Source organism: Talpa occidentalis, unplaced genomic scaffold, assembly GCF_014898055.3.
Source record: "Talpa occidentalis isolate TD23 unplaced genomic scaffold, MPIMG_talOcc4v2.1 talOcc4.3, whole genome shotgun sequence".
NCBI lineage: Eukaryota > Metazoa > Chordata > Mammalia > Eulipotyphla > Talpidae > Talpa > Talpa occidentalis.
Window position 1 is genome coordinate 39,060,032 of NW_023603184.1, and position 120,807 is coordinate 39,180,838.

General features: G+C 41.1%; 3 protein-coding genes across 5 annotated transcripts; 2 read left to right on the plus strand and 1 right to left on the minus strand.

Moving 5' to 3' along the window:
• The first annotated feature begins 25,137 nt into the window (after positions 1–25,137).
• On the plus strand, positions 25,138–78,684 carry MRPL48 (mitochondrial ribosomal protein L48). The gene is made up of 9 exons (XM_037522056.2): positions 25,138–25,160; positions 29,479–29,722; positions 40,555–40,607; positions 43,901–43,932; positions 48,645–48,733; positions 62,702–62,871; positions 73,114–73,216; positions 74,560–74,649; positions 75,632–78,684. The coding sequence occupies exons 1-9, from the start codon at positions 25,138–25,140 to the stop codon at positions 75,704–75,706; spliced, it is 879 nt and encodes a 292-aa protein (XP_037377953.1). The 3' UTR covers positions 75,707–78,684.
• A 6,579-nt stretch (positions 78,685–85,263) lies between these two features.
• LOC119255615 (cytochrome c oxidase assembly factor 4 homolog, mitochondrial) lies at positions 85,264–90,128 on the minus strand. Of its 2 annotated transcripts, XR_005127501.2 has the most exons (3): positions 90,026–90,128; positions 86,496–86,945; positions 85,264–85,985 (listed from the first exon to the last, which is right to left on the minus strand). XR_005127501.2 is itself a non-coding variant. In XM_037522950.2 (2 exons), the coding sequence occupies exon 2, from the start codon at positions 86,931–86,933 to the stop codon at positions 86,679–86,681; it is 255 nt and encodes an 84-aa protein (XP_037378847.1). In that variant the 5' UTR covers positions 86,934–86,945; positions 90,026–90,128; the 3' UTR covers positions 85,264–86,678. The 2 variants fall into 2 exon arrangements, 1 of the variants encoding a protein (XP_037378847.1); XM_037522950.2 differs by having other exon boundaries at positions 85,264–86,945.
• Positions 90,129–90,194: 66 nt separating this feature from the next.
• PAAF1 (proteasomal ATPase associated factor 1) lies at positions 90,195–120,242 on the plus strand. 2 transcript variants are annotated; one of them, XM_037522947.2, is made up of 12 exons: positions 90,195–90,280; positions 92,094–92,134; positions 96,168–96,271; positions 104,116–104,205; positions 106,854–106,952; positions 107,604–107,754; positions 109,857–110,051; positions 111,072–111,163; positions 113,901–114,016; positions 116,052–116,134; positions 118,094–118,176; positions 119,806–120,242. In XM_037522947.2, exons 1-12 carry the CDS (start codon positions 90,234–90,236, stop codon positions 119,881–119,883), a joined length of 1,179 nt encoding a protein of 392 aa, XP_037378844.1. In that variant the 5' UTR covers positions 90,195–90,233; the 3' UTR covers positions 119,884–120,242. The 2 variants fall into 2 exon arrangements, with proteins under 2 accessions (XP_037378844.1, XP_054555509.1); XM_054699534.1 differs by lacking the exons at positions 90,195–90,280; positions 96,168–96,271 and having other exon boundaries at positions 92,116–92,134.
• The last annotated feature ends 565 nt before the right edge of the window (positions 120,243–120,807 follow it).

The window sequence follows — 120,807 nt, forward strand, 5'->3', positions numbered from 1 at the left end:
TGGCCTATGAAGACAACTATATCCCCAAACCTTCTCGATCAAAATTTACTAACTTCTGATTCCTCTCAACCAAATGCAAAAGATTTTGGAACATGCATCTAAAATGAAATGGTAAAAACCTGAGTCATGATATAGACATTTGATTTCTTTTTCAATATTGGATTTTTAACGTAGCTTGGTAGGTCTGGTAGTGCCCTCGCACCAGTAACCCAGAACCCTGGCACACACAAAGTACAGCCAATACCAAGAGACTACTTAAAAAGAGAAAATCTTGCCAACAATATTGACTGGCTATTTTTTCCTTTGTGATATGTACCTGGTTTTCATTATGTTTCCTGAAATGACCTTTCAAGTAACATCTGAAGATTGGAACTATAATTAGTTTGTCGTACTTCCTCCAGAACTTTATTAATCAATTCCTCCCTGCCTCTTGGTCTGTGTAATTACTTAAACAGGTGATGCTATTCCCTATCATTCTGAGGGTATAATCACCTCTTTCCTCAGATGTTTTAATGTTTTAAGTTAGCATTTTGCATTGGCACACATATAGCCTCTAACGATGCATTCATATTTACCTAGTACTCTCTGTAAGTCCTTTGTTTTGCCTTCAATTTGCTTTGGTCTACAAATTGTGCTATAGGGTTCAACAAATGGAGAAATTATTTGGGAAAACAGGAAATAAAGAGGCCTATTTTAAGAATAGGCTTTCCCTGGTGGTCTAGTGGTTAAGATTCGGTGCTCTCACCGCCTATTTTAAGACTAGGCCTTCACCAGTACTTTCCCTTTCATTATTTCTTGCACACTATTACTCTCTTTTCCTTAAGCATTTCCCCCTCCCTTCCTCTCCCCAATTTCCACTTATCCTTTAGAAATTAAAATTAAAGCTTTTGAAAAATCTTTAAGAAGACTTCTCTATCTGCTCCCCCCACCAGTTACCCCTGTCTGTCTTCCCATTATACCCTATTCCTATTCTATACACTATTTTTATTCTTTCTCATCACTTAGTTGTTATTATTGTCAGCTGACCGTGAACTCCATGGAGTCAGAGGTGCCCCCAGCTTGAAGAACAGAAAGCATGCAACTGATATTTGCTGAATAAATTAAATACATGAGAATGTTCTTCAAAGGATGAATGGGCAGGAACACATATAATAGGGCAGGAACATTTTGGAGAAAGAATGTCACTTAAAAATATATACATTGAATACAACATTCCTTAATAATATGAAAAAGATGCTCAATAGATCTCATAACTAAAATTGGGAGACAATGAGGGAAGAGGTTTTTGGCCACTCCAAGTCAGAAGTAACTGGCAATTTTCTTTGATCAGTTTAAGTTTAATTTATTTTTTTAAGATTTATTTATTTATGCATACAAGAACTGGGGTTCAGGCCAGAGGTGTGGGGGTGAGAGGATTCATCAGAGGCAGAGTGGGGAACAGAACAGGCAGACTGACCGAAATACACTTTTTTTTTTTTTTTAATTTTCTAGAGGCATGTCTTATTTATCTATTTGTTTGTTTGTTTGTTTGTTTGGTTTATACATGCACTGGGTACAGTCAGAAGCCTGGAGGGCGAGAGAATTCACCAGAGCCAGAGCGGGGAGCAGAGCAGGCAGAAGGACCGAAGTACACTGCTGAGGGGAGCAGTGGGCGGCAGGAGAGGTCCGCGCGCCATGTGGGACCCTCCTCTGGTGGCCGGGGAGCAGCTGGGGATCGAACCGGCGCCGCAGAGGCCGCGGGCAGCCTCTCAACCCAGCGCTCAACCGCTGCGCCACCTGGGAGGCCCCCGAAATACACTTTTGAGGGGAGCAGCGGAAGAGTCAGGAGAGGTCTGCTGCGCCATGTGGGTAGCTACCTGGCTGGTCTGGGATCAAACTTGTGCTGCAGTGGTTGCGGACAGCTTCATAGGTTGTGTCTTAACCCCTTGTGCCACCAGGGAGGCCCCAGTTTAAGTTTAATTTGAAGCTCATAAGTGTGTCCAGGATCTACCACACAAAAATTGTAATTATAACTTGTCTTTCCATCCTCAGAAATAGAAACATTCTCGAGGAAGGGCTGAGATTTCATCTTAGGCCTTGTGGTGAACACTTTTGATTGCCTATCCAACAATACATACACAAACACATACATACTTCCACAATATAATTGGAAATGACAGGTAATTTTCTAACTTCCTTTAAACAAAGGTATAGGCAGGTAAGTTGGTCTGAGATAATGGGGAATGAAGGAAATGTGCCAGAGATTTCTGAAATAAATGTTCCCTGATGAAAAGAGAGAGATGAGGAAAAGCTGTCATTTCTCTTACATTGGATGTAATTGTATAAGGACATGGTATCTAGAGCTAAGACATCGTGTGAAATTAATATATAATCCTGAAAAAAGCCATCCCACTGATGATGACTAAGCAGAAAGCTAAAAAAGCATCATTGAGCCATTGTGTTAATCAATCCTGGAACTAGCCTTCCTATGAATTTCTTCTTAGCAAAATAATAAATGTCTTTATATTTGATAATGTCTTCATAATATAAATATCTGTCATTGTTACTTGCAGCTGAAAACATCTAACATTCTTATCTTTAGGATCCCTTACAACATATCACATAGTTCCTTAAACATTCAGCACTCAATACTCTGTGTGCGTGTTTGTGTGTGTGTGTAATATATAATACAGTAATAGGTACCAAACTGGAATTGCCATTTTCTGTTTACTATTCCCTAAAAAGGATTTATTACTCTTGGAGAGGCAGGAAATCAATAGGAGAAACACTGCCCAGGTAAAAGGACTGAAATCATATTGCTCATATTTGAAACAAATAATAGCTCTGGCAGGAATTCAAATCCATCAAATATGAAGTCCTTTTAACTCACTCTGCAAGTTATTATAATCGTTGCTACTAAAAATAATAATGGGTCAATATACAAAGCATAAAAATGACAAATGTTCTGTAAATCAAGGTGACCAATTAAATGAGCACAATCAACACCAGTATGTTTAAGCAGATCTCAATGTTAAAGGACTATAAGGGGGGGAAAGAGTCAAAACTTGTTTTCCGAATTTCTTGATCTAAAGGGATGTACTGGGCCTCCCCGGTGGTACAGCGGTTGAGCGCTGGATTGTGAAGCTGCCCGCAGCCTCTAAAACGCTGGTTTGATCCCCGGCTGCTCCCCGGCCACCAGAGGAGGGTCCCACATGGCGCGCAGACCTCTCCTGCCGCCCGCTGCTCCCCTCAGCAGTGTACTTCGGTCCCTCTGCCTGCTCTGCTCCCCGTTCTGGCTCTGGTGAATTCTCTCACCCTCCCGCGCTTCTGATTGTACCCAGTGCTTGTATAAATAAATAAATCTTAAAAAAATTAAAAAAATAAAGGGATGTGCTATGGGGGAAAGATAAAAGTTATTCAGTCAAAATGGAAAAAAAGATGATAGAATTTAATGGAATGCTTATTCCCATAATTACAGCCAATTTATAAGTTGTCAGAAGTTATTTTTGCTACAAAGTAAGCAAGTAAGATCTACAGAATCTATTTTTGATAGTTCTATTTTGTTCCTTTCATGTGAATCATGGTCCATGTTATGAATAATATGATTTCACAGAGCCTTATATGTGGGGTATTTCCTCAAGTCTTTGAAATTGCAGTGAGGGGAGAAGTTGCTTCTTTTCTTGCTAGTTCAGAATGTGTAATACCTGACACATTGCTAGAGCTCTCCTCTCCCCACACTTTATCACCCACAAAAAATAAAATTTTCTCTAAGACGTACAGGACATGAATCACTCCACCTGCTACTAATAGATAATCATTCTCAGAGTAGAAGAGAACAACTCCTTCCACTGCTGTTTATGTACAGAACAGATCATCTCAAGACATAAAAGTGAGACCAATACTGTTTACACTGAAATGCCAACAGACTGCACAGCAAACTTGTAACTTGCCTAAATGCCAACAGAATTATCCTTTTGTCAACATTTCTTTAGATTTTTGAATAGCACAAAATGATTACGACTTTATGTAAAAGTCAAAAGATATCAAAATCATCACAGCAGTTTGTAGTTGAAACTATTCAGTGAGATAATAATAATAAGACACAATATCATTTGGGAAAAATGGATATATTTCCAGGTCAAGGATGGCAGATTATGGGGCTTCCTTGGTGGCCTAGGGGTGACGTCTCAGCGCTATCACGCTATCGCCTCTGAGGCCTGAATTTGATCCTGCCCAAGTCGTTTAACCCACATATGGCACAGCAGACCTTTCCTGTCTTACCTGCTGCTCCCCTTAGCAATGTATTTCAGTAAATATGCCTGTTATGCTCCCCACTCTGTCTCTGGTGAATCCTCTTATTCCCTGCACTTCTGGCCTATACCTCAGTTCTTGTATGCATAAATAAATAAAAATTAATCTTTAAAAAAATGCAAACTTGACATCTTTAACCCAGGGCCATAATGTTTTAAATTGGAAGACAAAGATAGAGCAATGGTAACTGATTAAACAGATCACAGAAAGTGCTTACTGAAAGTGAAAGTGGCAAGAGGGAGAACCAGTCAATCTTAAGCCCAAAAAGGTTCAGGAATGTGAAATACCAGATATAGAAGGTAGGTGCAAGAGAAGGGGCCAAAAACAAGAGAACTGTATCAAAGGCTGCATGAACATAGTTATAAACCCACCCCTCTCTATGGAAGAATTGAACACAACAGATTTAGGCAGAGATAAGTAGGCAATAGTAGAGTGCTAGGGTAAGATGCTGCTGAAAGGTAGGGGAACTGATAACCAACACTCTCTACCCAAGCATCTTCCGTAACAGTGGCAGCCAACATTATATTCAAAAAAAGAGACTGAAAGATCCTTTTCTAGTTAGATGGAAACATCCCAGAGAAAAGATCCATAAATTCTGAATATAGCAGTAAGTTTGATTTAAAAAACCAGTTCATGGGCCTCCCCTGGTGGTGCAGCAGTTGAGTGCTAGGCTGCGACCCAGCCGCCGGCGAGGGTCCCACAAAAAAAAAAAAAAAAATTAAAAATATAAATAAATAAATAACCAGTTCATGAGAGTTTCCAAGAAACCCATGGATGTGCTTGGAGAATGGCACACCTGGAGAGGACATGGAAACTCATGGAAACTCATGGAAACCCATGCCTTGCCCCATACATCTTTTCCATCTGATTATTCCTGAATCATATCCTTTTATAATAAATTAGTGATCTAGGCAGTCTGCATCCGGTGACTGATCAGTAAGGAATTTCAAAGGTCTAGCCCTTGAGCCTCAATTTTTGACAACTGTGAAGGTCTGTCCCAGCTCGAGAGATTCTCCTGGGGCCAGATGAGGAATCTGTTGCATCTGCATCACAGTTCACCTTCTCCCTCTGTTCATTTCTGCCCCTTCCTTTCCTCCTTCAAAGGTGTGGTTTCCTAGTATACTGCCCAGGGCCTCCCTGGTGGCGCAGTGGTTAAAGTCTCAGCGCTTTCAAGCTATTCAGCCCCTGCACCTCTGGCCTACACCCCAGTTCTTGTATGCATAAATAAATAAAAATAAATCCTAGTATACTCCCCAACAAACCTCCTGAATGAAAAAGAAGCCAGTTCACCAATAAACGTGCTATAATGAACTCTTCTAATCTATCAATGCCACCCATTCACACTGAAGTTCCAATTAGTTTGATGTCTTCTCTTAAATATGAGGAAATTATAAAGAGTCACCATATATTTGAGAAAAGTCTCCAATATGAAATTTTTAAAAAATGAAACAAATGAAGAAATATTAACATATATAGGAAAGTCAATAAGAGAAAACCTATTGCATTTATGAAGAAAGCAAGATTCTATTTTTTTAAAAGGAATGCTGAAACAAAAACAAGTTTTTGTGGAAATTAAAATGATAGTCAAAATTTGAAAGTAAAATAAAATAATTGGAAAATAACATTAAGGAGATGTTCCAGAAAGCATAACAAATAGCTGAGAGATAGACATTAAATAATTTGAGAAGAATCTGGGATTTATCCAGGAGACACAGCATACAAATATAGAGTACCAAACAAACAACAACAAAAACCTTTAGTGAGACAAATAAAAGAAACAAGGTAAATAAATTTCCCATACTTGGGAGACACAATTTCCAGATTGAAAGGGTATGTCAGAAGCCTAATAAGAATAAAAGAAGACCACATTTCATGACATCATCATGAAATTCCACAACATCAATGACAAAAGAAAATCCCAAAGGTTCCCAGAAATTAAAACAGGACATATTAAAAGTATTGAAAACCAGAATGGTTGGGGCCTCCCTGGTGGCACAAGGGGTTAGACACAACCTATGAAGCTATCTGCAGCCACTGCAGCACGACTTCACTCCCTGGCCAGGGAGCTACTCGCAGGGTGCCGCAGACCTCCCCTGACTCACCTGCTGCTCCCCTCAGCAGTGTATTTCAATCTGCCTGTTCTGTTCTCCACTCTGTCTCTGGTGAATCCTCTCACCCCCTACACCTCTGGCCTGTACCCTAGTTCTTGTATACATAAAAAAATAAATCTTAAAAAAAAAAACCAGAATGGTATCATCTTTCTCAATAATAACATTGGAGATTGGGAAACAATAAAGCAGTATCTTCACAGTGAAAAGGATTTTCAATGTAGAATTCTATTCCTAGATATCCAAGACCTCAAAAATTCAACAGTTTTCAAAATGATATTGAGATTACCAAAGAAGGAGCTAAACCAAAGAAAAAGAAGTTAGACATCCAGTAATAGTAAGCACTATATGGGAAACAACGAAAAGGTATTCCTAAGAAAGGCAAAGAAAAATCACAGGGCAACAAATTATACATCAGGTTTTGAGAATGTTTACTCCAGATGGAGTAGAAGGATGACAGTTAAAGTTGACCATATGGAAAACGGAGTTAAGAGACAATTACAGGGTAAAGGAAAAATTATCAATAAGCCCAATAAAAAGTAGGTAAATAAAAATAGCACTTAATACTATTAAGCTTTTAAAAATTATGCATATAGGGGCCTCCCTGGTGGCACAAGGGATTAAGTCTCAGCACTATGAAGCTATCAACAGCCTCTGCAGCACGAGTTCCATCCCCAGCCAGGGAGCTGACTCACATGGCACAGCGGACCTCTCCTGTGTTGAACACTACCATAAGTTTTGTCCAGCATGTATTATTCTCTGGGTCAAAAGAAATTCAAGTTCAATTTATGAGTGTCCTATATGCTGGGAGATAGGCTGGAAGCAATACACCATAGTGGAGCTTAAGAGGCTGCAATTAAAGTAAGACAAGGTGACTTGAAGAACCAAGAATCTTCTTTTCTCTCTAAAGCAATGGCTGACCTGTTGCTATAATAGAGCCCAACCAAGAAAAGAAATCTTTCCATTGGTTATGTCAAGTGTAGGAGATCAAAAGAATTCAGCATTTAGGGGACAGAGAAATAGAGGAAGACATTCAGATGTTCCAAACTCAGTATCACTGTAGCATACAATAACATCTTTGACTCCTAGAACTTCTGCCTAGCCAACTCAAGTACCCTATTCTTTTTCTCTACTAGGATCTGCCTGAAATTCTTCCTTTTTAAGTCCCCATGTTTGATGCCTAATTGTTTAGTGGTAGCTTTTTTTTTTTTTAACGCTTTATTTATTTATGCATACAAGAGCTGGGGTATAGACCAGAAGTGTGGGGGGTCGGGGGTGAAAGGATTCACCAGAGACAGAGTGGAGTACAGAACAGGCAGACTGACTAAAATACACTGCTGAGGGGAGCAGCGGGTGAGACAGGAGAGGTCTGCTGCACCATGTGGGTTGTTCCCTGCGGATTGCTTCATAGTGCTGTTCTTAATCCCAGGAGCCACCACGGAGGCCCTAGTGGTAGTTTTTAAACTTGCCTTTTTTTTTCAACTACATATCCTTGAAGTTTTACATGAGTCAAAAAAGAAAGCATCTTTCTTGCTCATGTTAGGTGCTAAATAAATATTTGTTTATAAATTAAGAAAAAAATCTGAATATATCTTAACAGTAAAAGAAAAATTAATTTTAAAAAACTTTCCAAGATCTGATGACTACACTGATAAATTGTACAAAATATTTTAAGGGGCCCGTGGTGGCCTAGTAGTTATGTCTCAGCACTATCACCACTGCAGCCTGAATTGATCCTGGCCAGCGAGCTAACCCACATATGGCACAGCTGACCTCTCCTGTCTAGTTTGCTGCTCCCCTTACCAGTGTGTTTCAGTCAATCTGCCTGCTCTGCTCCCCACTCTGTCTCTAGTGAATCCTCTTACCCTTCGCACCTCTGGCCTACACCCCAGTACTCTACACAAATAAATAAGTAAATCTGACTTGATGGAAATACGTATGATTTAAAAAAAAAAAAATTAGGGCCTCCCTGGTGGCGCAAGGGGTTAAGTCTCAGCACTATCAAGCTATCAAGCTATAAAACTATTAGCAACCACTGCAGCATGAGTTTGATCCTGGGCTGGGGAGCTAATCCACTTGGCACAGCAGACCTCTACTGTCTCACCCATTGCTCCCCTCAGCAGTATATTTCAGTAGATCTGCCTATTCTGCTCCCCACTCTGTCCCTGGTGAATCACCTCACCCCCTGCACCTCTGGCCTACACCCCCACCCAGTTCTTGTATGCATAAATAAATAATTCTTTAAAAATAAATAAATAAGGGCCTCCCTGGTGGCGCAAGGGGTTAAGCATCGCACTATGAAGCAATCCACAGCCGCTGGCCAAGGAGCAACCCACATGGCGCAGCAGACCTCTCCTGACTCGCCCGCTGGTCCCATCAGCAGTGTATTTCAGTCAGTCTGCCTGTTCTGTTCCCCACTCTGTCTCTGGTGAATCCTCTCACACACACACACACACACACCCGCCTCTCGCATCTCTGGCCTGTAACACAGCTTTTGTATGCATAAATAAATAAATCTTTAAATAAATAAATAAATAAACCTACTTATGTGTGTCAATTGATTTTCCACAAGGTGCTAAGACAATTTAAAAGGAAAGATCATGGCCTTTTCAATAATTGGTGCTAGACTTTTCAATAATTGGCGCTAGATATCCATGCTAAAAATGATCTTAATTTCCTACCTCATACCATGCACAAAAATTAACTTAAAATTGTTCCAAGGCCTGACCATAAGCACTAAAATTATAAAACTCTTAGAAGAAGGCATAGGTTTGAATCTTTGTGACCTTAAATTAGACAATGGTATCTTAAGTATGATTCAAAAGCATGAACAATGAAGAAAAAAATAAACTGGACTGCACCAAAATATAAAACTTTTGTGTACCAGAGGATACTATAAAGTGAGAAAAAAATACAAAATGAGAAAGAAATACAACACTCAGAATGGGAGAAATTATTTACAAACTATAACTATGATAAAGGTTTAGGGGCCTCCCCTGGTGGCACAGGCTTAGGTTTAGTTTGAGCGCTGTGCTGTGAAGCTGTCCACAGCTTCTGCAGTGCGGGTTTGATCCCGGCCGGCAGTAAGAATCCTACATGGTGTGGCAGACCTCTTCTGTCTCACCCACTGCTCACCTCAGCAGTGTATTTTAGTCAGTCTGCCTGTTCTGTTCCCGGTACTGTCTCTGGTGAATCCTCTCACCCGCCTGCATCTCTGGCCTGTACCCTGGTTCTTGTATGCATGAATAAATAAATCCTTTAAAAAAAAAAACTGTAATAAAGGTTTACTATCCAAATTATATAAAGAACTTTTATAGGGCCTCCCCTGATGGCGCAGCGGTTGAACAAGGGGTTGCGAGGCTGCCCGCAGCCTCTACGGTGCCAGTTCGATCCCCGGCCGCCAGCGAGGGTCCCACATGGCGCGCAAGACCTCTCCTGCTGCCACCCGCTGCTCCCCTCAGCAGTGTATTTCGTCACTCTGCCTGTTCTGTTCCCTGCTCTGGCTCTGGTAAATCCTCTCACCTTCCCGCGCTTCTGACTGTACCCAGTGCTTGTATAAATAAATAAATAAATAAATAAATCTTAAAAAAAAAAAAACCACAAAACTTTTATAGCTTAACAATAAAAAGACAAATAATCCAATTAAAAATGGGCAGGGGGCCTCCCCGGTAGCACAGCGGTTGAGCGCTGGGTTGCGAAGCTGCCCACAGCCTCTGCAGTGCCGGTTCGATCCCCGGCTGCTCCCCGGCCACCAGAGGAGGGTCCCACGTGGCGCGCAGACCTCTCCTGCCGCCCGCTGCTCCCCTCAGCAGTGTACTTAGGTCCTTCTGCCTGCTCTGCTCCCCGCTCTGGCTCTGGTGAATTCTCTCACCCTCCCGTGCTTCTGACTGTACCCAGTGCTTGTATAAATAAATAAATAAATCTTTAAAAATAAAATAAAATAAAATAAAAATGGGCAGGGCCTCCCAGGTGGCACAACGGATTAAGTCTCAACACTATGAAGCTATCAACAGCCATTGCAGCACGCCTTTGATCCTGGCCAGGGAGATGACCCACATGGCACAGCAGACCTCTCCTGTTTCCGCTGCTCCTCTCAACAATGTATTTCAGTAGATCTGCCTGTTCTGTTCCCCACTCTGTCTCGGGTGAATCCTCTCACAGTGCCCCCACCCCCACCGGCCTACGCCCCAGCTCTTGTATGCATAAATAAATAAACTAAATATTAAAAAAATAAGAAGAATGGGCAAAGGATTGAATAGACATTTCTCCAAAGAAGACATATAAATGGTCAATAAGCAAATGAAACAACACTCAACATAACGAGTCATTTAGGAAAAGCAAACCAAAACCATAATGAGATAGCACTTCACCTCACCTAGGATGGCTAGAATCAAAAAGACAGAAAATATCAAGTTTGGAGAGGATGTGGAGAAATTTGAACCTTCATACATTGCCATTGGGAATATAAAATGGAGCAATCACTTTGGAAATCAGTTTGGCACTGCCTCACAATGGCAAACATACAGTCAACATATGACTCAGCATTCCTTTTGTGGGTATACATCTATGAGAATTGAAAACATATATCCACACAAAACCTGTACACAAGTGTTCACAGAAGCATTATTCCTAATAGCCCAAAGTGGAAATAACCAAATGTCCAACTAATGAATGTGTAAACAAAATCTCTTACATCAATAAAATGAAATATTATTCATAAAAGGAGTGAAGCGGGGCCTCCCCTGGTGGCACAGGTGGTTGAGTGCCATGCTGTGAAGCTGTCCACAGCCTCTGCAATGCCAGTTCCATCCCAGCTGGCTAGCGAGGGTCCCACATGGTGTCACAGACCTCTCCTGTCGCGCCCACTGCTCCCTCAGCAGTTTATTTTGTCAGTCTGCCTGTTCTGTTCCCCGCTCTGTCTCTGGTGAATCCTCTCACCCTCCTGCGAATCTGGCCTGTACCCCTGGTTCTTGTATAAATAAAAAAAAAAAAAAGGAGTGAAATGCTAATACATGAAACAACATGGATGAAACTTGAAAGCATCATATTAAAAAATCAGATGCGGGCCTCCCCGGTGGCGCAGCGATTGAGCGCTGGGTTGCGAACCTGCCCGCAGCCGGCGCCGGTTCGATCCCCGGCTGCTCCCCGGCCACCGGAGGAGGGTCCCACATGGCGCGCAGACCTCTCCTGCCGCCCGCTGCTCCCCTCAGCAGTGTACTTCGGTCCTTCTGCCTGCTCTGCTCCCCGCTCTGGCTCTGGTGAATTCTCTCACCCTCCCGCGCTTCTGACTGTACCCAGTGCATGTATAAACAAAACAAGCAAACAAATAAATAAATAAAAACATGCCTCTATAAAAAAAAAATAATCAGATGCAAGAGGTCACATATTAACCTTTCCTTTTTAGGGTAATGAAATGATGTGTATTTAGATAGTAGTGATGGTTACACAACTTTGTGAATATACTAAAAACCACTGAATTATACATTTTAGAGGGGGTAAATTCCATGATCTGCAAATTATACCTCAAAAAAATTAATACTTCATGTTATGTACAAGCACTGTCACAGGTAAGTTTTTTCCCTTTCATCCCAATTTAAGTTAAAGTAAATAAGAGGTTTTATTATTGATGTTAACTAGATGTTTATGTTAAGTGTTAATGTTTCTGGAAAAGTCAAAACTATGGAGACAGCAATAGGATCAGTGGTTGCTAGGGGTTCAAAGGAAGGGAAGCTCGAATAGTGATTTTTAGCTATGAAAGTACTTTGTGTGATGCTATAACAGTAGATACATATCATTATACATTTGCTCAAACCCATAAAATGTACAATATCAAGATTGGCCTTAGTGCAAACTATAGTCTTCCAATAACAATAATGTGTCAATGTAGTTTCATCAATACTAACAGTTCTGCTATGAACTTGAAATTGCTCTATAAAATAGTCAATTGAGGGCCACTCTGGTGGCGCAAGGGATTAAGATGCAACTTATGAAGCTAGCTGCAGCCACTGCAGCACAAGTTCCATCCCTGGCCAGGAAGCTACCCGCATGGCACAGCAGACTCACTGGCTACTCCCCTTAGCAGTGTGTTTCAGTCAGTCTGCCTGTTCTGTTCCCCACTCTGTCTCTGGTTAATCCTCTCAGCTCCTGCACCTCTGGCATGTACCCCCTGCATAAATAAATCTTTAAAAAAAATAGTCAATTGAAAAAAAAAATAACAGTATAGATGTGGTAACATACACTTGAAGAGGTCTAAAACTATACCCCTAAAACATACATAGTATTGTAAATCAACATTACCTCAAGAAAAGTAAATTTAAAAAAATCAATATTACAAATGCCCATGAACCTATTCCAAAGTATCTAGTCTTTGTATAATGTGTTTCAAAATTTATTATGGAGAAATGAAACACAAGGCTTTGTGCTAAGGAGAAAAAATATGGGGGTCAACTTCCTATAGACACTTAAACAAATCCTATCCTATTTGATTCCTCATACCCATTACCACTGAAGTACACTTTAGGATAAAGTAAAGATATTTTTTCAATTCCCAAAGTCTTGGGAAGGGGTTGTTATTTTTTCTTTTGTTGTTAATTTTTTTCTCAAAATCTGTTTAGCACTCAGCCACAGAATAAAAGGAGAATTTTTTTTTTTAATTAATAAATTTTATTTTTATATTCCCCATACAATTGCAATCCCCCCATTCTGACCCCAATCCCTCCCCTCCCGCCCCCCACCCCCCAAAAAGTGTCTCTGGTTCATAGTTTTTGTTGATTTTGATTTTCACTTTCTTATAGTTATTCATTTTCCTGGTCCCTTATTTAAGTTTTCTAGATCCCTGCTATGAGTGAGACCATCCGGTATTTTTCTTTTTCTTTTTGGCTTATTTCACTGAGCATGATCCCTTCCAGCGTCATCCATGTTGCTGCAAATTGCATGTGTTTATCTTTTTTGAATGCTGAGTAATATTCCATGGTATATATGTACCACATCTTCTTGATCCAGTCATCTATTTTTGGGCATTTGGGCTGTTTCCAAAGCTTAGCTATTGTAAACAGTGCTGCTATAAACATAGGGGTGCAGGTGTTCTTTGGAATTGATGTTTCTGTGTTCTTTGGGTAAATACCTAGGAGTGGAATTGCTGGATCCTGTGGAAGCTCTATGTTTAGTAGGTCCAGAAATCTCCACACAGCTCTCCATAGTGGTTGGACCAGTTTGCACTCCCACCAACAGTGCAGAAGAGTTCCTTTTTCTCCACACCCTCGCCAACATTTGTTGTTGCTAGTTTTTTTAATATGTGCCATTCTCACTGGTGTAAGATGGTATCTCATGGTAGTTTTGATTTGCATTTCCCTGATTGCAAGTGATGTTGAACATTTTTTCATATGCCTGTTGGCCATTCGCATTTCCTCTTCAGAGAAGTTTAAAAGGAGAATTTTTAATAAGAATTGCCTCATACTATATTTCTTCCTCTATACATCCTTGTTACTGTGTATTTAAAATGTATTTAAAAGCAAATAGTTATTTATTTGATAATTTAAAAAATCAATGACTTATAATCGATGAGATGCTTGTGTGGTGATACCTTGACATTTATTCTGCCATTGAAGAATTTGCAGTGTAGCTGAAGAAGTAAGACATGTGAAAAGTTAAATCATAAAGATCTGGGCTTCCCCTGATGGCGCAGCGGTTAAGCGCTGGGTTGCGAAGCTGCCCGTAGCCTCTGCGGCGCCGGTTCGATCCCCGGCTGCTCCCCGGCCACCGGAGGAGGGTCCCACATGGGGCGCAGACCTCTCCTGCCGCCCGCTGCTCCCCTCAGCAGTGTACTTCGGTCCTTCTGCCTGCTTTTCTCCCCGCTCTGGCTCTGGTGAATTCTCTCACCCTCCCGCGCTTCTGACTGTACCCAGTGCTTGTATAAATAAATAAATAAATAAATCTTTAAAAAAAAAAAAATCATAAAGATCTGAACAACATTTCAAAACACAGAGATCTCACAAGTATTGCATGACATATTGCCAAATAAACTATGAAGACAATTACCACTGTAAGATGTTAAAGGAGAGATTAACTCATGATACATTATGTTTATGAAAGGCTGACTTCTCACGTGCTTCTTGGCACCTGAAGTGGATGGAAGGGGAGGGAAAAAAGGTAAAAGTATTGAGACATTTATAAAAATATTGTCATAATTGCAAAGAATCAATGTCAAGTCTTTGAGTCTCCTGAAAATAATTATTAGTAGAACTCTGCTCTTACACTGAAAATGCTAGCATTAGGTGCTAGAGTCAGGCTGAAAATCCTCATTGTTTTAATCAGCAAAAGCAAGATATTTCCATATTATTGATCCTATAATCTGTTGTACTGGCTTCATCTGACATATAACTATTGTTTTGGTTGCTCAGATCTGAGACTATCAAGGTTATTGTGCAAATAGTATTTCCAGAAGAGGCTTGCAAGAACAACTACATCGTGGCTGTACTCCAATATAGACAACAAAGATGACAACAGGGTTGCCCTGTGCCCTCTGTCCACACTCCACCATAGTTTGATTCTGATGAGAAGAAAACAAAAAAAGACACATGCTGTATTGTCCATTGCTAATAATATCAGTCAGGAATCTTTAAGCTGGGGGAAAAAAAAACAGCTTAAAAAAACTTAAAGAAGTCCTAAGCTAGAACAGTTTCAGGGTTAATTCCACACAGCAATATACACAAGGATTAGGTTTTTCCTCTTTCTGCTCTGCTTTCCTCATTATAGTGACTTTGATACTAGGATTCCTAATAATCACAAGCTAGCTATCAGAGTTGCAGTTGATATGTCTAGACATTAAAAAGACCAAAGAAATAAAAATATGATTATATGTATCTTTATATAGGAATGAAAAACTTTTCCCAGAATCCCCAGACAGACTCCTCATTACATCTCATTGGCCAGAATTGCTTCATCTGCCCATCCTAAATCTGCGACTGCAAGAGAAATGAGAGTACTGTGACTAGAATATAAAAATAAATGACCATTTGGGGCCTCCCCTGGTGGCTCAGGCAGTTGAGAGCTGCGCTGTGAAGCTGTCGCAGCCTCCACAGCATGGGTTCGAGCCCACCTGGTAGGTGAGAATTCCACATGGCGAGCAGACCTCTCCTGACTCCCCAGCTGCTCCCCTCAGCAGTGTATTTCTTTTTTTTTACTTTGAACATTTATCAAATTGATTTTTTTAATTTTTTAATTATAAATTTTATTTTTATATTCCCCATACAATTGCGACCCCCTTATTTTGACCCCAATCCCTCCCCTCCCCGTCCCTCACCCCCCATAGAGTATCTCTGGTTCATAGTTGTTTGTTGATTTTGATTTTCACTTTCTTATAGTTATTCATTTTCCTGGTCCCTTATTTAAGTTTTCTAGATTCCTGCTATGAGTGAGACCATCCGGTATTTATCTTTTTCTTTCTGGCTTATTTCGCTCAGCAGTGTATTTCTGCCTGTTCTGTTCCCCGCTCTGTCTCTGGTGAATCGTCTCACCATCCCGCGCATCTGGCTTGTACCCCAGTTCTTGTATCAATAAAAAAAATCTTTAAAAAACAAATAAATAAATGACCGTTTGGAAGAAGATGGCTTATTAAAATAACATTTAATCGTATTATAAGGAGAAAAAGATGGAAAATGACATTGGGCAGCCTACCACCAATGTTTACTGTACTAACACATCATTCGTTCTTTTATTCATCCTAAGAATATCTTTGCCTACCATATATCTAGCAATAAGCTTTCTCACTAAAAAGACAAAAGAGAAAGAGATTTGGTCCCTGCTCTTGATTTATATCAATCTCCTGGTGACACAGATATGTAAAAATATATAAATTTATATTAGAATGAAGTAACTAATAGAGAGACAAGCATATTAAAACTCTAAAGAGCTGGGCCTCCCCGGTGGCGCAGCAGTTGAGCGTTGAGCTGCGAAGCTGCCCGCAGCGCCGGTTCGATCCCCCGCTGCCGGGGAGGGTCCCACATGGCGTGCAGACCTCCCCTGCCGCGCCCGCTGCTCCCCTCAGCAGTGTACTTCGGTCCTTCTGCCTGTTCTGCTCCCCGCTCTGGCTCTGGTGAATTCTCTTATCCTCCCGCTTCTGACTGTACCCAGTGCTTGTATAAATAAATAAATAAATAAATAAATCTTTAAAAAAAAAAAAAAAAAACTCTAAAGAGCTGCTAAAGTTTCCAGACATTAAAGATCATGCAAATAATATTTCATACTTCACTACTTTAAAACTTAATAAGCTACTGGTGAATCTTAACTCCTCCAAGAACTAGAATTATTTTCTAATTTGATGAGTTTTTCTATTTTCATTTTTTAAAGCCAGAATGGGGGCCTCCCCGGTGGCGCAGCGGTTGAGTGCTGGGTTGCGAAGCTGCCCGCGGCCTCTGCAATGCCAGTTCGATCCCCGTGGCCTCTGCAGTGCCGGTTCGATCCCCAGCTGCTCCCTGGCCACTGGAGGAGGGTCCCGCATGGCGCACAGACCTCTCCTGCCGCCTGCTGCTCCCCTCAGCAGTGTACTTAGGTCCTTCTGCCTGCTCCGCTCCCCGCTCTGGCTCTGGTGAATTCTCTCACCCTCCCGTGCTTCTGATTGTACCCAGTGCATGTATAAGCAAAAAACAAGCAAATAAATAAATAAATAAATAAAACATGCCTCTATTAAAAAAATAAATAAATAAAAATAAAGCCAGAATGCATAAGAACAACTGTTGATGATAAGTATTTTTACTACTATCCCGTACCAGTCAGGAGTCCAAGGCACAAATCTAAGCTGGAAGTAGAGATTTTGCAGGTATCAGTTTACAGGTGGCAGCTGAAGTCATGGAGGTGACGTGGCCACCAAAGCAGAGCATAGACTAAGAGACAAGGACAGAACTCTTTGAAATGGCAATAATTAAAAGTCAATCAGAGAAAGTAATCTGTGAAGAAGGTCCAGAAAATCAGGAGCGAAAACCAAGAGAAAGTGGTGACCAGAAAGTTGGGAAGAAAAAGTTTCAAAAGAAAAGGTGGTTAGCAGTCACAAAAACAGCAGAGCAGTTTCTTAAAATGAGGACTGAAAATAGTTCATTCAATCTACTCTCAGCAGGTGAGTGACTGCAAGTGGGTACAGAAATCTTTGGGACAATAGGAATGTTCTAAAACTGGATTGTAGTGATTATACAATTCTGTAAATATACTAAAATATCATTTAATGTGAATGACTTTTATGTAAATTGTATTTTGGTAAACTGCTTTCTTTTAAAGATTTATTTTTTTTATTATGCATACAAGAACTGGGGTGTAGGCCAGAGGTGTAGTGGGTTGAGAGGATTCACCAGAGATAGAGTGGGGAACAGAACAGGCAGACTGAGTGAAATACGCTGCTGAGGGGAGGAGCGGGTGAGACAGGAGAGGTCTGCTGCGCTATGTGGGTTACTCCGGACAGCTTCATAGGTTGCATCTTAACCCCTTGTGCCACCAGGGAGGCCCCCAATTGACTTATCTTAAGAGAGATCCTGGTCTTTGTGAAATTAACTTTGTTTTTCTCCTATTAAGCTGTCTTATGTCATTAATTATTAGAACAAAGAACCCAGAAGAGCGTAAGGGAATTTTTTTTCTTCTCTACAGTACCATCTTCTTAAAGAGTTTGTTCAGGGCACTAAAAATGAAATCTACCAAATTACCAGCAATTCCACTCCTAGGAATCTACTCAAAGGACACAAAAACACCAATTAGAAAAGAAACTTGCACTCCTATGCTTTTTGCAGCACTATTTACAATAATCAAGATACCGAAACAACCTAAATGCCCCCAAACACATGAACGGATCAAGAAGATGTATATCTACACAATGCAATACTATCCAGCAATCAAAAAGGTAAACTCATGCCATTTGCAGCAACATGGATGGAGCTGGAAGGGGTTATACTAAGGCAAATAAGTCAGAAGGAAAAAGATAAATATCGGATGGTTTCACTTACATGCAGAATATAGAGAAATCAAACAAAGGGTCAGGAAAAAGACAAAACTTGCAACTTGACCACAGAGCTGAGGCATACAGGAGGGAAGGAGATGGGATAGGGTCAAAACAGGGGAGGGAAGAACACAAGGGATTATGGTGATGGATCACCTGGCTATGGTGGTGGGAGAACTATGGATGTTAGGGGGAAAGGATGTCCTGAGCTAATCCCATACAGGCTTTGTGGACTCCACCCCCATTCCAGACTAAAGCCATCAGGACCTAAAGGGAGAAGTAAAATTAACAATGATGTCAGAAAATAATAATAATAATTTTTACAAGTGCTTGTTTAGGGATTATCAAATTTCATTAAATTCTTTTTTTTTAAAGATTTATTTATTTATTTATACAACCACTGGGTATAGTCAGAAGTGCAGGAGGGTGAGAGAATTCACCAGAGCCAGAGCAGAGAGCAGAACAGAGCGACGAAGTACACTGCTGAGGGGAGCAGCGGGTGGCAGGAAAGGTCTGTGCGCCATGTGGGACCCTCACTGGTGGCCGGGGGGGATAGAACCGGCGCTGCAGAGGCTGTGGACAGCTTAGCAGCCCAGCGCTCAACCACTGCGCCACCAGGGGAGGCCCCAAATTTCATTAAATTCTTAACAGAGGCAAAAACAAAAGCCTGAGTATAACAAACCACTATTTTTTTTACATTGATTAAACTTTTTTATATTTTCTTACATTGTTGTTCATTTTTGTACAATACTTGATTTCTCCCCTTGGGTGTAGTTCCCATAAATCTCCCACCACCACATCACCTGTGAACCATCACCACAGTCCCTTGTGCTCTTCCCTCCCCTGTTCTGACTCTTCCTCTCCCCTGAGTACGCCTCAGATCTATAGTTTGCCCACAAGTTTTATCTTTTTATTTTTGTAACCCTTTGTTCAGGCAAACCATTATTAAAATATCAATCACAAATAAAGAAAATGCAAGTTGAAAAAAGAACATTTAAGTGTCTAGTTTTCTCAGTTTCCACTTTATTGTGTAGAGTGTGAACATTATTAGTCAGAACTCAGCTTAAGTAAGTTCGGGAGGTTAGAGAGTGCCCATGCATTTGTAAATCAGCAAACTAGGAGTTCCAACTTGTCCAGCAGCTCCCATTGTATCCCCCTCCAGTGGAATTAAAGGGGTAGTCCTCCAGAGATCACACATTGGGGGGGGGGTTGTTAGTCTTAGGTTCTGGAAAATGTAGGTGGCTCTCACCATGAACACACTTTATCTACCCTCTTTTGTTTTCTGTGCATAAACCCTGTTGTTTGTCTTAATAACTAATTGCTTTTGTTTGAGGTCAACAAGAGTGAAAATGTTGGATTGCTCTATTCAATACCAGATCTTTATACTTTGGTAGAAATGGACAAGCAAAAGCCATGTTGATTCCAAGACAAATTTTTACTAGAGGAAGGATTCTGTTCTTACAAAGGCAAATGCAGTCATGTGCCGCTTAATGATGGGGTTACCATAAGTGATTTCATCTTTGTGTGACCATCATAGAATATACTTATCAACCTAGATAGTGTAGCCAACTACACACCTAGGCAATTTATAGAGACCACTCTTGTAAATGCGTTCTATCATTTACTAAAACTTCATTGTGAGATGCATGACGATACTTGGAAGTGACCAATACTCAAAATTCAAAGAGGTAAACTATGCAAAAATAGATACTTAGCTCTGTGTAGTAATATTATACATGTAGTTTTTGTTTGCTTACAAATAATTTCAAGATTCTGCCTTGTATCTCCCAGTAATTATAAATTCCTTGGGGACATAAATTTTTCCTTCACTTTCACTTATAACTTTAGCTCAATGTTTTACTCTAGTGGTGTTCAGTAATTACATGTTAATTGAAATAATGAAAGTATTAGATTGGCATATCCTAGATTGTTGTTTTTTGGATTGGGTTGGCAGATAAAATACAGCTATTTTTATAGCTGAGAAGTATTCCATTCTTAGTGGTATTGGACCTATGCCTTTAGATGCCATCCTTTTATAGATTCCAAGAGATTTATAGATTTCTATCCTAAACCCCAGACTCCTATTCTGTGATCTTTGATGTCTCATATGGATTTCTCAAACTGAATTTTTTGTTATTTTTGTTTGTTAGATCTGGCAACAATAATTATGAGTAACCTTTAGTAAGAAATCAGATCTTTCAGTTCCATAGACAGGCTATAGACTTCTCTCCTTAGCAGTGAGAATCCCCTAATGTGAAAAAATACTTTAATCTGTGGCCATTTCACTCTGAATGTGCCAGACCTTGTGTGAAAAGGACTTTAAAACCAAGTTATCTCACATGCTCAACAGAGAGATTGAGCTTGAAAATGTACTAGAATGGCCTCTCATAGGGAAGATAAAGTAAAATACTCACTATAATTCCTTCTAGGAATCTTGGTAAGGAGCATAGGAGATAATATTATTCCCTTTTTTATATTCCTGAAATGAGAGATTCTCTGTGAGTACAAAAAACATATTTACATACATTTTTCCTTCAGGGTTTTTTTTTTTTTATTTTCAGGTTTATTTTTAAAGCCAATTCTGATAAAAGCTTATTCAAGAGATAGGAAGGCTGGAGGAAAGATTTGAGAGGTAGATACCATAATTGGCAATTTTCCCACTTACATTTATAAAATCAATTGCTGTGTGTATTCAGCTGCTCTTTTTTTTTTTTTTTTAAGATTTATTTATTTATGCATACAAGAGCTGGGGTACAGGCCAGAGATGCGGGGGTGACAGGATCCACCAGAGACAGAGTGGGGTACAGAACAGGCAGACTGACTGAAATACACTGCCGAGGGGAGCAGCAGGCAAGTCAGGAGAGGTCTGCCACGCCACGTGGGTTTCTCCCTTGCCGGTTGGGGATCGAACTCATGCTGCAGAGCCTGTGGATTGCTTCATAGTGCAGTGCTTAACCCCCTGTGCCACCAGGGAGGCCCTCAGCTACTCTTTTGGACAGAATTTTTTTTTTTAAGATTTATTTATTTATTTATACAACCATTGGGTACAGTCAGAAGCACGGGAGGGTGAGAGAATTTACCAGAGTCAGAGTGGGGAGCAGAGCAGGCAGAAGGACTGAAGTACATTGCTGAGGGGAGCAGCGGGCGGCAGGAGAGGTCTGTGCACCATGTGGGACCCTCCTCCAGTGGCCCGGGAGCAGCCAGGGAGCAGCTGGGGATCGAACCGGTGCTACAAAGGCTGCGGGCAGCTTCACAACCCAGCGCTCAACCGCTGCGCCACTGGGGAGGCCCTGGACAGAATTTTTTTTAAACACTTTCCAGAGTAAAAGCTTCCTACTGTTTTTAAAAGCACAACATAATATATGAATGACCCCCACCTACTCTGATTAAGATGGCTGTAAAAAGCAAAAACTAGAAATAACATATGTTGGTGAGCATATGGAGAATTTGGAACCATCATACACTGCTGATAGAAATATAAAATGGTGCAGCTTCTGGGAAAAACAGTATAGCAATTATTCAAATAGTTGCAACATAGAGTCCAACATATGAGAACATAGAATCCAACATGTGATCCAGCAAATCTACTCTAAAGTATATGCACACAAAAGAATTGAACTGGGAATCAAACAAATACTTTTATGGGAATGTTCATGGTAGCATTATTCTCAACCACCAACGGCTAGAAACAACTCAAATTTCCATCAACTCATGAACAGATAAAAAATTGTCAAAGACCCTGGAATAATATTCAGCCATACAATGGAATGAAGAACTGATAGTTACTACCTCATGGATGAACCTTGAAAACATTAGGATAAATGAAACACGCCAGACACAAAAGGAGGAAGATCACATGATTCCACTTACATGAATGACTATCTGGAATAGACAAATTCAAAGATACAAAAAGTAGATAATAGATAACCAGTGGGTGGTGGGAGAAAGCAATGGAAGTTACTGCTTAACAGGTAAGAATTTCCTTTAGGGATGATGATAAATTTTGAAAATAAAGATGACTATTGCCCAACATTGTGAATGTAATGCCACTATATTGCACAATAAAAAATGGCTACAACGGAACATTCTGTGGTATACATACACTTTAACACAATTTTTAAAAATGAGCTGGGCCTGCGACCCAATGATTTCTAAGCAGGATGGCCATAAATTCCATAACAGTCTGCATTTACGACTGCTAGGTCAATCCTCATTACTACAGTATTCCCTTACATTCTCAAAGCCGCCCCAACTTGAATAAATTATATAGTCACTCTCTTTCTAAGGATCTCTGCTTTTCAGCAGCTCTGAGGCCCTACCCACCGGCCTTAAGCTCTGGGAAGGTTTTATGATGACATCATCTCTGGAAAACTAAACCCCACCGGGCTCGGGAGCACGCCAGGCAGTGGAAATGTCTGCGCTTCACACGAACGCCCGGTTCCCAAAGGGCTAACCATTCTTTCCGCGGGGTCCCCACAGCCCGCGACTCAGGAGAATTACTGAGAGGGGACAGCGAGGCCCAGCGAGCAAACTGCCCCACCCTGCGAGCACCGCAGCCACACTCAGCATGGCTGCCCCGGGCCCAGAGCGGGTGGGGAACGGGGGGAACCGCCCCACTTCTCAGGCCCACCCAAGGTGGGGGGTCCGGAGCGTTAGTGGACCAATGTGGAGAGAGAAGGGGCGGGAACCAGCCCGGGGCGGGGGGTGGGGGGGACGTGCCCGAGTGCGGTGCGGGTGGCTGGGGCCTGACTGGCTGCGGCCGTTTTGCTGCTGCCACGTTATTCCCCGTTTCTCGGCTGGATTTCGCCCGCTCGGCCGCCACCGTCAGCGCTTCCGGGTTAAACTCTACCAGACAAGACCAGTCCCCACCCCACTTAAGTGCCCGCCCCTCCCTTTCACAGCCAGCTGGCGTCAAAGCCCAGCGGGCCGCTCCCTCTCCTTTGAGAGGACACATCTGCTTCCCAACTTCCAGATAAATTGGCAGCGCCCCGAGTGTCCTGACACGTTTGAAGATAAAACATTGTTTTCTGATTATAAAAACAGAGGCATAATTTAGAAGGTTGGGGAGTTGGGAAAAGCATAGTGATGTTAAAAATGTTTATCCCACCAACCACAAACAATTCTGATTACCTTTTGTCATTCATCCCTTCTTTCTCCTGGAGCTCCCACTCGGTTGTATCTATTTTGACAGTTGGTACAATAATATATGTATTGTTTGTAATATTTTTTTCTTGGTCATTCTAATTATATGCATAGTAGAAAGTATTCCAGAGATGAATGTGTTATAAATTTCGTATTTTCCCAGTGGGTATTTAAGCATTGAGAACTTCAAAGGGTGTCACTGATTGAAGGTGGGGCAGGTGGAAGAGGAGAGACAGCTAAGAACTGGCTGTTTCACAACCTCATCTTCCCTTTATAAAGTTGCCCCACGAGAATTACAAGAGATTTCACAGTCTTAGGGTTCTAGAGTATTACAGTCTTGTAGAACTTAGAATCATAATACTTGGGGGATGGTAAGGATCTCTGAAGAAATAAGTCCAAACTTTCACCAATGGAACAATCAAGGCCTTCTGAAAAATTGCCTCCTTTACATTTAGAAAGTCACTATCTGCACTCAGTGTCCTGTGTCGAAATGGTTCAAACAATTCTTCACACACTGGTAAAGAAAGTTCCCAGCTTCTTCCTTGCTAGGTATCCAAATGCTCTTTATCTTGAATGCCTATTCTAATTAGACATTAGAATAGGGATAGGGAAGAAGGTGTTTCCGTGGATTTATTCACTTCTTTCTTTGACATGAAAGAAATAACTTTTGGTCTCTTTTGGTCCTTTCATGTGACCATGAGGGTAGAAGTCCTTCCTTTCATGTGACTGTGGAGGTAGAGGGACTGACTCACTGCTCAGGGGCTCAGTAATAATAATAATAGGTTGACCTAAATATGGATCTCCAACTCACAATTATTAAATGTGATAATATTGAATGATGGTAGTTGAATGAAAAGAGCCCTGGACCAGGAGACAAAACACCAGGATCCACTTTCTGTGTGATATTGAGCAAGTCAATTCAATTCTCTAAGCCTAAAATTCCTCATCTTGTGATGAGGATATAAATTTGTTTTTACTTGCTTCACAAGACTATGGTGAAGAACAATTGAGAACAAGTCTGTGAAGATGTTTTAGAAAAAGGAAGGCACCGTGTTTCTGCTCCTACCCCAGTAGGTCAAGTAAGTATTACTAGAGTCTGAGAAATTTATTTCAAAATCTGCCTGCATGTCATGATTTTGTAAATCTGCACTTGTATCTCCTGATCTTAGGCTACCAGTCAGGAGAAATACACTAGAAGCCCTGAGTAGTTTGCTAGAGTGGAATTACATTTTTTCTGTTTTTCTTTTCCAGTGCACATATGCTATTTGGGTCTTAAGCAATGGCAACACAAAGGATTCTTTAAAAAAAATTTTTTTATTTATTTATGTATACAAGAACTGGGGGATTCTTTTTTAAAAATTTATTTTTGCATAGAAGAACTGGGGTGAACAGAGGTGCAGGGGGTGAAAGGATTCACCAGAGACAAAGTGGGGAGCAGAACAGGTGGATTTACTGAAATAAATAAAGGGAGCAGCAAGTGAAACAGGAGAGGTCTGCTGTGCCATATATGGGTTAGCTCCCTGGCTGAGATAAAGGTGATTTAGTGCAGGCCAACCTGAAAGGGGTGGGAGAGGGGCGAATAGTAGTCTCTCAGGTGTGTCCAAGTTTCCCAATATCCCTATGGGGAATGACTTTGTGAGCAGGTACTCTCCCAGTATCCCTATGATGGAGCCTGCACTGAAACAACCTGAACACAGGTTCTGGGCTTCTAGAAAGATTCTCAATGGGTTGCATGCCTTGCTGCCTGGTGTGTGGCTCTTTGCACCCTCTCCCTCCCTTCTTACCTGCTTTTATGATCTCATTAACTACTTGAGCTTCCTTCTTGCAGCCTCTTTCATCATCCTTCCTCCCTCTCCAGGGTTAGGTAATCCCCACTCACTCTGCACAGCCTGCACAAGCAGAAAACACCTGATCAAGGACAAATTGAAAAGTGAGCACCAATCCCTTTCTGACTTTTCCTTGGTAGCCAGCTCTGTTCCACTTCTGACCTTTTATCTTTTTTTCTTTGAAGTATGATTTTCTTTGTGCCAAAACCATACCCAAAAATAGAGCTAAAATATTTTTCTATTTGAAGTAGCCTAATATATATGCTTTCACTTAAGTCATAAATTAGAGCTATTCTGCACCCTTGGGAAACTTTTTATAATAGGTACCGGAGAATCATTACTTTAACAGAAGTTTAACCTAAGATCAAACACATTCTCCTAAAGGGTCTCCCTTTATTTTCTTTTGTTCCCAAAAGCTTTCTCTGATGTGGTTGCGCTGAGCACTGGAACAGTTAAAAAAAAAAAGCTTTTGAAGAAGACTGGCTTGTAATAATAAAACCTGAAAGGCCAAGTTCCTCCATGGTTTGTTTGTGCTGGAAAATCTTGAAAAAAATCTAAAATCCGCAACCACATCTAGGAACTTTTTAATATTCACTCATTTATTATTTCATTTAATATTTATTTAAGCTTTTTTTATGTTCTGTGACCTGTGCCAAATGCTAGGGATACAAAGAGTATGAGTATGCACAGGACTGAGAGTATGCACAGCACCAACTGTTCAGATGAAGTGGACAGTTTGGGAGACATCTGTATGAATGGGGAAGAGATATTACATTGCTGAGGAAAAAGTTGGTGCTTCAGTGCATTTAGTCTTCCTTATTATCTGGAAAAGAACTGACTTCATTATTTATTCTTCAACAAATTTTCTTGTGACCCATATTCATATGTGCTGTGTAAATGCCAATTCACCCAAGGTTGGTTTGGGATTTAGAGTTGGCAATGGGAAGATCTCAGAGTGTCTAGCTTATTTTTGGTGTCATCGACTAGAAGAAGGGCTCTGCAGAGCTAAAATTCTATTGCTATTACCCTGATTTTGTGGTGTTCAATTATTTAAGCTTAGGCAATCTATCTAGACTACTTCCCTTCAATTTTGTCATCTACAAAGTGATAATCCCTAACATTCTACCTTGCATAAAATTGTATATGGTTCATGTAAAAGTACAAAACAATAAAAAAATCTGTAGTTAATCTTTGAAGGGAAGAAAAGTATACTCCTTTTAAAATGCTCAAACTCTAGTGGGAAAGATACACAATGAAAAGATCTTACCTGGCTCAAATTCACTTCTAAAATCCCAACAGCTTTTAGGTACCTATGCAGGCAATAACCAGTCACTGTGGTAGAGGTGTGACTTGTCTTCTATTTCTCTAAGCTGAATTAATTGCTATCTCTGGGTTGCTAATACTTTACATAGAATTCTGCCATTTTACCTACTAGACTATGTTTTATTTGTTACTATCGCTTTCCCATGTTTTATTGTGAGTTCCTCGAGGACTGATTACTTCATTCCAGCATCTAGCACAGGACTGCTAATCTGCATTTAAGAGCTGATTGACCATAAGTGAAACTTTCTTACATTCAACTGCCTCATAATAATTGATAATAACTGCTTTTTACTGAGTGACCACTTTGTACAATGCATTATGCTCAGAGCATCATTTAACTGTGAATTTGTCTCTATAGATGGTCTCTTAGCAACGTTGCCCCAAAGGGGGCATGTTGAGGGATATAGATTTACCTACATATGTCTTTGTTTTGCCTCAGAATTTCATCATAGGAAGGAGTGATAAAACAATAGGATAAAGGTTTCTGACAATAAAGCAAACTCCCTATCATTGAAGCCCCATTCATATTTAACAAATTTTACATCTTTTCCTTGCTAAGAACACTAATAATGATAACAAAAATCATAGCAGCAGCAGCAGGAACAATAAAAATAACTGCATATTTATTCTTTCATTTGATGCTGACTTTATGTGACAATGTAATCCTTTCATATACAGAGTTTATATCTCTGTAATTAGAATTCCTCAATGTTTTATTATTGTATATGATGTGCCTCCCTACTAATCTTTATAAGCTACTTTTAAAAATTAAAGTTGTAGGGCCTCCCCTGGTGGCTCAGGCAGTTGAGCACAGTGCTGTGAAGCTGTCCACAGCCTCTGCAGCGCAGGTTTGATCCAGGCCGGTGGGCGAGGGTCCCACATGGCATGGCAGACCTCTCCTGTCACGCCTCCTGTTCCCCTCAGAGTGTATTTCATCAATTTGCCTGTTCTATTCCCCTCTCTGTCTCCAGTGAATCCTCTCACCCTCCCGCACATCTGGCCTGTACCCCGTTTCTTGTATAAACAAATAAATAAATCTTTAAAAAAGTTGTATATATTTAAGATGTGCAAGTTGATGATTTGATATATATATATATATATATATATATATACACACACACACATAGTGAAATGATTACTATCCAAGCTAGTTAACCTGTCTCACAAAGTTACCCTTTTTTTTGTGATGAGAGCACTTGAAATTTCCCTTAGCTTATTTCCAGTATTCAATACAGTATAATCAACTCCAGTCATCATGCTATACATTAGATAGACCACACACATAACTAGAACTTTGTACTTTTTGGCCAACATGTCCCCTTCTTCCCCATTTCCCCAATCCCAGGTAACCACCATTTTATCCTTTAATTCTGTGAATTTGACTATTTTAGTTTCCACATATAAGTGAGATCACAGAGTACTTGTATTTTCCTGATTGGCTTATTTAATTTAGCATATTGTTCTCCAGATTTGTCCATGTTGTCAGAAATGATAGGATTTCCTTCTTTAAAAGGCCAAGTGAATATATATATTCTTCATTATATATATACACACACACACACACACACACATACATACATATCTTTTATGCAGTCATTCCTCCATTAAGGAATCAATACTTAAATGGATTCCATATGTGGACTACGGAGAATAATGCTGTAATTAAAATGGGAGTGCAACTACCTCTTTGAGATGCTGATTTTATTTTCTTCAGATATACACAGAGAAGTAAGATTGATTCCTATTTTTAGCAACTACAGAAGTAGTAGTTCTATTTTTAATTTTTTCTGTGTGGACTCTCCATACTGCTTTCCATAATGGGGAAATTTATGTTCGCCCTTTCCCCAGATCCTCAACACCACTTGTCACCTTTTGTCTTTTTGATAATAGCCATGCTAACAGGTTGATGTGATAGTGCACTGGAGTTTTGATTTGCATACCTGATGATAAGTGAGCTTTTCACATACGTATTGGCCAGTTGTTTATCTTCTTTTGGTAACTTTTTATTCAGGTGCTTTGCTCATTTTTAAATCAGTGTACTTGTTTTCTTGGTATTAAGTTGTTTGAGTTTCTTATATATTTTGGACATTAATCCCCTTATCAGATGTACACTTTGCAAATATTTTCTTTCGTTTCATAGGTTGTCTCTTCACACTGCTGTTTCCTTTGCTGTACAGAAGCTTTTCCACTTGATGTAGTGAACCACATAAGGGCACAAACTGTAATATTCATCTCTGTGTTCCCAGGATTGAAAGTGCTGGCACAGAGCAGAGTGAGGCTTGTGGTGGATGTGGTGTGGTTACATACATCTGAAGAAGTGTGAACCTGTACCTCTGAATCATAAAGAGTGTTGTAAACCAATGTTACCTTAGTAAAAAATAAAAGAAACTTGCCTCTGCCTCAGATTGTCTTCCCCAGACCAGTCCCTGAACCTCTTGAAATATCCTTATTTGTAAAATCAAGTGGCAACATCCCACTAACTGGGGACAGATTATGTTGATGCTTTGAACATTATGCAACGCACATAGTGCGTACTATTCAGTTCACTAAATAGAAAGTAGTTATTATCAATTATTATGTGTGAAGTTTCACTAATTTTCACTGATTGTCAGTTAGCTCTTTAATCACAGTCAGAAGGCAGATCTCTGCATCCTGTGCCAGTAGCTGAAATGAACTAATCAGACAGGATCTCGGTCCTTGAGGAATTCACGATAAGCATGAGAAAGCGACAGCAACAATGAATAGTCGGGCAAGTGAAATAGTAGAATTCTGTACAAAATACTGAGTTCTGCCTGGAAAAACGGAAAAACAGTAGTGGTGACCAGAGCTGTAACGAGGGCGGGGTCTGGAGGAACAGCTGGACCGTGATCGCAAAAGCTGCCGGAACCAAGGTCCTGCGGGAGTCCAGTGAACCTCGGTCAGATATTGGAACTGGACCAGATCGGAAGTTCCGTCAGTGTTTTCAGACACCAAGGTGTAAACGGCTGCTCGGGGCGTTCTTCGACTTTCAAAATTGCAGGCGGGAGCAGCACAAGATGAGCAGAGCTCTGGGAAAGGTAATGTAGGTCCCCTGCGCACCAAAGGCGGGGGAAGCGGCGGGGAGAGCGGACGTGGGAGTTGTCCGGGGAGCACCGCGAGTGTAACACATCCGGGTAATGAGACACTGGCGAAAACGAGGCTCTTCCCGGCAGCACGTGCGACCCCTTTTACTCCCAAGGACTGTGCTTTGTTTGTCTCCGCCCCGGCCTACTGGCCGCGGGAGCCCGTGCGCCGCACCCCCTCCGCTCCTGCTAACACCGCCCATTGCCTGGAAAGGGAAAGGCCCCGTATTGGGAATCTGGACTCCAGCATGTGGTCCCCATAATCTGTATGACCTTGAGAAGGGCAATCATCAACTTCCAGATCTTTTTTTCAAAGAATACCTTTCTGACTGAAAGGTTCGGCGCGGTAAAGAAAAGGAGAGCCAGGCTACATTTCTCAAAGGGAGGGAAAGTTTATTGCGCCCAGGGCGGACCTCACAGACCCAAGGCGGGGGTCAGTGAAGCCGCGCACGTTGTTAGGGGGAAACAGGGTTTTATAGGGCGAGGAGAGGTCAGGTGGGTAGTTGGGCTCGAACGGCGGGAAAAGTTTGTAGGGCAGGTATAGGTTCTTTGTCTGAGATGAGACTCCTAGGGGGAGGGGGGAGGCTCATTGTCTGAGTCCTCCAGGCAGGTATCCCCATTCCTGCCCCCCAGGTGGGCTTCTTGGTTGGCTCCTGCATTCAGGCCTCCTGCATGGACCTTTCACTGACTTGATGACCCGATTGGGATGTGAGGCAGCCCTGCTATACAAGGGTAATTTACACTGTTACTTACAAAACCTTATTGAAGTGACAGTAGTAAAACTGTTTAAACCACCATAAATACATTCCTTTGCCGTTCTCTGTCCTCTTAACACATTACAGGTGTCCTCTTTCAGCTCTATCATGCTGCTTACATTTATTACTTATTTTAGCAATTTATAAGTAAAATTTTATTTTAGGCATTAATCGCAGAGACTGTATCTTCATCACGCATAGAGCGGCAAGATCATTTTTGCAAATAGTTCTGCTTGGGAGCAGTTCCTGAATGTCTCCATATTTGTTTCTTTAAATGCCCAAGTTTCATTTCATCATTTATGATGTGAAATATATAACTCACTGTTGTTCTCCTTAGTTGGATTGTGAGAATGTTGTAGGTTTGGTGAAAGAATAATAGAATATAAATCACTTTCAAAATTGCGTTGTTAAAGGTGGTCAAATTGGTGACTCCCCACTCCTGCTCTGTTTGCCTTGAATTTAAGGCATGTTGAAAGGGAGGAATCGTTTTTTCTGAGTATACTGTTTTGAACCATTCTGTACTCCTGGAGAGCCCATGGAAATCTGTCATTAGAACTGTCATCTAAAGATGCCAGGATAGGGCCTCCCCGGTGGTGCAGCGGTTGAGCGCTGGGTTGCGAAGCTGCCCTGGGCCTCTGCGGCGCTGGTTCGATCCCCGGCTGCTCCCCGGCCACCGGAGGAGGGTCCCACATGGCGCGCAGACCTCTCCTGCCGCCCGCTGCTCCCCTCAGCAGTGCACTTCGGTCCTTCTGCCTGCTCTGCTCCCTGCTCTGGCTCTGGTGAATTCTCTCACCCTCCCGCACTTCTGACTATACCCAGTGCATGTATAAAAAACAAAAACAAACAAACAAATAAATAAATAAATAAAAACATGCCTCTATTAAAAAAATAAATAAATAAAGATGCCAGGATATACAGGGTTGCTCCAAGCCTGATGTCATTGTTCCCTTCCACACTTACTCTTCCTGTTTACCATACTGCTTTGGCCACATAGCCTCTTCTTTATTTGATAAATGCTGAATTCCTGATCCTTGATCTTGTGTATCCTTCTTACTCAGAGTGCCCTCACCCTTCTCATCACATATCCAAATGCTCTATCCTTCAAGACCCCGCTCAGGTCTCATCTTTTTCATAAATCTTTTCTGACCACTTCTGCTAAAGTGACTGTTAATTTTTTAGGTTATTTGACCTCTCACTGCTTCAGTTTCATATCTGTAAAATGCGAATGGTGATGCCCAATATATGGAAATGGTGGTACATTATAGAAGATAATGTACGTAAAAGTACTTTGTAAGGTATGAAGAATTATACACATAGGAATACTGATATTATTTTACAGTTAATAAACTTCTTTCATTTGTATAATCTCATTTGATCTTCACAACATTGTAAGATTATCCTGATAGGCACAATGAATGAGGAACTGGAAACTACCTGTATAGTGTCTGGGACATAATAGGTTTTCAAATATTTTAATGAATGCCTGAATGAATGAATGCTTTCTTATAAGTCATCAGCCTCTAAAGTGGTAGTACTGGGGGAGCCGAGATTTCATCTCTCTCCTAATACCCACTGCCTTTCCTTATCTGAGTATTTCACATCTCTCTAATTTGATAATAATTTTGGTTTTCCTCATCTGTGAAATGAGGAACAAAAACTTTTACTTTCCGGTTTTCAGTATAGTATTATTTATTACATTGCCATGTAATAAATGATTTATATATAAGTATTATATATAATAAATAATTAAAATATATAAATAGTTTTTATACATTTTCTCACTAGAAAGATGTTAGGGTCAGCAACTGTTTTTTCTTCATGTCTGTATGTAACCAGCCTACAGTGCACTTGACCATGACCTAAAGCAGGTATCTGATATTGAATGAATATGTGAATAAACAAACATTGACATTACATAGTAACTACTTGTAATGTACTCGAGCTGGGGTTCAAGCTTCAAAACTCTTAGCCCCATCCTCTTTAGTTGGGACTCTAAGAAATTTTTTTTTTTTTTTTTTTTATAGAGGCATGCTTTATTTATTTGTTTGCTGGTTTCTTTGTTTGTTTTGTTTATACATGCACTGGGTACAGTCAGAAGCGCGGGAGGGTGAGAGAATTCACCAGAGCCAGAGCGGGGAGCAGAGCAGGCAGAAGGACCGAAGTACACTGCTGAGGGGAGCAGCGGGCGGCAGGAGAGGTCCGCGCGCCATGTGGGACCCTCCTCCGGTGGCCGGGGAGCAGCCGGGGATCGAACCGGCGCCACAGAGGCCGCGCGCAGCCTCGCAACCCAGCGCTCAACCGCTGCGCCACCGGGGAGGCCCATGACTCTAAGAAATTTTTAACTGCAAATCATCTAAAATTCTAGATAAGTGAGAAGACCAAATTTACTGGGTTCGGATTGGTTGGAATCACATATCTTTTTAGGTCTGCAGAAGTAATAGAGCAGGGTGGATCCAATTAAGACACTATTGCAGATATTCATCAGCCCCAGAAAGCATATTAATTGATCACTATGGCAGGGTGGTGTCTATAGAAGTCAGAATGTAACAGGGAATAGGTAATGACACACCTGCTGAATTACTTTGCACAGAAATTGGATGGATCCAAACTCAGGTGTAGATGTCATTCACCCTGAGATTACCATTCTTTTCTAAGGGATTTCCCTTGTACCACAAGGCTATGGCTAGAGAAGGTGCCAGGTTGAGTCTTGCTAAGTCCAGAAGGAAAAATCTTGGGGGCCAATTTCATAGGTAATGAAATGTTTTCAAGGGCTCCACATTGAAGACCAACATTGTGTAGAGTTCATATGAACAAGTAACAGGGAAGGTTGAAGGAAATGACAAACCAATGGACATGAATTGTGTTCTTCTCTGTCGTATCGAAAGAGGAGAACACAAATTTCAGAGTGTTTGAAAGGGCAAGTAGTCCAAAAGCTTGGGAAAATGGTCAAGAAGTTGGCTGTTTCTTGGTTGATACTAGACTACAAGTTCTAGAGGACAGGGAGATCTTTTTATTTTGTTCATGGTTGTATCTTCAGCACCTGTCACATACCAAGCTACAAATAATTTAATTAATGATGAGTTAAGCAATCATCATCCTCATCACTGCTATCAATCTGACCATTAATAATTGCCTTGTACATATTGTACTAAGCCCTTTCACATATTATATAATATAGACTAATCTTTTCAACTACTCTAAGCAGTATAAACTTTTTTTTTAAAGATTTCTTTTTTTATATTTATTTATTTATTTATTTATTTATTTATTTATTTATTTATACAAGCACTGGGTACAGTCAGAAGCGCGGGAGGGTGAGAGAATTCACCAGAGCCAGAGCAGGGAGCAGAGCAGGCAGAAGGACCGAAGTACACTGCTGAGGGGAGCAGCGGGCGGCAGGAGAGGTCTGCGCGCCATGTGGGACCCTCCTCCGGTGGCCGGGGAGCAGCAGGGGATCGAACTGGCACTGCAGAGGCTGCGGGCAGCTTTGCAACCCAGCGCTCAACCGCTGCGCCACCGGGGAGGCCCTATGCAGTATAAACTTTTATAAGGAGGTGTGATTTGGAGGGATTTATTAATTTGATCAACAATAACTGTTGAGCACCTGCTATGCGCCAGAAATTACGCTAGATGTTGGGATAAGCAATTTCCTGTCTTCTTGGAGGATGTATTCCTAGCAAAAGAGACAGACTAATTAAACAGATAACTAACTAATGGTGATAACTGCCATAGAAGAAAATTTCTGGGTATATAACAGGATCCAAGCAATTTAAGTAGTCAGAACATTTTTTGAGATGTTTCATGACTAAGACTTAAAGAAGAATTTAGACAGGAAGAGCACATGTAGAGATCCTAAAATAACAACATACTTGGAGTTCCAAAAGGCCCAGAGGAAACTGAGAGGAAGAGGACAAAATGGGGTTTGGTTCAAAGGAGAGTATTCAGAGAAGCATGAGGATGAGAGATGGGGAGAGAGTAGGGGAGTGGACTTAAATTTTAGGAGGTGACCACAGGTATTTTGAAACTGAATTTAGTCCTGGAGAAGTTAGGGAATTGGTGTTACAGAACCGTGGCCTAGAAGTGCCATCTAGCAGTTATTATATGAGACCAGATATTTCTTTTCTTTTTAAAAAATTGAGATATAATTCACACATTATAATGTTCACTATTTTAACATGAATAGCTCAGTGGTTTTTCGTATTTTCACAAAGTTGTGCAACCACCACCACAGTCTGACTCCAGAACATTTTTATCACCCCCCAAAAGAAACCCTGTATCTATAAGCAGTCACTCCTTATTCCCCGCTCTGCTAACCCTCCTGTAACCGCTAGTCTGCTTTTTGTCTTTATGGATTGTTTGTTCTGGTCTTTTCATATAAATGAAATCATACCATTTATGAAGCCAGATATTTTTTAAGTGATTTGCCAAAGATCGTGCAGCTGGTAAAATGAAAGGACTGATATTTAAGCCAGGTCTGGGTAAATCTGTTGTCTGTGCTCCTAACTGCCATTAAGACTCAGTGCAGGGGCCTCCCCAGTGGCGCAGCGGTTGAGCGCTGGGTTGCGAAGCTGCCCACAGCCTCTGCGGCGCCAGTTCGATCCCCGGCTGCTCCCCGGCCACCAGAGGAGGGTCCACATGGCGCGCAGACCTCTCCTGCCGCCCGCTGCTCCCTCAGCAGTGTACTTCGGTCCTTCTGCCTGCTCTGCTCCCCGCTCTGGCTCTGGTGAATTCTCTCACCCTCCCGCGCTTCTGACTGTACCCAGTGCTTGTATAAACAAAACAAACAAACAAACAAATAAATAAATAAATAAAACATGCCTCTATAAAAAAAATAAAAAAAAAAAAAGACTCAGTGCAAAGACAGATTTTGATGTTCAACATAGTAACCATATTCAGAAGAGAATACCCTTCCCCCCCGAATGCAATCTTGAAAAACTTAAAAGAGCTAGAACACCATTTACTAGCTATAAGTATTAGGTTTATGTATCTTTCTTTCTTTTTTTTATTTTATTTTTTTTTTTTTAATTTTTTTTTTTTAATTTTTTTTATAAGAGGCATGTTTTATTTATTTATTTATTTGTTTGTTTTGTTTATACTGCACTGGGTACAGCAGAAGCGCGGGAGGGTGAGAGAATTCACAGAGCCAGAGTGGGGAGCAGAGCAGGCAGAAGGACGAAGTCACTGTGGGGGAGCAGCGGGCGGCAGGAGAGGTCTGCCATATGTGGGATCCTCCTCGGTGCCGGAAGCAGCGGGGATCAAACCGGCGCCGCAGAGGCCACGGGCACTTCGAACCAGCGCTCAACGCTGCGCCACGGGGAGGCCCCTTTTTTTTTTTAAAAACATTTATTTATGCATACAAGAACTGGGGCACAGGCCAGAGATGTGGGGGACAGGGGGTAGTGTAAGAGGATTCACCAGAGACAGAGTGAGGAACAGAACAGGCAGACTGACTGAAATACGCTGCTGAGGGGAGCAGCGGGCGAGTCAGGAGAGGTCTGCTATGCCATGTGGTAGCTTCCTGGCTGGCTGGGGATCCAACTCATGCTGCAGTGGCTCCAGATAGCGCCATAAGCTGCATCTGAACCCCTTGCACCACCAGGGAGGCCTGATTTATTCATCTTTCTGGGCTTTATTTCTTCGTAATAAAATGGGATAGAAATAGCAATCTCACAGGATCATTGTAAGGATTAAAGGAAATGACATTTGGTATGTAGCAGGTGCTCAACAAATGGTATTATTATTCATGTTCTTATAGTATACAAATTTCATCAACATAAATTGGTATTACACCTTGAAGAGGTAGTGTGGGAGAATGGAAAATATGGGCTTTGGATTCAGTCAGATTTGAATTTGAATTCTTGACATTTCTTATCAAACTTTGGATCATTTACCCAAGCCTCTGTTTTTTCCTTTATAAAACAGAGGCAATTATCTCAATTATCCTCTACCGGAGAATTGGTGTAAAGACTATTCGAAGTAATATGTGTAAAATGCTTAACACGAAAGATGTCCTCTGCAAGTGATAGTGACCTATCACTTAAAATACTGTCTTATGTTATGACTCAATAATGCTGTTTTAAATAATCTTAAGTAATATTCATTAGTATGTAACAGAGTACATTCTGTTAATATAACTAAAAAAGCTCTCAGTTGCTTACCCCATGGGCCCCTGACCCACTGCTGTGACTACCCACTCTGGGATTCTTTCTGAAGCTACTCACACACTCTAGATTTTCTCCCATGACTTTGTTTCTTTGATAGTTATGCAGGCCTTTTCTGCTTTCTGGCTCCTGAGCTCATGAGACAACTATTTTTGTGACTTACTGCAGCAGCTATGTCCTCATTCATTCATTCACTAGCACCACTGCTGTCTTCTTCCTTTAGCTTCAGAGTGGGAGCTGCTTTTCATTTGCTGAGTGGGGGAGGGTGTATTTGTGGATACAGTCCCAAAATAGATTACTTTTATCCTGATAAATAATGCCAAACATTGCAGGGGAGAGGACACACATTTCATCTGCCAGAGCTGAAAGGGAGAAGTCACACCACAGCTTGAATGCCTTCCAAAAAGTTGTTAGCCATTAAGTCTGGCTTTTAGATAATTAAATCCTTAGCTGCTATAGAAACTCAGAAATCTGAACAATTAAACCGAAGAAAAGTCAGTCTTATCTAGATCTTTCTTGCCATACAGTACTTCTTCTGTATGAAGTGACCCATTTAAGAATATATTCTGTTTGCTATGGTATCTGTTCTGTTCATCATGGTTGAGCCTGAAGGGTCCTTAGCGTTATTTGCTCTAAGTCCAAAGAAGGAAGTACTAGCTACAGTATGGTGGCTAGTGGTGGGAGAGCTGATCAGAGCTCCTCTCTCCTGGGGCTCCCAATTCCTTCCTCTTTATGCTGACCCAATATTTGGTTAAACATATTGCATACATACTTTACAAAGCATTTACTATCTGATTTAAGTATAATTTTTAAGATTATCTACATACTTTGCTCTTCCTTCCATCTATTCATTTCCTTCCCAATCTTCATGTCCTCACATTCTGCTGGAAACCTTTTCTAAATTTGAGCATTTCCCCCATTCATTTATCTGAGAGAAGGTGCTAAAGAGTAGGAAAATTATGGCTTTGGAGTCAGAAAAATAACACCTAATGATAGTTTTCACAGTAACTTTGTGAGATAAATTTACTGAGTCTCAGTTTCTTAACTGTAAAATGGGATAATATGTTTATTTTGTAAGGATATTGTGATTTAGACACATAGTAGATGCTCAAAAAATTGATGCTTAATAAAGGGGTAGGAATGATTATCACTCATTCACTTATTTACTTCTAATTATTTGTTTATTCACTAAAACAAACTTTTATTGATTGTTTACCAAGTGGTTGAGAAGAAATCAACATGACCCATGCCCCTATAGATTTGTTTTTTTAAAGATTTATTTTATTTATTTATGCACACAAGAACTTGGGTATACGCCTGAAGTGCGGGGGTTGAGAGGACTCAACAGAGATAGAGTGGGGAGCAGAACAGATGAATCTACTGAAATACACTGCTGAGGGGAGCAGCAGGCAAGACAGGAGAGGTCTGCTATGCCATGTGGGTAGCTCCCTGGTCAGGGATCAAACTCATGCTGCAGTGGCTGGCAATAGCTTGATATTGCTGAGACTTTAACCCCTGCACCACCATGGAGGCCCCCTGTATATCTTTTGATCTAGTGGTCTGAGGGTGTTAAGTGAAACTTTTGAAGTAATATGAAAACTTTTATATATCCGTGGATATATTCATTTGTCTGTGGAGAAGATTCATGACTTTGAACAGACTCTTATCAGCAGATATAACACTATAAAAGCTAAAAAATCTTGCCCTTATCCACCTGGATTTCTATTTCCAACCATCCAAACTCCTGTTCGGATTGTGCTTACATTTTTTACATGGCTTTAATAAGATGTAATTCAAATATCATCAATTCACTGATTTAAAGTATACAATTCAATGGCTTTTAATATATTCAGAGTTGTACAGATCACCATTACCAATTTAGAATATTTTCATCACCCCAGAAAGAAATCTCATATCCTTAGCTGTTATTCCCCAACTCCCCAGATCCTCCAACCCTAGGCAACTACTAATCTACTTTCTCTATAGATTTGTCTATTTTAGGTATTTCATATAAATGGAATCACAATAATTGATCCTTTGTGACTGTTTTCTTTCATTTTGTGTAGTGTTTTCAAGATTCATATTATAACAATTTATTTTTATCTTCCCTTTAATGTTCACACAGTAAAATAAGTTTTATTTTAGAATAGTTTTAAGATTACAGCAAAGTTGCAAAGATACTATAGAGAATTCCTATATAGCCCATAGCCAGCTTTTTTATTATTATATTACTATAATGCATTTTTATAAAATTTAATATTTTATTTATATTTATTACTATTATTATTATTTTATTTTATGCCATTTTCCCATTCCAGGTTCCCATTCAGGATACCACATTACATTTTTTTAAATTTATTTTTATTTTAATTAAGTAATTAATTAATTTATACAAGCACTGGGGTACAGTCAGAAATGCGGGAGGGTGAGAGAATTCACCAGAGCCAGAGCGGGCAGCAGAGCAGGCAGACTGATGAAATACACTGCTAGGGGGAGCAGCGGGCGGCAGGAGAGGTCTGCGCGCCATGTGGGACCCTCACCGGTGGCTGGGGATCCGGTTTGATCCCGGGCTGCTCCCCGGCCACCGGAGGAGGGTCCCACATGGCGCGCAGACCTCTCCTGCCGCCCGCTGCTCCCCTCAGCAGTGTACTTCGGTCCTTCTGCCTGCTCTGCTCCCTGCTCTGGCTCTGGTGAATTCTCTCACCCTCCAGTGCTTCTGACTGTACCCAGTGCATGTATAAACGAAACAAACAAACAAATAAATAAATAAAAAGCATGCCTCTATTAAAAAAAAAAACATACATGTTGAAAGAACTGAAATTGTTGCCCATGGTTGCATAGTTGAGGGAATTTTCTATTTGTATTATGGTACATTATGGACATTTTATATTTATTATTTAGTTACTTTATGAAAAGATTCTATGTTAAACAGATTTTTGATTGGATGCTAGCAGAGCAGAGTGAGATTTAAGTACCTGGGGAAAAGGAGGTTTATGGAGGGAAACTGCCTCTGCATTTTTACCCCTTTCATTATTGTGTTGTTGATGTTGGTATCATCATCATCATTATTGAGAGAGACAGTGTGCTGTAATAGAGGCATTGCCTTTGGAGTAAAACGGTCTTCTTAGCCACTTACTACCTATGATATCTTAGAATATAACCTCTCTGGGCCTAAGTTACCTCATCTGTAAAGTTGGCGTGCAGTGAATTTTGAGAATTAGAGAAGGGTAAAGAGAGTCTCTCACCTGGTGCCTGTGTTTGACAGGTGCATAGTAATTGTTTACTGATATTAGAAAAAACTACCAAAGGGGAGATAGCTTGAAAAAAGAAAAAGCACCATGAAAGAGGGATTTCTATTTTCTTATTTTTAAAGATTTATTTATTTATGCATACAAGAGCTGGGGTGCAGCCCAGAGATGCAAGGGGTGAGAGGATTCACCAGAGACAGAGTGGGGAGCAGAACAGGAAGATCTACTGCAATACACTGCTAAGGGGAGCAGCGGGCATGACAGGAGAGGTACGCTGTGCCATGTGGGTAACCTCCCTGGCCGGGGATCGAACTCGGGTGCTTCAGTGGCTGGGAATAGCTTCATAGTGATGCATCTTAACCCCTTGCGCCACCAGGGAGGCCCTGGGATTTCTGGGTTTTTTTAGCATTTTCTGGAGTGGGTGGGAAAGAAGATAACCTTGGTTTACCCGCATTTTTTATATTGGCAGTAAGACAACCCTGCTAGATAGAGCCTTTGGGTCCTTTTTTTGATTTGTGTGCCAACTATACAAACCATTTGTGGTTATTTGGCTTCTTTGTGAAGAGATGCATGGAATTCTGTAATTGCTTAAGATTGCCCTAACATGGCTGTTTTCTCTGTAGGTGCTATATCTGCGGAATGATACCATTTTAAAACAAGCCTTTTCCCTCTTAAGGTAAGAATATTAATAACAATAATGAAATATAGCTAATATTTTCATTCTGCTAGATAGTTCACTCAACATTTTTCTTTCATCTCTATTTGTATGTCTCATAAGCATCTCAAGCATTAACTCCCCTGCCATCTTGCTCATTCCCTGTTCTCAGTAATTGACACCTCCATCCTTCTGGTTGCTCAGGTCAGAGTTGCCCTTGAAATTGTTATTTGTCTCACATCCAATTCTTTTTTTTTTTTTTTAAAGATTATTTATGCATATAAGAGCTGGGGTATAAGCCAGAGATGTGGGGATTGAGAGGATCCACCAGAGACAGAGGGGGGAACAGAACAGGCAGATTGACCAAAATACACTGCTGAGGGGAGCAGCGGGTGACAGAAGAGGTCTGCTGCGCCATGTAGGTTTCTCCCTGGCCGGCTGGGGATCGAACTCGCACTGCAAAGGCAGTGGATTGCTTCACAGTGTGGTGCTCAACCCCTTGCACCACCAGGGAGGCCCTCACATCCAATTCTTTAATAAATGCTGTCTTCTCTACTTGTGATATATACACAGAATTGAATCATCTATCACGTCCACTTTTGGCTTTCATACTTTCTATTTTGCTAAACTGCTAGGGACCAATTCCTCCTCTCCTCATCTTCTTTATCATCATTCTACCTTCTAACCAGCTGATTTATTTTTACTTTTGTCTTGTATCCTTCACACTAAAATCAGTTATTATTTTTTTTAAAGATTTCTTTATTTATTTATACAAACACTGGGTACAGTCAGAAGCGCAGGAGGGTGAGAGAATTCACCAGAGCCAGAGCGGGGAAGAGAACAGGCAGACTGACGAAATATACCGTTGAGGGGAGCAGCAGGTGGCAGGAGAGGTCTGCGAGCCATGCATCCGGGTATCAAACTGGCGCTGCAGAGGCTGCAGGCAGCTTTGCAGCCCAGCGCTCAACCGCTGCGCAGCCAGGGGAGGCCCTAAAATCAGTGATTATTTTACAATCAAATTAGTTCATGAGGGCCTCCCTGGTGGTGCAAGGGGTTAAGCACCGCACTATGAAGCAATCCGCAGCCTCTGCAGCACGAGTTGGATCCCCAGTCTACCAGGGAGCAACCCACATGGTGCAGCAGACCTCTCCTGTCTCTTCCGCTGCTCCCCTCAGCAGTGTATTTCAGTCAGCCTGCCTGTTTTGTTCCCCACTCTGTCTCTTCTGAATCCTCTCACCCCCCACATCTCTGGCCTGTATCCCAGCTCTTGTATGCATAAATAAATAAACCTTTAAAAAAAAATTAGCTCATGACACTTGTCCCAGAACTCTCTGATGGATTCCCATCTAATTCAGAATAAAATTTGCAATTCTTACCATGGCCTATAAGGTTTTACATAATCTGTTCCCTCATCATATACTATGCTTAGTCAGCATTAGCCACACTTTGGAAAGGTTCCCTTTCTATTCCTTGCTGATCTAAGCATTCTCCCACTGCAAGATTTTGCACAGTGTTGCATTAGATATCCCTCTTGCTTTATTCAGGTTTGTGCCCAAATATTTTCTCACCAGAGATGTCTTCCCTGACTGCCCTAAAATGGTAAAATAGCTCCACCCCCACCCACTATCAGTTTTTATCTTCTTATCTTGCATTATTTTTCTTGTTAACAGGTGTCACCACCTGATACATTTGTTATATGTGTGCATGACACACATGTATGTGACACATTTACATATACATATAAAATATATTTTCTGTGCCCCCCTACTCACTGGAATATAAGCATCAAGTAGGTAAGGAATTTGTTAATTTTGTTCACTGCAATATCTCTAGGGCCTAGAATGGTATCTAAAACATAATAGGCATTTTAATAAATAATAATTTAATGAATGAATGATCCTCAGAGTTATCTGGTAGGTACAGGTAATAATACAGGTAATATCTGGTAGGTACAGGTAACTATTATGTATAATAGTTATTTATACATAAATAACAGATCTAGAGAGGATAATAACTTTCTCTGAGGGGCCTTCGCTGTGGCGCAGCGGTTGAGCGCTGGGTTGCGAAGCTGCCCGTGGCCTCTGCAGCGCCGGTTCGATCCCCTGCTGCTCCCCGGCCACCGGAGGAGGGTCCCACATGGCGCACAGACCTCTCCTGCCACCCGCTGCTCCCCTCAGCGTGTACTTCGGTCCTTCTGCCTGTTCTGTTCCCCACTCTGTCTCTGGTGAATCTTCTCACCCCCCATACCTCTGGCCTGTACCCCAGTTCTTGTATGCATAAATAAATAAATCTTTAAAAAAAATAAAGATGAGGTAATTGAACTACAAAGGTATAAAACAACTTGCTTAAGGTCGCAGTTTGGAAATGGTAGCGTCAGCATTTAATCACAGATCTGTTTGTTTCCACCTTGGTCTACAATTTAGTTTCAAAGCTTCTCAAGATACTGAAGTAAAATATTCATATTATGTGGTCACCCAAATGAAGCCATATATTTTCCTTTGTGTTCTCATTCTCTGGCTTCTGTGTCCAGTCTGGCTGTCATTGCTGTTCCTTCCTCTCTGTCCTCCCTCAGCATGTTATTACAAGGCTTGTCCTGTTTCTCTGGGTTATTGTAAGAACCACCTCGCTGGTTTTCTTGTTTCAGTTTCACTTCTTCTCAGTCATTACTTGCTTTGCTGTCAGGGTTAATTTTCCAAAATTTTAAAAAGATTTTTTCCCCCAAACTTAAATGATAATGTCACTCCTGTGCTTAAAATCTGCCAAGACATAGAGTAAAGATCAAACTCCTTAGCACAGCATACAAGGCCCTTTATGATCTGGTCCCTGATTATCTAAATTCCCTCACCCCTTTTCCTGCCACTTAAGTTCCATTCACATTCAGCTGCTTGCTCTTCCCGGGATACCACTTTCAAATCTCTGCCAAGAATGTGTAGTTGAGAGCAGTTCTTCATTTTTAAAATGTCAGATCATATAGTTTGACCTCTTTGTTGGGAATGATCACACTTTTCTTCATGTTCTACCAAATTGTGTAAGCTTTTGTTCTGGATCAGTTCTATACTGTGGCACGTATTTGTTTACATGTATCTCTCACAGCTAGACTGTACAGGCATTTTACTTACTTTTGAATCCTCAGGACCTAGCACATTGTCTGGCACATAGTGTACTTAATGTTTGTGGAACAAAGGGAAGGAATGAATAAAAAATACCTAGTTTTGACATATTGTTAGTGAGAATCATACAAGTTTTGATAACTGAAAATTTTATTTGGGTATCTAATTGTATTCAACATACTTTCTCCCTCTTTTTTGGTCCAGAATTTCAGGAGACAATCCCATCTGTTCTGCAGGTAAGCAGTTATTTTCTGATGTAGTCTCTTTTCTTCAAGTGATCATCTAATTCTCTGTAATAATATTATGTAGAATTATGCCTAACATATCTTTGAGAAGAGTGACCAGGACCAAATCCTACCCCTCACATGAACTAGGACAGTGGGTGAGAACATGAAGTAGTAATTCAGAGCATGAGCATATTTTTCTGTGACCTTTGGCTACTTCTCTATAACTTAGTTTCCGTACTTAAAAAATTGGGATAGTTATAGTACAAATTACTGTGAGTTATTTGAAGATTAATGAAATATATTACATAATATGCTCAAAGAGGTTTGCTATTGGGGGCCTCCCTGGTAGTGCAGGGGTTAAAGTCTGAGCGCTATCAAGCTATCGCCAGCCACTGCAGCATGAGTTTGATCCCTGGCCAGTGTGCTAACCCACATGGCGCAGCAGACCTTTCCTGTCTTGCCTGCTGCTCCCCTCAGCAGTGTATTTCAGTAGATCCACCTGTTCTGCTCCACACTGTCTCTGTTGAATCCTCTCATACCCCACACTTCTGGCCTATACCCCAGCTCTTGTATACATAAATAAATAAAAAGAAATCTTTAAAAAAAAAAGTTTGCTATTACTATTATTCCTATTATTATTCACTACTGCCTCTATTTTAGACCTGTCTTCCATTGCTGTCATGTAGTAGGCTTAGGCTTTTCTTACAGTATTTTATCCAAAGTGAATGTCACTCAGGCCTCCCTGGTGGTACAAGGGGTTAAGATATAACCTATGAAGCTACCCACAGACACTGCAGCATGAGTCCGATCCCCGGCCAGGGACCTACCCACGTGGCACAGCAGACCACTCCTGACTCACCCACTGCTCCCCTCAGCAGTGTATTTCAGTCAGTCTGCCTGTTCTGCTCCCCACTCTGTCTGTGGTGAGTCCTTTCATCCCCCACACCTCTGGCCTGTACCCCAGCTCTTGTATGCATAAATAATAAATCTTTAAAAAAAAAAACAAAATGAATGTCACTCAATCTGGTTAACTCAATGAATATCAGCCTCTCTCTCAACCCAGCTACTTGATTTCTTGGCTTTGTCTATCATGTGACAAATTTCAAAGCAGTTATTGGATTTTCATGACATCCAGCTTTTGACTGGAGTATCAGGGGCAAAGGAATGGAAGTAAGGAAGGGAACTAAAATTTATCGAATGCCTAAAATGTGCTAGGTAGTGTATAAGAAATTCTACATTTGTTCATTATTCTAGAAGATGGTGGCAATGCTTAGAGATCACCATTTCTACCAGCCCCAAAGTTCAACATGTCAAATAATGGTTTTCTTTTTATTTATTAAACAAACATTTATTGTATTAGGCGGTGTATTATGTACTGGAGGGTACAAAATTAAGTCCTTGCCATTTAGGAGCTTACAGTATTGCAAGAAAGATTTTTTTCCTCCATGAATAATACAATGAACACTTCTATACCAACCCCTTAGATTGAACTGTTGTTGACATCTTGTCATGTTAACTTTCTTTATGAGATCTAATGCGATTTCACTTCTGAATACTTCAGCATGCATTTCTAGAAATAAGTACATTCTCTTCATTCTGTTAAAGAACAATACAGGTTTTCCCGCTATCCAAAAGAAGAACTTGCTATTTTGTATGATTTGGTAGGTTATTTTTTGGGTCTGGGGATAATAGTTACTATTAATTTATATGAGAAAAAAGTTGAGCATCTCCATACCCAAAAGAAAAGAATGGTGTGGATAATAAATAACATAATTTACTCAGTTTTCTGTTTGGAGAAACTTAAGATGTCTCTGAGATTTTGGATATAAACAATACTATAATAAACATCCCTGTACACTATTATTTGTGCCCTTGTCTGATTATTTACTTAGGATATATTTGTAAATGTCAAACTGGTGGGTCAAAGGAAATACACATTTTTAAAGCTATTGATGCATATTACCAAATTGCTCTTGAGAAGAATTATACCATTTCATACTTATTTGGTTTTTGAGAAGCCCTTTTTACATGCTTATTGGTAATTAGTGTATTATTTTTAAATATTTGCTAATATTATACATTTTAAAATGCTATTGTTTTTGTGATTTTTTTTTTTTTTTTGTAAACTTTATTTATTTCTGCATACAAGAACTGAGGCATAGGCCAGAAGTGCGGGGAGGGCTGGGAGAGGTGGGGTGAGAGGATTCACCGGGGACAGTGAGGAGCAGAACAGGCAGATCTAGTGAAATACACTGCTGAGGGGAGCAGCTGGTGAGAGGAGAGGTCTGCTGCGCCATGTGGGTTAGCTTCCTGGCCGGGGATCAAACTCGTGCTGCTCTGTTTGTCCAAAGCGTCATAGTGCTGAGACTTACCCCTTGCACCACCAGGGAGGCCCAATTTGCATGTTTTTTATTTCTAGTTAGTTAGGCATTTTTCATGCATTTACTGGCCATTTATCCTTTTCTTTGTCCATTTTTCATTTGTGTTCAGGGAATCCCAGTGCCTAGAAGGCTGCAAGGCACAGGACAATTTACAGCATCAGCACACCAAGGTAGTTCTACTTGAAAGGCATTTTTCATGAGTTCTTTCAGGTATCTTTAAAATCAGAAATTTCAAATTTGGATTATACAGATGTTCAAAAAAGAAGATTTGGGAGTGGTGCGCCATTCCTCACTCTACCAGTCATACTCTGTGTGAGCTCAGGGTGCATTCCCAGCTGCTCTTTCCAAGGAAGGACCTGATTGTAATGGCTGTGTTTTTCTTACGGTTTAAACATACATGGAAAGGTAGAAATAAGTAAATAAATAAATAAGTACATAGTATGTATCTTGTGTATGAAAACCTAAAGGTTTTAAATGAAGGGAATGCTGAATCTTGTTATTATAGCTGAGAAAAATGATAGAGTCAGAGAAACTTGGTACATTCAAGTCCAAGTAATTCAGTGTAATAAGAACAAAGTTTGAAAAGAAATTTTGAAAAAAGTAGGTAACTGCCAGGGCCAAATCATTTCAGATTGTCTTGGTACACTATCCTAAGGATCTTTTTCTTTTCCTTCTTAAATATACACTTACTGAGAACATACTACTAACCAGGTGCTGAGAAATATCTGCCCTTCAGGGACTTACAGTCTATTGAATGGAGAGAATATCTTATAATTAGATTCTTGGCTGGGGCCCTGCTAAAAATTCCTGCATAGCCCTGCTAAAAATGCTAGTTCCGGTTCTGAAGGAGAAATAATTAAAATGAAGTTGTTTTTCTTCTGTCCTGGACTGATGGTATTAGTTCCCAGTTTAGTAAACAAGGACATTGAAGGACTGTTGACTGTGCCATATATGAAGGAGAGGGGTGTCGTGTGGGAGAAATCAACGCATGAAACATCCTATAATTGTGCTAATTAGAAGATTTTCAAGGTCTCCTTTTGAGATCCTGGAGTTTTGTGTCTTCTTTAGTGAAAAGGAGTTGTATTTTCTCTTCTGAAGCTGCAATGTTAATGTGACAGCAGGAAACCCAGCTTAATGACACAGGGGGAAAAATCCAGTTGAACTTATTGGAAATGAGAGGCTTTCAAACTTGTAAACTTCATAATTGAAATTGCCTATTAAGCTGTTTAACCCTTGGTAATTTGATCCAAACCTCTCATTTAAGGGGAAAATGGTTAATTTAACAGTGCTTTAAACCAGCGTGGTAATTAACCAGCTGCTTTAATTATAGGAATTGCCCCCAAACTGTATTTGAAAATGCCTTTTTGCCAAGTAATTCCAGTAGATCAAAGACAGAGCAAGCATTCGCAGCACTTTTACCTAAGATGTGTCATCATCTTGAAGAGCAGTTTTGGTTCTGCTCTTTGAAACCACTGATGGGCGATTGAGTTTCTGTGTGTTTAAAACTGGTGCTTGGCATCTGAGTTTTCTGTTTTTATTTACACACAATGTTTTACTTAGAATGGAGGCATGGGAGAACTATAACTGTGAAGTAAACTTAATGATCTTTATTTAGGGCAGCAAAAGAGTTTCACGGAGACCGTGACATTTGAATTGGCCCTACAGGCTTGTAGGATTTTGCCTGGAAGAGAGGTGTAGTCTTACCAGGACAGACAGCCTGGCAAGGCACCCAGGCATGAAAACAGCATGGCTTATATACAACGACTAGTGTAGCTCTGTGACTGAGGAGCAAGGTGTAATGGCCTGGAGGAGTGGGAGGACCAGAAGATGAAGTAGCTGGAAATAGATTTAAAATCAAGGTTCTTAAATGCTTACCTAAGGAGTAGGTCACTACTAAAACAGTTTGAAATGTGGCAAAGACCTTCCCTGTCCCATTCATTGTTGTCTCTGTAGTACCTGGTATAGTGCTTGGCATATAGTAAGTACTTAAAAAAATTGTGTGCAGTAAATAAATGGTTGAATGAATGAAAAAGGACATGATTAGATTTGTGTTAGAAAGATTTGTCTGTCATGGCTGTACCACCATGGGCTCTAGCAGGAGAAAATTTCTCAAAGAAAGATAAGTAGAGGGGTTGGGATAAAGTCCAGGGGCCAAAAGGAAAGTAAAAGGGGGTAAACTAAGTCAGCCTAGGATCAAAAAATCTCTCTGGCTCTTTAAACCACAAGAGTTCTGCTACTCCAGATATTACCAGTTTTGCAATGGAGAATTTGTTTCCTTACGTATGACCTGTCTGTCTGTGGAGAGCTTTGAAACAGGTTTTTTTCATTTTTCTCTTTTAGGTGGGATTCTACTGAGTACCAGTCGGCAATATAGGTCAAAACCCACTCATGGCATTGGAAGATACAAGCACCTAATTAAGGAACAAGAGGTAAAGAGGCAGGAGTCCTTTAGAAAAGGATGGTGTGCAGCTTTTGCAAAGATGCAGAGATCAGATATGTGTAGACTGGATAATAGTGGAGCTAGAAAGGATGGAGGTCACATCTCATTCCTCTCTGGTTAGTTGGGATATAATCCAGATTGGAATTGTTTCTACCAGCTCCCAACCTTTTCCCTAGGCCAGGTTATCACGGTATTTAGCAAATGTTTTGGTTTATTACTTGAAATACTTTATAAAAGCATCTTCTTGTTAGATATAGCTCTCACAGTGGAAATGATACATTCACTTTAGTTAAATGAATGGTCTGTGGCAAGTAGAGGTGGATTGACATTTTCAGCAAGTACTGATTTTTATAGTATTTGCAGATTTAAAATGTATATGTGTTCCTTGGATTTGTTATCACAGGTAACTTGGAGTTGGTTCTAAGCACCTCTTTCTCTGACCCAGTTTCAGGAGTGCGTGTGTGGTGGTTAGATTTCAGTGCATATGCAGAGGATTTTGTGGTGATGTGGATACATCACTGCCTTGAAAGTCAGAAGGTCTGGCTTGGAGTCACAACTCTATCACTTCCCATAAACGCACTATTAGCTAGGGGCCTCCCTGGTGGTGCAAGGTGTTAAGTCTCAGCACTATCAAGCTATTGGCAGCCACTGCAGCATGAGTTCAATCCCCTGCCAGGGAGCTAACCCACATGACGCAGTATACTTCAGTATATTTCAGCAGTATATTTTCATAGATCTGCCTGTGAAGCTCCCCATTCTGTCTCTGGTGAATCATCTTACCGCTCCCCAACCCTGCACCTCTGGCCTACACTCCACTTCTTATATGCATAAATAAATAAATAAAAAATGGTACTGTTAGGAGGAAGATTTTACTATCTACTTTGGAAGATTTCAGCATTACTTTTGGGTCTTTGGCTTATTTTAATACTCCCACATGACCATGTACACCCCATTGCTGCTTTCCCCTTGTTAGAAGTCCAGACCTGTTTGGGCAGCAGAAGTCACTCCACTTGCCATTTTTTCCTGAGCATCATCCTTATATCAAGGGTTTCATGAATATGGCCATGTCTGAGGCTTAGATGAGGCAGGCAGCCCCCCAGCAGGAAACAGATGGATTAAAGCAGTTACTTTACAGTGGGAAGAGTACTGAATTGGAAGCCAGGAAGTTTGTGTTCTGGGCTTGGTTCTGTCACTTAATAGCTTCATGGCTTTGGGTAAATTAACCTTCCCCCTCAGGGCCTGGTGCGTCCTGATAGTATATGTAAAATGTTTTTTCTGTGTGTATTTTTCTGGGAAGAGAGTGCTTTGCTTTTATCAAACTCTTAACAAAGGTTGAGAAACTCTGGATTAGAATATTTTTGAGAATCATTCAGCCATGCTGTTATGAAATATTTATCAAACATCTATTATGTGTTAGGCACTATTAGGGGTGCCTTGCCTGTTCAGACTGGGTAGCAATAACATTTTACAGAATGAATGAATACAACCTGGTTCATGCTCAGAGGAAGCTGGTACACCATTAGTGATGAGATACAGATAATTATGGTGCCAGGCAGAAAGTGACAAGTGCTAAAAGGAAGATACAAAGTGCTATTAAAAATTCAGGAGTGATTTACACCCTTTCTGAGTTGCGACCCTTCAGAGTACGTTGTTGGAATTGTTTTATTTTGGGACATCCCCCTTCTAAAAGTCTCACATAAATTAGCAGAAAATAAAATTAGTTTTGTTTGGGTGTGTACTTTTTTTTTTAAAAAATTTCTTGGGATCCAGGGGCCTCCCCGGTGGCACAGCGGTTGAGCGCTGGGTTGCGAAGCTGCCCGCAGCCTCTGCAGCGCCGGTTCAATCCCCGGCTGCTCCCGGCCACCGGAGGAGGGTCCCACATGGCGCGCAGACCTCTCCTGCCGCCCACTGCTCCCCTCAGCAGTGTACTTCGGTCCTTCTGCCTGCTCTGCTCCCCGCTCTGGCTCTGGTGAATTCTCTCACCCTCCCGCGCTTCTGACTGTACCCAGTGCATGTATAAACCAAACAAACAAACAAACAAATAAATAAATAAAACATGCCTCTAAAAAAAAAAAAAATAAAAATTTCTTGGGATCCAGGGGCCTCCCTCGTGGCGCAAGGGTTTAAGCACCGCACTGTGAAGCAATCTGCAGCCTCTGCAGCACGAATTTGATCCCCGGCTGGCCAGAGCGAAACCCACATGGCGAAGCAGACCTCTCCTGTCTCGCCCGCTGCTCCCCTCAACAGTGTATTTCAGTCAATCTGCCTGTTCTCTTCTCCACTCTGTCTCTAGTGGATCCTCTTACCCCCTGCATCTCTAGCCTGTACCCAGCTCTTGTATGCATAAATAAATAAATCTTTAAAAAAAAAATTTATTGGGATCCTCCCTCAAAGACAATTGCCTGCATATATTCTGCTGTGACCTGCTCCTTAGCTGATATAAAAAGCAGCTTAATGCTGGGCCTCCCAGGTGGCGCAGGGGGTTAAGTCTTGGCCCTATGACTCTATCTGCAGCCACAGTGGCACAAGTTCAATCCCCGACCAGGGAGCCAACCCACATAGCACAGCAGACCTCTCCTGTCTCACCTGCTGCTCCCCTCAGCAGTGTATTTCAGTAGATCTGCCTGTTCTGCTCCCCACTCTGTCTTTGGTGAATCCTCTCACACACACACCCCCACCACACCTTTGGCCTATGCCCCAGCTCTTGTATGCATAAATAAATAAATCTTTTAAAAAAAAGAAACTTAATGCCATGTTTAATGCCAACTGTCTCTATCTTTCTAACTTCTCCCATCTATGGATACTGTACTTTAACTGCATTGGGCCGCTTGCTTTTTATCCACATCATCGTACTGTTATTCAAGGTCTCTCAAGTGCTATTCTCTCCACTAGGAAGACCTTTTCTCCTTCTTCACTTGACTAATACATCCTCACCCTTTAAATCCCAGTGAGGAAGCAGGATGTTGAAAGAAAAAAAAATGCATCTCCCCTTCTGAGAAACCTTCCTGAATTACTTGTACTGGGTTACTTGTCCTATCATGAGCTGCTAGAGTTCCTTGTGTTTCCACTCGCCTAAGACTTACTGCTCTTTCTTAACTGTCTGTTTTGATGACTCTCTTCACCTCTAGCTTGTGAGCTCCCTCAGGATAGAAGCCATGTCTCATTTTTTTGTGTATCCTCAGTGCTCAACAGAGGACTTGGCATCAAGTAAAGCGCAGTTGATACAGTTGATTGAGCTCAACTGAAATGTAGTTATTGGAGTTTTTCTAAGCTTTTGTAAATACGTAACCCACTATCTGCCAACAATTGGCTGCAGATGAGCTTGGTTACTTGAAGAGAGTAATGCTGCCTTGGTTAGAGCTGTTGACTTTTCTCTGATGTGATTCATTGTCCCGGGGTGGCTGGCACAATAGTGCTGAGTAGTGGTGGAGATTGCTGTGGGTGCCTCCCTTCCTATGCAGTACTGCAGGAAACTGAAAGCTTACAGAGATTCTGTGCCAAGTTCCTGTCTGTTTTGCTCCTCTGGGAGCTGGACTGGATACACTCGAAGGCATCTTCTGACCCCCTACCTCTCCCTAAGCCTAAAACCTAGAAAAATCAATAAGTAGCCAGATTCCCATTTTTTCCCCCTCTCAGGGTGGGGTGTCTATTCTCTTGAGTCCCACATCCCTGAAACAAGACTTAATTCTATGCATAAAGTCCCAAGCCCTTGCACAATTTCTGCTTGTGTAATTTCTTCATTTCTTCTTCCAAGGACTCCACATTCAGTCTTATGACTTCTGAGCCTTGGAAAGAAAAAGGGTATATGCCTCAGCTCAACTTCCCTTATTAATTCTGGTTTCTCCCTTTATCATCTTTTGGTTTCCTTTATCTCTTTCTTACATATCCTGGTTTATAACTCTAGGTTGGTTCCCATCCCTCCATGCTTATGATTTTGTGCTTCATGCTTCCCTGAGAAATTGGTGAGAGAGGAGAGAGACAAAGGAAGCTTCCTCTTGAGTGGCAGCATGGGGGGTGAGAGCAAACCATGGGATCCCAGATCTCTTATAGCACAGACCCTGATTCCCTCTCAGTGATTGCCCTCTGCACCCTGTGCAGGTATATTTCCTCACCACACACACTCATGCCTCTGTGCCTTTGCACATGCTCTTTCCCCTGTGTGACATGATACCTTTCTTTTTTTCCCCTCTCATCCTATGAGATCCAGCTTGACTGTGGCAGTGAGTGATCACATTTCACAGCATATCTCTGTAGCTAACAGTGTCTTAATGCATAGATCTCTTGATTCCCTCAAGGTCCTGCATTATTCTGTTAACTTTAAAAGGCTTAGGATTGTTTGGAGTGATTTTTATTGTAGAAATAAAAATAATTTAGTCCTTCGCACTTGTATAGTGCTAGGTGATATCTCCCAAGACCACTTATTTACCCTCAGCTGTTGCCCAGCCTCCAATCTTGAGGTAATAGCAGCCCAAGAATCAGAGAATTGCCTAGAGGAAGATGTGGGAGAGTGAAATGGAGACAATATAAATTGCTATCAGTTCATAATTGTTAAATGTTATGTTTTCCAGGATCTGGGGCAAGAAAGTAAGGTATATATTTCTAACTCAAACAGTTTACTTCCTATTTATAGAAGGACTGCCATGAATTATGATAACCTTTCTCTTGGAAACATCCTGCTGTTTTTACTGTTGACATAGAGGAGGTGTCTATCAGTTCTGACACCTATTTATTTTGTTGTAGCACCCATAGATAGAGTAGTTCTCTCAACCACAAGTCTGTGAGGAAATTGTGGCATCATTCCCAGAAAAAACAGCATATCAGAATTACTTTATGGTGACAGTCCTAGCTTCCTAGGAATAGAAAGATTGCTTTTGCCAATGTAGTTGTGGTAAGGCTAGAAATGGATGATTAAGACTGGCTTAGAGAGAATTGTTTTAAAGTAACATCCATGTATTCTCTCAAGACTACCTCTTATACTCATTGAAAAGAAAAGCTATCAGGGCCTCCCCGATGGCGCAGCAGTTGAGCGCTGGGTTGCGAAGCTGCCCGCGGCCTCTGCGGCACCGGTTCAATCTCCGGCTGCTCCCCGGCCACCGGAGGAGGGTCCCACATGGCGCGCAGACCTCTCCTGCCGCCCGCTGCTCCCCTCAGCAGTGTACTTCGGTCCTTCTGCCTGCTCTGCTCCCCGCTCTGGCTCTGGTGAATTCTCTCACCCTCCCGTGCTTCTGACTGTACCCAGTGCATGTATAAACAAAAGAACAAACAAACAAACAAAATAAATAAATAAATAAAACATGCCTCTAAAAAAAAAAAAGAAAAGAAAAACCATCAGCCTAGCATCTATGTGCCAGGCATGCTGAGCACAGGTAGTCTCTTCCTACAGAGTGTGAGTGTACAATGTGCTGGGAAAGATAGTGCTTGAAAATGTTACTAAATACATGTGCTAAATGCTTTACTAGAGGAATGAATTAAATATCAAGAGAACAAAGATGAAGAAGCAGTTATCCCTGAAAGGGTCAGTGCAGGTGTTACGGAATTCATCTCAAAAAACATTTATGAGGGCCTCCCCGGTGGCACAGCGGTTGAGCAATGGGTTGCGAAGCTGCCCGTAGCCTCTACAACGCCGGTTTGATCCCCAGCTGCTCCCCGGCCACTGGAGGAGGGTCCCACATGGCACGCAGACCTCTCCTGCTGCCCACTGCTCCCCTCAGCAGTGTACTTTGGTCCTTCTGCCTGCTCTGCTCCCCACTCTGGCTCTGGTGAATTCTCTCACCCTCTCGCGCTTCTGACTGTACCCAGTGCTTGAATACATACATACATACATACATACATACATACATATCTTTAAAAAAAAAAATTTATGAACCTGCACCCTGGCACTAAGTATGTAAAGTGCTCACAGTCCTCTACGAGCACCCAGTGGTTAGGTTAACTGGAAACACTGGGGCAGTAAAGGACATAGTAATATAACTATAGAATTACAATTTTGTCTAATCCATGGTTATTAAAGATTCTCTTTGAGGAATCTATGACTCGGAATAAATCACTTAACCAAGTCACTAGTAATTTCCAGAGCCAGTATTTTTGAACTGAGGATGGTCAGAACCTATCTAAAGTCTACGCTATTTCCAGTTCATGTAAACTCAAACTATTTTGAGCTTTACAATAATCGTAGGTGTTACAGATGAAGGAATTGATGCCTAGAAAGGTCACTCATTTTGCTTAGTTACTAAGCAAAAAGTGAAGATTTGACTCTAGATTTTCTTTGACTTCCTTCTAAGTCTAGTACTCTTCATGCAGCAACAGGCTATATATGCCTCTTGCCATTCCAGTCAGGGCCAGGCCTTTTGTCTAGCATATGTCTCTTGTGCTTGCCATTTTGAGTTATCAACATAATCACTTGATCTTTATGCACATCTTATTATTGACTGTTCATTGTACCATCACCAGATCATCCAAGTCCTCAGATGTAAATTTTATTTCCAGTAAAATTTTTTTAAAACAATAAATTTTATTTCCATCACCAGAATTTCTTGAAACTGAATATGCCCCAGGCATAGTCGACCTTTTCCTCTGAAGATTAGAATGATAGAATTCCCTCCCAACTTTCCCACCTGGATAATGCTATCTGTATACTACCTGTATACCTGTATACTTTTTTTTTTTAAAGATTTATTTATTCATGCATACAAGAACCGGGGTACAGGCCAGATGTGCGGGAGGGTAAGAGGATTCACCAGAGACAGAGCGGGGGAGCAGAAAAGGTAGACTGAAATACACTGCTGAAAGGAGCAGCAGGCGAGACAGGAGAGGTCTGCTGCACCATGTGGGTATCTCGCCGGCTGGCTGGGATCGAACCTGCACTGCAGAGGCTGCGGACAGCTTCACAGCGCTGTGCTCAACCACCTGCACCAGCAGTATAGGCCCCTATACCTGTATACTTTTGCAGGAACTAGAGGAGTGAGCCTAGAGCTGGAATTACAGACCCAGTGTCCAGCCATGGCTAGACAAAAAGTGGTTATCTTTGTCATATTTTTGTAACCTTCAACAAGTTACTCCTCCTTTCTGGGTCTCAAATTCTCCTTGTATAAAGTTATAGAGAAAAGGAGGCAAAGATGAAAGTATCTTTGAAATTCCTTTGGGATTTGTAACCTGTTATTCTAATCTGATTCCTTTCTCCATCTGCTCTTTTTTTTTTTTTTTTAAGATTTATTTATTTTATGCATACAAGAGCTGGGGCACAGGCCAGAGATGCAGGGGTGAAAGTTTTACCATAGAGAGAGTGGGGAACAGAACAGGCTGACTGACTGAAACACACTGCTGAGGGGAGCAGCGGGCGAGACAGGAGAGGTCTGCTGCACCATGTGGGTTGCTCCCTGGCTGGCCAGGGATCGAACTCATTGCTGCAGAGGCTGAAGATTGCTTCATAATGTGATGTTTAACCCCTTGCGCCACCAGGGAGGCCCAATCTGCTCTTTTCTTTTACAAAGAAAAGAGTTTTTCTTTTTCTATTGCAAAGTTTCTCAATAACCTTATGCAAGTAACTTACCTTGAGAAAACCCCAGTCTGTAAAATAGAGGTGATAATGTGAACATTTTGTATAAAAAAAGTGTAGTAATTTATCCTATGGCCATGTTGGGGAACATAGTGCAGTCCTACAGAGACCTAAGAATAGCCATCTTGGGCCCTGCCATAGTGAGTCCAGGTCAGTCAAGAGTGCCAGAGTTTGATGGTGGACAGTAGTCATCTTCCCTACCACCTTTCTCCTAGCCTCCCTTTCTTCCCTGCCTGGCTCCTTGCTCAGGCTTCTTTAATAGTTCCCCATGGCAGTTATGAGATCTGAACTCAAAAAGTAGGAATAAAAAGGAAGGAATGGATGTAAGAAAGACTGAGCAGGTAAAACTATAGGAACTGCTATCTGATATTTTATGCAGTCAGCTCTTGCTAGCTATGCTGTACCCTGGCTCAGAACTGAAATATAATATCACAGTCAGCTCCTGATGGTACAGATCACTCCAGACAGATCTAGGCTGACATGGAAAAGCAAGTGAGATGCCAAGAGGGATTCTGAATCAGCTTTCTTTTTTTGTTGTCTTAGAGCAACACTTTTCAAAGAGCCCTTATGTTACACTCGGTTAAGAAAAGATTCCTGGAGGCTGCAGAGAAGTTCCTACCTTCACTGAAAAGTTTCAGCCTTTCCCTATTGCATTCTGACTTTAGCCTTCTTTACAGCTCACTGCAGGGCTGTCATGATGAGAAGTGTGGATTGCTGCATTTGGTCATGGGTGTGGTAGGCTCTGAAGAAGAGAGAAGTCACTGTACCTTGATGTTTAATTTCTAAAAGCTGAATGACCCTGAAATGGCCCCCAGTGTTAGGAACTTCAGTAATACAGAGATTATGGTGAAAAATCCCTGTATTGGGTGTTAAAAGATCTAAATTTTAATTCCTAGGATCTGTACTGTCTAGCTCTGTGACTTTGGAGGACATATTTAATCTCTTTGAGCTTCACAGTATTCCCATGCAAAGATAAAGAACTGGGACAAAGTCATCTCTAAATGCCTTCCTGTTCTAAAATCCTAAGATAATGATTCATTGAATGTTTTCTTTCTGTCAGGACCTGTACTTGATATGGGAAATACAAAAATGAAAATAGTAATGAACATTAACATTGATTGTCTATGTGCCACAGATTGTATCATTCACTTTTTATATGCACTATTTTTTTTAAAGATTTATTTATTTATGCATACAAGAGCTGGGGTACAAGCCAGAGATGGGGGGGAGAAGAAGATTCACCAGAGAAAGACTGGGGAACAGAACAGGCAGACTGACTGAAACACTGCTGAGGGGAATAATGGGTGAGTCAGAAGAGGTCTGTTGCGCCATGTGGGTAGCTCCCTGGCCAGCCAGGGATCAAATTTGTGCTGCAGAGGCTGCATATTGCTTCATAGTGCGGTGTTTAACCTCTTGCATCACCAGGGAGACTCTATATGCACTATTGTTTTCATTTCCTGGAACATTGCTGTGAGATAAATAGTAGTGACCTTGTGAAAGGAGCAATTCTTGGTCCTCTCTCTACTTCTCTGAATTGGGTCCCTGCCTTCTTAGGTTGACTTGGATAGCAGCAATGTGAGGGAAGCATTCCAGATGCTCTGCCAGAAATAACTGCTGTGGCAGCCACAGGCTATTGGCTGTTAGACAGGGGTGACTTAAAACAGGTAAATGGAGATAAGTTTGCCCTCTCCCATTTTCTAAAAATAAATCCCAACTTTTTACCAAGTAACAAATCTTATTATAAATCTCTAATAATAAGACAGTGTGCTATTGACTTAGGAATAGACAAGTAGCCCAAGGGAACAGAATAGAGTACGGAAACATAGAGAATCATCTCTATGGGCATTTAATATATAACAAAGGTGACAATGCCATGCAGGGATGCTGGGTCAATTGGATTGAATGACCATGTGAAGAAAAAATAAAAGACTGTGGACTTCTGGGCCTCCCCGGCGGCGCAGTGGTTGAGCGCTGGGTTGCGAAGCTGCCCGCAGCCTCCGCAGCGCTGGTTCGATCCCCGGCTGCTCCCCGGCCACCAGAGGAGGGTCCCACACGGCGTGCAGACCTCTCCTGCCGCCCGCTGCTCCCCTCAGCGGTGTACTTTGGTCCTTCTGCCTGCTCTGCTCCCCGCTCTGGCTCTGGTGAATTCTCTCACCCTCCTGCGCTTCTAACTGTACCCAGTGTTCATATGAATAAATAAATAAAGAAATCTTAAAAAAAAAAAAAAAAAAAAAAAAAAAAAAGACTGTGGACTTCTATTTCACACTGTACAAAAATAATCACCTAAAATGGATTGAAGGGCCTCCCTGGTGGCGCAGCGGTTGAGCGCTGGGTTGCGAAGCTGCCCGCGACCTCTGTGGTGCCGGTTCGATCCCTGGCTGCTCCCCGGCCACCGGAGGAGGGTCCCGCATGGCGCGCAGACCTCTCCTGCCGCCCGCTGCTCCCCTCAGCAGTGTACTTCGGTCCTTCTGCCTGCTCTGCTCCCCGCTCTGGCTCTGGTGAATTCTCTCACCCTCCCGTGCTTCTGACTGTACCCAGTGCTTGTATAAATAAATAAATAAATAAATCAAAATAAATAAATAAATAAATAAATAAAATAAAATAAAATGGATTGAAGATCTAATGCAAATATTGAAATAATTAAACCATGATAGGATAACATATGAGAATATCATGATGATCTTTTTTTTTTTTATACTTTTCTTTTTTTTTTTTTAGATTTATTTATTTATTTATTTATTTATTTATACAAGCACTGGGTACAGTCAGAAGCGCGGCGAGGGTGAGAGAATTCACCAGAGCCAGAGCAGGGAGCAGAACGGGCAGACTGACAAAGTACACTGCTGAGGGGAGCAGCGGGCGGCAGGAGAGGTCTGCGCGCCATGTGGGACCCTCCTCCGGTGGCCGGGGAGCAGCCTGGGATCGAACCAGCGCTGCAGAGGCTGCGGGCAGCTTCGCAACCCAGCACTCAACCGCTGCGCCACCGGGGAGGCCCTATCATGATGATCTGAAGGCTTACAAAGATTTCTTTTTTTTTTTTTAAACAGTTTATTTATTTTTTTAATAGAGGCATGCTTTATTTATTTATTTGTTTGTTTGTTTACACAAGCACTGGGTACAGTCAGAAGCGCGGGAGGGTGAGAGAATTCACCAGAGCCAGAGCGGAGAGCAGAGCAGGCAGAAGGACCGAAGTACACTGCTGAGGGGAGCAGCGGGCGGCAGGAGAGGTCTGCACGCCATGTGGGACCCTCCTCCGGTGGCCGGGGAGCAGCCGGGGATCGAACCGGCGGGCGCGGGCAGCTTCGCAACCCAGCGCTCAACCGCTGCGCCACCGCGGAGGCCCTTACAAAGATTTCTTTAACAGAATCATAAAAGAAGCCATAAAAGAAAGAATGAGTAGATTGGACTACATTGGACTACATTAAAAATAAGAACTTCAAAAATAAAAGGAATCCAAATTGGAAAAGAAATAAAAATATCACTATTTATAGGTGACATAATATACACAGAAAATCCTAAAGGCTCCACCAAAAAATATTAGAATCAATAAATTAGTGTGTAAAGTGGCAGGCAACAAAATTAATATACAAAAGTGTTCCTATATGCAAAGAAAAAACTAGACAATAAATACAAGAAAACAATCCCATTTACAATTGCATAAAAAAAAATTAAGGGGCCTCCCTGGTGGCTCAAAGGGTTAAGTTGCAACCTGAAGCTATCAGCAGCCACTGTAGCACAAGTTCGATCCCCAGCCAGGAAGCTACCCATATGGTGCAGCAGACCTTTCCTGACTTGCCCGCTGCTCCCCTCAGCAGTGTATTTCAGTCAATCTGCCTGTTCTGTTCCCCACTCTGTCTCTGGTGAATCCTCTCAGCACCCCTCCTCTGGCCTATACCCCAGTTCTTGTATGCATAAATAAATAAATGTTAAAAAATTTAAGTACCTACAAATTAGCAAAGGAGGTGAATATCCTATCCAACAAAAACTATAAAAGAAATAAGACACAAAGAAATGGAAAGATTTTCAGTGTTCATGTGTTGGAAGAACTAACAGTTAATATGGCTATCTTACCCAAAACAATATACAGATTCAATGCAATCTCTATCAAAGTTCTAATAGAATTCTTTAAGAAATAGAGCAAAAATTACTGAAATTTGTGTAGAACCATGAAAGATCCTGAATAGCCAAAGCAATTCTGACAAGAAGAAAGGAGGTATTATACTCCCTGACTTCAAACTATACTACAACGCAATAGTTATCAAAACAGTATGGTATTCAAGTAAAAATAGGCATATAGACACATGAAATAGAATTGAAAGCCCAGAAACAAACCCACATTTATATGAATAGTTAATATATTACAAATGAACCAAGAACATACCCTGGATAAAGAGGTCTCTTCAACAAGAAGTGTTGGGAAAATTGGTCAGCCACATGCAAAAGAACAAAACTAAACTACTATCTCACATCATAAACAAAAATGAATTCAAAATAGATCAGAGACATAGATGTAAGACCTGAAACCATAAATACCTGGAAGAAAACATAGGTAGAAACACTACAACACACTGACTTCAGGAGTGTCTTTACAACAGCAAGGGAAATAAAAGTCAAAAAATAGGACTACATCAAATTAAAAAGCTTCTGCACAAAGAAACTATCAATGCAAAAAGATACACTACTGAACTGAAGAAGATATTTGCGTATCATACATCTGACAAGAAGCTAATATCCAAACTCTACAAAGAACTCATACAACTCAACAAAAAAATTGAATAACCCAATCAAAAAGTGGACAGAACAGCTAAGTAGATACTTCTGTGTGGAAGACATACAGATGGCCAACAGGCACATGAAAAAATGCTTGTTGTCACTATCAGGAATATGTGAACCAAAACCATAATGAAATACTACCTAAGATCTATGAGGATAACCCTTATCAAAAAAGATAAGAAGGGCCTCCCTGATGGCACAGCGGTTGGGCGCTGGGTTGCGAGGCTGCCTGCAGCCTCTGCAGCGCCGGCTCGATCCCCGGCCTTAGGGCGAGGGTCCCACATGGCGCGCAGATCTCTCCTGCCGCCTGCTGCTCCCCTCAGCAGTGTATCGTCACTCTGCCAGTTCTGTTGCCCGCTCTGGCTCTGGTGAATTCTCTCACCCTCCCGCGCTTCCGACTGTGCCCAGTGCTTGTATAAATAAATGAATAAATGTTTAAAAAAAAAAAAGATAAGAAACTAAAAGTGTTGGGGCCTCCCTCGTGACCTAGGGGTTAAATCTATCATCCCTGTGGCCTGAGTTTGATCCTGGCCAGGGAGCTAACCCACATGGCACAGCAGACCTCTCCTGTTTTGCTTGCTGATCCCCTTAGCAGTGTATTTCAGTAGATCTGCCTGCTCTCCCCAATCTGTCTCTGGTGAATCCTCTCCCCCCTGCACTTCTGGCCTGCACCCCAGTTCAATGCAAAAATAAATAAATTTTTTAAAAATCTGGAAAAAAAAGGAAGAAACTACATGTATTAGAGAGGGTGTGGAGAAGAAGGAATCTTTGAATGCTGTCAGCTTACACAGCAGCTTACACAGATTGATATGCCCTTTATATGAAAGGGAAAGATTAAAATAATTTTTCTACTATTCAGTTCTTAAAAGGAAGACAGTATAAAGAATTGCAGAATGTAAATGTTAGGAGGGTTGGAAGAAAACTAATGCTGAACTTCTTTGCAATTGATTCCTTTAATATTCTAAGGACTCATTCCTCAGAAAATTGTGTACACATGTAAATTTTTACTTGTGGGTTTGGGGTTGAAAGATCCTTTGAAATTTACTGTGGGTTCTAGATTAAGATTCTGTGATGTATATAACCTCATCAATTTAAAACATGTGTTGGGCCTCCCCAGTGGCTCAGTGGGTTGAGCACAGCACTGTGAAGCTGTCCGTAGCCGCTGCAGCGCCTGCTGTTCCATTCCCAGCCGGCCAGGGAGATACCCACATGGCACGGCAGACCTCTCCTGTCTTGCCCACTGCTCCTCTCAGCAGTGTCTTCGGTCCCTCTGCCTGTTCTGCTCCCCACTCTGTCTTTGGTGAATCCTCTCACCCTCCCGCACCTCTGGCCTATACCCCAGCTCTTGTATAAATAAATCTTAAAAAAAATAAATAAATAAAACGTATTCATGTTAAATTAATGCCAACAATATTCCCTCTCCTTTCATTGGCAGATGTTAAAGCCTAAACTGGCAAGGGAAATTGTCCATTCCTTCCCAGGAGAATGTCAGTTTGTAGTTGGGTAACCTGGGAGAAAAATGGTGAACAAATTTATTTGAAAGACTGATTTCTGTTTATTGACAAAATGGTACTATTAGAATTTATTGTATAATACTTTGATTTATTTCTCTGTTCGTTTTCTATTTAGCCCAAGAAGAAGAGGGGAAAAGTGGAAGTGAGACCCATTAATTTGGGGACCGATTATGAATATGGGGTTTTAAATGTTCACCTGACTGCATATGATATGGCCTTGGCAGAGAGTTATGCCCAGTATGTTCACAACCTCTGCAACCGTCTCTCCATTAAAGTTGAGGAAAGGTATGAAGGATGCTTTTGTACGTGTTTTTGGTGTGGGTAGCATGCTTTCTTTTTTGTTATTGTTATTAAATGAGATTTTGAGACATAATTTACATTTAGCAAAATTCACCCTTTTTAGGTATGTAGTTGCCACAAAAATAATTTCACTTGTAGGTGGAATATAGGGAATCTGAACAATGGGTGGCAGTGGGGAGACCAACTTGCAGGCAAACCATAGATCTGAGGCATTCTGGGGGGGGTGAAGTGGGGTCAAAACAGGGGAGGAAAGAACATAGGGACTATGGTGATGGTTCACAGGTGCTGTGTGGGTGGGAGAATTGGGGGACTTCACCTGAGGGGGGAAATCAAATATTGCACAAAAATGAACAACAATTTAAGAAAATGAAAAAAAAAAAAAACCAAAGTTCCATTAACCCAGAAAATTCCCTTGTGCCCGTCCGTCTCCTCTATTCTCTCAAATCCCTGGCAACCACTGATCAATTTTCTGTTATTTTAACTTCTTCAGAACATATTTTCTTTGATGGCATGTCTGTTCCATTTTTAATATTGGTTTGTCTTATTGTTGAATTATGAAAAGTTCATCGTCTGTTTTTGGATACCAGTTCTTTTTCAATTTGTATTTTGCAAACATTTTCCTCCAGTCTGTCTTACCTTTTGATCTTTTTAACCAATGTATTTTGAACAGATAGTTTTTCAGTTTGTTGAAATTCAGTTTATCAATTCCTTCTTTTATTGTTTGTGCTTTTTTGTGTCACAGCTAAGAAATCTTTGCCTTACTGAAAGTCACAAAGATACTTTCTTTTTTTACACATACTTTCTTATGTATCATGTGTAGGTTTTTTTTTTTTAAAGATTTTTATTTTTATTTATACAATAGCTGGAGTACAGGCCAGAGGTGCAGGAGGGTGAGAGGATTCACCAGAGACAGAGTGGGGAGCAGAACAGGCAGACAGACCAAAAGCACTGCTGAGGGGAGTGGCAGGCGAGACAGGAGTGGTCTGCCGGGCTATGTGGGTATCTCCCTGGCCGGCTGGGAATCGAACCCGTGCTGCAGAGGCTGTGGACAGCTCCACAGTGCTGCTCTCAACCCGCTGCGCAACTGGGGAGGCCCTAGGTTTGTTTTTTTTTTTTTGTATATGATATAAAATATGGGTCAAAGTTATTATTATATTTTTTGCCTATGCATGTTTAGTATTCCAGCCCCATTTGTTTCAAAAGATTTTCTTTCTACATTGAATTGTTTTAGTGCCTTTGTTGAAACTCAATTGACCATGTATGTGTAATCTGATTTTTCAACTGTATTTTGTTACATTGATCTGTATAATTCTGCTATACCAGTACTACACAATCTTGATTGTTGTTATTTGGTTATTAAAACTACAACTTCCTTCTTTTTTTCAATATAATTTGGCTATTCTAGGTCCTTTGGTTTTCCTTAGAAGTCCAAGGATTAATTTATCCATTAGTTTATCAGAAAGGAGCCTGATAGTATTTTGTTGCTTATTTTCTTGCTTATTCTGTTTCCTCTGATCCATTAACATGGTATATCTGCCTATTTATTTAGATATTCTTTGCCTGTTCTACTTTTTTTTTTTTTTTTTTTTTTTTTTTTATAGAGGCATGCTTTATTTATTTGTTTGCTGGTTTGTTTGTTTATACATGCACTGGGTACAGTCAGAAGCGCGGGAGGGCGAGAGAATTCACCAGAGCCAGAGCGGGGAGCAGAGCAGGCAGAAGGACCGAAGCACACTGCTGAGGGGAGCAGCGGGCGGCAGGAGAGGTTTGCGCGCCATGTGGGACCCTCCTCTGCAGAGGCCGCGCGCAGCTTCGCAACCCAGCGCTCAACCGCTGCGCCACCGGGGAGGCCCTGTTCTACTTTTCATTTACTCTTTGAATTTGTTGGAAAACTGTAAGGGAGAAGAACTAACATTTGCTGACTACTCCAGGCCAGGCACTTTACATATCTTATCTCAGTGTTTCCAAAAGTGTGGGAAGTCCTGTGGTTTGCCTTAAATAACATTAAATCACATGGTGAGAAATTTCTTACTTTTAAATTCTCAACCTAATTATGTCAAGAAGAAATTCTTGGTGTGGTGCTGGTATGTCCTTAGCAACACTCTAGCACTTCCTATTTTTATAACAGAGGAGACCTCAGGTTCAAAAGCCTTGGCAAGCAGTAGTATCTAACAGAATTTTATAACATTATTTTGTTTTCACTGTGTTTATTTCTTATTTTTATTTTTTTTAATTGAGGTAACGTTGGTTTACAACATTGTTTGTGATTTAGAGGTATAGGATCTCCCCTTCTGGTGTTGTCACCACCCCACCCCACCACTAAAGCACCCATGATCCTCACTACAATCCATTGTGCTCCCTCACTGCTTTGTTCTCACCCCCTCCTTACCTTTCTGATAGTCTCAGTTCTGCAGTCAGATTTCTCGGGTTTGTTATTGGTTTGGTTTTAACTGACCTTTGTTTTGTATCTCTATATTTGATGTATCAGTGATACCATCTGGTATTTGTCTTATCCTTCTGACTTACTTTACTTAGCACTATTCCCTCCAGTTCCATTCATGTGGCAAATGTCAAGAGTTTTTTTTTTTAATAACTGAGTAGCATTCTATTATGGGTCAACATCCTGACCCACTTATGTTTTTGATCATTTTATTTATTTTTAACTTACCTTCTATTTATGGCAACTAATACTGCTTTTCTATTTATAGCAGTAATATAAAGTCAGGCATATTGAGGTATAATTTATAGTCAATAAAATTCACCCTTTAAATAATCAGTTTTTATATGAGTTTTGACAAATACCATCATCATCCAAAAGTAAATACTGGGCCTCCCCTGGTGGCGCAGGCTGTTGAGTGCAGCGCTGTGAAGCTGTCGCAGCCTCTGCAGTGCCGGTTCCATTCCTGCCGGCTGGCAAGAATCCCACATGGTGCACGCAGACCTCTCCTGTCTCACCCGCTGCTCCCCTCAGCAGTGTATTTCAGTTGTATGCCTGTTCTGTTCCCTGCTCTGTCTCTGGTGAGTCCTCTCACCCTGCCACGCATCTGGCCTGTACCCCGGTTCTTGTATTCATGAATAAATAAATCTTTAAAAAAAAAAATACTATGAGAGTCAAGCTAGAGAATATTTCCTTCATCTCAGGATATCCTCTCCTATGTTTATGGTTTGTTCCTCCTGCACTTCCAGTCCCTGGGAGCTACTGAGCTATTTTTCATCCCTATAATTTTTCTCTTTTCTAGAATGTTATAAATGTAATCATGCAATATTTTTCCTTTTGAGACTGACTTTTTGCAGTTAGGATATTGTATTTGGGATTCATCTATATTATTGCCAATGTCAGGTAGTTTTTTTCCTTTTCATTGCTGAGGAACATCTCATTGAGTGGATGTAGCACAGTTTGTTTATCCTTTCACATCTTGAAGGACATTGTGTTATTTCCTGTTTGGAATAGTTATGAAAAAAGACACTATAAACATATACTGGTTTTTGTGAGAACAACATAAGTTTTCATTTCTCTAAGAGTGTGATCGCTGGGTCAGATATTAAGAGAAGTGTTTATTTAAATTTATAAAAAACTGCCAAATTGCTTTCCAAAGTGACTGTATCATTTTACTTTCTCACCAGTGATATGAATTCCAGTTGCTCCACATCTCAGGTTTCTTTTTAAGATTAATTTTTAAAGTGAGTTGATTTAAAGAAAAATATTTAATAAATAATAGTTTGAGTGGTTTGCTATTGTAGCAAAGTAATACACAGCACAGTATGGTCCTGTGGGGAAAACTATACTTTTTTACTCATTAGATATTAGTGTTACTAATTAGTATTTTTACTCATTAGATATTACTATTAGTATTACCATTTTACCGATGAAGAAACTAAGTCTGAGAAAGGCCAAAAGTCACAGAATCAGTAAGTTGTCTGGGTTTAACCCAGTTCTGTCTTGCTGCAGTATTTTCGGTTATAAAAAGCACCAGGCCTTATTTTATCTTTAAACCAAATTTGAACTCTTGAACTTTATAACAGAGTATTATTGTGCTAAACATGCTCTCCAGAAAAACTGTATAATAAACTATGACTGTAGCTCTCACAGCTGATAATACTTCAGATGTTTCAGACCTAAAGATGTGCTTTATCTTTTTCTGATGCCCCAGAGAGTTGGTTGCTTTTTCAGCACTTGACACATACCCTGTCATTCCAGTTAGTGCTTTGGACCATAATGATCTGTTTTATATAAGCTCCCCACCCCCCGGCCTGGATGTGTTCTGTGTTCTTTATTTCTTTAGCAGCTAGCTGAAGGCCTGCTGTAAGAGAGACATTAAGCTATGATTGAAAGAATGAGAGGTTTTGATAATGACTACACAATCCAGTTGTGCAGTGTACATTTCCTAAAATTTGATGAAAGCGTTTTTCACTGACTAATTAAAAAAAAGTATTGATTCTCTTTTTGCTGTGTGGTCTAGGCATTATGCTAGATATTGTGACTGAAGGATACTGAGGTGAATGGCCCTGCATTTAGGGAGTGTGTATATGTACATAATGTGGAAGATGATAAGTGAAAGAGAGAGTTTAAGGAGGTAGAGTAGTATAATGAAAATTAGAGCTCTGTTTCTCAAAGTACCAGGCTGTGAAGATATCAGGAACTTATACCAAAATGTACACTAATGCTTTGCTTCCTTAATCAAGAAAGTCTTGCTATTGAATGAAAAATGTTGGCTGAATTAAACGTTGTGTTTAGTAGCTGTGGCACACTTCTTGTCATTTACTAGTAATTTTTGCTCACCAGCAACTTGTCTGTGGACCACACTCTGAGTAACAAGCAGTTAAGCATACAAATTCTGGAATCACACTGTCTACTTTCAAATTCCAGTTCTAGTAGTTGTTGGCAACATGAACTTGGGAAATCCTGAATCTCTTTCCTCCTCTATAAAATGGGATGAGGGCCTCCTGGTGGCACAAGAGGTTAAGCACTGCACTGTGAAGCAATCCACAGCCTCTGCAGCACAAGTTCGATCCCCGGCTGGCCAGGGGTAAACCCACATGGAGAGGCAGATCTCTCCTGTCTTGCCTGCTGCTCCCCTGAGCAGTGTATTTCAGTCAATCTGCCTTTTCCCCCCTCTGTCTCAGGTGGATCCTCTCACACCCTGCATCTCTGGCCTGTGCCCCTAGCTCTTGTATGCATAAATAAATAAATCTTTTTTAAAAAATAAATTAAAATGGGGATGATAATATTCATATTTCTTTGAGTTCTGAAAATTAAATAAGATAGTATATGATAACAGCGGAGAGACTGGCACACTGTTAACACTTTGTAAATACTATTATTGTTATTAATAATGACCTTTTTTTCAGCTGGCAGTGATTAGGAGAAGCGTCTCAGAAGTTGTGGTAGCAAAGAGGCATTAAATCTTTATAGAATGTTATCACACCTACTGTGGATCAAGTCCCTGGAATAGTGTTTTAAATTCACAAAGACTTAAAAGGATGCTGTTTTTATAACCCCACTGTAGAAAACTCTGATTGCATTTAAGTAATGGCAACGAAGCAGTAACATTGGTTGAACAATTACTGTCAGCCAGCCATCTGCCAAGTACTTTTTTAAAATATTATTTTACTTAGTTCTAACAAACATCTCACATATAGTGGGTCAAAGCATCATGCTTACCACCAGACTGCCTGTATTTACCTTACCCCTGCTGCAATCTTACTGTGTGATATTTGGCAATTTAGTTAGTCTGTATCTTGGCTTCCTCATCCGTAAAACAAGATTAATAAAAAGTACCCACCTAAAAAAGCTATAGAAAAAATTGGGGGAGTTAATGTATTTAAAACACCACTATGCCCAGCAACTATTAGCTGCTATTATTTCCCATTATTATTACTAATACAGTGGAAGCTTGCTTATGGTCATACATCTGTAAATGGAAGGTCTGTATTTGAACTTCCTCTCCCCGCCACCCCAACTCCCAAAGTTTTAATACCCTCCATCTGGTTCTCCACAAAGCTTTTCTAGCATGGAAATAAGATCATGTCACTCTCATGTTTAAAGTCCTTCCATGTCTTCTCATTCCTTTACATTCCAAATAAAAATTCCTCACAAACTTGCTGGGTGCTTCATGGCCAGGGCTTACCTCTTTTGCCTTAACTCACACTTCTCTTTCCCTCTCCCTCTTCCTCCAGTTACTGGCTTTGTTTTTTGTTTTTTGCTCCACCTTACGGATTTTTGCATATACTCTCTAAAGCTCAGAATGAGTTCGATCCCTAGCCAGGGAGGTGACCCACATCGCCCAGCAGACCTCGCCTGTCTCTCCTGCTGCTCTCCTCAGCAGTGTATTTCAGTAGGTGTGCCTGTTCTGCTCCCCATTGTCTCTGTCTCTGGTGAACCCCCTCACCCCCCCACCTCTGGCCTACATCCCAGCTCTTGTATGCATAAATAAATAAAATAAATCTTTAAAAAAAAAGACTGTCTTCCCCCTTCACCTAACTAACCCCCACTTTTTTCTTAGTTTCAATTGAATGCACCTTCTTCAGAGGACCTCATTAATTTAGGTCTTATGTTATATATTTAGGAGAAGTAAAGAGTATATAGCTTTCTTTTGATAACACCTATTCTTTACCCTTGTAATTACTGGAGTGTTTTGCTTCTGTAAGGCCGGGACTGTTTCTGTCTTCATCAGCAGTCTCACCCTAAAGCCTTGCCAAGTCGCTGACATATAGTAGGCACTGAATAAATATTAGTTCCAATAAGCATGGTCATGATTCCTAGAACAACAGAATGGGAGATAGGCTGCTTTTTGTCTCTTTTCTTGCTCTTTGCGCCAAATAGCACAGAATATAAAGAGATGCTCATTTTCAGCTACTCTCTTCTCTACATTGATTGAGGTTTCCAGATTATCATATGAGGCATTCTCACTGCCCAGCTTTTCAGAGATGAAATGATTTTCTTCTCTTCTGATTTTCATTTCATCTTGATCTATTTTCTCCTGGGAGTGGGAGGGAGGAGGAAGGGCTCTGACCTTGAGATGGAATTGGGCTAGCTTTTGTTCTATAAATGGTCTGCATTGCTGCAGCTGCAACTCAATGAAAAAGGAGAAAAGGAGGCCTCTCCTGCTGGTCCCTTAATTTGCCCGCATCCCTCAGTGAGCAATTGCCTGGAGAGATGGAATCTTGCTCTTCTGGGAGCATCTTCCAAGACTGAAGCTGACCCCAGCCCTTGTGCTCTGTGGAGAGTAAAAGGATCACTCCGTAAGGTTATACTTACCTATTTTTTTAAATACATTTACATTTAAAAGGTAAAAATATAACATATCTGATAGCGCCCACAGATTCTAAGTTCCTCAGCATCCCAGAAGGCCCCTTTTTGTCCCATCCCAGGCAATACTCCCCAATGGTTGTTATGTTAGGTTGACTCTATTTTCCCCTTTTATCTTTACTATCTGATCAACCAAGTTATGTTGGTTTTGTTTTGCAGAAAATTTGGACAATACAGCAAAGTATAGATACTAAAGAAAAATTACCTACATCCTTTTACTATTCAGAGGCCTATTCTACTTCAGAATGACCGGAGGGCCTCCCCGGTGGCGCAGCGGTTGAGCGCTGGGTTGCGAAGCTGCCTGCAGCCTCTGCAGCGCCGGTTCCATCCCCGGCTGCTCCCCGGCCACCAGAGGCGGGTCCCACATGGCGTGCATACCTCTCCTGCCGCCCGCTGCTCCCCTCAGCAGTGTACTTCGGTCCTTCTATTATAGGACAGCCCCGATATTGAAAGGGTTGCCTGGCTGTGGGTCCTCACCCACGCGCTTAAAAGGGACTTATTAATGCTCTACTACAGGCACACGCAAAAGGTTAATAAAAGGTTTATTTACAAGGGAAAAGGAAATAAGGAAAATGTACAACTCAGGGAGAAAATAGGGAAATAAAGTCTTTAATGCGTCCTACCCGATCCGCCGACCTGGAAACCCAAAGTCACTCTCAGAGCTGGCCGGATGCTGCGAGCTGGCGGAGAGCCAAAATGGGGGACCCCTCCAAAGCCCACATGTCTGTGTCTGGCTTTATACCAACCTGGCTGCTTAACCCCACCCTCAGGTCCCAGCCACCTTCCCTTTGGTGGTGATGGGATTTGGAGTTCCCAGTGTCTTTGGCTTTGGCCTGGGGTGGGGGTGGAGTCCACAAAGCCTGTATGGAATTAGCTTTAGGACATCCTTTTCCCCCTATCACTTCTGCCTGCTCTGCTCCCCGCTCTGGCTCTGGTGAATTCACTCACCCTCCCGCGCTTCTGACTGTACCCAGTGCTTGTATAAATAAATAAATAAATAAAAATAAATCTTAAAAAAAAAAAATTGATCGGAGTACCCAGTAATTCTTTATCAAACTATGTCTGACTTTTCTGAGACAGTTTGAGAGCCTCTCATGCCTCCTTGCATTTGTACATATAGCTGTACTTTTTTGGAATGCCCTCTAGGCAAATACTTATGTTCATTCCTTCCCTCTTGATAAATAAAGCACTACCTCACCTGTGAAGACCTCACTGTGCCCCCCTTCTCTCCCTCTCGTCTCCTTAATATTCAGCACATACCTGCTACTGCCTTTGTCTTACTGTAGTGCAGATGTTTGTGTACTTTTTGTCTATTAAAATACTCTTCGTGAATTCCTTTAAAGCATAGACTGCATATTGACCTCAAGTGCCCAGGCCAGATCAGTGAAATCTTGTGAAAGTAACTGTTGAAGAATAAAGTGCATGCTCAGTGGCAGAAATGGGTAACTCCAGCTTTAATTAGTCTTATCTACAGAATGCCAGAAAGGAAAAACAACATTTTAGAGGTTTTTTTTACTTTTTTTTTTTTTTAAAGATTTATTTATAAGCACAAGAGCTGGGGTAAAGGCCAGAGGTGCGGGGGGGGGGTGAGAGGATTCACCAGACAGAGTGGGGAACAGAACAGGCTGATTGACCGAAGTACACTGCTGAGGGGAGCAGCAGGTGAGACAGGAGAGGTCTGCTGCGCCATGTGGGTTGCTCCCTGGCCGGGAATCAAACTCGTGCTGTAGTGACTGCGGATTGCTTCATAGGTCGCGTCTTAACCCCTTGCACCACCAACAAGGCCCTAAACTAGGTATTGTTACCATCATTTTATAACTGAGGAAACCAAGACTCAGAAAACTGACTCAATTTGTCCAAGGTCAGATAGGTCGGAAGTGACAGAGCCAACATTTACATCCAGAACTGACTGTCATGTCTCTAAATCCATTTTCTATTATACCAAATTTCCTTTTGTAGAGCTCTATCTGTGGAGAACCAGACTCTTTGCTATTAATTAATGAAACTTTGTGCAGCATGAAAAGTCAGTAATTCTATTGTTATTAGTCCATTTACCTTCATTATGATGAATTTTTTGATAAGATAAATACAGTGCTAATACCATATTTTTGTGTAGCCATCAGGACCACACCTGATCCTTACAATATGTCTAGTGATATAGGCTTAGATTGTAATCCCTTTTAGGTGTGAAGAAACTGAGACCAGGAGGAGGTAAGGAGGAATGACTTGCCTTGGTAAATATTGCTTGTAAGTGGGAGGTCCAAGACTTGACCCCTAGTTCAGTACATTTTTTCACTACATCTTGTAGCTCTGCTGAAGTTGATTACTATAAGCATAGACTATACAATAAAAGTTCTCAACTTGGAGACATTCGAGTTGAGGTCTGGAGATAATTCTGATTGTCACCATTTGGAGGATACTGCTGGCATCTGGGAAGTGTTAGGAAGATGTTATCATGTGCCAATCACCACCACGAAGAATTATCCGGTCTTAAAATGTAATAGTGCTGAGATTGATAAATACTCTTAGAACAACAGGGTTTCATGCTTCAGTTCTCCAGAAGAGGTGAAATACCCAAGGTTGGCCTCCAAAGTGTCTTGTAATAGACTTGATTCTTTTAGAAGTGGCTGTTCTTCAATAGCAACAAATACTTATTAATCATGAAGTTTTATTTTGAGTGTTATATTAGGTATGATTGGGCATAGTGAAAGACACTAGACATGATATATCACCTCAGGGCCTTTAGAGATTTCTAGAGGATGTTTAAGAGGATCTGGTTACTTTGCTCCTGGATGTAAAGAGCCCTGGATTTCAGGAACGACTGCATGCAGTAGTGGCTGTACACAGGGCCTATGCTGGGTGAAGTGGTGTGGCTTACTTAAGGGTACCCTCAAATAACTGATTGATCCTTTCCGCAGTTATGCTATGCCCACGAAAACCATGGAGGTGTTAAGACTGCCGGACCAAGGCAACAAAATGTTCCTGGACTCAGTTCTTACCACCCATGAGCGAGTGATTCAGGTACAAACTCTTGAGAGAAACTTGAAATGTTATACTGGTTCTTCTCTCTGTGGTGCCCTTCTCTTCCTTGCATGCCCCTTGAGAAATGATGTTCTCCAGGGTTCAGTACTCAATCCATTCATCTCTGCTAATGTAATGCTTTCCCTCTGTGCAGTCTCCTTCCCCTGACTTCACTGACCATCATTATATACTGATAACCCACAGGTATATTATTGCCAGTTCTGATCTCTTGATTGGGTTTCAATCTTGATATGCAGTTATCTACTAGACGTCTCTGCTGGGATGTTCTAGAGGTGCCCTACACTCAGCACATACAAACTAATACTGATGTTCCTCTTTTTCTATAATCCTCCCTGCCTTTGAACCTAAAACTTGATTTTCTTTGCCATCTGATATCCACTTATTAAATTTTGTAGCTTTTACCCCTAAAAATCTTTCATATTCATACATTTGCCTTCCTCTCATACCAATGGGATCATGTTATTTCCTACTTTCACATCTTACTGAGTATTGTTTCTTCTGTCTTGAACCCTCTGTGGTCCCAGCCTATACCCCCTCTCCTTCACAATACTGTTAAATTCTGTAAAATACTGTAAAACAGTTTACTCCTGTTTTCCTTCAAGACTTCACCCAGATATTAACTCTTCTGGAACTTTTCTGTGACCTCCCCTGATTAGGTAGATTTTTCTCTTTTAGTTTCCCACAATCCATGTGCCCTTCTACCCCACTTCTGGATCCTCAGCACAGGGTCTGAGAGCAGTCAAGTCCTGGTCTATGTGGGTAAACCTGAGTTCAATCAGAAAGTCATCCTGGGGGCCTCCCTGGTGGCGCAGGTGGTTGAGCGCCGCACTGTGAAGCTGTCCGCAGCCTCTACAGCGCGGGTTCAATCCTGGCCGGCCAGCAAGAATCCCACATGGCGAAGCAGACCTCTCCTGTCTCGCCCGCTGCTCACCTCAACAGTGCATTTCAGTCCGTCTGCCTGTTCTGTTTCCTGCTCAGTCTCTGGTGAATCCTCTCACCCTCCCACGCATCTGGCCTGTACCCCGGTTCTTGTATAAAAATAAATAAATCTTTAAGAAAAAAAAAAAATAAAGTCATCCTGGCCTTGATAACTGTTGCTCCAGTTAGTATACCCATTGTTTGTCAGAGCATGGCCAACCCAGCATCAGAGATCTTGGCAAGAGAAATCCTATAGAACTGGGTGCAGAAACCAAGTCTAAGTATCAATATTCCACTCAAGAGCTCTCTAGCACTGCTGGAGGTGACATTTGAGCACATGTCATGTCTACCTAATTATCTCACTTCCGGTGTCCTCTCATAGAGCATCTTCTTTCTTTTTGCAGATAAGTGGTTTGAGTGCTACGTTTGCAGAGATTTTCTTGGAAATAATCCAAAATAATCTTCCTGAAGGTGTCAGATTGTCAGTGAAGGAGGTAGGTATTAGTTTGAGAAGAGACCCCTGGTGGGCCACCTGTGCTGAAAATATGAATGAGTATGTAGTCGACCTGCCTTCTGAAACAGAAATGTGGATAATTTAGCCCAGATAATAATGAGGAAATTTATGCAAACTGGTATTGCCATGGTAATTATTCTGACACTTCCCAGGCATCAAGGATGATGCTTTATGGACTATAGGAACTGATCTCATCATAGCATCCCGATGTTGGAGATGAGCCTATTATATCCACAAATGCCCTTCAGGCAGTTGTGTAGCAGAAAGAACATGATTTAGGATCACATACAGTATAATTAATCAGAACACAAATAGAAAAATGTATTTAGGGAGAAGATTCCTGGATACTCGGGTCTTAACTATATCTTGACTGAATATTTTCAGTAAAGAATGCCAGTCAGAAGGAAGTTTGACATGGAAAATATTAGAACCTTAGCCTAAATACTGAGTATCTGGGTCCAGTTGCCAAGATGATCCTTATTATGATAGATACATTAGGGTTTCTGATGCCATTTGTTTCATCCATCTCTTTTGTTCTGAGGCTGTGCTTGTTGAAAATCTCTTCTTGTTACTTGGGTTTCAGGTAGGTCTGTGTGCAGGGAGAAAATGTGCTGGTCATGTTGGCATGAAGTGTTCCAGGCCCTGTTTCCTTTATCATAAATGAAGAATTTTGTTATTCTCTCTCTCTCTTTTTTAAAGTGATTCTATTGTGATAGTTATAGTACTTTGACATTAAGCCTTTATATATCTGTCTTCTCTCACCAGACTATAAGTTCATTTAAGACAGTGAGGAAGTTCAATTCAACTTTGAATCCCTAGTACTCAATTAAGTCTGGTACATAGTAGATACTCAATAAAAGTTACTTGAATCTAAGTCATTTCTAAGAACTGCATGATGGATCCTCTGTTGGTGCTGTGCATAGTACGTACTGTAATTCCCACTTTCGTTTTCTTCTTCCTAGCACACCGAAGAAGACTTCAAAGGAAGGTTCAAAGCTCGGCCAGAACTGGAGGAACTGTTGGCCAAGTTGAACTAGCTCATTGCAAATCTTTTCATGACAGTACTGGTGATACTGAGTGCCAAGGGGAGGAGTTTCTTGGCTGGTCAAATTTGAGCAGGAGACCTTGACCCTTAGTTATCCTAAGTACTCATCCCCACATTCTAGAATGACTCCTCTCTTTTGTGGAGGAGTGCTTGCCAGTTGTCACCACATTCTTTTTAACCAACCGTAGGTATCATCCATCTAATAAAAATGTACAGATGATGGGGGTGTGTGTTTGTGAGAAATCCACCTGTCCTGTGGAGTATCTTTAACTAATAGATTGTGTTTTCTTTTTACTTGGTGCTTTAGCACAGAAAACTTTTCCTCCTCAATATTTCTCCAAGTACAGTGAACTCATCCATTAAAGCAATCTGGTACATAGTCATTTAGTGAAGCAGAGGATTATAACATAAATAAATTCTATGGGTAGAAGGTATGAGGGTGTATGTGGAGATATTTACTTTATTTAAGAAGAAAGTGTAGATAAAATCAGGATCTGTCATTGTGTAGTTGATAGTGTCCTACAGCTGTTTCTAGAGGGGTCTTGGGTGCTGAGGCTTTTTACCACACCAACCAGCAAGCTGCAGATACCAGCAGGGGGTGTGAGAAATTTAACTCAAATTCTGACACTTTGTACCTGGAGATTGTGTCAGAGTCCACAAGTTAAGGGCTCAGTCTCCTAAGACTGCCTGCCCCTACAGGAGTCTGATGCAAGCTCCTGCTTCCAACCCACCAACCAGGTATGGATCAGAGGTCACCACAATGCCAAGGTGTCAGACTTCAGGTATCTGTCTCAAGCCCCAGATTATTGTCTGTGCTTATGACCAACGGCTGTACAAGAGTCCCAGGATATCCACCTCACGTTCACTTAATTTGCTAGATGGACACAGAACTCAGGAAACCCATTTACTTATTAGATCCCAAATTTATTACAAAGGTTAGTTACTGAAAAATACGAATTAAAGATGTAAGAGATGCATAGGGCAAGGTCGGGGAAAAGCCATCTTCATGTGTTCAGCAACCTGAAAGCTCTTTGAAGCCTCTTTTTCCTGGGCTTTTATGGAGGCTTCACTACATAGGCATGAATGATTAAATCATTTGCCATAGGTAATTGAACACCTCTAATCCCTGTTTCCTCTCAGGAAATCAAAGAGTGGATTGAAAATCCCACCTTCCTTTCCTTGGTTTCCCTAGCTCCTCCCTCCTTTTGGTGTTTTCCAAAAGTTACCTTCATTAACATAACAAGAGACACCTTTAACAGTCAACTCTTAAGACCTTATAAGTGAAGCTCTGTGAACGAAATCCCAAATGCCTTGTGTTTTAAAATTTATTGATTTTTGAGATTCACATACAACAAAATTAAGCATTTTAAAGCAAAAAATTCAGTGGTATTTAATACACTGACAATGTTGTACAACTGATAACAAGTCCCTACCCGAAGGAAGGAGTGGATCCTTTGCCCTCTAGGGAAAGAACTCACCTGAGAGCTCTAGGTGTAGTTGAATCAAGCAAGGATTTATTAGAGACTCATGCATGAGGGAACCAGTGCAGGAAAGCAGAATTAGCCTGGCTCCTGAACAGGATTTAGGAGATATTTAAAGGGTAGATCCACAAGACAGAATGGAGGGGAGCAGCATTGTTTGTTCTGGGTTGGGCTATGCCAGGAGTTAGACTCCAATTGTGCATGTCAGTTCTCCGCCTTCTCCCACTAGGAACTTGTGAGATAGTCATTTTTCTAGTTTAATACCATATGTTCAATGTGGTGGGCCAAAATTGGACATGGCTCGTGAGTCCATGATTTAGTTCATCTGTTCAAATAGTACTAAATTTCCTTTTTTTTTTTCTTTTTAAAGATTTATTTATATTTATTTATACACGAACCGGGGTACGGCCAGATGCACGGGAGGGTAAGAGGATTCACCAGAGACAGAGCGGAGAACAGAACACGCAGACTGACGAAATAACACTGCTGAGGGAGCAGGGGGCACGACAGGAGAGGTCTGGCGCACCACGTGGGACCCTCGCCTGCTGGCCGGGACCAAACCAGCACTGCTAAGGCTGCGTACAGCTTCATAGCACTGCGCTCAACTGCCTGCGCCGCTAGGGGAGGCCCATGTACTAAATTTCTTTTACCTAAGCTATCTCACAACTACCACCTCCTTTTGGTTCCAAAATCGCATCCCGGGTTTATAAATAAAGGTTTATTAGAACAGAACCGTGCTCATTCACTTACATATTGTCTGTGGCTGCTTTCACACTACAATGCTAAAACACTGATTTTGTGGGCCTTTATGAACATAGTTTGTCAAACCCTAATCGAAGTCATTAAGTCTAAAGGATCAGGATCCCCTCAAAGACTTTTTAAAACAAATTGCTATATTCCACCCCTAGATTTTTTGATTTAGTGGGTCTTGCTTGAGTGAGGACCTTGAATTTGCATCTCAAGTTCCCAGGAGACACTGATGCTCCTGGTCCTCTTTAAGGGGTCCTCTTTAAAGGGCTACCTCTTTAAGAACCACTAATTTAAGTTACCTCTGATGTTTTTCCTATTTTGAGCATTCATGCTTTTATAAGTAATAATCATTTATTCAATGAATACCGCTTTAGGTACTGTGTATCTTCAATCCTCACACTAGTCTTTTAGGGTGTATATAATGAGTGTGGATGTATATGTAGGTGGGTATTGTGATTGCTTGAAAATATATGTGAGTGTATCTCACATTTACTGAACCCTTATGTGCTGTGTACTTTATGCAGATTATCTTTGAGGTTGGTGGTAGTATCCTGGTTTTACAGATGGAGAAACAGATTTGGAAAGATGAAGTGATTTTCTAGGGTCACACAGATAATAAATGGCATATCTTTCTCCCACTGCTTCTCTGGGTATCCTAAAATAGATGTCTATGGGAACTCAGAGCATTCTTAGCATTTCATGTACTTTTCTGAAGTGTATCAGTTTCACTCCTACAGTTATTTTGGTTTCTTTGCCTTAGATTTCAAAGACAAGAGGAAACTTAGATTTCCTCCCAATGTTTAACACTAAGGGAGGGCCGTGAAGATAACAGGTACCCTCAAAAACATTTCTGTCAATTCAAATTGAAGACTCAACAGGCCAAGACTTCCAAGTGAAGCCCATGGGCATGTGAGTAAAATTTTCCAGTGAAGACAGATTTGGTTGTAGAACTGCTCATTGCTGTGTCTTCCTTAGGGAATATTAGAGCAGCAGATAATGGGTGATTGTAACATGGTATGGGTAGTGGCATAAGCATAAACAGTTAAAAGGTGGCCTTGCTGGTGGCATAGGGGTTAAATCTCAGCCTTATCACTGCCAGGTTTGAGTTCGATCCCAGCCAGGGAGCTACCCACATATGGCACAGCAAGATGTCTCCTGTCTTGCCAGCTGCTCCCCTCAGCAGTGTATTTCAGTAGATCTGCCTATTCTGTTCCCCACCAGAGTTAACAAAAATACACACATTGTTCAATGGGCAGTGAACAATGTTTCTCCTTTTAGAGACCTGGAAAACAGCAATCTTCTCCTGATGTTCACTTTTCTTTCTCATCAATTCATGAAAATCAGGGCACAGGATTTCATAATTTTTTTAAGGTTTATTTAGTTATACATATAAGAACTGGACTAGAGGTGCAGGGGTTAAGAGGATTCACCAGAGACAGAGTGGGGAGCAGAACAGGCAGATCTACTGAAATACACTGCTGAGAAGAACAGTGGGTGAGGCAGAAGAGGTCTGTTGTGCCATGTGGGTTAGCTCCCTGGCTGGGGATCAAACTCATGCTGCAGTGGCTGGATAGCTTGATAGTGCTGAGACTTAACCCTTGTGCCACCAGGGAGGCCCCTGGATTTCATAAATTGACAAACTTAGAGATGAAGGACCTTAGGACCCAGCCAACCTAATCCTCTGTTTCAGCAAGTGCAGGCTAAGCAGCTTGCTAGGGAGAGGCAATGGTTTACCCAAGGTCACAGGGCACTTCACTGGCAGAGCTGGGGGCAGGATTCAGATCTCTTGATTCTCAGTCCATCCCTTTCCATTACATCACTGAAGGATGAGTCAGGTTTATCTCTTAAACAGAAAGCAACTGAGTTTTGCCACTTTGGAGCGCTTATGTCACTGACCTAGTTGAGGATTTATCCTTTCACCAAAGTCAAAGGACTTTTGTTGCTCATGGTCTACCCTGACACAAATGGAGAGCATTCATAATGGCTATTTTGATAAGAGGACTGGAGAAAATCTGATTGCTAGAACTTCAGTTACCAAACAATTATGAGTTTCATACGACATTGGAGTGAAGCCCAGAGGGAAATGGATTTTCCTAGTATCACATGACAGTGAAGTCAAACAGAACACAAGTCTCCCAGCTCTAGAGTGAAAATACCTTTCCCTCTCCTTGAGACAATCTATCATAAAGAGGCAGTCAAACCTGGGCTAGTGCTAGTTTCTACATTTATTAGTTTGAGACTTCAGGTGAGTTATTTAAACTTCATTAAACAATTTTCTGATCTGTAAAATGGGAATAATCCTTTCTTAGGAGTTTGAGCTGGAGATAATGTATATGATGGACTGGCAAGTCTTCAGCAAATGTTACATTACCTTCCTTTTCAAACTTCATAATTATTAAAAAAATATTTTTATTCATTGAGGTATAGATTATGTGTAGTAAAACATACTGATCTTAATTGTATATTTGATCAGTTTTAAAAATGAAGTCACCTATGAAACCTACACTTCTATCAAGATAAAGAACATTTTCACCACCCCAGAAAGTCTACTTACCTTCTTTTATAGTCATACAATAGGTACCCTTTTGTGTCTGAGTTCATTTATTTTTCCTGATATTTTATTCAAGTTTCTTGTATTGGTATTTCAATCTTTTTGCATACTTTTAGTTTTGAATGTTCCAGTTAAGATTAAACAATGCCGAATACTGTTGTAGAAACACAGGTGATAGGCAGGAGAAATGAGAAAGAAGGTCAATTGATTGGGAATCAGAATAGTTTTGGCAATATCAATATTATCACCTTTGGATTAATCTTCATTTTATTTATGCATACAAGAACTGGAGTGTAAGCCAGAGGTGTGGGGGTGAGAGGAATCACCAGAGACAGAATGGGGAGCAGAACAGGTAGATCTACTGAAATACACTGCTGAGGGGAGTAGTGGGAGAGATAGGAGAGGTCTGCTGCACCATGTGGTTTAGCTCCCTGGCCTGGACTGAACTCATGCTGCAGAGGCTCGCGATAGTTTCATAGTACTAAGACTTAACCCCTTGAGCTACTAGGGAGGCCCAACGTTCATTTTTTTTTTTTAAGATTTATTTATTTATACAAGCACTGGGTACAGTCAGAAGTGCAGAAGGGTGAGAGAATTCACCAGAGTCAGAGCACGGAGCAGAACAGACAGACTGACGAAATACACTGCTGAGGGGAGACGTGGGCGCAGCAGGAGAGGTCTGTGCACCATGTGGGACCCTTGCCAGTGGCCAGGGATCGAACCAGCACTACAGAGGTTGTAGGCAGCTACGCAGCCCAGTGCTCAACCACTGCACCACCGGGGAGGCCCCCCAATGTTCACTTTAAAGATGAGTTATTTGGCCCAAGAGGGAAAGAGAGTTGTCCAAATTTGCCCAATTAGCCAGTGACAGAACCAGATATAACTCAGGATGGTTTCAGGTCACTCAATTGCTGGTTCAGTCTTTATTACTGAGGTTTTTAGAAATGGACTTTTGTGGGCCTCTCCTGGTGGCGCAGCGGTTGAGTGCTGGGTTGCAAGGCTGCCCGTAGCCTCTGCAGCACCAGTTTGGTCCCTGGCCGCCAGCGAGGGTCCCACAAAAAAATAAATAAATAAAATTAAAAAAAAAAAAAAAAAAAGAAATGGATTTTTGTGTAGATCATTAACTTTTCAGAAGGACCAAATGCAGGATCTATGGGTAATTTTCCTATTTAAGGCCAGCAGAGACACCCCAGCTTCAAGTTTTAGCCCCTTTCCTCTGACTAAGGATGCCAAGGATTCCTCTACCCTGGAAGCCCAGAAATTAACATTTGCAGATTCTGAAAAGGCACATTGCAAAGAAAAAATGAAACCTGAGTATCTTGCCCATTCCAATGCTACTAATGCTCAGAGAACCCCGGTTCTCACTGTTTCTAGGATGTAAATGTACTTAATGAGGGAAAGTTTTCTGAGCATGCTTTGGGCATGTCTAGAACTAGACCTGCTAGAAAGGTACAGAGGTGGCCAATGTGCATTCTGTTTGTTTCATCTGCATTCTGTTTTTGTCTTCAAATGTCTCATCTCCCTGGAGAATCTGAAATGACTCATTTAGTTCTTATAATCCTCCTGGACCAACTTTTATTTGTAGACATTTCTGGCTTAGGAACTTAGTTCCCATTTAGACAAAATGCCCAGGCTCTGAAGAAAACTTCAGACGATAGCTACTAGGGAAGGGAAGCATGCCTGCTTCCTCTGCCTGCTTTAAGTCACTGCTGCAGAAGAGCAGTGAGCCCTAGCATTCTGTACAGCAGGAAAGTATAAGGTTTCAACTTGGACTTGCTCCAGTTCTTTGGATTTCTAATATCAGCAGTCCAAGGACTTAGGCTGGCCATTTTACCTGTGGGTGAGTGAGAGGAGTATCTTATTACTCATCTAGTAAAACACATTACAATGCACCTTTGTACTGAGCATAGGCCAAATGCCCATCCAAGGACCTTGCAGGGAAGAGCCAAATATGAGTCTTCTAGGCCTAGCCAAGAGGAACATCTAGCCAAGCACTCTCTCCACTCACCCCTGGAACCAAGCCTCTCTGCATGCATAGGGGTAGCTTGGACCACCTTAAATTCTAGCTCCATGGTTGTGGCCTGCTAAGCCCAGAGACTAAAGAAAAGAGCACCAACCCTGGTCACTGTGGCTACTTGCTCGTTAATTTCCTTTTTGTGAAGAGCTAAAGAAAAACACTAAATTAATATTTACACAATAAATATACTCACTATATGTTAAGCACCATTCTAGGCACTGGCTGCTGTGAGAGCACAAACCAGAGAACAGCACAGACTTTAGAATAAGACACACTTGCAGTCTGATCCCCTATCTGACCGTATTTCTGCTGTAAAGGGAAGTTACCGGAGTGTTGGGATTGAATGAAATAATGTAACTCAGGACAGTGACTAGCATACAATAGTGATGATAATAGCTAATTTTACTGAATATTTATTATGTGCCAGCCACTCTTTGAAAGCTCTTTACCAATATTACTTAACATTCTTTCAAGAACCCTAAGAGGAGGGTCAATATTTATTAGATCTGAGACCTATAAGGACCTATAATTGCACTTTCACAGAAAAAACAAAACCAAACCATTCTGAGATGTTAATTTGCCAAACATCACACAGCTAGTTAAGCGGCATAAGTAGGATTAAAAGGCAGTATGTGACAGGAACTGTGAATCCAGACTCTAAAACCAGTCAGCCTGGGCTAAAAGTGCTATACTTCTCAGTTAAAATACTTCAAATAGCACTAACATTTTTATTAGTTACTGATTTTTGTCCCTCATTTAATTCACAGTATGACTATTAAATAAGCATTATCTGCATTTACTTAAGCAAACTGACTGAATGGCAATAGAACCCTCTTTGCTCTAATACATTCTGTTAGCTCCTTGTAGCTAACACCCTCCAAAACTTGCTTTCCTCCAGTTGGAGGGTTTGGAAGTCACTCCTACAGTTAAACCTCCTCTTTGCTAAACTCTGCCTATCTTCATGGTTAATGTTTCCATTTTATTTACACAAATTAATACATAGATTCATTCCTGTTGTCAAAGGTTTGTACTTATTGATAGAAAAATACATTATGACCACTGATTCACTATTATAAACAATGTCATAATAGACACAATTAATTTATAAATCTTGTAAAAATATACCTAAGAGGATTCCTGAAAAATAGGAACTGCTATTTAAGTATTTAGATTCTAGCAACTTGCCCTCTGTAGGGCAACCAACCCATACCAGGTAGGTTCATTACCGGTTCTAGCAGCCCTGTTGGAGTCTTCATGCTCTCTGCTGTTCGTCTTCGCCGTACTCTGCTGCACTCCTCTGTCCTGGGCACCACACCACACTGCACTCTGCTGTGCCACGCCGCGCCGCGCCACGCCACGCCACGCCACGCCACGCACACCACGCATGCACGCCACGCCATTTGGCCGAGTGCGCATGCTCAGTGGGAGGGCGGAAAAGCCTGAAGCTTTTCCCTCCTACTTACCCCACAATCCACCCCCTCAAGGGTTTTCCACCATACAGTCTATATGCACGTTTCTCTTGGCAATAAAACACTGCAGCAGTGGCCCACAAAAAGCAAATGAAGTACATCACAATATAATAAAATACAACAGAACACAACTAAGTCCAGGCAGGGCACCAACCTAGTGGCAAAAGACAAGATTATTGGCACCAGAAGATGACCCACAACTTCTGCTGCTGAAGGCACCACTCATACGAGGGAGGGGAACCACTCGGGCATCTGCTGTCACACACCAGGCTTCTGTGCCATGTGGGTCAGCTCCCTGGCCGGGGATTGAACTCGTGCTGCAGTGGCTGTGGATTGCTTCATAGTACTGCGTCTATACCCCTTGCACCACCAGGGAGGCCCCAAGATACTGTGTTTTTAAAATCTTTGTTTCTCATGGGCCTCCCTGGTGGTGTCGGGGGTTAAGTCTCAGGGCTATCATCTAGCTAGGGAGCCAACCCACATAATGTGCCCACTGCTCCCCTCAGCAGTGCATTTCAGTAAATCCACCTATTCTGTTCCTTGTTCCGTCTCTGGTGAATCCCCTCACCTCCCTCCTCTCTGGCCTATACCCCAGTTCTTGTATGCATAAATAAATAAATCTTAAAATCTTCATTTCTCTGGTTATCAGTGATGTAGAATCCATTTACATTTTCCTGTTTGAGGACATACTTTTCTTTCTTTAAAAAAAATATTTATTTATGCATACAAGAGCTGGGGTACAGGCCAGAGATGCAGGGGGTGAGAGGATCCACCAGAGACAGATTGGGGAACAGAACAGATTGACTGAAATATACTGCTGAGGGGAGCAGCGGGTGAGTCAAGAGAGGTCTGCTGCGTCATGTGGATAGCTTCCTGGCCACTGGGGATCGAACTCATGCTGCAGTGGCTGCAGACAGCTTCACAGGATAGCTTCATAGGTTGCGTCTTAACCCCTTGCGCCACCAGGGAGGCCTATTACCTGATTATTTAAAGTAGAATTTAAAGGAATCTAAGACCTTTTAATTTAGTTAAAAATTAAAAAAAAAATCATCCTCTATTTGGCCTCAGAAAACTGCTAGAATTTGCTTTTCACTCTGCCCTTTAAGATGAAGATGGGCGCAGTGGACCACTAGTGGCATGATTTAAAGAAGTAGTTTTCCTCCCTCACCATCATTTATAACCCTATTCTTCACCCCCCCACTCCCACCCCTTAGCCTTAGAAACCTCACTTCATTTGTTAGTGATTGCTAGTTTTTATATATATTTTTAAAAATAACTATCTGGATTTTGTTTTACTAGAAAGATCTTTCTCCTGCTTCTTTAAGGTACCATTGAAGAAATGTGAATGACTCCATATTGTCTTCCTCAAAGCATCCTTTTATTGTTTTACATCCTCATTAATATTTTCACAGTATAGGATTTCCCCCCTCAGGTGTGGTTACCATCGCTCTCCCAACACCAAAACATCCAGCCCTCCCTGTTCTCCATGCTCCTACCCTTTCTTCTATGTCATTTGCTTTGATGAATCATCTACTGTATAAATGTGCAGTATTTGTCTGTAATTCTCACTTGCTTTTCTACACATAGTTCCAACTCCTTCCATTTTGCTGTAAAGGCCAACCTTTCATCTTTCCTGATGGCTAGATAGTTTTTCATAGTGTGAATATACTGTTTACTTTTTGACCGTCAGGCCAATATTATGTTTGTTGAGCTGGGAAAACACTGAGACCAAAAAACTATGTTAATACAACAGAGTCTGGCATATAGAGGCACTCAGTTTGTCTTCTCATTTACTTCCTTCCTTCTATTAGGCAGAATGAAAACATCCAGAACTAATGAAAGGTACTTATATCATTGTCACGAAATTAGTTGTTCCAGTGTTGCTTTATTTTTCAAACTATACCAAATGACATTAAAGCAGCGATCATATTTTTCATCAGTTTCCAACACAGGGCCTGGCACTTGGGAAGGTCTCAGAAAACTTCTTGTCGTTGAACCAGTAGCTAAATAAATAAAGACCTAATTAGGTAAGCAATTTACCTCTTGATTGTGAGTTTACTTTTAAATTAAACATCCAAGGGGCCTCCCTGGTGGCGCAAGTGTTAAAGTCTCAGTGCTATCAAGCTATTACCAGCCACTGAGGCATGAGGTCAATCCCCAGCCAGGGAGCTAACCCACGTGGCACAGCAGCCTCTCCTGTCTCTCCTGCTGCTCCCCTCAGCAGTGTATTTCAGTAGATCCACCTGTTCTGCTCCCCGCTCTGTCTCTGGTGAATCCTCTTACCCGCCCCACCTTGCCCCCACATCTCTGGCCTACATCCCCAGTTCTTGTATGCATAAATAAAATAAATACTAAACAAAAATTAAACACACAAACAATGAGTTCTGTATTTGGCACACTGACCCAAGATGCAGAGTAGGAGAGCATCCCTAACCCTACTCTGTTTCACATGGGAAAAATCGTTAATATTGAATACCGTAGGACAAGATGGATGAAGATGTGTGAGATCTCACCATGAAAACACGACAGTTCTTTATGGTAGTCATGTCTAAATCCATGGCAGCCTGGCTTGCCAAGACTGTCCTCAAGTTTTACATGCTGGTTCCTAGTTCCACAGCTTAGGACTTGTTCTTCCTATGATCTCTCTGGTGCTTGTGTTTGTAGGGCTGTTCTCTGGGGCTAGGAGGTTTGGGGTCTCAGTGCTGGGCATTGGTTTGCCCTTTCCTCCTTTGCAGATCCTCCCGCCGCCTTGCTTGCTGCTCACTCATGCAGTCCTTGAAGGCTTGCACCTGTGGTTGGCACTGTCGCCAGTCCTGGTGCTGAGCCATGCACTCCTGCACTGCATAGTGGGAAGCAGCACAGCCAGAGCGGGAGATCAGCTGATCTAGGGGGTCCTCTTCCTCACCTCCCTTCTTTTCCTGTCGGGTCCAGGTATGGCCTTGAGTTGACATCTTGGGGAAAATCTAGAACATTGATGGAGAAAAGGTTAGAACAGGGATATGATGAAACATGAAGTTCCTCTTTTATAAATGACAGTCTTATAGCTTATTATGTGTCTCCACTAGGAGCAAGTAAGCTATTTGAGGACAGATACTGGGCTTATTCACCTTGGTGCCCCAACATTAGGCCTGGCAGAGAGCAAAATGATTTGAAGTGAACAGAATAAGATAAAATATGTGGAAATGCTTAGCACAGCACTAAATAAGCCAATTCTGCTAATGGAATTTGAGTTAGATGAAATGTCACTTTTCTGGAGAAGCTATCTCTGATTTACCCAAGAGAATCTCTCTTTTCTCCTACTGGTCTTACTCTGTAACTAAACAAGAGGGTTTGTCATAAGGAACAGAGAGAGTTTGATGTGGCTGTAGCAGAGAAAGTACCGGGCTAGGGCAAAAGATGAATCTGTGTGCTAAGTCAAAGTACTTAATGTAATATATTAAACTATTTCCAAGATCATTTGTTTCGGTACCCAGTTGAAGGTAGTCTAGAAGGAACTCATGAAAAATTTGAGAGAAATGAACTCAGCCTTTGTGCAAATTTTATCATGACAGGGAATAAAGAGCTGGGCTCCTTAATGTCTTTTCTATGTGTCTAATTCATTCTACAAATGCTCATTAAAGAACTTACCACATATCGTGTACTATGCTAAAGTTGAGGAAAGAGGAGTGACCAAGACATACACAGCATCTACCTTCACAGCATTTATAATTTAGACAAGTAAACAGGCAGTTTATTATATAATCTGTATAGGTATCTAAAGTTGGAAACATAAGGGTCTTTCTGGGGGTGCAGGGGTTAAAGACACAGCACCTTATCAAGCTGTCGCCAGCCACTGCAGCACAACTTCCATTCCCAGAGTTAGATCCCGGGCCCAGCCCGCCAGGGAGCTAACCCACATGGCACAGGGGACCTCTCCTGACTTGCTGGCTGCTCCCCTCAGCAGGGTATTTCCGTGGATAGGCCTGTTCTGTTCCCTACTCTGTCGCTTGTGAATCCTCTCACCCCTCACATCCAGTCTGCATTCCAATTCTTGTATGCATAAATAATAAATCTTGAAAAAAAAAAAGTTGGGAACATAATAAAGGGGTAACTAATCTAGAGAAGGGCCAGAACAGGCAGGGAAAGTTTCCTGGAGGAAGTGATTCCAAGACTTGAGGAATGAGTAGGAGTTCACCACAGATGAGGAGGAAGAATATTCCTGGTCAATGAAGAGCTGGGTGGGGGAATCCTGACAGAAATTGACAAAATTAAAATTGAAAGTTCTGGAGTCTACAGGACAAGTGAAACTGGTGAGAAAGTATCTGATCTTAGAAAGACTTGTTAGACATGTTAACTTTAGAGGGCAGTGGGGATCTAAGCACTTCACAGTACAAATTTCATTTACTTTGGGGGCAGTATAACCTAAAGGAGGAAGGGGGAAAGGGGTTTTGAAAATAGGCTTGGATTGGAAATAAAGCTTTGTCTTCGACTCATTGGGTGATTTTAGGCAAATCACTTCATCATCTCTCACGAAATGTGGAGATAATATCTATCTCACAGGGTAAGACAAAATGAGATAATGCACGTAAAGAGCCTCGCATGTCCAAAGAGTTAAGTGTTGCTGTTATAGGACAGCCCCAATATTGAACGGGTTGCCTGGCTGTGGGTCCTCACCCACGCGCTTAAAAGGGACTTATTAATACTCCACTACAGGCACACACAAAAGGTTAATAAAAGATTTATTTACAAGGGAAAAAGGAAATAAGGAAAATGTACAACTCAGGGAGAAAATAGGGAAATAAAGTCTTTAATGCGTCCTACCCGATCCGCCGACCTGGAAACCCAAAGTCACTCTCACAGCTGGCCGGATGCTGCTAGCTGGCAGAGAGCCAAAATGGGGGACCCCTCCAAAGCCCACGTGTCTGTGTCTGGCTTTATACCAACCTGGCTGCTTAACCCCACCCTCAGGTCCCAGCCACCTTCCCTTTGGTGGTGATGGAATTTGGAGTTCCCAGTGTCTTTGGCTTTGGCCTGGGGTGGGGGTGGAGTCCACAAAGCCTGTATGGAATTAGCTTTAGGAATCCTTTTCCCCTAACATTATCTCCAGTCATTGTAAGTCTCCTCACCCTAAATACCCTGGAAGCTCTTTAAAGGCACAGGGGACACCTCTTAGAGCAAATACTGTGGACACATGTTAGGAGGAAAGGATGTTTTGAGCTAATTCCATACAGGCTTTGTGGACCCCACCCCCCACTCCAGACCAAAGTCATCAAGACATTAGGAAAGACAAATCCCTTCACCACCAAAGGGAAGGTGGCTGGGACCTGAGGGTGGAGTTAAGCAGCCAGGTTGGGTATAAAAAACCAAACACGTGGGCCTTGGGGTTCTCCCTCGGGATTCCAGATCAGCGGATCGGGTAGGACGCATTTAAAACTTTGTCTCCCATTTTTCTCCCTGAGCTGTACATTTCCTCATTTGTCCTTTTCTTGTAAATAAACCTTTTATTAACCTTTCTTGTGTGCCTGCAGTAGAGCACTGATAAGTCCTTTTAAGCACGCGGGTGAAGACCCACAGTCAGGCGGACCCCGTTTTGTATCGGGGCTGCCCTGTAACAGACAGAAAAATGCCTTGAATACTAACCAAAACATACAGGTTCAAACAGTAAGGTTAACCATGCAATCTTTTTTGTTTCTTCCTCAATAATAAATGTAAGGATTCATTACAAAATTAACATATGCATTAATATAACGAATTAAACCTGCGTAGGCCACCACAGGGCTCAGTAACTGCCACCCTACTCTCTCTCCACCACATCCTGGCCTCAGTTTCTCCTCTGGAATAAAAAGAGAGAGCTGAGTAAGCTGGATGGCGGCAGCTGAGCAGCGGAGGCTGGCCTGAACTAGGAAGAATTGGAAGGGATGGAAAAACAGAAACCCAGATGGCTAAGTCATCAAGATTCTTCTTCTATCTTAAGAACAGGGCCCAGGCGTGCGTGGGCTGCGGGGTCCATCGCCACGGTGCTCGCTACACCTCACCGCGCAAGGACGTGGCGTGCGGAGCTCACCGAACAGAAGAGGACCCGAACGCGGGGAGCTGCAAGCAGCTGAAGATCTCCTGCTCCTCCAGCCGGGAACCAGCCTCTTGCGGGGGGCGCGGAAGCGGAAGCAAGGAACCCACCGCGCATTTTCATTGGTGGCCGCTCTATAGATCCCGCCCTCCGTGTCGCCACGCAGCTTCTCAGCACAACCTACTTCCTGTGGAGGCGGGGCAAGATGGCGGCGCCTTTGAGGATACAGAGCGACTGGGCACAAGCTCTCAGGTGAAACCAATCCCAGAACTGGGACGGAGGAGGCGGGTAGCGGATATTACCTTTGCGCTAAGGAGAGCCTTGCCCAGTCCAGGCTAGTCATCAGGGTCTCGTCATCGATTGTCGAGGGAGCACGGGTCTGGAAAAGAAGTCTCAAACTCACGTGGACATTGTTTTTCTTCCCAGAGGAGCTATCCTGAAGGTCTAGGGAGCGCCTATCCATTGTGTGATCTTAGCGTCAGAACTAGGATCAATAAGTTGGAGAAAAGAAAATTAGGAGACAAGGTTCTACTCTTGACTGAGCAGTCACAGTCACTTAGTAAATATTATTTAGTTGTTAGCTGTTTGCAAAAGTCCCAGTACTCACCATCACCACATTGTTTTTGAGTGTGTAATGAAATCTTAGGTCCTTCTTGACCCTTACTGCTACATTATTGTCATATTGGACAGTTCTATTCAAGAAACGGTACCATATTCAGGCTCTCAGATACATGGAATTAAAATGTGTACTCTAAAGTTAAGAGGCGGTTCCTACCCTCAAGAGGCTGTCAGCTTAATTGGAAATACACAGCAAACCATTTATTCATTTGACATATATTCATATACTGTGCAAATTATTACTGTGGACACCAGGTTGAGCACAGCAGTGCTATTGTAACAGGGTGGACCCTGTAATACTATGCATGGCAACTGTTATTAAAAAGGGTTTTTCTTTTTTTTTTAATTTTTTTTTTAATATAGGCATGTTTATTTATTTATTTGTTTGTTTTGTTTATACATGCACTGAGTACAGTCAGAAGCGCGGGAGGGTGAGAGAATTCACCAGAGCCAGAGCGGGGAGCAGAGCAGGCAGAAGGACCGAAGTACACTGCTGAGGGGAGCAGCGGGCGGCAGGAGAGGTCTGCGCGCCATGTGGGACCCTCCTCTGGTGGTCGGGGAGCAGCCGGGGATCGAACCGGCGCTGCAGGGGCTGCGGGCAGCTTCGCAACCCAGCGCTCAACCGCTGCGCCACCGGGGAGGCCCTATTAATAAGGGTTTTTCAAATTAAAATAATGGTGAAGATGAATAAAACAACCTCCTGCATTTAAGAAACTTACACCTTCATAGGAAGGCTAAAATAAAACACACATTACTTAGTATAACACAGAATGTATGATAAATAATAAAGGAAGAACTCTAACATTTATTGAGGCCCACTTGGTGCCTGTGAAATAACGCAGAATCCGAATCAGAGAAAGTAACTTGCCCAAGATCATCCAGCTAATAAATGATAGATCTTTCTCTACAAGTTTTTTTTAAAAGATGGATTTGGATATTTGCTGACATAAACTCTAAAATGTAAGAAAGTCAGTGTGAGGTGGTAGAATAGTCACAATTTCTGCTCCATAGGTGACTGGACAAGTCATTTCTCTCTGAGCTTGCTTGTCTTTAACAGGGATAATAAAAGATCTCGTTAAATTGTGAGAATTAATGATGTTATATGCAAAGTGCCTAATACAGGGCCTGTCTTACAATAATTCCAATAAATACCTAAATTTAAAATCTTGATTTTTCAGAGTTGTGCAGCAATAAATGAGTAAGTGAAGTTCCCTACTGGCAAAATATTTGAACACTCATAGGTATTTAACAAATACCTATGCATTAAACACTTAATCTACAAATATTTCTTCATTAAAGTTTGTCAAAATAATGTATGCCTGCGTGCCATATTACACTGGATCATATCTATGGCCAATCTGGAAATTTTATGATCTTCTCCCCTGGCCCCAGTGGCATCCTTTTCAGCACTGAATGACTCTAATTAGGCTTTTGTGTCTCTTTATAGGAAGGATGAAGGGGAGGCCTGGCTGAGCTGTCATCCCCCAGGTAATGTCCATAAATCTATATGTCTTCCTACAAGAGAAGGAGGATTTACTACCCCTAGAAGAGCGATTCCTACATTTTCTGGTTCAGACTACTGGCAGATGCTAAACATCTTCGTATGTTCTCCTATCTATATTGTGCTGAGGTCACCTGATTCCTTCATTCCAAGGGAAGGCCTTCAACTTGGTTTTCTAGTTGGAAACCACAGATGCATTCATGGAGATCTTGCTGATGTATCTTAATCAGTCCCTTAGCCACATATTGTATTTTAAGCAGTTCTGTAATATCAGTTGTAGCCTCTCTGATAATTTCTGTATCTATAACTTCAGCCCGATTTCTCTACGTTCAAGCAGAGATTGAACAGTTGTTTGCTAGGCATTTCTACTTGAAACACTCACTGATACCTTGATTTTTATCAAATCCAAAACCAAACTGAGCACTTCTGTTGCCAGATTCCCTGTCTTGATTTTCTCATTTTAAAAGTTACTATCATTCTGAGTATCACTGTCCCTAGTCACTTCACTCTTCCATATCCAAATGATAGCTCCCAAACCCTATCATTTTTCCTTTGTTCTTCTTTTTTTTTTTTAAAGATTTATTTATTTATACAAGCACTGGGTACAGTCAGAGACACAGGATTGTGAGAGAATTCACCAGAGCCAGAGTGGAGGGTAGAACAGAGTGACGAAGTACACTGCTGAGGGGAGCAGCGGGCAGCAGGAGAGGTCTGCACACCATGTGGGACCCTCACTGGGCGGCTGGGGATCGAACTGGTGCTGTAGAGGCCGCCGGTAGCTTTGCAACACAGCGCTCAACCGCTGTGCCACTGGGGAGGCCCTATCATTTTTCCTTTGAATGGTACTTTGTGTTATTCCCATCCATTTGTTTGTAGTTATCAGGTACTATTTTTTTTTAAAAATCAAATTTTCTTCTAAATTTGTGAGAAAGTTTTGCTTTACTATTTTTCATTTCATGTATTTGGTTTATTAGTATCTTTTGATGTATTAATATTAGTATGTTCTATTTTTATGAATTTTTAAAAAAAGATTTATTTAAGCATACAAGAGCTGGGGTACAGGCCAGAGGTGTGGGGGGGTGAGAGGATTCACCAGAGACAGAACAGAACAGGCAGATCGACCAAAGTACACTGCAGTGGAGCCGTGGGGTGACTCAGGAGAGGTCTGCTGCGCCATGTGGGTTGCTCCCTGGCCACCCGGGAATCGAACTCGTGCTGCAGTTGCCAGGCATAGCTTCATAGGTTTCGTTTCAACCCCTGCGCCACCTGAGAGGCCCAGTTTTTTTTATTTTTAAAGACAAGAACTTATTGGAGTGCAATTAAAATACAGCCTTGTCGGTAGAGGAGAGAAGGATTAATGGAAAAACCATCATCTTAAAGAAGAGGAGAGAAAAGGTGATTGAATTAAGTCTAAAAGACTAAGATGAAAGAAGGTAAGGAAAAATACAGCTGTAGATAAATTATTGTAGATATGGACATGGAAATTTGAGAGTGTCTTATAACTTCAGTTTTCTCCATGATGTTGGAGTCAATTCTTAAGGAAGAATTTTTTTTTTTTAAGTTTTATTAAAATAAAATATGTGTTATTCGTCCTCCCTGGTGGCGCAAGGGGTTAAAACGCAACCTATGAGGCTGTCCACAGCCACTACAGCACGAGTTTGATCCCCAGCCGGAGGGGGAGAAACTCACATGGGGCAGCAGACCTCTCCTGACTCTTCTGCTGCTCCCCTCAGCAGAGTATTTCAGTCTGCCGTTCTGTTCCCCACTCTGTCTGTGGTGAATCCTCTCACCCCCTGCACCTCTGGCCTGTACCCCAGTTCTTGTATGTATAAATAAATCTTTTAAAAAAATTAAAAATTCAAGTGTACACAATTCAGTAGATTTTAATATATTTAGAGTTGTGCACCTGTCCGCACTATCTAATTCCAGAACATTTTCATCACCCCTTGGTTGTCACTTGCCATTTCCCTCCCCTTTTATTTTTTTCTCACCCCTCTTCCCTCCTTTTAGCCCCCAGCAACCACCAATCAACTTCTGTCTGTATGAATTTGCCTGTTCTTTTAATTTCATATAAATGGACTCATTCATGATCTTTGGAGTCTGTCTCACTTCTTTCATTTTACATAATATTCTCATGCTTCATCCATTTTATACCAATTACCAGTACTTCATTCCCTTTTGTCTCCAAGTAATATTCTTTTATGTGGATACACCACCTTTTTTTTTTTTTTTTTTATCCAGTCAATAATTGATGGACATTTGTGTTGTTTCCACTTTTTGGCTGTTATGAAGGAAGAAGGTTTCAGTGACAGAGTAGATATATCATGAGAGTTGTCTGCTGTGGGGGACAGAGGGGCAAATGACTGTATAACTGTACTGTTTGGAAACATGAATTGTAGTGGTGCCAATATGCATATTTTGTCCCTTTCTATAGCAGCCCTTATTAGCCTGTATATAGGAACATAGAGAGTGTTTGGATTAATCCCAGTTCTATCATATAAACCCAAAAAAAAATTGAAATTGTTTCAGGGATTACAGTGTAGAGAGGTCATTTTGAGGGTTTTTTTTTAATGTTAGTATTTTTTTTAATTAATTAATTTATTTATGCAAGCACTGGGTACAGTCAGAAGCGCGGGAAGGTGAGAGAATTCACCAGAGCCAGAGCGGGGAGCAGAGCAGGCAGAAGGACTGAAGTACACTGCTGAGGGGAGCAGCGGGCGGCAGGAGAGGTCTGCGCGCCATGTAGGACCCTCCTCCAGTGGTCCGGGAGCAGCCGGGGATCGAACAGGTGCTGCAGAGGCTGCGGGCAGCCTTGCAACCCAGCGCTCAACCACTGCGCCACCGGGGAGGCCCCTACTTCCTTGTTTAAAGCTTCTTTGCTACATCTTCTGTCATTCAAACTTCTGCCCCACCTGTGAATTCCCATATTAATATCCTTCAACTACTTTTTCTTTCTTTTTTTTTAAATAAGATTTTATTTATTTATGCATACAAGAACTGGGGTATAGGCCAGAGGTGCGGGGGGCGAGAGGATTCACTAGAGACAGAGTGGGGAACAGAACAGGCAGACTAACTGAGACTGACTGAAATGCACTGCTGAGGGGAGCAGCAGTCCAGACAGGAATGGTCTGCTGTGCCATGTGGGTAGCTCCCTGGTCGGCCAGGGATGGAACTCATGCTGCAGAGGCTGGATCGTTGATAGTGCTGACACTTAACCCCTTGCACCACCAGGGAGGCCCTGAGTTGTAATTATTAAGGGAATTTCCCTTAAGTTCTACTTAGCTGGTTCTTACCTTTTCACAGTCCTATTCAACCCCATCCTCTCTAGGAACTTCCTAGAGAATCCATGATGACTCCTGCTTCACGCTTATTCCTAGAATTTGTTTTGTGTAGTAGTTATTAATGAATAATTTGTAGCACCTTGCTAGTTTCTGAATTCAAGGACTTCACAGTCTAGAGAGGAGGTCAGAAATGTAGTATGTTATGGGTTGTTACAGAAGTGTATATATAAGGTACAGAAGAACAGAACATTTTAAACTACTGTCCCTCTATGTATGTAGATAGTATCTTTTTTAGCCCATAATACTACAAAAGCAGTGTTCTGTTTAACCAAATTTTCCAGATTATGTAACCTTCCGTCTTTGCTGTTTATTTGTATGTATTGTGGATAAATGCATATATACATGTTGATATTCATCTTTTCATCCTGGAAGAATTTCATCTCACAGACATTAAAACTGAGGTTAAGATCACTCTCATAGCTTTCACTATAGTATCCAAGTACTGTATTATATTCCTAAATCTTTGTTCTTGGCTTTTAGCTTTTGAATAGATTTCCTCCCAAATTAGTTTCACTTAGGCTAGTGCTTTTTCCATTTCATCTCACATTTAATATAAACACTTGCTTCTCTTACATGAGTCAATTTTCTGCCATCTCTACAGATCCCTGAATTGGATCTTTAAGAAGAAAAATGTTGAATTTTTATTATTTTTGAGACGTACTTCTTTTGTGCTATATAGGGAAACCAACTTTGTATGGCAGCCTAACTTGTCAAGGAATTGGTCTAGATGGCATCCCAGAGGTTATAGCTTCGGAAGGATTCATTGTGAATGAAATAAACAAGGTAGGTTTTTAATGGCATCTTGTCCAAAACTATGGTAGTACCTATATCTGCTATAAATATTTATGTATTATCTGTCTGTCAGTGTCATTTTCCTTTCATTTGTATAATAGTCATAGGTCTTACTGTCATTGGATGTCAAGAGTTTTCTTATTCTTTTTTAGTTACAGATACTTTTAGATGCAGTCAAACTTTTCCCCTTATACCACTGTCCAGTAGATATGAGCCACATATACAATTTAAAAATTTCTGATAGTTACCTAAAACAGGTAAGAATAAACAGATAAATCTAATTTAATAATGTATTTTATTTAATCCAATATGTCTAAAATATTTTTTCAACCTATAATTAATATTAAATAATTGTTAGAGACATTTTATACCCATTTACTGAATTTGCAGCTATTCACTGTTATATGCTGAATAATTTACAACTTAAGTTTTAGAGATCTTGTGTATCACTACAGTACGTCTCAATTCAGTCTTTAATTTTTTATTAGAAATACTTGATATATATTTAGGTTCTATAAGATTTATAATAGAGAATATAGATTCATATACCCAAGTCCCAAGTAGTTCCAAGCATACTTAAAAAATGTTTCCCATGGGCCTCCCTGGTGGCGCAGCGGTTGAGTGCTGGGTTGCGAAGCTGCCCGCAGCCTCTGCAGCGCCGGTTCGATCCCCGGCTGCTCCCCGGCCACCGGAGGAGGGTCCCGCGTGGCGCGCAGACCTCTCCTGCCGCCCGCTGCTCCCCTCAGCAGTGTACTTCGGTCCTTCTGCCTGCTCTGCTCCCCGCTCTGGCTCTAGAGAATTCTCTCACCCTCCTGCGCTTCTGACTGTACCCAGTGCTTGTATAAATAAATAAACAAATAAATCTTAAAAAAAAAAGTTTCCCATAATTAAATCAAATATCAGCTTTTATTGGTTATATTTTAATTTTTTGAATCAAGTGTCACTTTTTAAAATAAACTTTAAGTTAAATAAAACAAACATTTAGTTCCTCATTTACCTTTGTCATACTTCCAGGACTCTGTAGCCTAATGTGGCTAGCACCTAGCGTACTGGACAGCAGAGCTTTGTTATGTGTCTGGCTAGGCCTTGGTGAACACCTACAAAAGTAGTACTTAGTAGTTTTTCTCATTAGTGTTTGAGATGAATAAATGGCCAAACTAAATGTCACAGAACCCATGATCTGGCTTCTTTTCTCATTCTTTTTTTCTTCTTCATTTTACTGATAAGAATAGAGAATACTTTATTTTTTGTTACGTTTTTTTCCATTTTAACCCCCCCCCCGTTATCCTTTGATACATTTTCCTAGCTCAGATCTCCCTTTCTCTCCATATGTGTGTGTGTTGTGTGTGTGTGTGTGTGTGTGTGTGTGTGTGTATCTGTCTGTCTGTCTGTACAGGCACAGGCACTCACATAAGTTGGGATTTTTAAGTTTGTTTTTAAGGAAACTTGGTCATATTCTGTCCACATTGCTCTGCATCTCTTTCACCATCAGGCTATCATGGTTCTCTGAAAGTCAGTGGATGCGGTGCTCACACTAATACTTCTTTTTTTAAAAAACATTGCAAATAAAAATAGAACCCTTTCACAAATTTGGGGTAAATTCTTCATACCTTTCTCCTTTTTGCCTACATCCCTGTTCTGTTCTTACTAATTTCATCTCTTTTTTTTTTTTAAAAAAAAAGGTTTATTTTTATTTCTTTATGCATATAAGAACGGGCTCTAGGCCAGAGGTATGGGGGGTGGGGTGGAAAGTAGGGGGCTGAAAGGATTCACCAGAGACAGAGTGGGGAGCAGAACAGGTGGATTTCCTGAAATACACTGTTGAGGGGAGCAGCAGGTGAGACAGGACAGTCTACTGTGCCATGTGGGTTGGCTCCCTGGCTGGGGATTGAAATCAAGTTGACGTGGCTGGTGATAGCTTGATAGCACTGAGACTTTAACCCTTGAACCACCATGGAGGCCCCTAATTTTCATCTCTTGAAAAGAAGTGTGCCTATCTGCTGTGGGGGGGTGTGTGTATTTGTGCATGTGACACATGTATGTATGTGGGGATGTCTTTTTAATCAGGTTAAATTAGCACATTTAAATTCATACTTCCCATTCTGTGTATCTGGGAGGTCTTAGAATCCTCTTGAGGGTGGGAGCTATTGATTGTTCATCTAATATGTGCTCAGTGACTGTTTAGTGAATGTTGGTAGTTGAGTTAGCCTGTGTGTGCCCCACATCCCTTGTGTTGCATTATAAGTAGTACAGAAAAGTGGAATGGGTACATTGTACTCATGCAGGCCTGGGTTGTTATTTTTTTCTTCCCATCTCCCACTGTGGTTGGTTTTTGATTGTTTTTTTACCTTTTGAAACCCTTCACCCATTTCTTCTACCTCCCACCTCAACCTTTGGCAACCACCAATCTATTCTGCATATCTATAAGCTTTGTGTATTTTTAGATTCCACTTATAAAAGAAATCATACAGTATTTTGTTTTTCTCTGTCTGACTTATTTTACTTAGCTTTATGCCCTTGAAGTCCATCCATGTTGTCACAGATGCGCACTTCTCATTCCTTTTTATAACTGAGTAATCATTCCATATATATCCACAATTTCTTTAGCCATCAATCCCCAACTTAGGTTGTTTCCATATCTTGGCTATTATAAATAATACTGCATTGAGCTTGGTGATGTATATGTATTTTCAAGTTAGTTAGTGTTTTTTGTTTTCTTTTTTTTTAATTTTATTTATTTATGCATACAAGAACTGGGGTGTAGGCCAGAGGTGTGGGGATGGGAAGGGGGTGAGGATTCATCAGAGACAGAGTAGGAAGCAGATCAGGCAGATCGACTGAAATACACTGCTGAGGGGGAGCATTGGGCTAAACAGTTGAGATCTACTGCGTCATGTGGGTCAGCTCCCTTGCCAGGGATCGAACTTATGCTGCAGTGGCTGGTGATAGCTTCATAATGCTGAGAACCGCCCCCCTTTTTTTTTTAAAGATTTATGTATACATACAAGAACTGGGGTACAGGCCAGAGGTGCGGGGGGGTTAGAGGATTCACCAGAGACAGAGGGGAACAGAACAGGCAGACTGACTGAAATACACTGCTGAGGGGATCAGTGGGCAAGTCAGGAGAGGTCTGCTGCACCATGTAGGTAGCTCCCTAACCATGGATCGAACTCGTGCTGCAGTGGCTGCAGATAGCTTCATAGGTTGCATCTTAACCCCTTGTGCCACCAGGGAGGCCCAATGCTGAGAACCCCTTGTACCACCACTGAGGCCCCAGTGTTTTTTGTTTTCTTTGGATAAGTAACCAGAAGTGAAAGTGCTGGATCATATGGTAGTTCTATTTTTAATTCTTTGAAGAACCTCCATACTGTTTTCTGTAATGGCTATACAAATTTACAGTCCCACCAACAGAGCACCAGGATTCCGCTTTTCTCCACATCCTTGCCAACATTTGTTATTTTTTGTCTTTATGATAATAGCCATTCTAGTTGGTGTGAGGTGATTACTCATTGTGATTTTGATTTGCATTTCCCTAGTTAATGATGTTGAGCATCTTTTTCATGTACCTTTTGGCCATTTGTATTTTTTTGGAAAATGTCTATTCAGACCTGTTCATTTTTTTTATTTTTATTTCTAAAGATTTATTTATTTATGCATACAAGAGCTGGGGTACAGGCCAGAGATGTGGGGGTGGGGGCGGGTTGAGAGGATTCACCAGAGACAGAGTGGGGAGCAGAACAGGCAGACTGACTGAAATAAACTGCTGAGGGGAGCAGTGGGCCAGTTAGGAGAGGTCTGCTGCCGCCATGTGGGTTATCTCACCTGCTGGGGATTGAATTGGTGCTGCAGTGTTTGCCAATAGCTTGTAGTGGTGAGATTTAACCCCTCACCACCAGGGAGGCCCCAAACCTATTCATTTTTAAATTGGATTTTTTGTTACTGTGTTGTATAATGTATATTTTCGATATGAAAACCTTTTCAGATATATGATTTACAAATATTTTTTTTCCCACTCACTAGGTCACTTTGTTTCTGTGCAGAAACTTTTTAATGAAGTACCATTATTTTACATCCTTGTTATTTTTTTTTTACAGTGTAGCATTTCTTCCTTCAAGTGTGGTCACTGTATCTCTCCCACCATCAAGGCACCATATATTTATTTCTCCACTGTGTACATAAACTTTAATTTGATATAGTCCCTCTCACTTATTTTTGCTTTTGTTGCCTTTGCTTTTGGTGTTGGATTTAAAAAAGTCATAGCCAAGACTCATGTGAGGAACAGTCTGTATTTTCTCCTAGGAGTTTTATGAATCTGTTACAGGACAGGGAGAGGGGCACCCCAAACCCTGCAAAACTGCCTATTCTAAATGGGTTCTGCCATCTGCCGGATCAACACAAAAACATAGGAGACTTTAATGGGAAGGAACTTTAATAAAACTAAGAAACAATACAGGAAAGGCAAAGAATCTAGTTTCTAAATTAAGTACCCAAAGTTACCTGTCCCCTCATGGGTAAAAGTCCATCCATGTGGGATTGGCCCAGAGCAAGGCCCCAAAGCCTGCCATAAGTCTAAAGCATCTTCCAGTGGGGACCCACAGAAAAGGGTCAGAAACAACCGGACAAGCCCGGAAGGAAAAGAGCAAAATCAAAATCAAGATAAAAGCTGCCATTGTCACCTCCCCACGGGTCTCACCCACATCTGTGTCACCCAGGCCACGACCAAAAGACAAGCGCAGTTTCTTCACGTGTCTCTAGGCTCCATGTGCCTCCTCCAGGTCTCCTTCTGGCTCCATCCTGCTTCCTCCCTCAGTTTCCTCTGCAGCTTCTCTTCCTGCTCAGCTCCACCCTCCATTTGGGTGGGGCAGGAAACCTGGAACCACCCCCTTTTCTGGGGACTACCCTGTTACAATTTCAAGTCTTATTTGCAAGTCTCTAATCCAGTTGGAGTTGATTTTTGTGTGTGGTATAAGATACTGATTCAGGGGGCCTCCCTGGTGTTGCAAGGGTTAAAATCTCAGTGCTATCAAGTGATCACCAGCTACTGCAGAATGAGTTCGATCCTGGACCAGGAGACATCCATATTATGTTGAATAAAATTGATAAGAATAGGCATCCTTGTCTTCTTCCTGATCCTAGAGAGAAAGCATTTAGCTTTTCACGTTTGAGTATTATGTCATATATGGCATATATGACCTTTATTTTGGGTTTGTCATATATGACCTTTATTATGTTGATGCATATTTCCTCTATGCTTTCTTTGTTGAGGCTTTTTAAGTAAATGAATTTTGTGAAATGCTTTTTTGACAAATTTCCTTAAGCCTCAGTTTCGTTCTGTGTCAAGCAGAGGTAATATTCTGCCTCACAGGCCAGTTAGTGGGGAATGGGTCTGCATATGAATCAAACTGTGAAATGTTACAAAAGTGAGTTATTGTTATTTATCATAACAATCCTGTGAGATTGACATTTTAAACTTGTATTTTACAGATAAGCAAACAGACTAGAGAGGTCAATTAACTCTAAAAATCAGGGCTAGTTAGACTGTGTACTCCACTTCTATTCAAGTATAACATCACCTTGCAAGCATACATTTTCCCCAGGTATTTCACCAGTATATCCATCCAGCCTGGGTGCTGACTTCCTTTCTTCCTTTGTTCTCAGACCCTGATATAATCCTTATATCTTCCAACATCATTGCAAATTGCTGCTGTGTACCTGCTGGGTCAGACAGTAAATGCTTATGGTTGAGTATTCATTTGTTTCCTGACTGCAGTGAGTCACTTTGCTATTTGTTGTTGCTACCTTGTTCTGTTAAAGAGTAGATATGTCATTATGCTTAAATTACTAACCCTGGAGGGTAAAATAAATTTCACATTAAATTTTATCTTAATGTGAAATTCTATACTTACCCCCCTGAATTTTGTCTGTTTTGATATCTTTTGCAGCTTTTCTTTAAACTGTTTTCATTAATAGTGGGATCCTCTGTTGCTGACATTGGGAGGTAGTTCAATATTTTTCTTCCTCCATACTATATTTATGGATTTAAAATTGATTTAGTAGGATTGACAAACAGGAGAAAACCACTGACTCTTGAAATCTTTCACAAAATTAGTCCCAAAGACATTAAGTTTTCTGAGAGCAAACCCAGTTCTTATAGAGGTATGAGCACTAAGCCCTCAGAGCTTCTTGTATCCTTCCTGGTATGAATGTTTAGCCAGGAGAATTTAGCTGATGCTTTTGTTTTGGGTACAGGAGGCAGTTTCAAATCCAGGTCAACTTTCTTATATTTATATGGGCTTTGTCATGTGGTCAGAAGCAAACTCATTCATGAAAAACTACAGACAGTGAGGCATGGATGTGCTGGCTAAGAAAATACTGTTTGTACAGCTATTCTAATTGTCTTTTTGAAGGAGTAGAAGACCTGTAATAAGACTATATAGATTTTTTTTTCAGTGATAAGATATTGTTACAATAATGAACGCAATATTAAAAAAACCCTTTTTTTAATGAACTGTGAGGACCTGTTTTTTGTCCATAGAATAGCCTTATAAAAAGGGTCAGAAAATCTTGACTATTGAAGGCATTTTCATTGTTCTGTAGAATTTCCAGAAACATTGAAATATTGTTGCAGGCGAGATAACAGGTTAGGGGCTATTTGGTGAGTATAGCTCCTGTGTGTATAGGAGATATATGCATAGGTGGTGGTAGTTGCTATTGGGCCAGTTAGAATACTGTCATTGTGCAAGAATCCTTCAGGATTACCAAGCCTTTTATATCTCTGCACATGCTAACTTGAAACACTATCATACTTACTTTAAATGGTTACAAAGGCTACCTTTAGCCTACTATGTCACAAGTGTTATCTTGCTGTAGTAGCTGAAAGACATGTTGTAGTGAATAGGCAGAACACATGGGGAAACATAATACAGCTATGTGATGATGACCAGTCTATGAACACATACACTCAGTTTAGATTGTGGGAATGGGCACCTGAACAAGGCCTGTGCACTATGTGAGTATATCATAACATACTTTTACTAGTTTTCTCTGGTAACTGTAGATGTCATGTCAATAACATTTTTTCCTGAAAGTTCTATTAGGCAGCAAATTTACTTTTAGACTAGTCTCTAGTTCTTAGGCAGAGGGGCTGGTGCTATTTCCTCACATCTCTTAGGGACTAATGTGTTGATCCTGTTCCTTGTCTGTTTTGCTGATTGAGAATATCAGTATTAGATTTTCTTCTAGAAAGTAATGCTCTTTTTTTTTTTTTTAAGATGTATTTATTTATGCACACAAGAACTGGGATGTAGGCCAGAGGTGCAGGGGTGTGTATGAGAGGATTCACCAGAGACAGAGTGGGGAGCAGAACAGGCAAATGTACTGAATTACACTGCTGAGGGAAGCAGCAGGCAAGACAGGAGAGATCGGCTGCTCCATGTGGGTTAGCTCCCTGGCTGGGAATCGACCTTGTGCTTCAGTGGCTGGCCATAGCTTCATAGTGCTGAGTCTTTAACCCGTAGGCCACCAGGGAGGCCCCTCTTTTTTTTTTTTTTTTTTTTTTAAGTTGTATCTTATTGTTGGTTTGTCTCCTATGGGACAATTAAGTTTACTTTTACTTCAGCATAAAAAGAAAATGGCATCTCAGTGACACCAAATTACATTGCAGCCCTCTTACAGTAAAAGCACTGCTGTTCTGTAGGGAGTGATAGTTTTGTGGGCTGGAGGAGGAAGATTAGAAAAGGCTATTTTCAAAATGTGAATTTTCTGTTGTCCTAAAGAGGTTTTGACTCCCTTGGAAGGGCTTTACTGATGGATTTCATCTTTTCCTCTCTGTTTAGAAAAGCATTCATATTTTATGTCCAAAGGAAAATGCATCTTCGAAGTTTTTGGCACCATACACTACTTTTTCCAGAATTCATACAAAGAGTGTAAGTATTTTGATAAAATTAGGAGAAAATTTAATGGTAGGTTGCTTTTTCCTTTTATCTGCCTATTTACTGCTATAAACACTGATAATTAATGTGTCTTTCATTTACTTTGGATTGTAAAACAGCTGATGAAGTGTGTATGTTTGGCAAAACTGGTACTTGGATTCACAGTGTATGTGTACAAATCCACTCACTGATAAACTTAAAGGAATTGTATAAAATTTCCTTGTGTATGCTTTAGCTGAGCTATCTACCTACTTTTGAACAATGATAATAGTAGCTGGTGTTTGCATAGTATGCCACTGTCCATATGTCTGTTCCAAATTCAGCATTTAGAGGAATAGTTTCAAAGGTGTTTATGATAAAGCCCTTTCAAGTACCATGAATTTTTAAGAAGTGGGAAATAGGTAGATAAACTGATTATAATAAAACCTTCCACTTATTGTGTGGTACCTTTTAAAAAATAAAAAAAAATGTAAATATTGATGGATTTCATCATAAAAATATTTGTAAAATTAGTATATATTTTGTGATGTAATTTAAGTGAATTTTTTGATTAACTGACCTATTATTAGATCCTATCGAGTGATAGATGCTTTATTCTATTGCTTTTGTACCAATCTGACTTGACATGTTCTGCCAGTACTGGATATTAGAATTTTTTTAATTTGTTGCATCTTATTAATTGAGAGATGGTATTTTATTTTATTATGCATGAATTGATCCCCTTTTTTGTGTATTTGTTGGCCATTCTTTATGTCATTTGCCCTTTTTAGGTATGAATTGTTTTTATTCATAAGAACTCTTCTAACATTAAAGGTATTGACTCTTTGCTGTATACATAGTTTTTTCTAGCTAATTGTTTATATAGTTAAGTTTGTTTTTTATATCCTTTGGCATATTTACTATTTCTTTGTAATAAAAACTGTTAATTTACTACTTTACGGTAATTGCCCTTGGAGTCTGCTTAGGATAGGCCATGATTTTATTTATATTCACTTATAATTACACAGCATAATAGGTAAGAGCAGACTAGAGACACAGACTTGTGGGATTTATCTTTGTGTCCCCAGCACCCAGAAAAGGGAAACTAGGAACAGAATTATTATGAGAATCAAATGATAGAATGTACCTGAAATGTTTTATAAATGATAAAGCGTGATGTAAATGTTATTTGTTATAATATTTAAAATTGAAAGATTCACAATTAAGTTAACAGTCCTTTTATTCTGAGGAATCAAAATACTGAGGAAAGTGTCTTCTTTAGTTCCTGCCAAACCTACTCATTGTGGCTTAGCATAGAACAAAGCAAAAGAAGGTTGAATAATTAAAGCCAAAGTTCTTTCTTTTTTCCTTAATAATTTAGGTTATATGGGATTAATTGTGGATTGGAATATGTCTGGGATTATATATTTAAGTCCTACTTTCTGAAATATTTGTAAGTGGATTTTTATTTATTTATTTATACAAGAACCAGGGTACAGGCCAGATGCGCTGGGAGTGAGAGGATTCACCAGAGACAGAATGGGGAATAGAACAGGCAGACTGACGAAATATACTGCTGAGGGGAGCAGTGGGCGAATCAGGAGAGGTCTGGCACAGCATGTGGGACCCTCACCTGCTGGCCGGGATCAAACTGGTGCTGCAGAGGCTGCGGACTGCTTCACAGCACTGCGCTTAACTGCCTATGCCACCAGGGGAGGCCCAACAAGTGGATGTTTTTTAATAAAATGGGTATATATGTATGTGTCTGAAAGATACGATATTTTGATCATGGGTTACACTTGAAATAATTGTTAATGCTGGAACTGTGTAAGTGAATCTGAGAATTGTTATTAATTTTTTTTTAATTTTATATATTTTTTACATTTTTCATTTTTGCACAGTGTATACATTTTCATCTTGGTTATAGTCCCCATACAATTCCCAACACCCTTGTTTTGATCCTATTCCCTTCTACCCTCCCACCCCCCGTAGTGTGTCTCTGGTTTATAGTTACTTGTTGATTTTGATTTCCACTCAGCAATCAAAAAAGATAAACTCATGCAATTTGCAGCAACGTGGATGAAGCTGGAAAGGATCATGCTCAGTGAAATAAGCCAGAAAGAAAAAGAAAAATACTGGATGGTCTCACTCATAGCAGGAATTCAGAAAACCTAAATAAGGGACCAGGAAAAAGACTAATTATAATAAAGTAAAAATTGTTATTTATTTTGAAATACACACACATACAATTAGGATTTTACAGAGGGAATGTAAAGTAATCAGTTGGAAGCATCTTTGCTTTTCCTTGAATCCTTTTGGTGCATCTTTTGTGTAAGTGATTTCCTAAGACTTGGTGGAGATATCTTAATTTTAAAATAAAAGAGCAAAAGATGGAAACGATAGGGAAAACTTTTAGCTGAAGCAGGAGATTATAGATTACAAGAAAGTTTTATTTGTTTGGTGACATAAAAGGTATTGGTTCTAGCCTTGTTGGGAGATTATTAATGATAACTCATCCTCCAAATGAAACATGTCCTTTGTTCTGAGAAGCACAGCTTAAAGAAGTCTTGGTGGAGGGTGAAATGAGGGAAATTTATAACATATCTCAGGAGAATACAAGCATTTCATTATTTGTAATACTGGTTATTTTGTCTTTTAAACAGATTACATGCCTGGATATTTCCAGTGGAGGAGGCCTTGGTGTATCTTCTAGTACTGATGGAAGCATGAAGATCTGGCAGGCTTCCAATGGAGAACTCAGAGTAAAGTATTTGGATCTACTTTAGGGTCTTATACATAAAGGATGGCCTGAGAAACCTTGCACTTTATCATCAAAGGAAGATTGGCCCATTCTAAAAATACAGGCCCATTGTACTTGATCTTTCTTCCCCCATTTGTTCATCTGAGGTCCACCCTTGAGCTTGGTTATTTGCTAGAACAAATTGGAGGTGAACAGTGGGGGAGCTGTCTAAGTGAGTGGGCCCCCTGTGAGAAGATGGTATGAACTGCCTTTAGTGATTGGTTTCTAAAACACAGTAGCTAAGCGATTACAGTGAATATATGGCTAAGCCCTCCAACATGTATACAGAGGGTTTTAAGAAGAGGTGAGTGAAAGAGTCAAATCTCCTTCGCTTCTTAGACATAGAACTAGACATTGGGATGGCTGGGAGAGCCATAAAGTTTATATCCACATCTGTAGCCAAAGTCCAGGAGAGGGTGTTTAACACTCTTAGAACACTGCCTGGTAGACAAATGAGCTAAGGAGATCTTTTGGATCTCCTTACTTTTAATACCCAGCATGTAGGTGTAGCATGTAGATATCTCATATGTGGGACCAACAATATGGGGAGGTAAGATAACATCAAAGGATGGACAAGAGAACCAGCATGGAATTTTTTTTTTTTTTTCCCCAGAGAGTATTGGAAGGACATGTGTTTGATGTGAATTGTTGCAGGTTTTTCCCATCAGGCCTTGTGGTTCTGAGTGGGGGAATGGATGCCCAGCTGAAGATCTGGTCAGCTGAAGATGCTAACTGCGTGGTGAACTTCAAGGGTCACAAAGGAGGTACAAAGGGTGATTTCTCCAAAATTCTTCTCTAATGATCCTCAGAGATGAATAACCAAAAAGATATGGAAGCTAGTTATCTACCAGAACATAAATAATTCATCTTAACTAGTCATTTAGATGACCTACTATTTGCACAAGGACTGGATATTTCTTTGCTAATCTCTCTTGTTATTGCCATCTAAAGCTAGCTAATTGCCTTACACAAATAGTTTTTTTCACAATTGCTAAGGTGACAAAAATCTACTCATACGCTAGATAAAAAAGATAGAAAGTGGCGCAGGGATTAAAGACACAGCACTATCAAGCTATTGTCAGCCAGTGAGGCTGAATCTTTTCTTGAAGGCAAATGCTTTTATTTTTTTATTTATTTATTTATTTATTTTTTTTAAATATTAAATTTTATTTTTATATTCCCCCATACAATTGCAAATGCCCCATTCTGACCCCAATCCTTCCCCTCCCGCCCTCCACCCCCCAAAAAGTGTCTCTGGTTCATAGTTTTTTGTTGATTTTGATTTTCACTTTCTTATATTCATTTTCCTGGTCCCTTATTTAAGTTTTCTAGATTCCTGCTATGAGTGAGACCATTTATTTTTTTTTTTTTAAGATTCTTTTTTTTTTTTTTTTTAAAGATTTATTTATTTATTTATTTTTAATTTTTTTTTTTATAGAGGCATGTTTATTTATTTATTTATTTATTTGTTTGTTTGTTTTTGTTTATACATGCGCTGGGTACAGTCAGAAGCGCGGGAGGGTGAGAGAATTCACCAGAGCCAGAGCGGGGAGCAGAGCAGGCAGAAGGACTGAAGTACACTGCTGAGGGGAGCAGCGGGCGAGGGGAGGCCCTATTTATTTATTTATACAAGCACTGGGTACAGTCAGAAACGCAGGAGGATGAGAGAATTCACCAGAGCCAGAGCGGGGAGCAGAGCAGGCAGAAGGACTGAGGTACACTGCTGAGGGGAGCAGCGGGCGGCAGGAGAGGTCTTCGGGCGGCAGGAGGGGTCTGCGCGCCATGTGGGATCCTCCTCCAGTGGCCGGGGAGCAGCCGGGGATCGAACCGGCGCTGCAGAGGCTGCGGGCAGCTTCGCAACCCAGCACTCAACCGCTGCGCCACCGGGGAGGCCCGGCAAATGCTTTTACATGATGGTTTACATGTTGCTGACTTGAATCTGTTTGGTTAGATATCTAAAGCCTTTGTGGCATCTGGCTTAGCTACTGTTTTACAAAGATATTCTTGCTACTTTTAAAGCTTCTTTCTAAAGTAATTTCTCATAAGTTCCTTCTCCTATAGGACTCCTCTTTCCTTGTATTGTGATCTAAGAGTGTAGAGACCCAGACCAGATACCTCTATATTGCAAGTAATATTTTCTTAGAGAGAGGGTGATTATACTTTTATAAAAAAGAAAAACATTCTAGATGGCCACTCTTTGCTGAGTATTACTTGAAATTTGTGCACAGTTAATACCATTGACATCTTCCTAACCAGTGGCATTAAATACATTAACAGGGTCTCCCTGATGGTGCAAGGGGTTAAGATGCAGCACTATGAAGCTATCTGCAACCACTGCAGCACGAGTTCAATCCCCAGCCAGGGAGGTGGCCCACATGGCGCAGCAGACCTCTCCTGTCTTGCCCGCTGCTTCCCTCCGCAGTGTATTTCAGTCAGTCTGCCTGTTCTGCTCCCCACTCTCTGTCTCTGGTGAATCCTCTCACCCCCCCACCCCCACACCTCTGGCCTGTACATCAGTTCTTATATGCATAACTAAATAAAAATAAATCTTAAAAAAAGAATAAGATTTAAAGCCATTTCAAAAACTTGAAAATGACTGCTCTGGAACACTCCACTAAAAAATAAATCCATTGCTGCTTTTCCATAGCTGTCTCTCACAGTTAGTCTTAGAACTGTTGGGAAGTAGGGACTCTCTTCTACCGATTTCTTTTTTTTCTAGCTTGTGAACATACCCAGCCAATAGCACATATTTATAGTATGTGTCTGGGAAGGAATGGAGTAATTTATGCACTTCCATCTTCTCTGCCCTTGTAGTTCCTCTACTATGCACTCCATCTTAGGGTCTTTTTCCCCCGCTTCTTGCCAGGTATCCTGGATACAGCCATTGTTGATCGGGGGAGGAATGTAGTATCTGGTTCTCGAGATGGAACAGCACGACTTTGGGATTGTGGGCGCTCAGCCTGCCTGGGAGTGCTTGCAGACTGTGGCTCTTCCGTCAATGGAGTGGCTGTAGGTGCTGCTGACAACTCCATAAACCTCGGCTCACCCGAGCATGTGCCCAGTAAGTTGGTAACAATAGTGGACTTGTTTTCTTAGGCCCCTTCAGTGTTTGCCTTAGTTTCTCCTTTTCTTTCTTATCCTTTCCTGCTCTGTAGCTAGTATTTCTGTTTTCACCATTAAGGTTAGTATTTATTTCATGCCTACTGTTTCTGTTGCTTTGGAATCTGCAAATTAAGTTTACATCAGCATCACAGAAGTCACATTTTAGTAAATATAATATTTACTTAGTGGGGAGAAAACTTTTTTTTTTTTTAATTTTTATTGAAGTCCTATTGGTTTACATCATTGTTAGTTTTGGGAAGTATGGGATCTCCCAGTATAATATAACTTAGTGAAGAGATTAATGCACATAAAACAGAGAATAGTAAAATTTGGGCTGAGATTGCATAGTGATTCTTAATGCAAATATAATTGTTTTTTGCAAGAAAATGGGGTTGTAGCTTATTATAGATGAGAAATAGGGTAGCGGGGTAAGGATAGTGATAGTTTGCATTGTACAGCTTGGAAGTGAAATTGAATGTTGGGGGAAAAGATAATGCTTCTAGGTCAGCGGTTGGAGAAAGAGTAGTGCTCTTGGGAAATAAATTGAATAGCTCTGGTGAGTCAGGATGATAAAGGTCCTAATAAGGCAACTTGTATTCTTTTTCCACTTCTCCCTCTCCTTCCTAATCTCATTTTTCTCCTGTCAGCACCCTGGCCCAATCTGACATCATTGCATGCACTATTCTCCTGTAATCCATTCTCCTCAGAGCAGCCATTGTGGTCATTTAAAATCATAAATCAAATCATGTCAGTCTCCTACATAGTAAAAGTTATCATTTCTAATTGTGCAGTTCTGTGAATTTTGACAAGTGTATAGTCATATAAACAATACCACTGTCAAGATATAAAACACAATAGATGTTTTTTGTAAGTGAATTATTAACAAATTATAGTCAGTCAATCACCATCAGTGTCTGCTTTCTGGTACTGCTAGCATATTAGCCTCACCTGTTATTAACAAAGTTCTTCTGTTCTGCAGGTGAACGGGAGGTTGGAACAGAGTCAAAAATGCTGCTGTTGGCCCGGGAAGATAAGACGCTTCAGTGCTTAGGACTACAGAGTAGACAGCCAGTAAGTGATTGCTTTAAGTGGTTCCTTTGAACTTTGGGGTTAACCTGAGTCACTCTGATTCTTTGAAAATTGTTTTTGAAACATTTCTACTTGCTCTCAGTGTTCACCATTTTAGGACGTTGCATAAATGAAGGTGGTACAGTGTAATGGTTTGGATTGAGAGTGAGGGCAACATTTAAATCCCAGCTCTTCCACTTAATGGCTGTGACATTGGACAAGTTATTTAACATCTTTGAGCCACAGTTTCCTTATCACTAAAATGGTCATAGTGGGACCTACCTTGTAGGATTATGTGAGAGGATTAAATCCTTTACTGCTTTGTGACCTTTGTTAAGTGACTTTTCCTCTAGGCCTTACTGTGCTATATGTAAATTGATGAGGTTGTATAGATTTCTTTCTACCTCTAAAGTAACAAAGAAATTCTGAGTAAAGGACACTCACACTCAGGGCTCTCAATTCATGAACTAGAACATCTTTTGTAGAAGAATTAGTTGAATTTTCTTCCTTCATCCTTCATAGCAGACTATGCTCTTAATTAAACTCTGACTTTCTTGGATTAGATTTTTAAATTTCTTTCAGGCTCCTGTCATCATCATCCAGACAACTTTCATGATTTGATTTGCCCACAGGCTTTGTATTTTCATTTCATCTTGTTACTTCCTTATGTTGGTGATGTCTCCATTTTCAAAATTTGTTCCAGGAACATCACTATTTTTTATAATATTGTGTATGCTCTCTATGTCTCCATACTAACTTTTACTTCCAAAAGGAAATCAGGAGTTTTTGTTTTATTTCCTTTTTTTTAATATCCAAAAGGGCAGGTTTATTATATTAAAAAAGGAAAGGAGGGCCTCCCCGGTGGCGCAGCGGTTGAGCGCTGGGTTGCGAAGCTGCCTGCAGCCTCTGCAGCGCCGGTTCGATCCCCGGCTGCTCCCCAGCCACCGGAGGAGGGTCCCACATGGCGCGCAGACCTCTCCTGCTGCCCACTGCTCCCCTCAGCAGTGTGCTTCGGACCTTCTGCCTGGTCTGCTCCCTGCTCTGGCTCTGGTGAATTCTCTCACCCTCCCGCGCTTCTGACTGTACCCAGTGCATGTATAAACAAACAAACAAACAAATAAATAATTAAAAAAAAAAAAAAAAAGGAAAGGAGAAGAAGATGCTTTCACAGACACAAATGGGCAGGAAAGCTGCCTCTAAAAGGGACAAGTTTCTTAAAAGATGCGCTTACATAGACACAGGTGGGCAGTCTAGAACTGCTGCTGCTGCTGCTTTGCAAAGGGAAAAGGTTGGTGAAAAGAAACATCTGCATAGTCACGGATGGGCAGGAGAGCTGCCTTTGGAAGGTTTACGCAAGAGATACCTGCATAGACACAGGTGGGCAGTCTAGGGAGGAAAGCTGTTTGTTTTTCTTTCCTTTTTGGGAACATTTGAGAGAGAGCTGATCAGTTTGAGCTACAGCACTAAATAAAAATCTGATAATTTCTTTTTTTGGGTACCTGGGGAGAATTGTAGTTCTTTAAATTGTAGTACTGTAGGGTAAGTAAAGTATCAGGCTTTTCTGCCCTCCCACCATCAGGATTGATGATGGATCCCTGCAGTCCTGAATGCATGTCTGATGACCGGCATCCGGAGTAGGGTATGGGCATAAATAAGTGGGAACACCTGGGCTGAGAGACTGGGCTTATAAGGGTGGCATCACGGGGATGTAAGCAGAGAGCAAAACAGCAGAGTGAGAGAGGCCAGAACAAGCTAGAGAGCCCAGAAAGAGTGAAGACTCCCTGGGGGCTAGGAGGCCTGCCAGCCTCCCGCCCCCCGCCCACCCCCACCTGCTGTGTACCCAGTAAAATCCCAATAAAAGCCTGTGAAAGTCACTGAAGGCTCCAGCACTCCTTCACCCGTCTGCTCGGATCATAGAGATCCTGCTGTGGCCCTTCTGCCGCTACAAGTACTTTATTTAACCTTACTTTATTTAAGCTTGTATCTTTTCCTACAAAGTACCTACCTTCAAAAGGTTAGCAGAAGTGTTATGAAGCAAAACTTAAGTGTGTGAATTGCAAATGTTTCTCAAGTGAAGGGTTGTAATGAAAAATGGGACAATCAACAGTCATTTTTATTTTTTTAAAGATTGATTTATTTATGCAAGAACTGGGGTACAGGCCAGATCCACGGGAGGGTGAGAGGATTCACCAGAGACCGAAAGGGGAACAGAACAGGCAGACTGACAAATACATTGCTGAGGGGGGCAGCAGGCGAGAGAGGAGGGGTCTGCCGTGCCATGTGGGACCCTCACTGGCTGGCCAGGATGGAACCGCTGCTGCAGAGGCTGCGGACAGCTTCACAGCGTGGCGCTCAACCACCCGCGCCACCAGGGGAGGCCCAACAGTCAATGTTTGGGGAGTATTATTTTGAAAACTGTTGTCTCAGAGTATGGTATTATGTAAACTTTGTATAAGTCCTCAGCTAGTCTCAGTTTCCTCAAGTGCTTCCTCCTCAGTTATTGGTGAAGTTTTAGTTTTGATTGAAAGTCCTTAAAAGAAAAATAAATAAATAAATAAATAAATAAATAAATAAATAAATAAATAAATATAAAAATAAAAAAAAAAGAAAGTCCTTAAAAGAGGAAGAAAGAAAATATCTGTAGAAATATTGTATAATTTCCTTTTTCTTGGTGTCTATTTATAATTTCTGGATACAAATGAATCTTTAAACAGCAGTTTTGGTTCCTGCTTGTTCCCAGGTGTTCCACTTTGTTGGCTCAGATGCCTTCAACTGCTGCACTTTTCTTTCTGGCTTCTTGCTATTGGCCGGGACACAGGATGGAAACATTTATCAGCTGGATGTGAGGAGTCCAAGGTGAGTCACCATTCAGTTGCTTGATGTAGGTCTTCTACAAAGTGGAAATTTTTGTAGGCTGTAACATTAATTTAGCCTAACGTATAGATAACTGTTGATTGACTCAAGGGTGTACTTTTCCGTTTGTAAAGATTTTCCAGTGTGAATTCTTATTATTCCTAGAATCGTATTAAAGGTTATTCGATCTTTACTGTCATAAGTGCCCTGTTGTAATGATTGCTTTGGAAATTAAGCTTAAGTAATGAACTAAATATTACTTAAAATATTGTGTAGTGCCTTTAATTTTATGGAGTTCAGTAATTTTTTTCTCTGGTCTAAGATTGATTGCTTTTGCTTCAAGTAAGTCAACTCTGTTTATTAATTTGATCACACCCTATTTAAAAACTGGTCTTGTCCTGCTCCTAAAGCCATCCAGAGATAATCACATAACCTTTTTCTCCCAGGGTTTAGCAATTTCTACTATCCTTTTCCTTCCTTTGTTCAACTGATGTTTATTGAATGACTTTGGGGACCAAGCTTTATGCAGAGCACTGAAAAACAAGATTAAAAGATACATACTCTGCCTGTGAGACACTTGGAGTCTCTTAATAAGATGGACAAGTAATTGTCATTCAGTGTGATCAGTAGTCTGCTGTGGCTATAACTGGAATTTGAGGAAGCACTGAGGGGGAGGGAAAAGGTGAGACTACTTCTCCAGGGCTGGTCTTATTTAGTAGGATGGTAGCAGTTAAAGCTGAGAAGCACCTGCACTTGGTAGACTAGACTCTGTGGAAGCATGAAAGCATGTAAAAGTGTGGCACTTCCAGGAGTCTCTCATGTAGTTTATTTTATTTTTATTTTTATTTTTTAAATTTTTTTTAAATAGATTTATTTATTTATTTATACAAGCACTGGGTACAGTCAGAAGTGCGGGAGGGTAAGAGAATTCAGAGGCAGAGCGGAGAAGAGAACAGGCAGAGCGACTAAGTACACTGCTGAGGGGAGCAGCTGGCGTGGCAGGAGAGGTCTGCGCACCGCACTGTGTGGGACCCTCGCCGGTGCCCAGGGATGGAGCCAGCGCTGCAGAGGCTGCGGGCAGCTTCACAGCCCAGCGCTCAACCACTGCGCCACCAGGGGAGGCCCCTCTCATGTAGTTTAATATGACATGTACATTGTAGGTGGGGCAGTGGTGAAAACTAATGTCAGACAGGAAGACAGATGCTTGCTCAGTGAGGTCTGACCTTGGTCCTTCTGCCTGCTCTGCTCCCTGCTTTGGCTCTGGTGAATTCTCTCACCCTCTGGCGCTTCTGACTGTACCCAGTGCTTGCATAAATAAATAAATAAATAAATCTTAAAAAAAAAAAAAATAAATAACTTTATTTTTATTTATTTATACAAGCACTGGTCATAGTCAGAAGCACAGGAGGGTGAGAGAATTCACCAGAGCCAGAGCGGGGAGCAGAGCAGGCAGAAGGACCGAAGTATACTGCTGAGGGGAGCAGCGGGCGGCAGGAGAGGTCTGCGCGCCATGCGGGACCCTCCTCTGGTGGCTGGGGAGCAGCCGGGGATTGAACTGGCGCTGCAGAGGCCGCGGGCAGCCTCGCAACCCAGCACTCAACCGCTGCACCACCAGGGAGGCCCTACATACGTATTTAAATTGCTTCTCATTCACCTTTCTCTTTCATTTTACAGAATCCTGACAGTTTTAATATTTCATAACCAGTCATAATTTTGTCTATAAGTAAAAAATAATATGTTATTAACATTGATATTTTAAACTCTTGTTAGGCCTCCCCTAAAAAACTGAAGATATTGGTGGTGACTTGGTTTTCTAGGCTCAATTACGTGTTTAGATTCACTCCATGGTGGTTTTGAATGGATTTTCTTTGTCTGCCAGTTAAAGATCTTGCCTGGAAAAAAAATAATACATATGTTTGTTTATCTCTGTCCACATTTGTCCTGTTTGCTTTTATCTAGTAAATATTACATGTTGAATATAATCAAATATTGCTGTTGAAGAAAAACATGAAATTTCACTTTTTACTCTAAATCCTAGGGTTCCAGTACAAGTCATCCACAGATCAGGAGCTCCAGTTCTGTCCTTGCTAAGTTTCAGAGATGGATTCATTGCTAACCAAGGTAGGTCCAGGGCCCATTTGAGAGAAATTTTTTTTTTAAAAGATTTATTTATTTATGCAAGAACTGGAGTACAGGCTAGAGGTGTGGAGGGTGAGAGGATTCACCAGAGACAGAGTGGGGAACAGAATAGGCAGATTGGCCGAAGTACACTGCTGAGGGGAGCAGCGGGTGCATCAGGAGAGGTCTGCTGCACCATGTGGGTAACTCCCTGGCCGGCCGGGGGATCAACCTCTTGCTGCAGAGGCTGCGGATAGCTTCATAGGTTGCATCTTAACCCCTTGCGCCACCAGGAAGGTCCTGTCAATGCCCTTTTGAGAGTAACTAAATTTGAAAATTAGATATACTTTTATTTTTTTGGTATAACTTTCCTTTTCCTAATGTATGTGCTCAAATTTATAGATTCAAGAATAATTGGGGAGCATAGATTTTCTTAAAGAAAATATATAGGCAAATTAGCTGTTAAAAATGTTTGCAAATAGGGTAAGTTTGCAAATAATATGAGACTGCAGTTGCTTGCTCTGTGTCCTTGGCAGGTATTCCTAACCAGAACAACCCTTCTTTCTACTGAGCTTCTTATACTTGATGTTCAAATTCTCTCCAAGTCAGGGCCTCCCTGGTGGCTCAAGTGGTTAAAACGCAACCTATGGGGGCCTCCCCGGAGGCGCAGCGGTTGAGCACTGGGTTGCAAAGCTGCCCGCGGCCTCTGAGGTGCCGGTTCGATCCCCAGCTGCTCCCCAGCCACCAGAGGAGGGTCCCGCATGGCGCGCAGACCTCTCCTGCCGCCCGCTGCTCCCCTCAGCAGTGTACTTTGGTCCTTCTGCCTGCTCTGCTCCCCGCTCTGGCTCTGGTGAATTCTCTGACTGTACCCAGTGCATGTATAAACAAAACAAACAAACAAACAAATAAATAAATAAAAACATGCCTCTAAAAAAAAAAAAAACGCAACCTATGAAGCTATCTGCAGCCACTATCTGAGTTTGATCCCCAGCCAAGGAGCTACCCACATGACACAGCAGACCTCTCCTGTCTCATCTGCTGCTCCACTCAGCAGTGTACTTCAGTCAGTCTGCCTGTTCTGTTCCCCACTCTGTCTGGTGAGTCCTCTCACCCCCTGCACCTCTGGCCTGTACCCAGCTCTTGTATGCATAAATAAATAAATCTTTAAAATAAAAAACAAATTCTCTCCAAGTCAGCATTCATGGTAACCTTTATAGGTCATCTTATTTGGCTCAAATAATGAGACCTGTTTGCCATTCTGCATCTTAGGACAGTCTTATTTATAAAAGGTTAGTGATGTCCAGAGATGAATCAAAATATTGAAATTTTTTAAAAACAACTCCTTTGTGGACACAAAAACATTAATTCAAAAGGATACCTGCACCCCTATGATTATAGCAGCACTATTTACAATAGATAAGATACGAAAACAACCCAAATGCTCCAAAATAGATGACTGGATTAAGAAGATGCGGTACATATACACAATGGACTATTACTCAGCAATCAAAAAAGATAAACTCATGCAATTTGCAGCAACATGGATGGAGCTGGAAGGGATCATACTCAGTGAAATAAGTCAGAAAGAAAAAGAAAAATACCGGATGGTTTCACTTATAGGAGGAATGTAGGTAAACCAAATAAGGGATCAGGAAAAAAAATTATAATAAAGAACAAAATTAACAGGCAACTATAAATCAGAGATACTCTGCAGGGGAGGGTGAAGGAGAGGGATCAAAATGGGAGGCAAGAGCACAAGGGACTATGGTGATGGTGCACAGGTGAATTGGTGGTAGGAATTTTATAGGGCCTACACTTGAGAGAAGAAAGCACACATTGTACAAAAAGGAATGATTGATGTGAAATATGTATAAAAATTTTTAAAAATAATTAAAAAATAAAAACAACTCCTTTGTATGCAGTTTTCTCTTAAGTTATTTAAATTTTCTTTCTGCCTTTTAGGTGATGGAAGCTGTTTCATTGTCCAGCAAGACTTAGACTATGTTATTGAGCTCACTGGGGCGGACTGTGACCCTGTTTACAAGGTATAAGGCCGGAGCAGGGACCAGGCCTGGGTGATTCTCACCTGGGATCTATAGCTGACATGACTGAATTCAGTCTTTTTGTGGTCGTTAGTGGTGATTAAAAACTTAGGGGTGCTGTCAAAGAAGTCAGAATTTTGAATCACAAATGACTTACTTATTTGAGGAAATTCTTATAGGTCACTATACCAGTTTTGCTCTGAGGTCCTACTATTTTGTTTATATTAAACATGTTTGGATTTTCTAGTAAACTAATTCAACATTTTGTTTTTGCTCAGTAAGCATTTTTAAAAATAATTTAAAATTTAATTTTTTAATTGTGATAACCTTAGTATTCTCCCTATCAGGTATCACCACTACAGGGTACCCGGAATCAAAAAAGATAAACACATGCCAATAAGTATTTATTTGAAAGAAATGGCATATGTTAGATACTGGAAAAATCACTTCACCTCCCCAATCTGTCAATTCATCAGTAAAATGGGGATAATAGTGAAATAATGCATATGAAAGCTCTTTATAAATTTAAAATGTTCTGTAAATATTAGCTATCATCATGATTGTTGTTATCTTTATTTAAAAATTCAAGACTGATTGTCTCATTTGATCAGAGTAGAAAGAGAAAAATGAAAGAGGAAATAATATTTATTGACCAGTGCTGTATGTTTTACATATATTATCTCACTTAATCATGTTAACATTCCTTGAGGTGTAGATATTATTATTTCTATTTTTATAAAGTATTACAATTAATGCATATTTATAAATATTCAAATAATGTCTTATAGACTTAAAAGTCTCCTTTTAGACCTTGTTAGTTCCATTTTTCTTTCCAGGAGTAACTAATATTAACAGCTTGGCATATATCTTTCAAGACAATTTTTGGAGAATGTGCACTTATTTCTGTGCTTATGCATTTATGTAGATAATATAATTTCATCTTTGTACATAATTGGGACAATTCTGTATGTATTATCCTATGCTTTTTTTATTTAACATCTTAGAACTCTTTTCAGACAGATGCGTATAATCCTCTTCATTAAAAAAAAATTCCTGTATTGTGTTCTACAGTGTGAACTAACATATTACTTCCATTTTATAAGTGAGTAAACTGGGCCCTGATTGGTTGACAAGGTTGCCATAGGTCATGCAGCTACATCTTAGCAAACCTGAGATTAACCAGAACTCATGGTATTTCTGCTAAATTAATAGTTCTTAACCTTCTCTTAGTCTCCAGCTTCTTTGATTAAATCCTCAGAAGAAGAAAAGACACATATTTAAAGACTTCTTTGCATACAATTTTATGAAGTTCAAGGATATCCAAATCTAAGCCCATCTATGACCATCTCCTCCCCAGGGTCATACCCTCTGCACTAAACCATGACTATCACTAATGGGTTTGCTCTCCACTTAGGCCAGTTAGTTTCTCTACTTTGTAGTCATAAGTGCCCTTGACCTCGGCCAGCCATTTTAAAAATATATATCATGGATATAATTCTTCTCATCCCTTTGGAATCAGTAAAACTTCTCAAACTCCACTGTACTAATGGGAGTCAGTGACAAGGCTCTGTCTTTTTTTAGTATGAGAGTGCCAGACTTCCTTTGAGCTCTGAACTCTTGTTTGTGTTCCAGGTAGCCACATGGGAGAAGCAAATCTACACATGCTGTCGAGATGGTCTTGTACGACGCTATCAGCTCTCAGATCTCTGATCCCTTGGAAAGAGGAGTCCCCAGATAATAAGAAATATGGACCCTGCTAGCCAGTGAACAGATATATCATCAGTCCTTCCTGAGGACCATGGCCTTTTATTGTCATGGGCATCTTTTGGAAGTCTCCAAAAGTCAGCTACATGTGGACCTATCATTCCATGACAAGACCTTCTCTGGACTAAGTAAGAAGATTACTTGTGCTCACTGCATTTGCCTCAACTTCTTTAAACTCATTCCTGCAACACAAGGCAAGGATATGGATGCTTGTAGTTTGATCTCATATCAGTTGTGTTAAATGTTTACAAGTGTCAGAGGACTAAAACCTGTTCTTCGAAGCAAATAAAGAGAATATGTTTGGAGGAGTCTGAATTTAAAAGAATTTGTTACTCCTACTCCAGAAAAAAGCCCATCAAGCTAATGGAACTCCTTTCTTGGGCACTTCCTATTAGCCTGCTCACAGAGAACAGAGAGCTTGGCAATAGCAGTAAATAACCCATAAGCAGCAACATAGAAAATATTTGTACATAGGTAGAATAATCAATTGTCTTGGTCTTCTTTAGACTAAGAGGTTTTCTCCGACATGGAATTTCCATTGCCAAGACCAGAACAACCTGAGGCAAATTGACATGGCTGGTCAGCCTCTATCCTAGTGATGAAGTTGAATCACAGTCATTATAAAGGCAGTGGCTATCCTAATGTGGTCCCTGAAGCAACCATATCAGTGTCACCTGAGAACTTAGTAGAAATTCTTGGGCCCTACCCCAAACTTGAATCAGAATTCTGTGGTTGTGGCCAGCAGTGTGTATTTTAACAAACTCTTCAGGTAATTTTTTTTTTTTAAAGATTTATTTATTTTTATACAAGAGCTGGGGTACAGGCCAGAGGCACAGGAAGGTGAGAGGATTCACCAGAGACAGAGTGGGG

Bases quoted from the DNA above. Each gene is read 5' to 3' on its own strand.
- LOC119255615 (XM_037522950.2), bottom strand. From the start codon at position 86,933: ATGTCAACTCAAGGCCATACCTGGACCCGACAGGAAAAGAAGGGAGGT.
- MRPL48 (XM_037522056.2), top strand. From the start codon at position 25,138: ATGGGGAATGACTTTGTGAGCAG. The intron at 25,161-29,478 runs GTACTCTCCCAG...ACGGAAAAACAG, and splicing joins GGGAATGACTTTGTGAGCAG to TAGTGGTGACCAGAGCTGTA. The intron at 29,723-40,554 runs GTAATGTAGGTC...TTTTCTCTGTAG, and splicing joins TGAGCAGAGCTCTGGGAAAG to GTGCTATATCTGCGGAATGA.
- PAAF1 (XM_037522947.2), top strand. From the start codon at position 90,234: ATGGCGGCGCCTTTGAGGATACAGAGCGACTGGGCACAAGCTCTCAG. The intron at 114,017-116,051 runs GTGAGTCACCAT...TCTAAATCCTAG, and splicing joins CTGGATGTGAGGAGTCCAAG to GGTTCCAGTACAAGTCATCC. The intron at 118,177-119,805 runs GTATAAGGCCGG...TTTGTGTTCCAG, and splicing joins ACTGTGACCCTGTTTACAAG to GTAGCCACATGGGAGAAGCA.